Consider the following 144,179-nt stretch of genomic DNA (forward strand, 5'->3'; position numbering starts at 1 on the left):
CCATATGAGGAAATAGGCCCACAGAACCCTGCCTCCTTGCACTGGACTGTTTTCTCTTGCAGCATATTCTCCTTAATTCAGCAATATTTAAACTCTTTTGACTGTGTACACTCAAAATAATTTTGAAAAACTTTAAATAGACATCTACATTTTCTCACAAGGGATTTCGAATGGTCGCAAGGATTACTGTAAATACAGGGGTTGGCAAAAGTAGGTTTACAGTTGTAATACAAATAAATAATACAACAATTAATAAATAATACAAGGATAAACTCTTCACATACTCACAACTGTAAAACTACTTTTGCCCACCCCTGTATATATTTTTAAAGCTGGATTATTGTAAACCTCTCAAAGTAAAGCTGTAACATCCAGTGGATGGAAAAATACTGAAGTGATTTGATACCTATAATCATCCATTAAAAAATAACACATAAACAAAAATACACAACCTGTTTTTAAACACTTGTTTATTTTCCCTCTTTTTTTCTCCTTACTCATATTTCTATTCCACAGAATATTGTCTTAATGTAATATTTTGACTTGAAAATCTTTTATTCAGCACTCTATTGTACTTCAGCTTCACAGAGAGGCAGAGCAGAGAATTTTTAGGGCAGCGAAACTACGCTGCATGATACTGTAATAGTGGACACCTGTCATCATACATTTGTCTTTAAACCCATCAGATGTACAACATCAAGAGGGAATCCTAATGTAAACTATGGTGTTTGGGTGATGATATGTCAATGTAGGTTCATTAGTCGTAACACAGGTACTGCTCTGGTAGGAGATGTTGTTATTGGGGGAGGCTATGCAGGTGTGGGGGCAAAGTGTTTAGGGGAAATCTCTGTATCTTCTCTCAAATTTGCTGTGAACCTAAAACTGTTCTAAAAAAAAAGAGTCTATTTAAAAAATACATATAAAAATACACATATATATTTATACTTAATATTTTTTCTTCCCTGTGGCTATCATTTTTTTTCTCTTGGACCAAGTTATCATTACAATTGTAATTTATACAGCGATGACCATTCATGCACATAATGACCCAACAGTAAAATGTCTTAGAAAGACTTCAATTATGATGCTGGGTTGGTATTTACGGTACCTTGAGTTATCTAATGGATAATTTGGTTTCTGGGGGTGTTTATTCCTCGTGGCAACCCATTTCAGTAAGATCTGCGGGGGAGGATTCGGATGAGAACCGTGAATACTAGCGACTTCTTTGCAGATCAACTTTAGGACACAACGTAAGAGAGTTGAGCTCTGTGGAGACTTTGTATGTCCACGCCACTCAGAGAATCTCAACATGCCCCCCTCCCCACCCCCGCGGGAAAGGCTTATCCCAGCTTGAAGACTAACTCACCTCAGCTGCCCCAGGGGCCACTTGCCACTCCTACTCCCAGACAAGCACTTCCCGCTTCCGGTCCGAGGACGAACGCGCGCCCCCGCCTCACTGAACCGGCTCTGCGCGCGCCCCCGCCGCGCCCCGCCCCTTCCGGCCCGGGAGGTTTGATTCCTTTGGCGGGCGGAAGCGGCGTGAACCGCAGGATCTAAAAGGCACGGAGGAACTCTTGGCACTCTCAGCTTCGCCCGGACCCTAAGCGGGCACCTCTGTCCCTGTGCCCTGCCGCGCCCTGCCTGGCCCTCCGCCCCTCAGGTCAGTGTCTCCCGCCGGTGTCCCGGCAATGCGGGGGGACGGCAGCGAGAGCCCAGTTTGCTCCCAGATGAGAATTTTACCGGAGCCCCCACCTTACTGGTCCCGTTCCCTGGATGAGATATTTAGCTTTCCCGACCCCCCGGTTTTCTTCTCTCTAAGTGGGGATAATGATCGTACTTACTTACAATAAAGTAGGTGCAGGCAAAGCCTTTGCCACCCAGGAGGCTGCAACAGATGTGAATTCCGATGCCGCGTTTCCTTGACGCTGTCTCTGCGAAAAAAACTCAAGCGTTTCCAGTTATTTCTGTTCGTGTAACTCAGTTTACTGGGGCAGTTCAGTAAAAAGGAAATGTGTAATGTGTTATCACCCCTTTCCCTCAGTCCAATTCCTTCCTCTCCCTTTACTTTCCCAAAGTAGTGGCTTCCAAGGGACTCACGCTAAAAGGGGAATATGCACCCGGTGCTGTATCAGTAAAAGGAGCAGCTCGCACCAGGAAACCTGTGGGAAAAAGGGACACTCCCAAAGGAGGCATCCCAAGAGAGTGATCAGGCCGCTGACACCTAGGATGAGTAATAGTTCTTGAGCTTCACCTTTGTTATTTCTCTTCGGTTGTGGAATGGGGGAAGGTGGAAGGAGGGCGTGTATCAGAGGTGCCTGGAGTTTTGCTCAGAGGCCAGTGATTTTTTAATTCATATTTTGGTTTCTGTTTACCATATCGTGTGGAAGAAATCAGAAATGCCCTTATTGCACCTTCAGGGGCTTATTTCACCAGCGGATCTTTCCATTGTATCTACTGTGGATCAAGAAGATGAGTAAATCAGTCCCTTAACACCTTTAGGCATGAATGTCTCTTTGCTGGTGCTCCCTGAAGCCTCTGCAAGGGAGCAGGACAGAATGTTAATTGAATGTATTACAAGGCACATAATAAGCTATTCTGTATTCTACTTCTCATTTGAAATATCCTCAGGATCAGTGTCTTACCAAGCTCACTAGGTAAGGTAAATGTATTACTCAGCAATGAATAGCATAGTCTAAAATTTAGGCCCTAAAGAATGCCATGTGAATAAGAAAATGTCCCCAATTTGTTGCTGTCCTATAAAATGTAATGATTAACCTCCTCCTATTATCTAGGCAATTTCTTGTTTCCTCAGAGAAATTCAAGACCTCCAATTCTTTTTTTAAACTTTTATTTATTTATTTTAAAAATCTTTATTGTTGAAAGTATTACATAGGTCCTCCTTTTTTCCCCATTAACCTCTTCCAGCCTGCTCCCACCCACCTCCCCCCACCCTAGGCTCTCACCACCCCTTTATCTGTGTCCATGGGTTATGCATATGCATACAAGTTCATTGGTTGATCTCTTCCCACCCACCCTACCCTCCCAATTCTATTTAGCCACACTAATAAGGACATTTAGGTGTTTGATTGGGGTCTAGTTTCCTTCTTCATTATCTACATTTGAGGGGCTGCCTTCCATTTTGACTGATCATATACCTCCTTTAGCAGCTATAAAGTTGAATTACTCCAGTCACAAGTCTTTTCTGTGTTCAGTATTTCCAAATTCTAGAGGATCCCAGCTCCACACCTACATTTAAAAACCAGGTAAAATCTATCATTATAGCTGTTTTCAGTGTAAACACATTTTCTTATACAGTAGCAAAAATGATGTTCCCTGGATTCAATAGATATAATGCAGGCCCACATAAGTAGTATGCAAAGACAGTCCAATTTGAGGGAAGGGAAGGGTATATAAAGAAAATATAAGAAAGTAAAAAAGAATGTGCATGGTTCAATCTTACATTGGTGAAAGTTTATCTTTGCTAGTTGGTCAGGGCCCATGATCTGGAAGTTCAAAAGTCATTTGGGAGAAATCTGTCAAGAAGTTAATTATGAAACTGTTATATCCCTTGTCAGGGAAAGTGAATTCCAACATCTTACCGATTGCTTTCTCTCTGTGTGTGGCAAGTTGAAACAGCCCAGTCCTTGTATGGTATTTAGGCGTGCAGTAGTGGCAATTAGGATTCTTGTGTTTTTAAAGGCCTACTTCATTCCCTTTGTGTTTCCTCTTTAGCCCTTGTGTTCTGGATACCGCAATACTGCATTAGTTGGGGATTTGCTCTCCAGTGAACCTGATAGTCCACTTTTACAGCAGGCAACTTTCCAAACAGATTTATAGCCTGACATTCTTCCATTTCCAATCTATTCTTTCTCTTCTCTGTCATCAGGATTCCAAATATTTCTTAGCATTGTGTTGACCTCAATACCTTTATTGCTGTTACTGACTGTTTTGAAATTTTTTAGTCTTAGGATTTCTGTTTGTTCTTTTTTTGGGGTGGTGGTGGTATGGTTCTACTTCATTTCGACATTTGCAGCACTGACAAATGCCCTTTCCAAGATTTCTGAATTAGTACTGCTGTTAAGGGTATTTCTAATCCTGTCCCTTAGGTGCCCAGTGAGAATGGATTTGTCCTCTGTGGTGTCTCCTTGCCTGGAGTAACTTTTGCCACTCCAGTGGAAGCAGAAATGTTTCATTTTATATCACCAACTTTCCATCAGCTTGAGAACCTGACTGTGCTTCTGCTGTTTTCCTACCCCATTCATGCAGGTTAAGCTAGATTAAAAGGTCAACCTGCTTATTAAGTTGGTCCAATGCCATCCCTTCCTAGGAAATGGCTAATATTGTTTACTGGATCATGTCTTTTGCCCATGATCTTTATCTTTCTTGGTATTTCAGCTTTCATGTTGAGACTAAGACCAGTTGTTTTTTTTTTAAAGCTGATTGTTTTTCTTGAGTTTTGATATTTTTTCTTTCCAAAGCTTCTGCTCTAGTGTTCTATTCACTGACTAAATTTTTGAAGACTTTTTACTGCTGATAATAATTTACCTTTTATCTCTGAGTAAAATGGTTCATGGAATCAGAGTGCTTTAGGCATTTTAAAAGGATATTTTATTTTATTTTTTAAAATTTTATTGAATTTATTGGGGTGACATCTATATTTATATCTATATATATACCTAATATGCAAATTGTCCCCTCGGGAGTTCGACCGGGAGACCAGGAGTTTGATAACTCGCTATAACGTGTGCTGACCACCACGGTGCGGAATGTAGGAAGGCCCTAGCCAACAGCTGGCAGCCGGGGAAGGGAGGCCCCAGCCAGCAGCTGGGAAGGCCCCGATCAGCCCTGATCACTGGCCAAGCCTATGGACCCTACCCGTGCACAAATTTTGTGTACTGGCCCTCTAGTTGTTAATAAAATTACATAGGTTTCAAGTGTACAATTCTATAATACATCATCTGTATAGTGTGTGTGTTCACCACCCAAAGTCAAGTCTTCTTCCATCACTATTTATTCCCCTTTACCCTCTTCTACCTCTCCCAACCCCTAAAAGGATATTTTGAAAATATTTTTTGTGGTTCTTGATTTATAGCCTGACATTCCTCCATTTTCAGTCTCCTACTCTTTCTCTTCGCTGTCATCAGGATTCCAAACATTTCTTAGCATTGTGTTGACCTCAATACCTTTACTGCTGTTATTGACTGTTTTGAAATTTCTTAGTCTTATTTCTTTTTCTTTTGGGGGGGGGGCGAGGGTATGTGGTTCTATTTCATTCCGACGTTTGCAGCACTGACAAATGCCCTTTCCAAGATTTCTGAATTAGTACTGCTGTTAAGGGTATTTCTAATCCTGTCCCTTAGGTGCCCAGTGAGAATGGATTTGTCCTCTGTGGTGTCTTCTTGCCTGGAGTAACTTTTGCCACTCCAGTGGAAGCAGAAATGTTTCATTTTATATCACCAACTTTCCATCAGCTTGAGGACCTGACTGTGCTTCTGCTGTTTTCCTACCCCATTCATGCAGGTTAAGCTAGATTAAAAGGTCAACCTGCTTATTAAGTTGGTCCAATGCCATCCCTTCCTAGGAAATGGCTAATATTGTTTACTGGATCATGTCTTTTGCCCATGATCTTTATCTTTCTTGGTATTTCAGCTTTCATGTTGAGACTAAGACCAGTTGTTTTTTTTTAAAGCTGATTGTTTTTCTTGAGTTTTGATATTTTTTCTTTCCAAAGCTTCTGCTCTAGTGTTCTATTCACTGACTAAATTTTTGAAGACTTTTTACTGCTGATAATAATTTACCTTTTATCTCTGAGTAAAATGGTTCATGGAATCAGAGTGCTTTAGGCATTTTAAAAGGATATTTTATTTCTTAAAATTTTATTGAATTTATTGGGGTGATATCTATATATCTATATCTATATCTATCTATCTATCTATCTATCTATCTATCTATCTATCTATCTACCTAATATGCAAATTGTCCCCTCGGGAGTTCGACCGGGAGATCAGGAGTTTGATAACTTGCTATGACGTGTCCTGACCACCATGGTGCGGAATGAAGGGAGGCCCCAGCTGGCAGCTGGGAAGGCCCCAATCAGCCCTGATCACTGGCCAGCCTATGGACCCTACCCATGCACAAATTTTGTGCACTGGCCCTCTAGTTGGTTAATAAAATTACATAGGTTTCAAGTGTACAATTCTATAATACATCTTCTGTATAGTGTATGTGTTCACCACCCAAAGTCAAGTCTTCTTCCATCACTATTTATTCCCCTTTACCCTCTTCTACCTCCCCCAACCCCTAAAAGGATATTTTGAAAATATTTTTTGTGGTTCTTGATTTATAGCCTGACATTCCTCCATTTCCAATCTTCTGCTCTTTCTCTTCGCTGTCATCAGGATTCCAAACATTTCTTAGCATTGTGTTGACCTCAATACCTTTACTGCTGTTATTGACTGTTTTGAAATTTCTTAGTCTTATTTCTTTTTCTTTTGTGGGGGAGGAGGGTGTGTGGTTCTATTTCATTCCCACATTAGCAACACTGACAAATGCCCTTTCCAAGATTTTTGAATTAGTACTGCTGTTAAGGGTATTTCTAATCCTGTCCCTTAGGTGCCCAGTGAGAATCGATTTGTCTTCTATGATGTTTCCAGGCGGAACTTTGCTTTTGATAATTTCATTTCATTTTTTTCTCCACCTCAACTTAAGAAGATGACCCATCCTCACTGTAATAAGGACCTTGCCAATTACTCCATCTTTTTTTTTCTTCTTTTTCTTTATAAACCCACTGTACTGCTGAGGTTGAACTCACACTCTAGGTCTTCCAAAGTCAGGACTTTGTACGTTAGTAACATGCTGATCACTCAGCTCTAGATAAGACAGGATGAAAAACAGAGAACTTGAAGGAAGTGAACATGGTCATGCTGGCCACCCAGCAACCCCAGAGCCCTCAGCGGGCTTGCTGGAACTCTGCCTTTGGTGAAGGGAGACTATCCAGCTCTAGAAATGAGCACTAGCACCAGGTTTCAGCTACTGAGAGGCAGTGATCAAGCTGTATGAGCTCTGCTCTTTCCAGGTGGAACTTTGCTTCCCAAGTCCCAGTTGGCTGTGCCCAGCCTTTCAGACTGTTAGAATAGGGTCCTGGCATCCTGAACCCTGTGCTGCCGGAGCTAATCCACTGCTAGGTCACTGAGGGAGATTTGTACACAGGAGACAGGCCAGGCAAAGGAGGATCTCATCACTAGCTGGATCTTTGCCTCAAGCCCCTTTGTGAACTCTAGAGCCCTAATGTGCTGTGCTGGACTATATGGAAGATTCTTTGTGCCTGTCTCAGTGACCTCCATTTCCCTGGGCCCCTCTGATTCCTGTTTGTCTATCTAAGGGGTGTGGGGGCATCTCTTCCAAAGGTTGAAATCTTGTTTTGTCCTACATTAGCCTCTAGGAACAAGAGTCCCTTGAGAAATCATTTCTGTGTAGGTTCACTTTTCACCCCATGTCTTCCTGAAAAGAGAGCTCCACTTTGTAGCACCTACTCAAGTCCTAGAACTTGACCTATGTATGGGCACTTTTAGAAAATTTATTTAGAAATATATTTCCCAGAAACTTTCTTTTCATGGTTTTACTTTTTTCTTCCTTCTTGGCTTCCATGAAACTGTATTCTTATTCTTAGTTTTCTAGTTGTTCTTTCTCTGCCTCTTCTTCTTACCACTCCTAGCTGGTATGGGTGAGGACTTAACTGTCTGCATTGTAAAGATTTATCTTTTTTAAGTCTTTACACTAACTAATTGATTTTGTGTATGTGTGAAATGGAGACAATCCAGTGCTTTTTGTTGTTTTTCCCATATGGCTAACCCAGATCTAAATCTACATTTCCATTTGCTGGTACCTCTAAAAGTAGTTTTAGTTCAGTACATGTCAACTTTTTTTTCCTCTGGGATCTTTGCAGCTAAATTTCTTCTTTCTGGAATACTCTTCCTCTTAGTCTTTTTGTAATTTTAAAACTCAGGAAGACAGGGTAAATTAACTACCTAAGACTTTCACAACAAATTTTTATATATTGTTTGATATATACTTAAGAGTATATGATATGTACTTCAGAGTATATGTAAATATGTGAAGCATAATAATAAAATATGTATTATATGTATCTTACAATTGTATATTATTGAATCTTAATTTGTAGTTCCCCAATGACTGATGAAGTAGGGCATTTTTTCTCATCTTTTTATTGGTTATTTGTGTTTCTCTGTGAAATGCTTTTGTATTTCATTTGCTTATTTTTTTTTTAAAGTTTATAGTTTATTAATCCTCTCATGAAAAATCTGCACAACCATCACAGATAAAGTCACCGAAGAATCTTTACTCCTTCTTTTTGCCAGCACCAACATTGGCCTTTGCAGTCCCCCTGACTTTCTTCATTCTGTTCTTGCGTTCCTTTCTCTGTTTCCTTGAGGTCTTCTTCTTCTCATATAGGCCATGTCTTGCAAGTCTGTGTTTGGGTTCATTTTTCTTTGCGTAATCCAAGGAATCATAAATCATGCCAAAGCCAGTGGTCTTGCCACCACCGAAGTGGGTTCTGAATCCAAACACAAAGATGACATCAGGTGTGGTCTTATACATTTTGGCTAGTTTTTCCCGAATTTCTGTCTTGGGTACTGTTGCCTTCCCAGGGTGAAGGACATCAATGACCATTTGCTTCCGCTGAAGTAGTCTGTTGGTCATGAACTTCCTGGTCCGGATGGTTACCGTGTCATTCATGATGAAGGTTTATCTTCAAGCAGCCAGAGAGGAAGAGCTGCTTATTTTTTTCTTTGGTTGTCTTTTTCTGTATTGTAGAGTCTATGTATTCTGTATAAAAATGCATTGTTATAAGTGTTGCAAATATTTTCTCACATTTATGATTTTTTTGAAATGATGCCTTTGGATGTGCAGAAGTTCTTAATTTTAACATTGTTTAATGGAATTTTTATAATTAGCACTTTAAAAGATCCCCTTCTGTCTGGAAATCATGACACTATCCTATTAAAAGTTTTAAAGGTTTACTTTTCACATTTAAGTCTTTACTTGATCTGAAATTGATTTTTATGTATGGTGGGAGATAGGAATCCAGTGTTTTTTTCATGTGGCTAATCAGTTTTTCCAGTATCATCTATGTGCCCAAGACTTCTATTTGCAGTTACAAGAGTGGAGGACATAATCTCATACTAGTTCCTTTTTTGATCTTGTACTATTTCTGTTTTACAGGTTCTTTTTGTAATTTTGAGTAAACTTCCAGCAGGACTATGAAAGATTATGATGAACTTCTCAAATACTATGAAATATATGAAACTATTGGGACAGGTAATTGTTATTTTTTCTTGGGGAGAGAGGATAGATCAACTATTTGGGCCGTCACGAGCTTTCTAGTCTAAACTACGTAGTTTTAAAATTCTTCAACCTACTTTAGTTAGAAAAAGTGGAGTAAAGGAGAGGAAAGGAGTAGGAGAGGCTTTGTAAGTCATTTTATTTAGAATAAAAGTCATTTGGAGAGTGATCTGATCTTTGTTTCTAAGGCTTACCCTCTCTGCTTGCTTGTGAAAGGGTTGGATAGAAAAGGGCAAGGGCGGAAGCAGAGAGATGTTAGGAGGTTATTTCAGTAATGCAGGTGAACAATGCTAGAGATGTTGGTGATTTGGACGAGGCTGATAGTAGTGAATGAAGGTAGTGAAAGGGGTGGGATTCTGTATACAGACATATACATATGTGTGTGTGTGTGTGCGTGTGTGTGTATTTTGATTTATTGAGGTATTACACAGTCAAATATGCGAAGTGCACCAATCTTGATGGACTTTTACATACATATATATGCCTATGTTTCCTGATCAGATCAAGACATAGAGCATTTCCAGTCAGTACCTTTCTTTTTACCTCAAGGAAACTACCATTGATTGATATATTTTGAAGATATAGCCAATGGGATTTGTTGATGGTTTGGATATGGGGTAGGAGACAACAGAGAAGGACTAAGGATGGCCCACCCTTTGGCTTTTGGCCGGAGCACCTGGGAAATGGAGTTGCTATTTACTGAGATGGGGAAGGTCATGGGAGGGACTATTAGGAGCTTCTTTTTAGAAATGTGAAGTTGGCACTTTCTCTTAGATACTTAAGTGTAGAAATTTTCCCACTTTTGATACAGTTTTAAAGCATAATTGTTCATCTTCTCAGTTTTTTTTTTTTAATATATTTTATTGATTTTTTACAGAGAGGAAGGGAGAGGGATAGAGAGTTAGAAACATCGATGAGAGAGAAACATCGATCAGCCGCCTCCTGCACACCCCCTACTGGGGATGTGCCCGCAACCAAGGTACATGCCCTTGACCGGAATAGAACCTGGGACCCTTCAATCCGCAGGCTGACGTTCTATCCACTGAGCCAAACCGGTTTCGGCCATCTTCTCAGTTTTAAAACTGAATGGAAGTTTCATATTACTTGACTTTTGTCCCGGCAACTTTACATTGTGTTCTGGCAATATTAATTATAAAGCAAATTTGATTGCAATGTTAATTAGAAAGCATGTTTCTAAAGGATGAATTTTGTTTTCTTGTTCGTTAAAAAATTAAAAATATACTATCATGGTAAAAAAAAAATCTTCAGCTATTCATTGGATTGAGGAGAAGTTAGGGTCATGGCTAACACTTTGGAGGCAACAGGAAGAAAGAGCCATACACTTATAGGAAAGTATGGATTGATAGAGCCTTTTGAAAGCATATGGAGCAGTGTTTGTGCCTGAGTCCTCAGTTTGCTCTGCTATTGATATTTGGGTTAGTCTTGCTTATCTCTTCATAATTTTTCTACACTTAGGTGGCTTTGCAAAGGTCAAACTTGCCTGCCATATCCTTACTGGAGAACTGGTAGCTATAAAAATCATGGATAAAAATGCACTGGGGGTAAGTTAAAAATGATTTAAAAAATATTTATATATCAGTTTTGTGAATGAAAACCCAAATTTGTTCTAATGTTCTAGAATAATATTATTAGAATAATATTTCTCTTGCATTTAAATTGCCAGTTATGTGTAACTGGCAGGTTTTAAAAAGCAATCTGAGGGAAGGGGTTACTTTGTCCTTAATTTTAATGCAAGGCAATGGCGTATGTATGAAACCTGTAGGATCCATTTTTCTGCAGTTGTTTCATGGTCTTGAAGATGTTTCTTGGTATTCAAATATTCTAACTCAATGTTACCTATTTTATGATATAGGTGGATCTTATGTCCTTGAATTTCATCCAAAATAACCTTAGTAGTTCTCTAATGAAATCCTTCTTTTCTTGATCAGCCTTTTTTTCCAGGATTGAGATGCTCATTACCTCCTAATGCAGCTCATTCAATTTGTGATCTTGGTTATAATGTACATAAAGTTTTTTGTTTTTAATATTGAGGGAAAATTTGTCTCTTTTATTGATCTTTTTGGGTCTATTATACCCTATCCAGTATTTGTACTCATCCTGAATGGTCTTTTTTTTTTTTTTCTAATTCTGTGTATCATCCTTCATATGGTTTAGTTTCAACTGATAATTCAGGCTCTTCAATATTTTTGTTTATTGAGCTCAATAATATATTTACTAAGCAAATAAAAGGCATTAGAAACATTTTTTCTTGAGCCCTCATGAATGAAATCAGTGATTATAAATCTGATTAAATTAATTTCCTTAAGCAATGTAAACTTTAGTTGCAACTTTAGTATGACTTATTCACTTGAACACTACAAATACTTAAATAGCAAACAAAATGTGTATTGTTATTACAAAGTGTATTACCAAACTGATACTCAAAATTCATTCTAAAGCATCAGTGTGATAACATTAACTCATTAATTTATTTGTTCTAATTTTGTTTTTATATTTTCTGTTGTTATGCTTATTTTAATTACTTCCTAGTACTTTAATAATATTTTGATTACTTCCAGGGTTTTAGTTATCCAATTCCCACTCTCCCCAAAGAGAAAAAAAAGATTATCATATTAAAATAGTCAAAGTTACAATTGATTCTTGGTCAAGACCTGACATCTGGTTGCATGGTCCTAGATAATTGGATCTTAAGCCACAGATCATTAGATAGAGTCCCTTTTTATAATAAAGTTTTACATGTTACTTCATGAATATCTATATTTTTGTCTTTAATATGGACTTTGAAATTCTTTCAGCTTGGCTTATCCTCCTTTCCAACCAGCTTTTTATTTTGAAGAATTTCAAGCCCCTAGAATAATTGGAAAACCGAGACAGTGAATATATTCATACCTTTCACCTACATTTTTATGGAACATTACTAAGAGTATAAGTGGTAGCTCAGGCATGCACACTAAATAGAGTTTCTGTCATTTTCTTTGTTTGGAATGCAAACTTTCTAAGGGAATTGGAGATTTAAAAATTTTGAGGACTTTGTGTTATCAATCCATGTTAAGTTTGTCTTTCACAAAACCCTCAAGGCCTTTTTTATGTATATACAAATAAGTTTTGTTATATTTTTCTGTATTGTGGAACAATTTGTTTTGAGGTTATGATTGCTTTTGCTACTCAGTATTAATCTTTTTATATTGATTCTTGGAACACTTCCCAAATTGGTTTATTGCACATTTAATACAATGTTTTGCCACAGAGTGATTTGCCCCGGATCAAAACAGAGATTGATGCCTTGAAGAACCTGAGACATCAGCATATATGTCAACTCTACCATGTGTTGGAGACAACCAACAAAATATTCATGGTTCTTGAGGTTTGTAGTATGTTACAGAGACCTAACTGTGTTTGTTCACTGTTTTAATCTGTTTGAGCTGCTATAACAAATATCATAGACTAGGAAGCTTACGAACAACAGAAATTTATTTCTCACCGTCTGGCGGCTAGGAATTCCAAGATCAAGGCACCAGCGTGGTTGGGTGAAGGCTCTCTTCCAGGTTCTGAGCTGGTACCTTCTCGCCGTGTCCTCACATGGTAGAAGGGCCAAGGGATCTCCTGGAGCCTCTTTTTTTTTTTTTTAAATTGAATTTATTGGGGTGACATAGGTTAATAAGATCATATAGGTTTCAGGTATACAATTCTATAATACATCATTTGTATTTTGCATTGTGTGTTCACCACCCCAAGTCAAGTCTCCTTCCATCACTGTTTATTCTCCCTTTACCCTCCCCTATCTCCCCCGCCCCCCCCACTCTCCAGAGCCTCTTATTAAGAGCACTGATTTCCTTCATGAGGGCTTCTCCCTCATGTGCTAATCACCTCCCAAAGGCCACCTCCTAATACATCTTTGTGGGTTTAGGATTTCAACATAGGAATTTTGGGTGGGAACAAACATTCATACCATTTCCATTCACTATCAGTTGCTAAGAGAAAAGTACGTTTCACCTGAAATATTAAATAAATGTTGAGGCTTTACCTGTTTGAGTTCTGTCTATAACAATTTAGATGAAATAGACATCTATTATAAATTGGAGATTCATTGTAAATGTACCCTTTCTAATACACTCTTAATGGGGAGGTGTGGTTTAATGGACAGAATATGTTAGAATTTGTCCCTAGGGGGAAGGATTCATTTTAGTTTATATGGTGTATATGGTAACAAATTACCACCAACTTGGTGGTTTAAAACAACAGAAATTTATTGTCTCACAGTTCTGGAGGCTAGAAAGCTGAAATCAAAGTGTGGGCAAGGTTCATTCTGGAGAAACTGTTCTTTGCCTCTTTCCTAATTTCTGATGGTTGCTGGTAATCCTGGGCATTCCTTGGCTTACAGATGCATCGCTCCATTCTCTGCCTCTGTCTTCAAATGGTCCACCCTAATTCAATATGATGTTATTTGATTTGATCACATCTACAAAGAACTTGTTTACAAATAAGGTCACGTTTACTTGTACCGGGTTTTAGGACTTCTAACATATCTTTTTTGGAGAACACAATTCATTCCACAAGCCTTCAGCATATGTATTATGCAAACCAAACTCATTTAAGTTTTCCCTGCCCTTTTTGGCTTGAAGTTTAAAGTCTTTAGAACTTGCATCATTCATCTCTTGTTTCATTTTTCTTAGTCTCAGCCAAATAATTAGTAACTGCACATCATTTTCATAGATTAGCTCTGTTTTAAAAGCACATTTTAAAATTCATAATGCTGAAAGTTTTGGAGCTAGAACCATTTTCTCTTTATTACACTGTAGGTCCACCCACATGGTCAATAGTATGATTTTAAAGTCTTTTTAAAATGCTGATTCCCTTGTCCAAATTAAATACTTAAAAAGAAGAACACACACACAAAACCACCACCAACAAAAACCCTTCCATGATCTTAGGGCAAAATTGAATAAGTATAACAGAGTATATATTAAAAAGTAAAATTCTCCCTCTTCATATCCCTGTCATCCAGTTTCTTTTCCCCTGAGTAAATCACTTACTTTTCTTGTGTTTCCTATAGATTTTCCATTTACAAATGCCTGTTTATATTTTGTACATATGTATGTGTGTGTAGCTTATTAGTTTCTGCCCCACAAATGGTCACATACTATGTCATTCTGTATCTTGTATTTTTTCCCTCACTTAACATTTTAGCTTGGAAACTGTCTACGTATGTGCATTTATAGAGATTTTTGATGTTTTTGTTTCGCTCTACTTTGTATTTCTTTATTTGAAAATATAAAGTAGGCTTTTTAATCTAAATTTTATTGGATAGCATTGAAAAAGATTGATTATTGCGGTATAATTCATATATGATAAAATGCACACATTAGGTGTACAGTTTGAAAAAGGTGCACACCCATGTACTTCCCACCCCAGTCAAGGTATAAAACATTTTCATCACATAGGAAAAGTTTCTTCTGACCTTTGCTGTTAATCCCTGTAACCTCATCTACCCACTGCTCTTCTCAACAACCACTGATTTAATTTCTGTCACCACATATTAGTTTTATCTATTCTAGAACTTGATACAAATAGAATCATATGACTGTACTCTTGTGTTTAGCTCCTTTTGTTCAGCAGAATGCTTTTTGCAAGTCACAATATCAATATATACTCTTGCACCTTGCTTTTTCATTTAATACTGGAGATTGTTCCATTTCAGTTCATGAAGAGCTTCCTCTTTTGTTAAATTATGTTTTTGAGAGAGGAAGGGAGAGAGAAAGAAACATCAATGAGAGAATATTGCTGCCTCCTGCATGCCCCCTACAGAGTATTGAGCCCACAACTGAACCCATGACCTGGGCATATGCCCTGATTGGGACTCGAACCAGTGACCTGTTGGTGCATGGGACAACACTCAACTAACTGAGCTACACTGGCCTGGGCAAGAATTTTTTTTTATGGTTGCATAGAATTCCATTTTATACCTGTGTCATAATTTACATAGTGTGAACATATTTGAATTGTTTCCAGCCTTTTGTTGTTACAAACAGCTACGGTAGTGAATGATCTTGAACGTGTGTTGGTTTTGGTGTGAGAGTATATCTATAGGAACAATTTCTAAACATGGAACTATGAGGTCAGAAGCTATATACTGTCCTAAATAATAAAAGGCCAGCGACAATAATGGTGTAATGACCAGTACGACCAATCGACCAGTCGCTATGAGGTGCATTGACCACCTCTTGCTCCCTCCCCCGAGCCCACAGGCTCTGATTGCTGGATGGCGATCGGGGAACCACGGGGAACTGGGGTGGGTGTCAGTGGCGGGGCGGGACTAGGGACTGGTGAATGGGCGGAAGATGACCCTGATTACAGGCTAGGCCTAGGGACCTTACCTATGCAGGATTTCAAGCGCTGGGCCTCTAGTGATAGTATTTTAATTGCTAAAATGAAATGAAGTCTTAAATGGAAACCCCAGTTTACAGAAACATGGAGCTGCTCTGGAGAAGAAGGGATGGAAAGCCTAAAGCTGGTATCCATTCTCAACAAGCTCTGAGGAGCCTCTGTAGAGCTGGGCTCCTGGTACAGACTTAAAGTCACTGGTCTTCCGGATGGAGAAGCAATAATTGCTGCTGGGTTTTTGGTTTCAGATAACTACACAAAATGTGTGTTTCCTTAAGATGAGAAGGGGTTTTAGTACTTTGCCATCCTATCTAATAAAAGAATAATATGCAAATTGACCGTCACTCCAACACAAGATGGCTGTCCACATGTGGTCAAAGATGACTGCCCCCATGTGGACACAAGATGGCCTCCACAAGATGGCCAGCAGGGAAGGGTAGTTGGGAGGGACCAGGCCTGCAAGGGAGGGCAGTTGTGGGTGATCAGGCCAGCAGGGGAGGGCAGTTGGGGGCGATCAAGCCTGCAGAGGAGGGCAGTTAGGGGTGACCAGGCCAGCAGAGGAGGGAAGTTTGGGGCGACCAGGCCTGCAGGGAAGGGCAGTTGGGGGGGACCCAGGCCTGCAGGGGAGAGCAGTTAGGGGGGACCAGGCCTGCAGGGGAGGGCAGTTTGGGGTGACCAGGCCTGCAGGGGAGGGCAGTTAGGGGCAAACAGGCTGACAGGGGAGCAGTTAGGCATCAATCTGGCTGGCAGGGGAGTGGTTAGGGGGGTGATCAGGCTGGCAGGCAGAAGTGGTTAGGGGCAATCAGGAAGGCAGGCAGGCGAGCAGTTGGGAGCCAGCAGTCCTGGATTGTGAGAAGGATGTCCAAATGCCCGTTTAGGCCCGATCCTGGTAGGATCGGGCCTAAACGGGCATTCGGACATCCCTCGAGGGTTCCCAGATTGGAGAGGGTGCAGGCTGGGCTGAGGGACACCCCCTACCCCCTGTGCACGAATTTTGTGCACCGGGCCTCTAGTAGAAATATAAAACCCTGAGTGAACTTAAAAATTAGTGGTAGTTGATTCTACTTCTACTTACTGGTAATAAAAGCTTGAGATCAAGAGCTGTTGTTCTTTTCTGGAATAATTGTTGATTTGTTTGATCCTGAGAGTGTATTTTTGAATATGCCTCACTCAGTTCCCTTGCTTAAGTTTAATTACTATCTCTAAGTGAAGTATGTTTTTTTTTTAATTTTTTTTTTTAATTGATTTCAGAGAGGAAGGGAGAGGGAGAGAGATAGAAACATCAATGATGAGAGGGAATCATTGATTGGCTGCCTCCTGCACATCACCTACTGGGGTTCAAGCCTGCAACCCAGGCATGTGCCCTTGACCAGAATCGAACCTGGGACCCTTCAGTCCGCAGGCCAATGCTCTATCTACTGAGCCAAACCCGCTAGGGCTGAAGTATGTTTTTTATTTTCAACTAGAGGCCCGGTGCACAAAATTCGTGCACTTGCCGGGGGAGGGCGGTCCCCAGCCTGGCCTGTACCCTCTTACAGTGTGGGAGCCTCACGATCGATCTCCCCAAAGAGGTAGGCCCCACCCACCCATCCAGGGCTCCTTGATGGATTGCCCCAAAGAGGTAGGCCGGAGCCACCAGGACCCGCCTTTGCCCCGCTCATGCAGCGTCAAGTCCCCACCCACCCGCATGCGCCTCGCCGCGCACGCAGCCCTGCCCACCCATGCGCGCCTGCTGCGCACACAGTCTCCTGGTGATGGATTGTTACGGTGTGAGGGCATCACAGCGTGAGGGCGTGACGACCACATAGGTTTTTATTAGTATAGAAGATTCCTCTGACGTGAGTTTTGTAAGTAGTAACAATATCTGTGTGACTCTGTTGCTGTTAAGTATTGCCCTGGAGGAGAGCTGTTTGACTACATAATTTCCCAGGATCGCCTGTCAGAGGAGGAGACCCGTGTCGTCTTCCGTCAGATCGTTTCTGCAGTTGCTTACATGCACAGCCAGGGCTATGCTCACAGGGACCTCAAACCGGTAAGTGACTGTCACAGTTAGATGGTCACCTGAGAGTTCAACATTATTTACTTGTTACGGCTAGGTTCTTTCTCTTTAGAATCTATCTTTGCTCACCGTAACCCCCACTATAATATATCACTCCCCCCCCCTGCTCCTTTTGACTTCTGGTAGGGTTTTTTCAATGGACTTACTATTGACATTCTATTTATCTGCCAATTGGGTGTGACATTATAAATGTCTTTGTAATCAGCCATGGAATATAAACTTCAGAATTTTATCTCTAGGAAACAAGAGTTTTAAGTACTTTCTTTAAGTATATTGTCATTGACTATTTTCCATTCAGTTTTCTTCTTAACCCCATCTTCCTTTAATTTTCATTCCATTACGCCTCAGACAGGAACAGTTCAGTGTGGGGGCAGAATACTTTTCAAGGACAGAATAAAAATGTGAATACTCTTAAGACTGCAGGCTCTGACTAATATGAATGGTGGTGAACATGGATATTAATGTAGCTTGGTACTAGGGTCAGGGACCTAGAAAAGGCCCAACAAAATATGGCAGTGTTACTATCCTTTTCCTATTGTTTATACTCAACCCTAAGATTTGAGCTCACTCTTTTGTTTAAATTTGCCTTTAGCACACATTGTTTGCTTGTAGTTGAACCTTAGAGCACTAAGGAGAAAATGGTTTATGCTAATGTGTTTTGAGGGCAAGTGGGATATAGTTATCAACATTCTCCTCTCTCCCTTTCTATACTTCTTCTGCTTTCATTCTTTTTTAAAATGATTTTCACTCTAGTATACCCAGGTTTTTAAATATAAAAACCTTAAATTGTTTTTTAGAAATGGCTAGAGGTGGGATGTGTTATAAGGAAGTCATTATAGTTATGAAAAGATCTTTGTTTTTCCAGGAAAATTTGTTGTTTGATGAATATCATAAAATAAAGCTGATTGACTTTGGTCTCTGTGCGAAACCCAAGGTAAGTGCAGAAATAAAAATGCATCTATTTTCTTTGTAAATGCACACTAAGGTATGTTACCTTGCACTGACTTCCACTAAGCATTTATTGAGTCTGGTTGCATCCTTTGCGAAGGATGTTAAATTTCATCCCTTTTATGAGTTCTCTAAATGACTCTGACATATAACCAAGACAACCACCAGGTCCAGGGTTGGTCTTGCTGAAGACCCCATGGGTATGCTGAGAGAATTTGCAGTGATATGAGGCCATCACAGCATGAATGCTGAATTGATCATGTGTTTGCAGTTTGAGTATGTTGCCACTAGATGATGCCTTTGTTCACAGGAGTTTGGGGAATTTATTGCAAATCTATTCTTTGTTATCCAAATGGTTATATAACTAACAGTTAGTTACATTTTGAGAGATGGTCCCCTTTCCTTATAAAAGAAGGAAAAAGTCCATATGGGTTTTTAAATTTATACTGTTACGTGTTTTCTTAATTTGCACTCCACAGTTGAGACTGGCATTTTCCAGCGTACCTTCTCTTTGAGGTGACTTTGAACTTTCCACTTCTGCTGTCTGCAGCAGAGCTCCTGTGTGGCTGCCTGTTGGAGGCTGCCTCCTGAGTTCTCTAATGATGGTACTCACAGTCTCTACAGTGAGCTGTCTGCACTCATTAAGAATGTTGGAATTGCAGACCTATCCAAGCCCTTTGTAGCCCACGGTTATTTCCTGCCCCAATCAGAATTAGCTAGGTGCACAGGGAATCAGATTTTGTCCTTCCAGCTGAATGTCTGATTCTTTCTGATTTTTCTCTCCTTCCCTCAGTACTTCAGAAATTGTCAGTGGAGCCTTGTATCTTGACACCAAATGATAGAAGGCTTTTTTTTGATTGACAGGTATATAAAGATAAAACATACTTTGAGCAGATAAACTGGTTTAAGCCATGTTCTCCACAGGAGGCAGTGGAGAATGTTTGTGACAGACTCCATTAGCCTTTGCTTGTGGCTGCCACAGATTTGACACACACAGACACCATCTGAAAAAGTAGTGGTGGGCAGAGAGAGGATTGTCTCAGCTTTCTGCTGAAGAGCTCATTTCTGGGCATGTTGTTACAGTTGTAAATGCAGTCTCACAATTTCACAAATCCTTTGCCAGTTGTAGAACTCTGTACGGCAAGTGTGGGGCAGTAGTGTCATTTTTCACTGTGCCTTGATATTTCCGTGGGAAAGCCGAGGAGGCTGAGCAGATTCCTCATTTTGCTGGATCTGGGAGTTCAGGTCATGATTGGTGTTAAAACTGAGACTAGAAACCAGACTCCCAAAGCAATGTTCTGTATAACATATTGCTCTCTTCCCTCTAAGGAAAAAGAAAGCTCTTCTGTATTTACAGGAAAGGTTTAATATTAGAAATAGCATCCAGTAAAGAAATAATCTTTTTTCCTTGAGTACTTAGGGGTGGGGAGACATGGATGCTTGGAAGTGTGCTAAGCTGATTATTATGCAAATGGATGTCTAGGGAAGTATGAACTGACTTGGCTGCGCTCATGGGAAAAGGATTTTGTTCCTGCTAGGCTGTGGTGGTATTGGAAATCCAGAGAAGGTGAAACCACACGTGCATGCATGCATATAGGCAGAGAATATTGGGTTGGCCCCAGAAGTTTTTTATTATTTGGGGTGATTCTTCATCTAGCTTCTCTTTGCTTGTGCTGAAAGAATGTTTATCAAGGTTTTAATTCTCTGGAGGACTATAATTAATAAGTGTTTCATTTTTATCTTATCGGCAGGGTAACAAGGATTACCATCTACAGACATGCTGTGGGAGTCTTGCTTATGCAGCACCTGAATTAATACAAGGCAAATCGTATTTGGGATCAGAGGTAATTATTCATTGGTTAATTCAATATACACTTATTGGTGACCTGTAGTGAATCAGGCACTGTGCATTGGGGATATAGTGATGAGGTAATCCTTGTGTTCAGAGAGTGAGTATGTAAAGTGAAAAATGAAATGAACAAGTTGCAATAAATATAGTAATACATAGTATACTTACAAAGCAAGGAGTTATTTCTGGAATCCTTCTTGTGGTTGCTTTTGTGTTAAACAGTTCCATAGTTTAGACCGGTTAGTCCAGCCAGGTAGAGCACAAGGCCAGGGTGCAGGGTCAGTTTTCAGAGATGCTGGTTAGCACAGAGAAAATCTATACTTTGTCCATAGCCAACTATTGAAGGCCAGCAATGTAGGAGGCCAAGCTCAGAAGGCCTGGTCATTGCCTGCTTTACCACTAGCTGCTGCAAGATAGCCCCTTCCATTCTCTGGAATACTAATTTTGCTGATATTAATATTGTAAGAAATGTTTAGTCATCAAAAACTCAGGAAATGGCCAAAACCGGTTTGGCTCAGTGGAAGAGCGTCAGCCTGCGGACTGAAAGGTCCCAGGTTCGATTCCAGTCAAGGGCATGTAACTTGGTTGCGGGCACATCCCCAGTAGGAGGTGTGCAAGAGGCAGCTGATCGATGTTTCTCTCTCATCGATGTTTCTGACTATCTATCACTCTTCCTCTCTGTAAAAAATCAATAAAATATATTTAAAAAAAAACACAAAAAAAACTCAGGAAATGCTTGCTGGGATAAACAGTTTTCGTTAGTTCAGGACATCTACAAATCTTTATATGTTCTTGTACGGTTCGATCCTTTGGGAGGGGACCATCACAGATAGCTAGTTTCAATTTTACTTGCCTACAGAATCCACTTTTTATGTGGTGTATCTTTTGGAACTAGTGTTAAAACTTGGAAATATGCCAGTTTACTTTATTTGTAACGTTAAGATGGGAGCTTGTTTTTGGTGACTTTTTATTTGGATATAATCTCAAACTTAAAGAATAGTTGCAAATATGCAATGAGAAACTTCTGTATATATTTGGTCAAATTCACAATTATTTACATCTTTTCCTATTTGCCTTATCATCTATCTTTCTTTTTGTGTGTGTGTGTGTGTGTGTATATATATATATATATATATATATATATATATATACAAAAAAAAAAAAAAGAAAGATAGATGATATATATATATACTGTTTTTTGAACCAATTGAGAGTGAATTGGACATACCTCTTTATCATTAAATACTATGTATGTTTCCTAAAAACAAGGGTCTTCTCTTTTTATAACTGTACTTTAGTTGTCAAAATTAGGAAATTTAACAATGATATAATTTATTTAATCCACAATTCATATTCAAATGGTGTCAATTGCACCAATAGTGTCCTTTACAGCTATATTTTCCCTTCAGTCCAGGATTCAGTTTGGACTCATGCATTGCATTTATTTTTATTTTTAAGTGTGTTTTTTTTTTTAAATTAACTTTAGAGAGAGGAAGAAAGGAATAGAAAACATCAATGATGAGAGAGAATCATTGATCGGCTGCCTTCTGCACACCCCACACTGGGGATCGAGTATGCAACCCAGGCATGTGCCCTGACCGGGAATCAAACCGTGACCTCCTGGTTCATAGGTCGACACTCAACCACTGAGCAACACCAGCCAGGCCCATGCATTGCATTTAGTTGTCTTGTTTCTTTGGTCTTCTTTAATCTGGAAGAGTTCCTTAGGCTTTCTTTATCTTCCTTGACATGGACATTTTTGAGGAAGTCAGTTATTTTGTAGACTATCTCTCAATTTGAATTTATCTGATGCTTCCTTATGATTAATTCAGGTTAAGCATTTTTGGCAGAAATACCACAGAAGTGTTGTCACCTTCTCAGAGCATCGTAGGAAAGGGAAAACACTTTTACTGAGTATGTATCATAATTCTGGAATCATGCTAGATCTCCTCCCCCCAATTGTGGTAAAAAATACACATAACATGAAATCTTAACCATTTTTTTTTTTATTAATCTTTATTGTTGAGATTCTTACAGATGTCCCTCTTTTTTCCCCCCATAGCTCCCCTCCACCCATTTCCCACCCCACCCCAGGCTCTTGCCACCCTATTGTCTGTGTCCATAGGTAATGCATATATGCATACTAGAGACCCGGTGCACGAAATTTGTGCACTGGGGGGGGGAGGGTAGGTGTCCCTCAGCCCAGCCTACACCTTCTCCAATCTGGGACCCCTCGGGGGATGACCCTCTCACAATCCAGGACTACTGGCTCCCAACTGCTCGCCTGCCTTCCTGATTGGCCCTAACCGCTTCTGCCTGCCAGCCTGATCACCCCCTAACCACTCCCCTGCCAGCCTGATCGACACCTAACTGCTCCTCTGCTGGCCCGGTCGCCCCCAACTGCCCTCCCCTGCCAGCCCGGTCGCCCCCAACTGCCCTCCCCTGCCAGCCATTTTGTGGTGGCCATCTTGTAACCACATGGGGGCAGCCATCTTGTGACCACATGGGGGCGGCCATCTTGTATGAGGGTATGATGGTTAATTTGCATATCACCTCTTTATTATATAGAATAAGATCTTTGTCTAACCTCTTCCCGCACACCCCCACACCCCCTTCCCTCTGAGAACTATCAGTCTGTTACATTTCCATGCCCCTGATTCTATTCCATTCACGTTTATTCTGTTCATCAGATTTTTTATTCATTTGATTTTTAGATTCAGTTGTTGATATTTATTTGTTGTCACTTTGTTTTTTTTAATTTTTATTTGAGGATTATTTTTTTAATTTAATTTAATAAATCTTTATTGTTCAGATTATTACAATTGTTCCTCTTTTTTCCCCCCATAGCTCCCCTCCACCTAGTTCCCACCCCACCCTCTGCCCTTACCTCCCCCTCACTGTCCTCATCCATAGGGGTACGACCTTTGTCCAGTCTCTCCCCGTACCGCCTACACCTCATTTTCCCTGAGAATTGTCAGTGCACTCCCTTTCTATGCCCCTGATTCTATTATATTCACCAGTTTATTCTGTTCATCAGATTTTTTATTCACTTGATTTTTAGATTCACTTGTTGATAGACATGTATTTGTTGTTCATAATTTTTATCTTTACCTTTTTCTTCTTCTTCCTCTTCTTAAAGAATACCTTTCAGCATTTCATATAATACTGGTTTGGTGGTGATGAACTCCTTTATCTTTTTCTTATCTGTGAAGCTCTTTATCTGCCCTTTAATTCTGAATGATAGCTTTGCTGGGTAGAGTAATCTTGGTTGTAGGTTCTTGCTATTCATCACTTTGAATATTTCTTGCCACTCCCGTCTGGCCTGCATAGTTTCTGTTGAGAAATCAGCTGACAATCATATGGGTGCTCCCTTGTAGGTAATTAACTGTTTTTCTCTTGCTGCTTTTAATATTCTCTCTTTGTCTTTTGCTCTTGGCATTTTAATTATGATGTGTCTTGGTGTGGTCCTCTTTGGATTCCTTTTGTTTGGGGTTCTCTGCACTTCCTGGACTTGTAAGTCTATTTCTTTCACCAGGTGGGGGAAGTTTTCAGTCATTATTTCTTCAAATAGGTTTTCAGTATCTTGCTCTCTTCTGGCACCCCCATAATTCGGATGTTGGTACGCTTGAAGTTTTCCTAGAGGCTCCTTACACTATCTTCATATTTTTGGATTTTATTTTTCTTTTTGCTCTTCTGGTTGTTTTTTGCTTCCTCGTATTTCAAATCATTGATTTGATTCTCGGGATCCTCTAGTCTACTGTTGAATACCTGTATATTATTCTTTATTTCAGTCAGTGTATGCTTAATTTCTGACTGGTCCTTTTCCATCTTTTTTGCATTCTCACTAAGATCCTTGAAAGTCTCACTAAGTTCCTCAGAGGTTTCTAGAAGATTCTTGAGTAACTATATAACTGGTTTTAACTCTATATCCAGAAGTTTGCTTTCTTCCATTTCTTTCATTTGTGAGATGTTTCTTTGTCTCCATATTTTGGCTGCTTCCCTGTGTTTGTTTCTATGTATTGGGTAGCTGCTAAGTCTCCTTGAGTTGATAGAGTGGCCTTGTGTGGTAGGTGTCCTATAGGGCCCAGTGGCTCAGCCTCCCCAGTCACCTTTGGTGGACACTCTTGGTGTACCTCTTTGTGGGCTGTGTGCACAGTTTTGTTGTAGTTGAGCCTTGATTCCTATTGGTATCACTAGGAGGAATTGACCTGCAGGCCAATTGGCTGTAGGGACCAAATGCGACTACAGTGGGAGAGCTGCTGTGCAGGAGACATTGTTATGGGGCAGGTCTTGCTTCAGTGGGGCTTTGGTGCTCACTGAGTCTCACCCTTGAGTGTGTCGCTTATGGATGTGAAGAGTTGTAATCTGGTATGGTTTCACATTGACCACTGGGCACACTGCCTCTTGGGTCTCCAGGGAGGTGCAAAGTCAGCCACTGCCTGGGGCCATCCAGCAGGAGCTACAGAGAGATCTACAGATTCCTCCTCTTTGTATTGGGTTTGGAAGTACCCAGATGAGGCCTATCTGTGAAGCAAGGCAGGCTGGTGCTGATGCTGGGTCTTGGGCCTTTTACTGATAGGTTTGGGGCTCCCTGACCCAGCTGCAGCTTGTTTGACAGATTTTTAGCCTGAGAAAGGACAGACCATTCATATGCAAAAGCCGCTGTGCACAGCTTGGGTGAGGTTGTAAATTGGGTGGGGCAAACAGAAATGGCTGCCAGTAAGCCCTGCACCGGGGAGGTCCCAGCAGGGAACAATGAACAATGACCACTGCAAGCACCTCCCTCTGGAAGAAAGCCTTCCCCGAGTTCCTGCCCTGATGCCAGACAGTCCAGTTTCTCCTAGTATGTGTCTGAATCTGCCAGAGCCTCGCCCAGCACTGGAGCTCAGAGGAAGTGGGAGCTTGTAAATTCAGTTCATGGTGTAGGCCTTTTAAGAGGAGCAGCTAGGTCTCCAGCAGCCTGTGTGTCACTCAGCCCCGATCCGCACTGGTTTTTACAGCCTGTAGTTCTTACTGCCCATAGGGACTTCTTTCCCCGTCTCTGAAACCCTGGGCTGGGGGTCTGGTGTGGGGCTGGGAGCCCTCGCTCCTCCGGGCAGCCTCCGCAGAGGCGATCTCCCTCCCGATTAAAAAAGCCGCACACCTGGGTGCTGGACCAGCCTGTTCCGTGCCTACGCACCTCCTACTAGTCTCAGTGCGTTTTCTTCTTTACTTCTCTAGTTGTAGTACTTCCACTCACCCAGCTTTCCTGTGGTTCTGGATGATAGTTCCGTATTTTAGTTGTAATTTTTATGTGGTTGGAGGCAGCAAGTACAGGAGTTTACCTATGCCACCATCTTGGTTCTCTCTCCTTAACCGTTTTTTTAATCCTCACCTGAGAATATGTTTATTGATTTTAGAGAGAGAGGAAGTGAGAGAGGGAAAGAGAGAGAAACATTGAGTGAGAAAGAAAAAGTGATTGGTAGCCTCCTGTACACACCCCGACCAGGGATCAAACCTGCAACCTATGTGCCCTGATTGGGAATTGAACCCAAAACCTTTTCGTGTACGAGACGATACTCTAATCAACTGAGCTACCCAGCTGGGCTTTTCTTGTCCATTTTAGTTTGATTTTCTATCCTTTTTTTGCTCTTTTTACCTCTTAAAATTTTCCTAAGGCTCAAAGGAGGGTGGGAATTGTGAATTAGCCAACAGTGCTGTCATTATTGACAAAGGCCAAATTCCGCTTGTATAAGTAGTTAGTGCTTAGGACTCATGGGACACCCAGATATCTTATATAAAGGTTAAGCTCCTTTCTGGGATTTTGAGATTTGTAGGGCTGTTTGTGCTGGCAGGCTCATTTCTAGCCTCTGTGTTTGAAAAATCAATCGTTGAACTTTATTAAGGTTTCTGTATATAGAGAGGACTTTGCAGTGCAGCTTATCCCATTTTCAGATTATCAGTAGTAAATTTTAAGACTTGTTTTGACATCCTCATGTGTGTTTACATAACCCTCAGATGTAATAAACCCTCAGTAACATTGTAGAATTATCTTTCAGAATCAGAGACCTGCAGATTCTTCCTCCTTTTCCTTATTGCACCCAATCCAGCCCAATCAATTGGAAATTATCTATAATAATAAAAGTGTATTATGCTAATTAGACTGGGCAGCCAAACGACCTTCCGGATGACCTTTTGGATGAAGCCACAGCGGTGGGGGCTGAGGCAGAGGGGTTAGGGGCGATCAGGCAGGCAGGCAGAGGGGTTAGGGGCGATGAGGCAGGCAGGCAGGCAGGCAAGCGGTTAGGAGCCGGCAGTCCCGGATTGCGAGAAGGATGTCCGACTGCCTGTTTAGGCCCACAGGGATCCCTGCAGGATCGGGCCTAAACCGGCAGTCGGACATCCCCCAAGGGGTCACGGATTGTGAAAGGGTGCAGGCCGGGCTGAGGGGACACTCCTACCACGCCCCCCCACCCCGCCCCGTGCACGAATTTCGTGCACTGGGCCTCTAGTTTTCTATAAACCGTTAGAGTTCAGTATTAAAGGAGAGTGCACTGAATTGGATGATGTCAGGTGACCTACCTGGGTGGCCCAGGTGACTTTGGATAAGTCTTCCTTTCTGGGCTTTAGGTCCCCTGTCTGTAGAATGAGCAGGTTTAATTGGATGATCTCACAGCTCTGTGAAGATTCTGTAATTCTATTATGTGTACTGCCATTCTCAAATACGTTCTAAATTTTTTTGGAATTATTTATTATTTTCTCCCTCTCAGGCAGATGTTTGGAGCATGGGCATACTCTTATATGTACTTATGTGTGGCTTTCTACCATTTGATGATGATAATGTTATGGTTTTGTACAAGAAGATTATGGTGAGTACTCCAAGTTATAAATTTCATTGTAAAAGTTTTCTGTACTGCATACTAAATACTTCCACTTGTGAAAGTACAAAAGCAGGCAAAAGTAATGTATGCTGTTAGAAGTCAAGATAATAGTTACTCTTTGGAGGTGAAAGTGACTGGAAGAGGGGCATGGGGCTTCGGTTCTGCCTTGATCCGGGTGCTGGTTATACTTGTGTATTCAGTTTTTGAAAATTTATCAAAGTATACCCTTATATGTACTTTTCTATATGTATATTATATTTCTTCAATAAAAAGCTTAACAAAACAAAAAATTAAGGGAAAGTAAACATTTAAGATGATTTTCCTGGTAAAAGTTTTTGTTTTGTATCCTGAAATGATACTTTAGTTAGTTGCTGTGTTAAATCAAATTTTCCTATAAAATAAGAAAAACTTGCTTTTTGAAGGTGAAATATTTGGCTTTAAGGTATAATAAAAACTAAGCTTTGTTAAATCATATGTGCCAGAGATAGAAAGTAGATTTGTGGTTATGGGGTGGGGGGAAAGGTGTAGTGGCAGTGGAGCGTGAATGCTGATGAGTATGGGATTTCTATTTGGGGTGATGATAACATTCTGGAATTAGATAGTGGTGATGGTTGCACAACTTTGTGAATGTACTAAAAACCCCTGACTTGTATACTTTAAAAGGGTGGATTTTATGTTGTGTGAATTATACCATTCAATTAAAAAAACTGCCTTAGCTGGTTTGGCTCAGTGGATAGAGCATTGACCTGTGGACTGAAGGGTCCTAGGTTTGATTCCAATCAAGGGCACATGCCCAGGTTGTGGGCTCAGTCCCTAATAGGGGTGTGCAGGAGGCAGCCGATCAGTGATTCTCTGTCATCACTGATGTTTCTACCAGTATCTCTCTCTTCCTCTCCCTTCCTGTCTGAAATCAATAAAAATATATTAAAAAAAAAAACAAACACCCAAAATCATATATAGCAAGGGAAATGGTAAAATTCTTTTTAAAGTGTTAATATTTAAAATGTTTTTTAATGCCCAGCCAGCATAGCTCAGTGGTTGAGCGTCGACCTATGAACCAGGAGGTCATGGTTCCATTCCCAATTCTATCCCTGGAGGGATAGAAACATCAATGATGAGAGAGAATCATTCATTGGCTGCCTACTGCACTCCCCTACTGGGAACTGAGTCTGCAACCTGGGCATGTGCCCTGACTGGGAATTGAACTGTGACATCCTAGCTCATAGGTCGACGCTAAACCATTGAACCACGCCGGCTGGGCAAAGAGTTAATATTTAAGGCAAGCTTGCAAAAGAAGATAGGTGAAGGAAGAGCACCTGTAGCAAACCAGGGTAGGACCAGCAGAACAGCGTCTCTGAGTGCATCTTAAATTCAGTTCTGTTGAACAAATGTTTCCTGAAGGTCTTCTTTGTGTGAGATACTGAAGGGTTATGAACAAAGATCTATGAAACTTGATCATTGTTCACCATGACTTGCTTTCCTTTTGGAGACAGAGCCAAGGCTGTCTATCTCAAAAGGGCAAGAGGTCAGGGATGTCATACTATAACGGAGGGATAAATGAAGGTAATACAGGAGCCGGCATGGGATTTGAAAGGAAGTGAGGTTTGAGCAGGGCTTTAAAAGAAGCGTAAAAGTGCTTCCGAAAGGGATGTGGGACAGAGCATGCCTGGTGGAGTAGACATAGAGGCATTAGATGGGAGAAGCATTAAGAAAAACGGTGAGAGATTTATGTGGCTGGACTATTGGGTCTGTAACACCCTTTAGGTAGGACACCACCTAAATCAACTGTCATTTCTGGGAAGGTACACAAGTTGAGAGTCCCAGGAAGCCCATTGCATATGTGATAGAAGTCTAAGGACACTAAGTTCAATCTTCAATTTTAAAATTTATTTATTTATTTATTTTAAATATATTTTATTGATTTTTTACAGAGAGGAAAGGAGAAGGATAGAGAGTTAGAAACATCAATGAGAGAGAAACATCGATTCAGCTGTCTCTTGCACACTCCCTACTGGGGATGTGCCCACAACTAAGGTACATGCCCTTGACTGGAATCGAACCTGGGACCCTTGAGTCCGCAGGCCGATGCTCTATTCACTGAGCCAAACCGGTTAGGGCTTAAAAGTTATTTGACTAAATAGTTTTCCCTATATCCCACCCTGGGAATTGCAGTAAGAAATTTTGCCTAATATTCATGTAACTGCCATGATCATAGTCACTAGTGTTAACCTAAAAATAAAAGGCCAAAGTGAAAGGTAATGAGTATTTATCCTATCTAATAAAAGAGTAATATGCAAATTGACCATCACTCCAACACACAAGATGGCTGCCCCCATGTGGTCAAAGATGGCTGCCCCCATGTGGACACAAGATGGCCACCACAAGATGGCCAGCAGGGAAGGGCAGTTGGGAGGGACCAGGCCTGCAAGGGATGGCAGTTGTGGGCGATCAGGCCAGCAGGGGAGGGCAGTTGGAGGGACCAGGCCTACAGGGGAAGGCAGTTGGGGGCGATCAAGCCTGCAGAGGAGGGCAGTTAGGGGTGACCAGTCCGGCAGAGGAGGGAAGTTGGGGATGACCGGGCCTGCAGGGAAGGGCAGTTGAGGGGGACCTAGACCTGCAGGGGAGAGCAGTTAGGGGGGACCAGGCTTGGAGGGGAAGGCAGTTAGGGGGGACCAGGCCTGCAGGGGAGGGCAGTTAGGGGCAAACAGGCTAGCAGGGGAGCAGTTAGGCATCAATCTGGCTGGCAGGGGAGTGGTTAGGGGGTGATCAGGCTGGCAAGCAGAAGCGGTTAGGGGCAATCAGGAAGACAGGCAGGCGAGCAGTTGGGAGCCAGCAGTCCTGGATTGTGAGAGGGATGTCCGACTGCTGGTAGGATCAGGCCTAAACGGGCATTCGGACATCCCTCAAGGGGTCCCAGATTGGAGAGGGTGTAGGCTGGGCTGAGGGACACCCCTCCCCCCCCCCCCCCCCCCCCCGGTGCACGAATTTCATGCATCAGGCCTCTAGTTTGAGATAAAAAAAGATAGAAGTTATTTGGGAAGCACTGATTCAGGCAGAAACCCAAATAGTGTTCTGATTAGGAGGCAAAGGAAAGGGGTATTTATGAGAAAGGGAAGGGGAACAATTACATCAGTAGAGGAAGGCATTTCTATTGGTGCAGATAAGCTAACATAGAGACACTAATTCTAAACATGTTTTTAATTTTACGTCTGGTAGTCATCAGTCCAGTAGTTATAATATCTGCTTTCTTGTTATACTTGCAAATATAACTGATGTGATTTGCTGATGGATGGGATGAGGGGAGTAACCTGAGCAACTAGGAAGTTGGAGCTGCTATCATCTGAGATGGAAAAGACTCCTGGTAGAGCAGGGATGATCAAGAATTCAGAATTGGACATACAGAATGTGTCCCTTTTGTCTAATTTTTCAAATTTATTGGCATGAGGTTATTTACCTAGTGACAGTGTACAGTAGGTCCTCGGGTTATGTTGGAGATCTGTTCCTGCAGCTGACGTAACGTAAGTCGGAACCCACCTACATAAGTACCTACGTCACTCACATACACAGCAGTAATGAAATGAAACAGTAAAAAAAAATTAAAAGAAAGATAACAATTCCTGACCTTGTGGTAAAAAGAATAATAAAAAACATAAAGCACATATGTCAAAATGGTGGAACTTTTTTTTTTTAATAAATAAATGGGAGATGGCGACTTAACCATGAAACGACGTACGTCAAGTCCGACGTAACCTGAGGACTGTCTGTATACCAGATTTTATGTATTTTTTCAGATTAGTATGTGTATATATATGTGTGTGTGTGTGTGTGTGTGTGTGTGTGTGTGTGTGTGTGTATATATATATATATATGGAATCATATTTTATTTCCTTATACCACTCCTTCCTTACTGAAATTGAACTACATTATATCCATGGTTTTCCTCATTTACTGACTTAAATCCAAACTTTGCTGGTTTTTTTAACCTATCCAGACCTAAACTTTTGTGCTGTTTATTTGCCTTCATTTGCTGTTACTGCAAGTTCATTCACATTCATATGCAGCCATGGAATTAATGCTCTTAATTATGAATGTATTATTTCACCAATACAAGGTGAATGTACCAACATGCAAACTTCAGTGTCCTCTACTTTTATTTTTTATTTGAGTGTACTACTGGATCCTGTATTAACCCTTGCGGGGAGGAGAATTACCTTAAGACAGTGGTCGGCAAACCACGGCTCGTGAGCCACATGCGGCTCTTTAGCCTCTTGAGTGTGGCTCTTCCACAAAATACCATGGCCTGGGCGAGTATATTTTGAAGAAGTGGCGTTAGAAGAAGTTTAAGTTGAAAAAATTTGACTCTCAAAGAAATTTCAATCGTTGTACTATTGATATTTGGCTCTGTTGACTAATGAGTTTGCCGACTACTGCCTTAAGATAATATAAAAGTGTTACATCCTAATAGTAGATATTTGATATTTTTGGTAAATCAAATACTTCTGCAGTAGAATGAATATGGTACAAAATGTCTAATTCTTGTTCAGTGGAGATTTAGCCTTCCTAATTAATATTATTTACTAATAGTGTATATTCTTTGTTTCTCCTCTGGATTTCATTTTTTAGTTTTTCATGTGTTTGCAAGTTGAAAATTGATTCAAATTAGGACTTTTATGTATTATTGTGGAATTTAATTTCACACATTATAGATTTTGAAATTTATTGTAATCTTGGCTCAGAACTATTGTTCCGAGTCGCAGTGTAATAGTCTGCTGGTTGAATCTAATTAAGGTGTCGTATCACTTGCATGCAGTATGTATTTTTGCCTAGAATGTTCTAAAATTCCTCACTGGGGAATAACACTTTCCTCAGTTCTTGGTTTGATTTAAATACCCAGCAATATTTGACATACTGTATGGAACTCTTGTTTAAGAGGCAGACTTCATTTACTGTTTTCATTTGTTGTCTATTTTAACCAAAATGCTCAACTGCAATTTCCAGCATGATTACTGATAGATTGAGTATTAATCTTATTAATGTCACCTATATTCATTTGCCATCACTACATTCAAAGACAAGCATGACTGTACTCTAGTTCTGGGTACACAAATATTAGGGGAGTATAAATAATTTAGTAAATGAAAGTTGAATAGCTTGAAAGTAAAATAGCTTTCTAACAAGTAAAATTTATAATTTTAAAGAAAATGAGCAAATTATCTCTTAATGAGATTATATTTTATAATTATAGAGCTGACTACAGTGCTGTGATTATGTATGTGTTGGAGCAATCGCCTGCCTTTCTTAGCACCATGTGAAAAATGAACAATTTCAAGCCCATTAGAATTCCCAGGATTATTTTATTAGCCCACAGATCCTATTTCCTCTCCCAATTGGGTTTTCTCTGCACTACCTGTTTCTTGCTCTCTTTTTCAAAGTAATCATCCCTTAAATAAACAAGAATTCTCCAAAGACTGAGCTTAAACCAGGGTGGAGGGGCATAGCCAAGGCTGTCACTGGGCCTTTTCTAGAGTTACTCTTCCCTAGCAGAATTGTTCCTCTCAAGATCTTTTCTGTCTCATCCTTAGATATATGCTTTAAGTATTTAAATAGGAAGCCTTTCTTCTTGGCTACCATTAGGCTTCCTTAGACCTTCCAGCACAGTACAGTAGAAAAAGTTCTGTATCTCTCTTCTAGTCCTATCGATACCCTTTTTTCACAGAGAGAGGAAGGGAGAGGATAAGGGAGGGAGGGAGGAAGAGAGAGAGAAACATCGATGTGAGAGAGAAATATTGATTGGTTGCCTTCTATATGCTTCCCAACCAGGGATCCAACCCATAAAACCTTTTGGTGTACGGGACAACACTCCAACCAACTGAGCCATCCGGCCAGGGCACTATTGACATTTTGGACCAGATAATTCTTTGTTGTAGGAGCTGTCCTGTACATTGTAGGATGTTTAGCAGCATCCCTGGCCTCTACCCACTCTGCCCATAGTAGCCCCCAAGTCATGACAATAAAAAATGTCTCCAGACACTGCCTGATGTTCCCTGGAGGACAAAAACACATCCCCAGTTGAGAACCATTGCATTATAATACTGAACAAGCATTTGCTATCCTTGACTGAGATGTAGTTTCTTCATCTGTGTAATGTGGTTAATAATCCCTGCCTACTGCACAGGATAAAAATATCTGTACAAATGCCCTGTGTGTTTTAAAGTACTGTGAACAAATAAGATGTTGGATTAAGCTGGCAGCAGAACTCAACTCTGGACTTTATTTCTGCCAGTATTTCAGAGCAGACTCTGAGCTGAGCAGGTCAGGTCATGGTGATGGGTCACTGGCCTTCTGACTTGTGGAAGGTACTCTGCAGAGTCTTTATTCAGTTAATTTTGTCTTTCATTAATTTTGGGGGCCCTGTGAAGTTTGCCCTATCAGACTATATTCCTTAGTTCCCAAAGTTATCATAAATAATTCTGTGCTGAATGTTCCTATCCATAAGTTTTTTCATACCATATTATTTGTTGAGGATAAATTGCTAGGAGTGAAATTGCTGGGTCAAGGATATGCAATTTTGAATGTGTTTTATACATATGTACTTCCAAATTACTCTTCATAAAAGTTTATATCCTCTAGTTGTATATATAGCCACTCTTGTCCCTGAACTCTTAACTGAGTGATTTTTTTTAAAGTTTGTCAGTTTGATAGAGAACAGATGGTATCATATTTTTGTTTAAATTAATTATTTTCATTACTAGATTAGTTTAACATTTCATGTTTATTGCCCATTTACAAGTTCTTGTTTTGGGCATTACCTGTGACTATTCTTTGCCCATTTTCTTTTGAAATGCATGCCTTTTTATCCCATTACTTCATTTATTATTGAGCACCTTTTATATGCTAGGGCCTTACAGTCTAGAATCTGTACAGTCTAGACTCTAGATCAGGGGTGGGCAAACTTTTTGACTCGAGGGCCACAATGGGTTCTTAAACTGGACCCGAGGGCCGGAACAAAAGCATGGATGGAGAGTTTGTGTGAACTAATATAAATTCAAAGTAAAGGAGCGGAGGGGAGAGCAAGAGAACTGGATAGAACAGCTGGATCCGACCCGCGGGCCGTAGTTTGCCCACGGCTGCTCTAGATGGACAGCACAGACAAAATCCCTGTGATTAAAGAGCTTATATTCTAACTAGAGGCCCAGTGCATGGATTCGTGCACCAGTGTGGTCGCTCAGCCTGGCCTGCAGGGATCAGGCTGAAACTGGCTCTCTGACATCCCTGGAGGGGTCCCAGATTGCGAGAGGGCGGTTCTCGGGTGACGCACCCCAGAATCAGGCTCCCACCCCTCTAGTTCTGGGTGCATCACCCGAGAACCACAGCTGCCAAGTCACCACAGCTTGGCAGCTCCTGTGTTGAGCATCTGCCCCCTGGTGGTCAGTGCGCATTATAGCTACTGGCTGGTCGGCTGGTTGGCCGGTCGTTTAGGCTTTTATATATATATAGATTTAGTGAGGCAGAAAACAAATTAATATGTCATTTGACAAGTGGGGATGGGACTATAAAGAAAAGTAGACATGAAAAGGAGGCAGATGATGGGGTAGAGGAGGGAGGGGATGCTATTTAAAAGGTGGTCAGGGGAGGCCTCACTGATAACACTGAATTTAAGTGGAGATCTGAAGAAGATTAAGGCACAGTTAGTGTAGATATTGGGGAAAGTATTATAGGTGGAGGGAACAAAGTGCAAAGGCCCTAAGGCAGGACTGTTTATGAGTGAGGGGGATAGTTAGGAGGTGAATTTGAGAGGTAACAAGGAGTGGGCTGGATGGGGAAATACAAACCAGGCAGGGCCTTAGAACCAGAGTAAGGAATTTGGATTTCATTCTGAGCAAGATGGGGAGATAGTAGAGTTTGGAGTAATGAAGTGACATGACCAGATTCTGTATATATATTTTTAAGATCTAATTGGCTTTATTAAGTAATTCATGGATCAGGCAGCATCCCATCTAGCAACTAGAAGGGTACTCCCAGGTCAGAGAACATTGGTGGTGGTAATGGAGACTAGACTGTGGGGGACAGTGGTGAAATCTGGAAGACCAGTTAGGAGCCCCTTGCAATATGCCAGGTGAGAGACTTTAGTGATGTGGAGGCAGTGACAGGTGATTCTGGATATATTTTGAACATAGAAGCAGTAGATTTTGCTGATGGGTTGAATGTGAAGTGTGAGAGAAAGAGGAGCTAAAGATGATGCCAAGTGTTTGGCCTGGGCACCTGGTAATGTAGTTGCCATTTGCTGAGATGCAGGGGATGTGGGAAGAACAGGTTTGGTGTTGGTGAAATCTTAATGATTTGTGAGAGTTTTTTTATCTGATGAAATATATTAATCTTTTGTCATTTAGATAGAAATGGTTCCCCCCACCCCCAATTTGCTATTAATTAACCTTGTTAGTGGTGTTTCGCTGTACAGAAATGGCAGCTTTTTATTTTGTCATAGTTTTCGGCTTTGCTGTCATGTCTAGAAAGACTCTAAAAATAATCACCCATGCTTTCTTTACATACCCTTATGGTTCTGTATTTGCATTTAACTCTTTAATCTGGGTGGAATTAATTTTGGTGTAGATTGTGAATTACAGTTCAATCTTAATTTTGCTCAAATAATTAACCTGTTATCCTGGCAGCATTAAACAATTTGTTCTCTGCTAAGAGAAATGATTATATCATTTCCTCTGAATTGGGAAACAGGGGTGTGTGGCAGGTTGTTTAGAAATATTCTGTTATGTGTTAGTGTTTCCCAAGCCCCTGGTCTTATTTTCAGTTGATGACTTGGTGATTATAGTTTCTGAGTATACCAGATTATAAACATTTGTCTTCTGAGCCCCTTCCATTCCCAAAAGAGGTACTTGCTTTAGAAGTTGGCTTTCATCGGTTTCACTCGTGACTATAAATTCTGCCTTGTGGATGATATGTGACCTGTTTTTAACCACAGCCTATGTCCTGCCACCAAATATGCCTTTTCTGAAAATTATCTCATTTTGTCAACTGATAATTGTTCCTAGATTGTAAACTAAAATTTGCTTCAGCAACACAAAATTGATTACAGTGCATATTACAGATTCCAAAGCCCTATAACCTTTATGTTTTCCACTAGAGGCCCAGTGCATGAAATTCGTGCAAGGGGGTGTGTGTGTCCCTCAGCCCAGCCTGCACCGTCTCCAATCTGGGACCCCTTGAGGGATGTCTGACTTCCTGTTTAGGCCCCATCCTGGTGGGATCGGGCCTAAATGGGAAGTTGGATATCCCTCTCACAATCCAGGACTGCTGGCTCCCAACCACTCGCCTGCCTGCCTGCCTGATTGCCGCTAACTGCTTCTGCCTGCCAGCCTAATCACCCCTTAACCACTCCCCTGCCAGCCTGATCGACGCCTAACTGCTCCCCTGCTGCCCCGATTGCCCCTAATTGCCCTCCCCTGCTGGCCTGGTCACCCCTAACTGCCCTCCCTTGCCAGCCTGGTTGCCCCCAACTGCCCTTCCCTGCAGGCCTGGTCACCCTCAACTGCCCTCCCCTGCTGGCCTTTCCCTCCCAACTGCTCTCCCCTGCAGGCAGGCCTAATATGAGGTTCCTAAGTGGCTCTCTTCCCCTCAACTGCCCTCCCCTGCAGGCTTTGTCCCTCCCAACTGCCCTCCCCTGCAGGCCTGGTCCCTCCTAACTTCCCCCCCACTTGCAGGCCTGGTTGTCCCTAACTTCCCTCCCCTGCCAGCCTGGTCACCCCTAACTGCTCTCCCCTGCAGACCTGGTTCCCCCAACTGCCCTCCCCTGCAGGCCTGGTTCCCCCCAACTGTCCTCCCCTACAAGCCTGGTCGCCCCCAACTGCCCTCCTCTGCAGGCCTTGTCCCTCCCAACTGCCCTCCCCTGCTGGCCCAGTCACCCCTAACTGCCCTCCCCTGCAGGCCTAATTGCCCCCAACTTCCCTCCTTTTCAGGCCTGGTCCCTCCCAACTGCTCTTCCCTGCTGGCCTGATTGCCCACAACTGCCTTCCCCTGCCAGCCATCTTGTGGTGGCCATCTTGTGTCCACATGGGGGCGGTCATCTTGTGTGTTAGAGTGATGGTCAATTTGCATATTACCTCTTTATTATATAGGACTTTTACAGTTTTTGTACTCTAGTCCTTCTCTGATATGTGGATAATTTAGAGGTGATAATATTATTTTTATTTTATTTTATTTATTTATTTTTTTAAATTTCTTTATTGATTTCAGAGAGGAAGGGAGGAGAGAGAGATAGAAACATCAATGATGAGAGAGAATCATTGATTAGTTGCCTCCTGCACGCCCCCTACTGGGGATCGAGCCTGCAACCCAGGCATGTGCCCTTGGCCAGAATCGAACCTGGGACCCTTCAGTCCGCAGGCCGATGCTCTATCCACTGAGCCAAGCCGGCTAGGGCGTGATAATATTATTTAATTTGCTGGATTTTTTTTCTTTAAGACAAGAAATGGATTTTTTTTTTAAATAGATTTTTATTGATTTCAAAGAAGAAGGGAAAGGAAGAGAGAGATAGATATCAGTGATGAGAGAGGATCATTGATTGGCTGCCTCCTGCACACCCCACACTGGGGATCGAGCCCGAAACCCAGGCATGTGCCCTTGACTGCGAATTGAACCTGGGACCTTTCAGTCCTCAGGTCAATGCTCTATCCACAGAGCCAAGCCAGCTAGGGCAAGAAATGGATTTCTGATGTTAATAATAATGTTTATGAAATTTTATAGTTGGGTGAAGTCTTCAAGCTTGTTTACCTTAGAAATTTGTGTCAAGGCTGATTGAACCTAACTTTCTTAAATGTTTTTTTCTTTCTTTTTTTTTTTTTTTGCAGAAAGGGAAATATGAGGTTCCTAAGTGGCTCTCTCCCAGTAGCATTCTGCTTCTTCAACAAATGCTTCAGGTAAACTTGGTTACTTAGTATTTTTAAATAATAGAAGTCTATTGGAATTGTTTGACTCAACTTTAACATGTCTGTGTTGCTACTGCCATATTTGGAGGACAGCAAATTTAACTGTTAGCTTAAAAATTGCATTTATTATGTCTGCTGTTCAAACATTCTCTCCTAGATGCTTTCTTAATTCTGTTGCAAAAGCATTTTTTAGACCTCTGTTGCATGTCTTTGCTGATACGGTTTTCCCTCCTTTTTCTTAAGCATTGTCTGTTTTCTGTAACCAACTCTTGTTCCACTCTCTTCTGTTTCCTTGCCCCCTACTCTAGATATGTAGTAGATACTTAATATATGCTTGAATGAGCTGATGTACAATTGGATGGACCCCATGATCTAATTAGTGTAGTGGTTCTCAGATGTTAGCATGTGTCGCAACTGTCAGATGGGCTTGTTAAAACAACTATCGCTGGGCACCACCCTGAGGGTGTCTCATTCAATAGATCTGGGGCAAGACTAAGAATTTGTACTTCTTACAAGCTCCCAGATGACACTGATGCTGCTGGGACACACTTTGAGAACCACTGATTTAGTAGAATGGCCTCTGAGAGGGAAAGTCAGGAATGCTGAGGTCTAACTATCCACCCTCACAATAATATGCATGCCACCTACTCTAGTTCTGATCTATAAAATGGCGATTCTTGGCCTGGCCTCTGCTATGTATTGTTATGAGGATAACATGAGATTAATAGGAAGCACTTTGAAAATGTGAATACCTTATTAGTGCAGGTTTCTTTCATTATTATGTATTCAGAATATCTCCCAGTTTTTCCATCTATTAAGTGCCATCTCCACTTTTTATTCAAAATTTACCTCAGGCTCACCTTGATTAAGTAGGGCCAGACCACCAAATCTCTATAATGAGATTGAAAACACCTCGTCCTTTCTTTTAAACACCAGAAAACTTAATCTTTGTTGATTAATTTTCCTCTCCTCATATTTGAAAATTACAAATGGAAAAGAAAGGTGTGCTTTTCAACTTGTTCTATGTGATTGTAAGCTCCTCAGGAGGTAGAGATTGCATATTCAGTATGAATGCCCTGCATTGTGGCTGCTTGAATATTAAATTGGTGAATATTTCCTGTGAATAGGTTTTCCAGCAAAAGACTATTGCATCATACAATAGATTGGCTGAACTTCATGAATAATGTCCATACCAATGAAGTTCGTGTTTGTTAAACATTTATCTCCTAAGCCTATGTTGGTTGCTATAGTTTTCTTGCTTCTATTGCCTTTCTAAAAGAATTTATTCCAAGGCCATTTTAAGGTCTTTGACAGCATTTTTGTGATGATAAAGTTTACATCTGTTCTGATGAATTTTGAGTTGTCAGGAGGAAAAGAGTTGTTCTATGTCCTTCGTTTGGAATGCTAATCTCTAGCTACTTTTCCATGGCCACTAGGTGGACCCAAAGAAACGGATTTCTGTGAAAAATCTATTGAGCCATCCCTGGATCATGCAAGATTACAACTGTCCTGTTGAGTGGCAAGGCAAGAATCCTGTAAGTAAAATTAAATACAGTAGAAATTTAAAAAAAAATTGTGTAAATTCAGAATCTACAATGATGTAGTCTAAATATAAAAGAAAGTGTACTTCATAGGCTTATTTGTCAGATTGGTGTTTAGGAGACTTGCAGCCTAATTATGTTTAGGAGACTTGCAGCCTGTTTCTCTCTAGGAGAGTGGTTATTAAGCCAGACTGCATGAGAATCACTGGGACTTTTAAAAAGATGCCTTTGCCCCATCTCAGAACAATCTATGGATATTTTTAAAGCTCCCAGGTATAGTGCTCTGGGACCAGTGCTATGGGAATCATGGGCAAATTATTTATTTATTATTTTTTTAAAATATATTTTATTGATATTTTACAGAGAGGAAGGGAGAGGGATAGAGAGCTAGAAACATCCATGAGAGAGAAACATCGATCAGCTGCCTCCTGCACACCTCCCACTGGGGATGTGCCCGCAACCAAGGTACATGCCCTTGACCGGAATCGAACCCGGGACCCTTCAGTCCGCAGGCCGACGCTCTATCCACTGAGCCAAACCGGTTTCGGCATGGGCAAATTATTTAACATTATCAAAGCTATTTATTCGTCTGTAAAAAAGTAGGTTAAACAAGTTCTGTCTACTTCCCAGAGGACTTATGAGCATATAGTCCTTTATGCTCTTAATATTTGTTTACTGATTCATTTAAAAATAACTAGTAAACCTAATACATTTTATCACAAATACATATTTTTATGAAAAATAACAAAAATGAATTTAGTAAAAAAGAGTAGCATTGTTGTACATTTTTGAAAATTTCTTTAAAGTCTAGCTTAATAGAAGACACTGGGATCTGATGTGCATTCAGATAGTTTGTTTTTTTAAACTTTATTTTTATTGTTGATGCTATTACAGGTGTCCTTATTTCTCCCCACCTTTGCCTACCTCCACCCCGAGCCCCCCACCCGCTTCCCTCTGGCCATCATCACATTGTTGTCTGTAGCTATGGGTTATACATATATGTTCTTTGGCTAAACCCTTAACATTCTTTTCATCCAGTCCGACCCACCCCCTTCCCCTCTGACAGCTGTATCCATGCCTCTGTTTCTATTTTGTTCAGCAGTATTATATTTTGTTCATTAGATTCCACATATAAGTGAGATCTTATGGTATTTGCCTTTCTCTTATTCAGATTTGATTGAAGCATATGAAAAAAAATGCAGCCTCACTTAGATATGTAGTAGGAAAATGGATAAGTATTTTAATAGCTTTTTCAGACAATTTGGGATAGTCTTTGGTATTTCATTAAAACTTGACAAGTGGTAGTTTCTTAAAGGTTAGTTGCATGTGGAATCTGACACCACATCAGTAAACTTTTTGTACTCTTAAATTAAATATCCTGGTCTGTCCATTGGCTCTTTTCCCCGTGTAACATTATGCATTGGTCATTTGGAAAATATTGTTTTACTTAGTTATGCAGATCTTCCAAATGTTAACACCTTTCATTATACAATATTAAAAAACACAAATTTCTTAAAGTTGTTATTGATCTCATCAGAAAAGTATTTAATTATTGGAAAGCTGTCAAGCTCATGGTGGCAGATGTAAATTTCCCAAAAAGTTTTGCTTAAAAACCCAAATTAATGGCAACAAATACTGTCAGTTGTTTTCCTTGAAGTGACAAGTTCACTTTATTTTTGAGAAGATGTCTGCCAGATATCCAAGTCTAAATAAAATTAATAACTTTTACTGCTTTGTCAATTATATTCTAAATGAAACTGTGTTTTTTGTTGTTGTTTTTTTTTAACTGTGAGTGCACTACAAAGAATACAGTGTGTTAGTACAAGTTGGTGCCATTGTGTTGATTTTTACTAGGGCACCAGCAGTTTTACTCATCATTGCTTTTGTACCATCAGTGCAAATGTTAACACTGTGAAAAATGAAAAACAGTATTATTATAAAAATAGTTTTGACCTTGGAGATCCTCAGGGGTCTTTGGACCATGCCTGAGAACTGGTCTAATATATATATGAAAGAACTCTAATAAAAGTGCTATGCAAGTTTAAGCAGTCATTTAAATAATTATTCCTACATTAATGTGTAAAATTTTTTTAACAAATGGCAACTTGGTAAAATGTGAACATTTATATAGTATATATTAATATACTATATATATATATATATATATATAGTATATTAATTAACTATTGCTGTTTAAAAACCACCCCAAAATTTAGTGACTTGAAACAATAATAATGTACAGTTCTGTGGATCAGCAATTTGGGCTGACTCAGCCAGGCAGTTCTTGTGTGGGTCTTAACCTGGGGTTGCTCATGTGACTGCAGTCATCGGGTGACTCAGTTGTGGCTATATGGTCTATGAGTCACTCAAAAGACCAGCGTATTGTGTTCAGTCAGCTAGCCCGGGCTTCTTGATATGGTGACTGGATTCCAAAAGAAGCAAGAAAGTGGACAAGCTCTAATACTCATTTTTCAAGCCTCTGCTTGTATCATGCTTACTAATGTCCCTTTCTCCAAAGCAAGCCACATGTCAAAGCCCAGAGCCACTGTGGAAGGTGTACTCTTCAAGACTGGAGAATTCTTATCCCCTATTGATAAATAAGGAAATTGAGAAATGAAAAATAACTATTTAAAAAATAAATGTAGTTAAAAGAGTGGCATTGCTTTTCGTCTTTGTAAATTTTTTCTAAATCTGGCTTTAATAGAAGACACTTGGATACTCATCTGCTTTTGCGCTCAGTCTGTTTTGATTGAAGCATATGAAGAAAATGTAGCCTCACAGATATGTAGTTAGAAAAGTACTTTAATACTTTAAAGGAGAAGAATTGTAATAGCCTTTTCAGGTAATTGGGGATGTTCTCTGAAAACCCACTAACACGCAATGAAGTGGGATATGTGTGTGTGTCAACAAAATAGCTTAGAGGTGCATCTCAGACATGCCACAGTGTAGACTTGGTAGAGCTGTGAGATATTTGCTTTCTCGAATAATCACACCAATAAATATAAACACTCTTCCCTATGGCCAACTGGTCTTGGAAAAATAGACAGTGCTTTTTTAAGCCCCTTCACATTACTCTGCCCACTGTTATGGTCACGCAGCCTGAGCTGAACTCCCTCCTGATTCTCCTTTGACTGTCAACTCCTAACACTTCATTTCTCCATATTCCCTTTGGTCCTCCATGACATTATTAGTATCTACTGAGCAAGTACAGTTAGCTTTGCAACTTAGTTCTAACAGCTGTCAACAATGAGAGGCCAAGAACAGCAGAGTGTGCAGGTGTCTGAGCAGAGCAGCAGGGAAGTGCCCCTTGTGAAGTGGAGAGTAGGTGGTACAAATGCCTGTGTTCAGCCATTGGGGGTCATCATTTCTCCATGTGTGGGAGGGCTTTGCCTGTCTTCTTGGCCATGATTCTAATAGGATAGGATGCACTACGGTTTGCAATAGAACAGATGCCAAAATGAAGAAAGTCTCTGATTTCAACAACAAAAATTATTTTAAATTGAGGTACAGTATAAAGTAAAATGCATAGCTTTGGGTATTCCAAAAGAATATATAATTTTTCTCACATCTTAGTATAATAATTACTAATATTAATTGAATATTTACTATATAGAATAGTGTGCTAATAGAGCAAGAACTCTCTGTATATCATACTACAGTATAGTATAGGTAGAGCCCCTAGGATAGTACCTTTAAGAGTCAGGTGCTAGTCTATGGGCTTTATGTTTTTAACTCTTGTAATTCATTTAACCCTCATACCATCCCTCTGAAGTAGCAACTTATTGTTCCCATTTGGCAGATGAATCAACAGAGGTCAAGGTCAAAGAACTAGTAAGCATAGAACCAAGATTTAAACCCAGACAGAAGAGCTCCAGAATGTAATGAATCGCATAGGTCAACTAGTTCAACTTCAGGACTTAATCTCTTCAGATATTGGACTAGGCACTCCACCTATGTTACATATGTCATCTCTTTTACAGATGATGAAACTGAGGCTCAGAGAGACATAGTAACATGCTCAAGGTCACATAGTTATTTAATGATGTTACAATTAAAACCAAGGTCTATCGAATTCCAAAGCCTGTTATGTCAGGTTGTATTGACTCACAGGGGATAGGGATCACAGGGAGACATACCTTAGGGGGCAGGAGGGAGGTCCCATCATTGCAAGGATCAGAATACTTGGATGATTTCTATCCTTAAGCATAATAAAGTTTGTATTGAGGCTATCTCACTTCTTTGTTAATATTGTGCTTTGCTGGTACCTTCAGGATAATGACCACTGTGCATCATCCATGGTAACATCCTAAGGGCTTCTTGGATTGTGCTAACCCCAAACATATCTGGAGGAACATTATGCTACAATTCTGAGCCACTCTTTCACCAGTCGATTGTACAGTCACTGATTTGGATCCCCAGGTGACTGTTCTTTGATGAGAATGCCAGTGCAGCTCCTGTGGTAGAGATGGAGTATATAATCCCTTGATTGCATAACAGAATTTTAGCAATTGATCCGATGATATTGGGGCTATGAAGGCTGGGGGAAAAGTTCATCTTCTTGAGTTATTGTCACCTTGCTTATATCTTTAAAAATTATGGAGAATGTTTATTCTTACCCAAGAGTTTTACAAACTTGTGTTGCTTTTATATATTGGTGCTTGGTTTTATAAGGTAATTTTAAAATGTCAAAACAAATGCAGGATGGGGCAAATGTAGGTTTAAAGTTGTTTGTATAGAAAATAATACAATAATTAATAAATAATAATATAAGAATAAACTTTGATGTACTCATAACTGTAAACCTGCTTTTGTCCCACCCTGTATTTTATAATATTTTTATTAATAAAGTTTATAATTTTTTTTTAGCTTATTCACCTTGATGAAGATTGTATAACGGAACTTTCTGTACATCATAAAAACAACAGGCAAACAATGGAGGATTTAATTTCATTGGTAAGAAATACAGCATGAATTTGAGAGTAATACTATTTATTTCATTGCTCTTGATGTTATCATCATATTAAGAAATAGGGTAGCATTGTCAGACCTATGATTTTATCATGGGTGTAACTATTGCACTTATTATTATTATTTTTAGAGAGTGGAAGAGGGGGGAGAGAGACATCCATGTGAGAGAGAAACATTGATCAGGTGCCTCCCATTTGTGCCCTGACTGGGGATGGAGCCTGCAACCTAGGTATGTGCCCTGACCACTGCATCCTTCTGGTGTAGAGGACAATGTTCCAACCAACTGAGCCAACTGAGCAGGGCTATTGCACTTATTTTATATTCATGTATAATTTCTACTCAACTCTTTCTTAATGTCTGCTGGACAGCCTTTTAAAAAAATGACGTTGGTTAAAGAGAATTATAGTGGGGAAAATTAAGAAACAGAACAAACTAGTCCAGGGCATTGACAGAGTTCTGATTCTGACTACTTTAAATTCTCTAACATGGAATTATGATTCTGCTGTAAAAATTAAGGTAAATACAAAATAGTTTCCTTCTTAGCTAAAAACAGCCCTGTAGCATCATATCACCCCTAAGCTTATGAACCAAGTACTGTGAAATTATTATCATGATTTCTGGTGTTGAGTCATCTTAGCTCTTTCAGATGCTTAAATCCAGATTACGTATTTCCTGGCGGTAGAGCCACTCAGAGCTGTCTCTGAGTATACTGTATGCTGGGCTGGGCTTGCGCCCTAATTTTCTCTCTTCATTCTATGTCTTTTCATCACCTATGCTTTGTATGTTTTTTGTTGTTGTTTTTCTGTTTTCTAACTTGCAAGGTCAAGGCCTTAAGAATTCTTTTTTTTTTTTTTAACTAAACAAAACTTTGCTAAGGCACAGTTCTTTTAAGTGAGGAGGTGATAGCAAAAAAGGAATTCTTTTGAATGACATAATAAGCAAAGGCTCTGGAGTATGTCTGGAAAACAGAATGATAATTTACTTTTTCGTGGAATGAAAAGGAATGGCAAGAATTGGGAACTGCTGCAAGATATGTAGGTCCTTAGTTTTTTACAATACAATGTGAAGTTTTCATATAAGCACCTTAAAACACTGCATGATTTTTTCTTTGGGATGATCGTTAGTAGAAGTCTGTTTTTCAAATACATAAAATTTCTTTTTACAGTTTTATTATAGAAAATCTCAAACACCTACAAAAGTGGAGAGAATAGTATAATAACAGTGATCTTTCGTGTATTCATCATCCAGTTTCAACAGCTGTTAAAATTTTGCTAATTTCATCTATATCCCAACACCCTCCCTCATCTGCACTTTCAGCTGGGTATTTCAAAGAAAATCCCATACATCATGTCATTTTATCCAGAAAAAATTTCGTATGAGATTTACAAATTTTTAAAATTTGAATCTTAAAAGTAACATACTCAGAATTTCGAGAATCATTGAAAAATAAAGGTCTTTAAAATAGTATCCTTTATGTGGTCTCTAAATACAATTTTGAAACTTAGAAGTGAAATGGAACTAGGAATTGTCTTCTTTACATCTGACACAGAAAACAGAATAGATAATATTATTCCTCACCTGAGGATATTTTTCCACTGACTTTTAGAGAGTGGCAGGGAGAGGGAGAGACAGAGAGAGACAAACATTGATGTGAGGAAGACACATCGATTGGTTGCCTCCCACACGTACCTCGACCAGGGCCAGGGATCAAGCCTGCAACCGAGGTACTTACCCTTGACCAGGAATCGAACCCGGGACCCTTTAGTCTGCAGGTTGACGATTTATCCACTGAGCCAAACCAGTTAGGGCCAGAAGCACTCTTAAATTGCTGTTTTTTATATATGTAGAAGTCAGAGTTTCACATGTCTTATGGTTTTGAGCTGTCTCATTGAGATTCCCACCAGCAGTGCTAGAGCTTTCACTTCATTGCTTTCCTTACTTTCCCCCAATTCTTCCAGCTACGAGTGGCTCTGATTGTGGGAGTTCCAGTCATCTGGCTGGGGAACTTCACTGAGGGTCACAGGTGCATATGAGAACCGATTCAGACCAAGGCATCCCTTTACCCCACTCCTGCAATGCGAATACCCATGTATTCTGGTGGTGGGAGTTTAAAGACTGAAGGCCTTGGGAGCAAGGTCAGGGGAAGGATAGTGGATTACTCTTCAGTTTTTCAACCCCCCTGTACCAATAGCTGTCTTTCCTCAGCCCGGTGCCTGGGCAGTTCTTTAATATCTGGTCTGTCTGAACAGTGATGGGATTTTAAAAATGTTTTTAGTTTTCTAGAAATGGTACTTTCTTTATAACAGGTAAAGCTATTGCTTTACTTTCAGACATTTGACTTTCAAAAGAGGGAACTGTCTAAAAGATAAGGGAGACATTGGTTGTGTTAGACTTGAGGATTGACATCACCTGAAAGCGTAACTAATGTGTTGATTTATCTGTTATTCAACACAGAACTCCCCTGTGCACCTTATCATAATGAGTAATATGCAGAGGCTATGGTAAAAAAGTTATAAAAAGGATGCTTTCTATGCCTCGGAGGAAAAGAGGGCTTAGAGGATGTTGTAAAACTCCTAGGCATGCTTAGAAAACTCCATTTAAAACGCTAGCACCGTCCAGGTGTTGTTTGCAATGCCTGGGTTATGCCATTGTTGATAAGCAAGTGGCAACTTGTTTCTTAGACATGTTCTCTAATTAGTTTATGGCATCTTTTTCAAAAAGGTGGCTGTCAGAGATGAGACCATAGATGTGGGAGGTGGGAAAAAAATCTTTAATGTAGTTTTTGGAAAATGGAGAGTGATTCTAACTCAGCCTTGGGCAAACTACGGCCCGCGGGCCGGATCCAGCTCTTCTATCCAGTTCTCTTGCTCTCCCCTCCGCTCCTTTACCTTGAATTTATATTAGTTCACACAAACACTCACCCATGCTTTTGTTCCAGCCCTCCAGTCCAGTTTAAGAACCCATTGTGGCCCTCGAGTCAAAAAGTTTGCCCACCCCTTTTCTAACTACATAGTTTTCACCTGGTTCCCAAGTACTTTCTCCATGAAACCTTTTCCCATGCCCTGTCTGGATTAAAGGAAGTATTCTGTGATAATTCATCACAGTAGCTTATACTTCTCCCACTAGATGGATAGATCCATTGTATAAATTTCAAAGCATATATTATGATTGTGGCCATCTGAAATATTAACTGATAAAGTCTGCTAATAAAAACAACTGGTAGTAGACATCTTTGGATCATGTACTTTGCCAGGAGATACATAGCATTTAAATATTATCGGTGTTATTAAAATTGAACACTCTTGCAGGCAGAGAGTCTCATAATCTTATGGGTACATTATTGAGAAATTTCCAGTTAAGCACAGTGGATTGCACAAATATGTTTGCATCCAACATTTTCTAAAACCTCACAAGAATAACAAAGGGGGAAAAGGGCAAGAAAAATCACAGTGAAGAGAATGAGAGAGGAGATAAAAGTAATGTCACTAAAATTGGAAGTTATGAAGTAGATAAGTGGGCGCTGGCATCGCATTTTGGAGAAAGGAGCTCCAGAAAGGCTTGGGGGTCAGGGTGCTGGAGCCTCTGAAATCAGGGAAGTGAGCAGCTGGAAACCAGGAAGGTCAGTTGAAAGTCTGTATTGGAAGCATTTAGAACCCAGGTCCCTTCTTCTACCTGTGCGCATGACAGCCATCTCTTCCCCACCCCAGCAGAAGATTGGGGACATTGAACAAGAGGCACTCTTGTACCAGACATAGCTCAGGAGGGGGCAATGAGCTGTTTTGTAAAGGATGCATAGACACACACAGTCCTCATATTGAATGGTGAATCACTGCCTCTAACCCCATTCGCTGTTCAACTCTGAGAATGCTGGAGCTAGGATTTTATCCTGTTTGCAATGGGGGTGGGGAAAATATTGGAAGATTCCTCTCTAGGGGAAAACCAGGAGGAAAAAAACCTACTTGCTATAGCAATGGTTGGGAGTTCAGTTTTCTTGTGTGTGTTTACCTTAGAGCTGTGATTTTCAACCTTTTTCATCTCACAGCACCCATAAACTAATTACTAAAGTTCTGCAGCACACCAAAAATATATTTTTTGCCAGTCTGACAAAAACATAGGTGTAATTTTGATTCATTCACACCTGATGGCTGTTGTAGTATTGGCTGTTGTCATTTTTTATTTGACAATCTAAGGGAAATAAGGTCAGTGCCCCTGACTAAATAGGCAGGTATTGCATGACTTAAAAATGCTTGCAGAACAGCAGTTGAAATCACTGCCTTAGAGAAAAGTCCCCAAGGTGTTAAGCAGCCCCAGACTACACATAGAGCCTTTAATTAGCTGTGTTATTATAATTCTTCACTTTTAAATAGAGACAGACAGCCAAAGATCACCAGATATTTGAGGAAAGCCTCTAACATGAAGCCACAGGTCAAAATAAATGGTGTGGGTTTGGCCAGGAGAAGGAAGAAAGAGTAAAAGATACTCAGGGGGTGGTCGGAGGGGCGGGGAGAAAGATAACAGGAAGTGGGAAAAAATGGCTAAGAAATGATAACTAACATTCTTGGAGATAAGAGAAGCTATTTCTTTTTTGAAATAGGAATAAGATGACTAAAAAGAACATTTCAAGAAATAGCTCTTGGAAATTTAAAATATGACCAAAAAAAGAAAAAAGAAAAAAAAGCTCAGTAGAAATGTTTGGAAAATGAGTTAATGTGAAACCTTCTGAAAGTAGAACCTAAAGACAAAGAGATGCACAAATAGAAGAGAAGGCGTAAGAAAGGTCCTACATACAAATTACGGGAAGATAAAACAGAGGAAAGAAGGGGAGAAACCACTGAAGGAATATTCCAGAAAAGAGTTTCTAAGAACAAAGGGGCTTAACCAGGGCTTAGCAAAATGATGAAAATAGATCCACACAAGGGTCTGCTGGAGTGAAATTTCAGAAAACTGGGGAAAGGAAGATTCAAAAAGTATCAGGGACAAAAACCAAAAAAGATCATACACAAAGTCTTGGGAATCAGAAAGGCTTTAGATTTTTCCATAGCTATACTAGAAGCGAGAACCGTGGATCTATGTCTTCAAAACTGAAAATTATTATCAACCTAGAATTCTATACTTTGCCAAACTAGAATCAAATGTATGGGTAGAATGCAGTCATTTGTCAGACAAGCAAGCTCTCAGAAAACTTACCTACAATTCTTCTACCCTCGAGAAGTTATTGGAGATGTTTCCACCAGAACAGGAAAGTAAACCAAGAAGAGGAATACTTAGGCCCTTGCTAGTGTGTCTAATTGGTTGGAGCATCATTCCATACAGCAGAAGGTGGCGGGTTTGATTCCCTGCCAGGGCATATCCCTGGGTTTCAGCTTCGATCCCCAGTCTGGGTGCATGCAGAAGGCAACCAATGGATATTTCTCTCTTACATTGATGTTCCTCCCTCCCTCCCTTTCCTCCTTTCCTCCCTCTCTCTAAGATCAATAAAAAGAAAGGAAGAAAGAAAGAAAGAAGGAAGGATAGAGGTGAAGGAAATCCCAAGACTAACAGTTGAGTTGGAGGTTGAGAAAGAAGCCAATCCAGAGTGGAGTATGGAATGCAGATATCAGGAGGAATGTCTCCAAAAGGGAGGCAGAGAAGGAGACAGATTAGTTGATATGTGTGAACATGTTGGGAGGAGGTGAAGGGTGTCGGAGACTGTGGAGTTGAATTAGTAAGATAAATAACTGCCTTTAAAAGATTTAACTTTAGGGAAAAACAAGTTATAAAAGAAGGAAATGCAAGGATAGCAACATGTGTGGTTTAACTGCAGGCTAACACTCAGCCAGTGTGGCCATACTGGTTGTAAGAGACTAATATTTATATACTGACTGGTAGATAACTACTACCCAGAGTGCCCCTCCCTGTTGCCTCCCTTGGGCCCTAGGCACCTCCCTCTAGGGTCTTTCTAGGCCCACCTCAAATCCATCATTAAAAGGACAGTAATCGGCATCACAGGGGCCCCCAGAACCCTACACACCTCTTGGCCTCTGTTCTGATTGGTTGGCATACTAATTAAATATTTGAACATTACCTTTACTTAGTTGTGAATACCATGTATTTACATAATAATAACATAAATATTGATTTACTAAAATTACAAGAAAATTATAACAGGAGGATGCAGGGAGATGTGTGGGGAAGGAAGGAAGGAATTATAGTAGAGCTAAATTCTACACAGTAGGAAATCTAAAAATGATATCTGAAGCTGAAGAAAAAATTAAAGCTATATAAACAGTTAATTTAGGAATATGGGAAAAAATAGCTAAATGTGTATAAATGTAGTTCTTTCTGGGGAGTAGAAATGGGTGTGTGAGGTCTGGTGTAGGGAATCGCTGTTTTTCATTATATGCCTGGTAAAGCTAAAAAAATTTTTAAAAATTCTGAATATCTGTTACATCCAGGAAAAAATTTAATTTAAAATAGAACATTATTTCAAAAAGCACATTAAATCTTCTAAACAACTTGATTTTCTTTTCTTCCAGTGGCAATATGATCATCTCACAGCTACCTATCTTCTGCTTCTAGCCAAGAAGGCTCGGGGGAAACCAGTTCGTTTAAGGCTTCTGCCTTTTTCCTGGGGACAAGTCAGTGGTACCCCATTCACAAATGTCAAGGTAAATGTTGGAACCATCTATTTATTTATTTATTTATTTATTTATTTATTTATTTATTTATTTATTTTGTTTAAAGTATTACAAATAGTAGTACATATGTCTCCTTTTATTTATTTATTTTTTTTCCATTTGACCTTCCCTTAGCCTCCCCTACCCCCCGGCACATGCCCTCACCCCCCTCCCAGTGTCTTGTGTCCATTGTGGAACCTTTTTTTTAAAAAAAAAATGATTTTATTGATTTCAGAAAGAGGAAAGGAGAGGGCGAGAGAGATAAAGCATTGATGAGAAACATCGATTAGCTGCCTCCTGCATGCCCCTTACGGGGGAGAGGGGTCGAGCCTGCAACCTGGGCATGTGCCCTGACCAGGAATTGAACTGTGACCTCCTGGTTCATGGGTCAACGCTCAACCACTGAGCCATGTCAGCTGGACAAGATCTCTCTTTCTGTCACTTGTCACTCATGTGCTGCAGATATAGTGGGTCTCATGTCCATGTCTTGGCTATACCAAATACTTGAGCCCAACTTGTCTCTCTTCTTCCTGCCCCAGTTTGTCTTTGACCAAACTAAGAACTAAAAAGTGTGAGTGCAAGTTGTCTGTTGTGTAAAGAAATCTCTGAAGTGAGATAATCTTATTCCTGGGATGGTTTTCTGGCCTGTTCTTGGAGAGTTTTGTTGGCGGGTGAATACCCCATGCCCAGGCAGATCTTTTATCCATAGGCTTTATGATCAGCCCATCGGCCATACTGTCCACGTCAACAAACCCTTTAAACAAACTCTCAGACTCAAGTTAACACCTTTGGGTATAGGAGGACACCAAAGCATGAGCTTTGCTTCTGATCGAGGTAATCTCAGAAAGGCAATAGATACTGTGTACTTAGAATAAACACTTCAGCAAAAGCTTTAAATTCATGATGCTTCAGGTAAGAGGTCTGAAACATTTCCCTAAGCCATTGGATGGGCCTGGTCTCAATTCATGTGCTTGTGTGATTCATAAAGTATCCAGGTGGAAAAGATCTGGGAAGATATTTACTCTTAACTTCCATCTAATGAGCATTTACCTAATTAATTGTTTGGACATGTAATTCATCTTATTGAATGAATGTATATACCATATAGACATTTTTATGACAAGAAATGAAGTAGAAATCAAATTTTGGGTTCTTTTCTGATCTTTATGCAAATCATTGGGATTTGAATCAAGCCACATACGTCTTTTTGTATTATTTTCCCTTTTGATCAAATCACCCTTTTCCTTTGGGGTGTTGTTTATAAGAAAGTAAGTATAGTTAACCAATAGATGAAACTTTCAATGAAACAATAATACCGTCTGATTCAAGAATCACAAAAGATCACATCATCATGAACATTAGCATTTTCAGGCCCCATGTTAGACAAATCTCTATGAATGTGGTACTTGGTTTCTAACAGTTGTGTTATACCACATCATAGTAGACCAGCCAGTTTCAGCCATTTTCATCTCATGGCACACAGAAACGAAGTACTAAAATTCTTTGGCACACCAAAAATATATTTTTTATTGATGTGACAAAAAAAATAGGTGTAATTTTGATTCAGTCACACTAGATGGCTGTTGTTGTGTTGTCTATTATCATCTTTTTTATTTGATAATCTAAGGGAAAAGAGGTCAGTGCCCCTGATTAAATAGTCAAGTATTGCATGTTTTAAAAATTCTTGCTGCACATCAATTGAAAATCACTGTAGTAGATGATTAGTGCCAGGTAAGGGGCTAGAGGTGTGTTCTAGGGGCTTTAGAAGAAGGGCATGATCGCCATGGATGATCCAAACTGGACCCATAGTCAAATTTAGAAAAATGGAAAAGAAAGAGCACAGTATTCAGGGCAAGATGAATGTAATTAGCAAAAGCTCAGGCACCTAAATGTGGGCTTGACATACTATGTTGACAGTGACTAGATCTGTTTAGCAAAATGAAGAGTTCAAGTAGGGGGGAAGTAAGAGAGGAAGGGAGAGAGCACGAGAGCTGGAAGGGTGGATGAGAGATTATAGAGAACCTTGAAATCCCACGTGAGAGGGGTTAGACTTTATGCTCTCGGTAATGGGAACCATGGATTTTTGAGCAAGACATGACATATCACTGATATGACTAATTTTTAATAACTCATCCAGTGGTATATAGAATTGTCCAGTCCGATATGTGTGTGTGCTGTTACTGTCTACTGTAATACCCATGACAGCCGTCATTCATACAACACTGTACCTTTTTTCCCCACCGAGCCTAGACTTCACTTCAGTATTTTTCTCAGCCTAGCACTCCATGCAGCTAGATCTAGTTGATGGTAATTGGCGGTCCTGGAGAACTCTGTCATTCCTGGTTGAGAGGGTGGAAAGACTGGTCACAGAGACCATATTATCTGTTTGAAGAGTTCAGGTCTGAGAAGATTTGTCCTTGAATCAGAACAGTGGCAGTGGGACTGGAAAAGAAAAGGCTGAGGTGTAAGAAATTCAAGTAATATTGCCTGGCCAGGTTAACTAGATGTTGAGGGAAAGGGAAGGAGGGAGAAATAAAAAATTCAATTATGTTCCATTGTTTTAGAATTTAGGAAATATTTGGTATAGCCTTAGTTTATAGAGAGGAAGAATGAGGGAAAATAAATGACTCTGGTGGTATTATTAGGTCAGGACCTCAAGTATCCTGTCCCCAGGACGTCTTCCATAAGGCTCATTTACTCCTAGTGTAAATTGCTAACTACTCTGTATGTTCTTACAACTAAGAAACCTGTGTTTCAAAGTTGTTTCTCTTCCATCCTCTCCTTTGTCAGAGCTTTTTATTTGTAGATTTGCAGAGGAGTTATTTGTCTGGCATTAGTGATTATCTGATAATGACAAGCTAAGTAGCATGCTACAGTATGTTCCCAGACATATTGTTTGAGAGTCAGAGATTCTCCCATCTAATAATCTGAATTAAAATTTTTTTACTTCCTGTTTGCTGTAATGAATGGTAAGCTCCTCCAATATACTATCATTTGTTTCTGCTTCCAGGGCATTGCCCTGCACTGGGAATATGCTATTTTAAAAAGTGAATCATAATCCTTCTATTTTTGAATAGTCAAAGAACCTGAGTTTAGAAGATATGACCACAAGTGATGAAAATTATGTGGCTGGATTAACAGAATATGAATGGTATGAAGACAATTCATCAACAGGTGTGGCTACTCCCCAAACACCACAGGTTGGTTAATTTTATTATTACTTAAAGCAGATTATATTGTCTCAATTATAAAAATCACTAGGCCCCAACATGTGATCTAGTATGTGCTTGCAAGCTTAATGAATTCTTTTTTTAAATATATTTTTATTTATGTTAGAGAGGAAGGGAGAGGGAGGGAGAGAGAGATAGAAACATCAATGATGAGAGAGAATCATTGATTGTCTGCCTCCTACACGCAACCCGGGCATGTGCCCTTGACCAGAATCAAACCCAGGACTCTCAGTCCGCAGACCGACTCTCTATCCACTAAGCCAAACCGGTTAGGGGCTTAATGAACTCTTAAACTATTGAAAACATTAATGAGAGCCTGGCCAGGTAGCTCAGTTCGTTAGAGTGTCATCCTGCCACACCAAAGTTGCAACAAATCAATGTTTCTCTCTCTCTTTCACTCTCTCACCATCTACCCTACCCTTCCTCCCTCCCTTCCTCCCTCCCTCCCTCCCCCTTTCTCTCTCTCAAATAAATAAAAGAACGAAAACATTAATGAGAGATTGTTGGAATAGAATGAAAGAGATGCCAATTATTTCCAAGTTGAAGAAAGCCAAGATTCCATTTTGGAACATTTTATTGCATATCTCTCTCTCTCTCTCTCTCTCTCTCTCTCTCAATGAGGTATAATTTACATGTAGTTAAATTGTTAAATACACTATTTTAGTGTACAGTTCTGTGTTTTGACAAATGCATACAGTCGTGTAACCACTGCCAAAATCAAGAACAGTTCTGTTGCCCCCCAAATTCCCTCATGCCCCTTTGTAGTCAACTCCCTCTCCCCACAACTCAGCAGTGGGGAGAGCTTGGGTTGTGTTGGAGTGAAGCTTTTCTTTTAGATGGGAGTTGTGTTTACTTCTACTGTGCTCCTGGAACACAAACAATTTAGGACTACTTTCGATTCTAGGCTTTCGATTCCAGGGACCATGCACATAGTATGAAGTTGGGCTTGGAGCCTATGTGAAGACTGTCCTGTGGTTACTTACAAATTATTAAAGAAGACTTTTTTTTTTCCTCCAGAGCACAGGACAAGATAGACACTTCCTTGCCGACTTCTTTGCAGGGCATATTTATATTTAATTCACTTTTAAAATTTTAGATATAGCCTTCCCTGCCTCTTCATGGGAGCTTTGGATCTAACCCTTGCATAGGTCTAAGGCTTCCACAGTATTAAAACCTATGCCGTAGGGTATCCAAGATAGTAGGTAGATGTCCTTAGGGCAGTGGGGAGTCTCATCCTTGGTTACATTTCTGGATTCATGCTCCTGTTTTTAGTTTGACCTCTGAGGACTTTCCTTACTATTTAGCAAGCTCAACCATAAATTCAAAAGGATTAAAAAATATTTTCTGTCCAACATTTCTGTTAGAATATTTTAACATGGTGCCCTATATATATTTTTTAAAAAATTAGCCCTAACCAGTTTGCTCAGTGGATAGAGCATCGGCCCCTGGACTGAAGGGTCCCGGGTTCGATTCCAGTCAAGGGCATGTACCTTGGTTGAGGGCACATCCCCAGTAGGGAGTGTGCAGGAGGCAGCTGATCGATGTTTCTCTCTCATCGATGTTTCTAACTCTATCCCTCTCCCTTCCTCTCTGTAAAAAATCAATAAAATATATTTATTTATTTATTTATTTATTTATTTATTTTTTAAATAAATCTTTATTCAGATTATTACAATTATTTCTCCTTTTTCCCCCCATAGCTCCCCTCCACCCATTTCCCACCCCACCTTCTGCCCTTACCTCCCCCCCACTGTCCTCATCCATAGATGTATGATTTTTGTCCATTCTCTTCATGAACCCCCCATGCCCCTTTCCCCCTGAGAATTATCAGTCCACTCCCTTTCTATGCCCCTGATTCTATTATATTCACCAGTTTATTCTGTTCCTCAGGTTTTTAATTCACTTGATTTTTAGGTTCGCTTGTTGATAGACATGTATTTGTTGTTCATAATTTTTCTCTTTACTTTTTTCTTCTTCCTCTTCTTTAAGAATACCTTTCAGCATTTCATATAATACTGGTTTGGTGGTGATGAACTCCTTCAGCTTTTTCTTAACTGTGAAGCTCTTTATCTGCCCTTCAATTCTGAATGATAGCTTTGCTGGGTAGAGTAATCTTGGTTGTAGGTTCTTGCTATTCATCACATTGAAAATTTCTTGCCACTCCCGTCTGGCCTGCATAGTTTCTGTTGAGAAGTCAGCTGACAGTCGTATGGGTGCTCCCTTGTAGGTAATTAACTGTTTTTCTCTTGCTGCTTTTAATATTCTCTCTTTGTCTTTTGCTCTTGGCATTTTAATGATGATGTGTCTTGGTGTGGTCCTCTTTGGATTCCTTTTGTTTGGGGTTCTGTGGGCTTCCTGGACTTGTAAGTCTATTTCTTTCACCAGGTGGGGGAAGTTTTCGGTCATTATTTCTTCAAATAGGTTTTCAGTATCTTGCTCTCTCTCTTCTTCTGGCACCCCCATAATTCTGATGTTGGTACGCTTGAAGTTGTCCCAGAGTCTTCTTACATTATCTTCAACTTTTTGGATTTTTTTTTTTGCTTTTTGCTTTTTTGGTTGAGTGTTTTTTGCTTCTTTGTATTTCAATTCTTTGACTTGATTCTTGGGTTCCTCTATTCTGTTTCTGGGTCTCTGTATAATATTTTTTATTTCAGTCAGTGTATGTTTAATTTCTAGTTGGTCCTTTTTCATATCTTCGAGGGTCTCGTTATATTTATCGGCCTTTTCTAGGATATTCTTAAAAAGTCTTATAACGGTGGTTTTGAATTCTATATCCAGTCATTTGTTTTCCTCCATTTCTTTCGTTTGTGATCTGATTCTTTGACCCTGCATTTTCACTGATTCCCTGAGTTGGTAAGGTAGATATTTGTGCTAGGTTTCCAATATGGCCCAGTGGGTCTGCTTCCCCAGTTAACCTGAGGTGGACACTCTTGGTGCACCCCTTTGTGGACTGTGTGTACAGCCTTGTTGTAATTAAGTCTTTATTGTTGTTGGTATCACTGGGAAGAATTGACCTCCGAGCCAGTTGGCTGTAAGGATCAGCTGTGTCTATGCTGGGAGAAGTTCGGTGCTGGAGACAGCCTTATAGGATTAGACTTGCCAAATTGCAATAGCCTCTGTGCTCAGCTTGGATGGGGTGGAGTTTCAGTTTTGGCTTCCTGTCAGCCTTGCCCTTGTGCGCATGTGCTCTTTCAGTCCTCCGCCTTCCCCAGCTCGAGTCTCCGCCTGAGAGTCCAGACTCCCCCCACAAGAGCGTGGGTCCCCAGGGGCTCGCCTGGAACTGGGGTTCACTGCAGTCCGAACTGGGGCTCAGTGCAGTCAGAATCCTCTGACTCCCTTCCACTAGGGAAAGCCTGTGGCAACTTCCGCAGCCTTTGTGCGCACTGGCCCACGTGCGCCTTCAGACTTCTGCCTTTCCCAGCTCGAGTCTCCGCCCGAGAGTCCAGACTCCCCCCGTAAGAGCGTGGGTCCCCAGGGGTTCGCCCGGAACTGGGGTTCACTGCAGTCAGAACTGGGGCTCAGTGCAGTCAGAATCCTCTGACTCCCTTCCACTAGGGAAAGCCTGTGGCAACTTCCGCAGCCTTTGTGCGCACTGGCCCACGTGCGCCTTCAGACTTCTGCCTTCCCCAGCTCGAGTCTCCGCCTGAGAGTCCAGACTCCCCCCACAAGAGCGTGGGTCCCCAGGGGCTCGCCTGGAACTGGGGTTCACTGCAGTCAGAACTGGGGCTCAGTGCAGTCAGGATCCTCTGACTCCCTTCCACTAGGGAAAGCCTGTGGCAACCTCCGCAGCCTTTGTGCGCACTGGCCCACGTGCGCCTTCAGACTTCTGCCTTTCCCAGCTCGAGTCTCCGCCCGAGAGTCCAGACTCCCCCCGTAAGAGCGTGGGTCCCCAGGGGTTCGCCCGGAACTGGGGTTCAGTGCAGTCAGAACTGGGGTTCAGTGCAGTCGGAGGCTTCCTTCCCCCTTCCGCCAGAGAAAGTCAGCCAGGCTCTCAGCCGCCCTTCCTCTCTGCGCGCACAAAGCCCCTTTGCTGTACCTCCAATTCTCTGTGAGCTTTCCTCTTTCCTTCTAGTTGTAGAATTTTCACTCAGCCAGCTTTCCTGTGGTTCTGGATGGTGTCCGTTCTGTCTTTTAGTTGTAGTTTTGAAATTGTTGTGCGAGGCAGCAGTTTAGGTGTTTACCTATGCCGCCATCTTGGTTTCTCCGAAATAGTTTTTTTTAACCATAGATAACCTTTAGAAGACCTTCTTGAGAACAATGGTAGGTTCAAAGAAGATAAAGTTCCACAGCTCACCGTTCCACAGTCCTGTAATTAATCTCTAACTGGTCCGAGGTCCCCGACCCGGCCCACCAGCCTCTGCACCGCCGGAACCAGGCCAAGGAATTCCCTCCGCACTTTCCTCTGCCCACGTGTGTTTTTCAAAATATATTAAAAAAAAAAAAAAAAGAATATTTTAGCATGGTTTTTCTGCACTAATTATCCACTAAACTTTTATTTTTGGTACATATTAAGAGACAAACCATGACAATCTAAGTATAGGAAGCAATTTTTAAGGATTTATTTGTGATCATTCTCAATATTGCCTAGGATCTGGGTATATTTGAGTGAAAACTTGGCCTGAAACATGTTGAAAATTACCTGTCAATAGAGCAGACTAAAGTGATCTACACTTACTAAAGAGAATGGAATGTACATTTTCAAATTTCTTGGTATTGTTAATAATACCTTTTTGATAGTATTTCATTTTAGGAAAAATGGTACAAGGTAATTTACAAATGATTAAAGCCATGTTGTAAAGAAATTGACTTTTCTTCTTCTTCACTGTGCTTTATCTAGTGATTTTTTTTTCCAGTTTGCCAAGCATTGGACAGAATCAAACGGTTTGGAATCTAAATCATTAACTCCAGTTTCATGCAAAGCATCTGCCAATAAATTAAAGAACAAAGAGAATATATATACTCCCAAGTCTGCTGTAAAGAATGAAGACGGCTTTGTACTTCCAGAGCCAAAGACTCCCGTTAATAAGAACCAGCATAAAAGAGAAATACTCACTACACCAAATCATTACACTACACCCTCGAAAGGTATTTGCTGAAACACCTTCAAAGTCCATTCTTGTTACCATGCTGCATGAATGTATAGCAGGTCAGAAATGACCAGCACTGCTCTCAGGAATCTCTGGGAGAAGTCAGCCTGCTTTTTTATTATGTGTTATTTTGATTAGCTGAAATGAAAGCATATTAGTCAACTTCTTATTTTCCTCAACTTTATATATATAAAATTGAATGATAGCATCATAGAATATCAAAGCTGAAAGGCAAGTTAGAGCTCGTTTAATCCACTGCCCTTTTCATAGCTGAGGAACCTGAGGTTCAGATGAGTGAAGGAGTTGCCCAAGGTCATCCAGGTTTAGATCTTGCTTGCCCCACTCATTTGCTCTCACAATGACTAAACTGAAGTCTCTGCGGAACCCTTACTCATCGGGTCTCCAGTTCTGGTATCTGATCCTGTACTGTGTTGTACTACCGCCCATGCTCCAGCAGACAGAGAAAAGCTGCAGTGTTTTTCCAGGTATCTGTGTCCACACTTTGCAACTCTCACTTCCCTTGGTTTCCTCTCCTCAGCTTTATCATCACCAATTATTTATGCTGTTTCCTTTATGACACCTCAGCGTTTTTATTGCTGGCCTCATCTAAACACATTCTGTTTTGTCAGTATGCCTCTTAAAACAATGCCTAGAACTGAACCTAGTCTTCTAGTACTGGGTCTCACCAGGTAAGATAGTGTCATGAGAGCAGACTGTGCTGTCTCTATTGCAGCATGGCATAGTACCTTACATAGTAGGTGCTTAATACCTGGTATATAATGGGGGCCATATCTGTTGAATGAAGGAATGAATAAATTAAAGGCTGAAGTGTTTTTATTTACTATGATTTAGTCTCTGTCACTTTTAAAATGACACCTAAACTTTATTAGCCTTTTCCCAGCAATTGTGACCTAATATTGTTATGTTAATATCCTAATGAATCCATACTCTGAAATACGGCCATGGGAACTGCTGGCAACTCACATCCTGTCATTGTGCTTCCAGTTTGCTAGTGGGGCTGATAGCCAGTTCCAGAGGTCTACTTATATGTAAAGATATGAAGAACTTTGTCAGAATATTTGCTGGAAGTCCTGTTAATTGCGTTCTCTAATTCAGGGGTCCTCAAACTTTTTAAACGGGGCCATTTCACTGTCCCTCAGACTGTTGGAGGGCCAGACTATAGTTTAAAAAAAAAACTATGAACAAATTCCTATGCGCACTGCGGGCCCGGGACGAGTTGGCTGCTAAGCAGGACAGGCAGCGGCACCCGGCGGGCCGGATCAATGTCCTCGGCGGGCTGCATGTGGCCCGCGGGCCGTAGTTTGAGGATGCCTGCTTAACTCAAACAACATTTTCCTCCAACTTGTGAGGCTAGTTTGCGGTGATGATGAGATGAGTGTGTGGCTGCCTGTGGTTGTTATGAGGTTTTAGTGAGATAACATTTGCACATAGTAGGACCTCAGCAGTACTTGCTATTGAATTTTTTCCAGTGAGGGGGATCTCTTCTGTTATTTCTCTTAACAAAGGTACAACATCCTTTGTGAGTGGGTTGGGAAGCGAGGTAAAATGGACCTTCATCTCAGTCAGGGCATTTTTAGAAAGAGCCTTTTATGCTTACTATCCCTTCTATCATTGATATTTTCTGCTTTTTATGTATTTCTGAAGGTTTTAAAATATGGATAGTTGAGAATTTATAATCTTAAACTTTACATGACTTGTCCCTGTGAGAAACATTTTGCTGGTCAAAAACTATAATTGGCTGTTTTTCTTTAAACGTAAGAGCTGCCTATGGGAGCGAGTGTCTGAGCCCCGATTGATAGGTTCCATTAGTGCTTTGCATTTTACTTTTGCGCTGAGTCACTTTTGACATAAATATTAATTTCATTTCTCTGAATCCTGTATAATCCAGTCAGTGACAATTTGTTGAAGGATAACTATGTATGGAAGTAGATACTCTCAGTGTATAAAGATGAAAACTGTTTTTCATAGATGTTGATTGATCTTATTTTCCTGTACTTGTAGAACCAGTGAGAATAGTGCTGAATAGTCATAAACAAAACAAAACCTCTGATCTCTTTTTAAAAATTCGGTATCATATTTTATAAAGTGAATATTATTATCTCTAAAGGGTTATTAGGTTTACATCATGAAGAAAAAGTGAACTAATCACTGGCAACCAGATTTGTTAATGCATATTTGTCACAAACTATCATGGGATACAAATACCCCATTAGCATACAACAAAATTCTGGAATAAGGAATATAAAAATAAGGAAACTGGAGTTAATGATTTAGATTCCTCTTTAGTAACTTGTGTCATACTTTCACTGGGACACTTCTCTGTGCCGCAAGAATTTTAAAAACATGCAATACCTGACTTATATAGTTGGGGACACTGACCTCTTTTCCCTTGCCTTGTCAAAAAAAAAAAAAAAAAAAAAGACAACAGTTAATACAACAATAGCCATCCAATGTGAATGCCTTGTCTTGAACCATAAATATATAGGTCATATAATAGAGTTGCATCTTATTGGTCACATCCCATAATAAGGTTGCATCTGACTGGTTAATTTTTGATATCAGAAATCCTTATATACAAGTATAGGCATCTGAGTTTTTAAAAAGTCACCTTGGGGCAAAAAGGTTAGGTAATTACTATTATTTTTTAAATCAATGAAAATTATACCTATTTTTTTTTTTTTTTTGTCAGGTAGGCAAAAATATTTTTTGGTGTGCCACAGAATTTTAGTAGTTTATGTGTGCCATGAGATGAAAAAGGCTGAAAATCGCTGGCCTAACAGGTTGAGTTGGGCTGTGAATCGAATTAACATCTCTCAGTACTAGATCAACTAAAGGCATAAGTTGGGTCCTTGTATAAACACAGATTGACTTTCATTTATAGAAAGGAGAATCATTAATCACAAAATCTGTATTTATATGATCTGTTTAGATCTGTCATGATATTTATAATAAAATCATAAGCAGTGAAGAGAAAGGAGAGCCACACATGCAAAGCAAAATGATTTTGTTTTTATTATAAATCACATGGAAACATTTATTTACCGAATTGTAGCTTTAGCATCACTGGCGAAGTGGTTTACATTTCCGAGTCACGGAATGGGGTGATGTATGCATTCTTGATAGAAATTTTGAAACCATAGTATGTTAACTCTGTTTGGTTTGTGTTTGCTGTTTTTCTAATAGTTAGAAACCAGTGCCTGAAGGAAACCCCAATTAAAATGCCAGTAAATTCTGCAGAAACAGAGAAGTTAATGACAGGTGTCATTAGCCCTGAGAGGCGGTAAGTGTTTTTTAGACTTTTGATCTTTAGTATGTGTAACCAGATCTCCTTTTTTTCATATATGATAAACCTAATTAAGGCAAACCATCATGAAGATTCTATCCAACTGTGGGAATGTCTGTCTGAGGATGGTCTTTGGCCATTACTGAAGCTATTGCCACTGCTTTCCTCAGGGGGTAGAATTGTGAAACTCATCAGCAGAAGGACTGGCACCTTAACCTAAAATACAGCAGGCTGGGAAGACAGCAGCCTTGGCCCCAGCCACGTAGTTTTTTTCTCTGGGGCTCACATTTCTCTATACTTTTGGCCAGGGGTTCTCAAACTTTTTAAACAGGGGGCCAGTTCACTGTCCCTCAGACCGTTGGAGGGCCGGACTATGGTTTAAATAAAACAAAAAACTATGAACAAATTCCTATGCGCACTGCGGGCCTGGGACGAGTCGGCTGCTAAGCAGGACAGGCAGCGGCACCCGGTGGGCCGGATAAATGTCCTCGGCGGGCCGTATGTGGCCCGCGGGCTGTAGTTTGAGGACCCCTGCTTTTGGCAATAGAGCATAGACATTCACTAACAGATAGCAGTTGCTCAAAATAGTAAAGATACTAAAAGGTGTTTCAAAGAAAACCCATTCTTGTCTGAGTGGTTCTGTAGCATAGATGACCTTTCATTACCTTTTATAGTTATTTTTTCAAGCAGGATCAATTTTGAGTACAATTGAGAAAATTAGAATGTGAACTAGGTATTAGAAGATACTATGACATTATTAATTTTCAGATGGCTCAGCAAAGTTGTACATATATTTAATGTATTTATTATCTGTCTATATGCATAGAGAAAGCACATGTGACAGAATATTAACAATTGTTCATTGTACTATTTGTTCAACTTTTGTGTATATTTGACACTTTTTTTAAAAGGTAGGGGAAAAATAGTTTTGCCAAGTGGCATGTGGCTGGGGGAAAGGGTGGGGACTCAATTCCAGTAGAAGATGACTTTTGTGTTCCCTGAGCAATGCGGTGGGCGGGCCCTGGGATACCCAAATGAGGCCCGCCTGGCAAACGGGACACAAGCCCAGCCTGTGAGGGCCGCAGTGGGCAGGAGGCCTAGCTCTGCTCGGGGGTTGTTTTGTGTTTTGTTTCTTTAAGGTGTCGCTCAGTGGAACTGGATCTCAACCAAGCACATGTAGAGGATACTCCAAAAAGAAAAGGAACCAAAGTGTTTGGCAGCCTTGAAAGGGGGTTGGATAAGGTTATTACCGTGTTTACCAGGAGCAAATGGAAGGGCTGTGTCAAAGATGGACCAAGAAGACTAAAGGTAAGTGGACTAAATCTTTAATGTGGATTTCAGAAGGTGACTCCTAACAAGACTACTTTTTAAAAAAAATATATATTTTATTGAGTTTCTACAGAGAGGAAAGGAGAGGGATAGAGAGTTAGAAACATCGATAAGAGAGAAACATCGATCAGCTGCCTCCTGCACACCCCCTACTGGGGATGTGCCCGCAACCAAGGTACATGCCCTTGACCGGAATCGAACCTGGGACCCTTCAGTCCACAGGCCGACGCTCTATCCACTGAGCCAAACCGGTTAGGGCTTTTTTTAAAATCAAAGTACTGAATGAATGGATTAGTATTTTTTAATTTATTTACTCATTTAGCATTTAGTCAATATATATATATTTTACAATTATTTCTTTTTTAAAAAAATATATTTTTATTTATCTCAGAGAGGAAGGGAGAGGGAGAGAGAGAAAAACTTCAATGATGAGAGAGAATCACTGATCGGCTGCCTCCTGCATGCCCCGTACTGGGGATCAAGCCAGCAACCCAGGCATGTGCCCTTGACAGGAATCGAACCTGGGACCCTTCAGTCCGTAGGCCGACGCTTTATCCACTAAGCCAAACCGGCGAGGGCTAGTTAATATTTTTGAGCATCTAAAATATGCGTATTACTGTGCAATGGGCTTTGAGACTGCAGAGGTAAATTAGATATGGCTGCCCCTTTCAAGGAGCAAATAATTAGAATTCAAATATTCAAGTTGGGGTAGAGGGATTAATCACTGAGACAACATGGAGGTGGGGCAGCATGGGACATATATGAGCATGGGACATATTTGATCCCTTAAGGATGGGGACTTGAGCTCAGTTGTCTGTCATATCTGTGGTACCACAGAAGAGTCTCTGACACATGGATAACTTTTTAAGCCCTCATAGAATATTTGAATGCATGGGAAGTTCATCTGAACTTTGTGGTGTGTGTGAAGAAAATAGTGAGCCACAGGCTGGGAAGGTGGGCTGGCTAAGAGGTTTGGATCGCATTTAATAGACACTAGGCTTTAAAAAGTTGAATGTGTCAGTGAGGTGGGCGCTATATTTGGTGGGAAAGGAAAAGTAAAATAAGTTATTAGTAGGTATAAAATACTTCTTACTCTCTTGGATTCTCTCTGAGCTTTCATTCAAACATCTAATGAATGACATTTCTGTTTGGGGAAGTAAGAGGTAAGGGATGAATAAGACAGCCCACGTCCTTGCGAAGCTCAGAGTGGCCATGGAAATAGGCAGGGATGTTATTGCTCTGACAAAGCTCAGTGCTGTAATAAAACATGTTCAAGAAGGGTGTGGACCCACAGGAAGAAGGGGAAAATGCAAATGTTCCCTATGATTTGGGGACTGGGTCTGTGTTTAGTTTTGGCACTGAGAGTCTCATTTTGAGCAAATCTGGATAGGTTTGGGGGAAGGAAAATGCTGAGCTGTTGGGGGGCAGGGTGCTTCAGAGGAGAATGTTCTGAGATCCCATATATGTCCTGTCTTGAAGAGGAAGAAGAAAGGACTTATCCATTAGTATTGTTGCCTTGTTGAACTTGTATAATACACGAATAACTTTTATGTTACATATGGCTGTTTATTAGATGTATTTTATCCTTTTATTCTGAGATTTCTCTGGTTGGAGAGTATTGTAAAGTATTCCAAACCCTGACATGGAGATTAAGAAAACCATAATGCCATTTTCCTGAACAACATTGAATAAAGAAAATTAAGGAAACTTGTCCAACTTATGAGAAGCTAAGCAATTATCAAATGCTAATGGACAAAGTAGGATTAATTATTTTACAAAAGGAATCACTTAAATTGTGATTTGAAAGTGTTCAGTGGATTGTTACCTGAACAAAGGTGGCTTAGTTGGTGGAAGAGCCCTGGGACCCAGGAGATAGAGGGTCCCATTGTAGCTGTGCCACTTGTTCCTTTTATAACTAAAGCTGGGGTCCCCAGCTCCAGTCATGGAGCACCCGCCTTCATCTCAGCATCTCATCTCCCCTGTTATTTTTCTGGTATTTTCTTTATATTGACTCTTTTCTTAAGAAAAGAATTTATACAGGTATAATCGACATATAGTAAACTACACATCTTAAAAATGTACAGTTAACATACTTTTAGCAATAGATATGCACCTATGAAACCACCACTTTCAAGATGACTGAGTTTTTAATTAAAATGTTTTTATTTTTATTGATTTCAGAGAGGAAGGGAGAGGGAGAAAGATAGAAACATCAATGATGAGATGTATCATTGATTGTCTGCCTCCTGCATGCTCTCACAACCAAGGCATGTGCCCTGACCAGGAATTGACCTGTGACCTTTGGTTCATAGGTTGATGCTCAAACATTGAGCCACACCAGCCAGGCAAGATGACTGACCTTTAAAAAACATTTATTTAAAAGAAAACTAGCCCTGGGATTCTATAATATTTTTAAAATACTCAAGAAAGAGTTAAGGAAACATATCCAACTATATACAAATGGAAATTTCTAGGACATTTGTTTCATCTTCCCTCAGTTTACATTTCAGGACTGTAAATGTCTCTGTCATAGTGTAGGAAGGGAGAAACAGGTACAGTTTAAACAAATAGACATTATTTAATATTTATTTCTTTAAAAAGATTGGTAGGAGAGGAAGATAAAAGTATTAAAAGGATGGTATGGAAATAGTTACTAATAAACATGATTTCTCCAAGCTTTCCCAGTGCCATCTTAATACAGTTTACCAAGAGTGGGTTGTAAATTCTTTCAGTATTTTTCTTGAAATATTTTCATTTGAAATGGTACTACATGGAGGAAATTTGGTTCTCTAAATCAGGCAGGATGGTCTTTGTGTTGATGTAAAGATTGACTTCTCACTCCTTTTCTTTTTTAAGCTTCACTATAATGTGACTACAACCAGATTGGTGAATCCAGATCAGCTCTTGAATGAAATAATGTCTATTCTTCCAAAGAAGCACGTTGACTTTGTGCGGAAGGGGTAAGAAGCAACCTGATAGGCTGTTGGATTTATTATTTGATGTCTTTTGAGCTTTGAGAAAACATGGTTGATTCTTTTCTTCCCTTTAAACAATGTATATATTTCTCCTACCTCACTCCAAAAAGCTTTTGTGAGTATCATTGTTCATAATTTATTCGTTTTACATGAGCTATAGACATTTTTTAAGTACCCATTCTGTCACTACTTTAAAAATTGGACTTCTCAAAATAGGAAAATCTGAACAACTTCCAGTTTTCTTTTACATTCTATTCTTTCTTCCAGGTTCTACTTTTCAATAATATTTATAAATTGTAACCTAAACTTGTGAGATACCTGAGGCAAACCCAGGCTTTTATAGACGCCTTCTCTTTATGACTTACTGTTTTACAGGATTGGGCTTTCAGTGCTTTAGGAAGTCATTTCCCCTAAGACTTTCCCACTGTGGAGTGATCTGCCCTCAACGCTTCGGTGGTTGTGATCTCATGGTCTAAACAGCCTGGCCCTCTCTCTTACCTAAGATGTTCCTACTTCCAAGCCCTTCCACTCAGTTATGTCTCTTTAAAAAACACAGCTAAGAAGATCCACTAATACTTAATAAAAACATATAAATAGGCTAGTCAATCTAGAGATGAGATTTTAAGAATCAATCTTTTGCAAAAGTAATTTTGCTTTTCACTCTGTACGAGTTGGCGAGCACTCGTGTGTCTTTAGAACACATCTAACTCACTCTGACCGGTCCTTCATGCGTGGGGTTTAGCAATGGTTTCAGAACCTCTAGCCAAATCTATATCAGAAACTTTCAATGATCTTTCCCTCATCATCTGAGCTGTAGCAGATCACTAACTGGCTGTTAACCAATAATTTGTTCTTCTAACTTCCTGATCAACCAGAAGGTCTTTGCCTTGATCCTCTTCTTTTTACCTTCTTTGTTTTTCAGTGATATTTTCATTAGATATTACCAATTTCAGTTACAGTCCATATTATTCCTATCAGAAGGATTGCTTTTTCTCTTTCCTATGACTAAATGCTTCATTTTCCCATCAGGAACCATAACTGTACTCCTTTAGGCATTCCTGATATTGACTGCTTATTTTTTAAGCGATAAAGTCCCAAAACACATAACTAAGTTAGTAAGAAAAATAATGATATTCTGTGAAACCTCATAATACATAACAGATACAAGTAATAAATACTCCACACTTCTGCGAACCTGCTCCTAATCGTGTGCCCCTAAATAGGGACCTGAAATTTAAAATCAATCCTACTGGATATTGTTTGTGCTTATTGAAGATCAGTAAGACAATTAAATAAAACTAAAATACAATGTAAGCTCATAAAAACAGATTTCCATGAATTCAATTTATGCAGCTTTTCAGGAACATACCTGTTTCTTTTTTATTTTATTTTATATTGATTAAGGTATTACATGTGTACATATCTTCCCATTGCCCCCGCGCACCCGACTCCCATACATGCCCCTCACCCCCCAGTGTCTTGTGTCCATTGGTTATGCTTATATGCATGCTTACAAGTCTTTCGGTTATACCTGTTTCTTAAGCTTTGTTTAAGGCTTCATTTAGTCTGGCCTTTCCATTGTCAGAGGAGGTCACATGTAGTTCTGGCTGTGTATGCCGAACGTGTCAGCCATGGGAATATACCACCTCTTTGGGCTTTCTTTTATAACCCTGCCATAAAGTGTGGTGGCGATCGTAACTTCGTATTACCATTGGAGAGACCTCAAAAACGTGTGTCCTCTGACGGGTTGGTGGCTTCAGCCTTATTTATATGAAAGACAGAAGATTCTGATGAGGTGCATGCAAAAAAAATATTCTTAATCTTCCCTGAGCTTTGCTTTGTTGTGAACATTGTGGAATTGGCCTAATGTTCACGGATTACACTGTTGAAAGAGCTGCATAAAAGGGTGCCAGAAGATTTCTTGAGCGTGAATGGCATGTCTAGCTATGAAAGAAGGGCTTTTCTTTGGAGCAATGGAGAATTCTGGTAAAGCCTTTTCATCTTTATTCTTTCTTAAGATCCTAGTTCAGCTTCTGGGAAAACACCAGTCGTACTCCATCACAAACGCATAGCTAGGCCATTTGGAAGCTGTAAGCAGTAATATATTGCTTAATAGGAAATAATGGTTTATTTTGTCCACTGGCCTCCAAGAGGCTTAGAAATCTCTTGTATTATACAGAATATTCATGGTTCTCCCACTAACTGGCTTCTTATCTTGTTTTTCACAGCTATACACTGAAGTGTCAAACACAGTCAGATTTTGGCAAAGTGACAATGCAGTTTGAACTAGAAGTATGCCAGCTTCAGAAACCCGATGTGGTGGGTATCAGGAGGCAGCGGCTTAAGGGTGATGCCTGGGTTTACAAGAGATTAGTGGAAGACATCCTGTCTAGCTGCAAGGTGTAATTGATGGATGGTTTCCATGCTGCTGGATGAGGATGGGTGTGATACAGAGACTGGTGTGATTGGTTTGATTTTCAAAGTTCATTGGAATGACAAACTCCTTTCTAAAGAGCTATCTTAAAGACCAATATATTTTTGTTTTTAAACAAAAGATACTATTTTGTGGATGAATCTAAGGCTAGCCCATCTGTCATTATCTGTTCTGTCTTTTTTAATCATATGGCTTTGTGTATTAACAACTGTTGACTTTCCTAGATTCACTTCCATATGTGAATGTAGGCTCTTAACTATGTCTCCTTTTAATGTGTAATTTCTTTCTGAAATAAAACCATTTGTGACTCTCGCAGGCTTCTCCTCTTCTTTGTTCTTGATTTTGATTCAAATAAAACCTCAAATGGCTTCCTGACTATTAAGTAGAGACTATTTGGAGTATGTTTTATCTGTTATCAAATATGCCTTGGGCAGAAAAGCAGATAAGAATTCATTTGCATAATTTTTTCCTGTCTCTGATTTAAGTAGGATTTATTGAGATCGTTAACTAAGTCACAGCTGTGGTTACCAGAGTTAAACAACACATTTAATATGTTGAATAAAAGAGTATTGACTTCAGTAAGTGTGTTCGGTCAACAATGATAAGTATCTGAACTATGAACCTCCATGAAATGTTACTTTATGGTAATTTTTCTTAAGTCTCAATGTTGGCCTTCCAATTTGTCTTTTTATTTCATTTTATTGGTCTCTAAAGGCCAGCACTCAAGTTATATTTGTATGGATTTTACCAATTAAACTAGTTGGAGAAAAAATAGCACTGTTTCTATCCAATACTCAGGGAGTGTTTTGTTGAGTAAACATTTACTAAGCGCTTACAAGCAGTAGGTCCTAGGGCTGAAGATGACACTGTCCAGTAAACTCAAGGAGTATTCGCAGGGGCAGATGCATAAGCCAGTGTTGACAGCATAGGAGGGATGCTTAACTTTGCCTGGAGGAGAAAGGGGATTTCTTGGAGGAAACAGCATTTGGTCCTGAAGGATATATGAGTCAACAGAAAGGGAAGAGGGAGTATGACATTCTCAACAGCAAGCATAGTGTGTGTGAAGGCATGCCTGGTGTATTTAGGGTGGAGGCAGCAGGTGGTGCAAGGGGGAAGTAGCAGGAGGTGAGGGTGGAAGGTTTACCGGGAAATAAGTGATGAAAGAATTGGAAGGATCTTGAATGTTCCACGAACTATTTTGGCAAAGCAGAGCTGGCAAGGGTTCTTTCACCTTAAAGAGAAATCCTGCACCCATTAGTGGTTATTCCCAATTCCCCATCTTACAGCCCGAGGCAGCCACGAATAGGGAAGTGTTAATGCCACCACCACCCACGTTGGTGGGAGTATGTCATTAAGTGGAAGAGAACTCAGGGTTGTTAGGTGATTTTTAAAAATTTAAGGTGTTTGAAATGGCAGTTATTAGAAAACTCTGTTACATCCTATCAGGGAGACCTTGAGCAATTGCTTGGCTTCTAAAAGCTTCAGGTTGTCAACTATAAAACAGAAAAAATATGCCCTCCTCAGAGAGTGGTTATAAGAATTGCCAGAATATGTATGCAGCTCATAGCACAGGGTCTGCCCAGAGTAAGCCCCAGAAGATGAGCTTCACAGTATTCTCCTAACCGGTCTGCACATGGAGTCATTTTGTCAAAACAAATCTGATATCTGATAGGTACGCCCGACCACTCCTCGTCCTTCCACTGCTAGACTTAATGCCCCCTAAATGATTATCCAGTTGACCCAATGCCATTTGTTGAATATTTAGTCATTCTTGTCTCACTTTTAACTTCTTTGAGTTCAGTTAGTCAGTCAACATTTACTGAATTTGAACTTCATAGTTGGTGCGAGGTGGGATATGGGTAAGAATACATGTATGATCCTGCCATCAAGGTGTTAAGGCCTTCAACCAGAAACACACTGGCCGACACCAAGATGTATAGAAGTTTACTCCTGGATGTTTTTTTTGTTGTTTGTTTTTTGTTTTTTTTTGGTGGGGGTGGCTGTCTCCTTTCTCTAAGTCAACTTTCATAGCATCTGAGGAGATAGGTCCGGGGTAGGACTTCTTAATCCTAGTTTGAGGCATTGTAAAGACTCCCCAAGACCAGCTATGCCATTTTGTGTCACTGTCAATGAGACTGCATTTTAGTAGAAAGAGCACTGGGTTCTGGGACTCAGATACTTGGACTCAAGACCTGGTCCTGCTGTCTGACCTTGGGTAAGTCATTGCCTGTCTCCAGGTTTGTTTCTATAAACATGACACACATGCGAACACATACAAACCTTGTTTAGGGTCCCTTCTAGCTGACACCACAAATGACATCAAAGTTTGATGTGTAATTTGGTTGATGGATTCAAGTGTCAGCCAAGATAAGTAGCTCCAACATTGTAGCTACAAACACCTCACCATGTAACATAAGTATACACTCAAAACACAACACTCCTCCCACAGGGCACCCTGGCCTGGAAAACACACTTCTTCTGTATTTAGATGTCCATTCTGCTGACCTGCTTGGTGTTTTAAATTTCCACTGGTTTAAACACTCTGAAAAGCCTTGGGCATTTGTTTGATGGAGAGAAATAATATTTTGAATTACCAAGCACAGAGTTATCAAGCAGAAAGATGTAATTCTACAGGAGACTTTCAAAGAGGTTTGGTGGCTGATGGGAAATTTCTTACATTTGTCCTAAGAGATGTAAACCGTACAGAAGGCCAGGGTGTACCCAGAGGCAAGAGTGGTGTACTTTGCTATTTTATTTTATTTATTTATTTATTTATTTTTTTAAAATATATTTTATTGATTTTTTTAAAAATATATTTTATTGATATTTTACAGAGAGGAAGGGAGAGGGATAGAGAGCTAGAAACATCGGTGTGAGAGAAACATCAATCAGCTGCCTCTTGCACACCTCCTACTGGGGATGTGCCCGCAACTAAGTTACATGCCCTTGACCAGAATCGAACCCGGGACCTTTCAGTCCACAGGCCGACGCTCTATCCACTGAGCCAAACCGGTTTTGGCATACTTTGCTATTTTAGAGTCAGGGGAAGAAAAAAAGGTCTTTGGGGAAGGGAATGTCTCTCATGATTTCACATTTGTATTTTATTTTTATATATTAATGCATTTTTAATGTAAAATTTGATTTTATTTGGGGCTAGATGTTAGAATTAGGAAACATTGATTTGTAGAATTTCAGAGTCAAAAGGGGCTCTTGAGATAAAAGTCTACTTCCCTTCACCCCACCCCCTCCCACCCCCATTCCTGCTATGTCCTTAGCTGAGAGGAGGATCTTTTTTTAGAGAGAGAGAGATGGAAAGAAATCATAGGGGACAAGTCCAGGGTGACAAGATCCACCATCCATCATGGCTCCTGACTACGAACAGTTGGAGCCTTTCTCTTTACTCTGTGGGTTTTTTTTTAATTAACCTTTTTTCATTTTTCCTACTTTAGAATTTCACATTATAGTCCTTTGTTCATTCTCCTCTTTTCTCTCGATAATGAAAATGGATATAATATGAACTTAAACTCACTTGCCCTGGGTCATTGCCAGTGCTTAATAAAAGTGTATTAGTATTTGTAGTAATGATAATAACCCGTAGATAATGATGTCGCTAAAGACCAAAGGGTCCCCTTGCATGAGAAGCCCCCCCCGCCCCCATCCCTCCAGTTGCCTAGCTTTGCTGGATTTAATGGAGACCTTGACTGCTTCAGATAGTCATTGTCCCTTTTAAATTATCAAGGTTTCATGGAGACAAGCATTCTTCACTTAAGGGTTTTCCAGACTGTCTGATGTGCTGGGCTCTGGATAACCTTGTTCCTATGTCATCATATGTCATGCTGCCTCTCGGAAATTGTTTCCTGATGTTTGCAAAAATGAACTACTTAAAGGAAAACTAAAAGAAATTCCCTTTGTTCATTTCACTCACACACACACACACACACACACACACACACACACACACTTCACTATTGTAAATGGTTACACTCAAATAAGGTCAAGGTCACGAAGGGATTTGAAGCTGTGTGATGTGAGAAGTGGTGGAAGGAATGGAGGTGACCAGGCTTTCCAGAGATGAGGCTGAGGAGGAGATGTGGCAGGCATCTTAAAAAATCTGAAGTTATGTGGAAGAGGGATTTGACCTTTTTTGGAGGATCCATTGGGTATAAGGAAAACTGAATACATGGGGATAAGAAGCTGGATGTGGTTTGATATGAGGAGGACTTTCTTCTCAGATGTCTGGGAAGGGATGATGCTTGTCCAGGAAGTGGCCAGTTCCTTATCCCCAGAGTGGTCCAGCAGAGGCAGGAGAGTCCCTCAGCAGGGACCGTTGGGAAGTGGTTATGAGGATTAGGTGAGGTTTGAGTTGAATCACATGAGGTTCCCTTCTAATCCTGTAAGCAATCATTCTATCAGGTTCTTGACATGAGAATCTAGTATCTGAATTCTGCCTTGTAGAGTGGAAGACCCAGGGGTTTCTTGATAGGAAACTCAAGTGTAGCATCTGGCTTTAGAAAGAGGGAAATGGCCCGGTCAGTGTGGCTCAGTGGCTGAGCATCGACCTATGAACCAAGAGGTCATGGTTTGATTCCCAGTCAGGGTACATGCCTGGATTACGGGCTCGATCCCCATTGTGGGGCATGCAGGAGGCAGCCAATCAATGATTCTCTCTCATCATTGATGTTTCTATCTCTCCCTCTCCCTTCCTCTCTGAAATCAATAAAATAATACTAGTATATGTTTTGAAAAGAAAGGTTGAAAATGGGCCCAATATCTCTCCTTGCCCCAGAGTTGTAGACTAGATCTAAGCTGCAGTTGGATCCAGCCACTGTCAACCACCACGTCTCTGAAGAATAGATGAAGGAGCTGAAGAGAGATTGGAGAGGGAACGATAAGTCACCAAAGTCAAGGGAGGAGACCTTTGAAAAAGGGATAGACGGCAATACTGGATGCTGCAGAGAGGACAGGGAGGCGAAGGAAGGAGAAGAGAGCATTGGCTCTCAGGAAGACAAGGGAATTGTGAGAAGTGGAGGCAAGAAGTTCAGATCACATCCTCATGGATTTGGCTGCAAGAATGATTGGGGGGAGTTAGGCAGGACCATGAAGGTGAAGATTGAAGGCAGAGGGAAGGAGGGGGAAGATGAGGACAAATGTCTGATGTTGGAGGCAGAAAAGGTGTGGGTAGGGAGACAGAACTTCAGTATGGTATTTATAGTTTGCAAAGTGCTTTTCACATTCATGATGCTATTTTATCCTTTAAATAGTATTCTGTAGTCTTCAGATAGCATCTCCATTTTTTCAGATTCAGAAATAGACTCCGTGGAGATGGGGCCAGGTTTAAGGGGAAGGTGAGAAATCTTTTGGTCTCAAGGGGACCTTAGGGTATGGCTGTGGAGGACACTGCCCGGAGCTAAAGAGCACCTCTGACTTGCTTGTTGCTGCATCCAGGGACGCCATTATCTCTTCCTGGCCTCCGACTGCTGACTGCTTCCTCCACTGGTAACTTGCCCTGCTTTTGACTTTATTCTCTTCTGGTTTTCCTACCACTTCTGCTCAGTCTACTTTTCAGCCTCTTCCTCTCTTTCCCTTCAATGTTTTCTTCTTACACTTCACATTTCTCCTCATCCTTCCTATGGCTCATGTTGACTCCCAAATCTGTATCTCTGGCCCAGATCTCTCTCCTCAGCTCCAACCCCCTGTGTCTACCTTTCCACTATAGAGCTCCATTTACTAGTAGATGTTCCATAGGTTCCTAAGAGGCAAGATTTCTAGACCCACACTTACTAATTTTCTCCTATATTTCCCATCTTTATGGTGACTTATATACCTCATGTTGCCTGAAATAGCCTCAGTTTAAGCCTATTATGCCAGTATAATTATTAATAATCCATCCTTTGACTCTAAAAAACTTCCTTGTTTGAATGATACATTACATGGTCATTTTATCCATTTTGGACAATGGCATGACCACTCACTTAAATGCCCATGGGAGAAACTTCATATTTATCCTAACCCTTCTCGTGTTCCACTCCCACAGTCTGTATTGCTCATCTCCAGTAGACTGAACCCCTGGAGGGCAGGGACAGTATATATATGTTTTTTAAATTGATTTCAGAGAGAGGAAGGGGGAGGGAGGGAGAGATAGAAACATCAATAATGACAGAATCGTTGATTGGCTGCTTCCTGCATGCTCCCTACTAGAGATCGAGCCCTCAATCCGGGGCACATGCCCTGACCAGGAATAGAACCATGACCTCCTGGTTCATAGATTGGCACTCAACCACTAAGCCACACTGGCTGGGCAGGGACAGTATCTTTTTTATTCACCTGATATTCCCAGTGCCAACCACAAAGACTGGCCTATACAAGATGCGCAATAAATGTCAAGTGAAGAATATGAAGATGGAATTAAGGGATGGAATTAGAAGCCAAAGAATATTAGGGCTGGAAGGGTGGGTCCTTAGGCCTATTTTCTCATTTTCCAGATAAGGACATTGAAGCCTAGTGTGGCGAGTGGACTTGATGAAAGTCCTACAGAAAGTTAGGTAGTGCAGGGTCAGTAGTGGACCGCAGATTTGCCAGAATCTGTCGAAGATTCTTTTCTAGGTGATTTAAATCTTCATTAAGTAGAAGGATAGCTCAGCAGTCAGCCTTCATTAGGCCCTTTGTGTGTGTGTGTGTGTATCCTGGGGGTTTTGGGGTGTGGCATGAAGGAGAAGATTAGATATTTCTGCTTCCAACAATGTTCAAAGATGCTGAGCAGACTTGAAGGCTTGAGAGGCATTACACCAGTTTTCTATTGGAGACAGTCTCGCCTTCTTAACATTGCCAGATCAGGTTAAAATACAAGCTGATCTGACAGTAGCTCAGGTGTTGTTTTTGTTTTTAACCTACGGATCAGGTGCTGGGAAACACATCATCAGCACGGCAGGAGGTGATGACATCATTTATTGCTCTGTCTGACGCCGTGTTGGTGGACACGGGGATTCTGGAAAAGAGGGTGTCTGGCTGTCTTTAGTAGAATCCCCCCCTCTTCTGTTAGTTCACTTTGGAGTCTTCTCTTAGCCTGATCTTGGCTAATAACATCATTTGATTTTGAAAAAAGTCATTCCATTTTCTGAACTTTGTATTCTTCATTTGTAAAATGAGTAGGTTTCAGCCGTGGGCAAACTACGGCCCACGGGCCGGATCCGGCTGTTCTATCCGGTTCTCTTGCTCTCCCCTCCGCTCCTTTACTTTGAATTTATATTAGTTCACACAAACACTCCATCCATGCTTTTGTTCCGGCCCTCCGGTCCAGTTTAAGAACCCATTGTGGCCCTTGAGTCAAAAAGTTTGCCCACTCCTGAACTAGATCCTCTCTGAGTGGCAGCCAGCCCTGATTTCCAGCATGTTGAAGGCTCCTCTGCCCGTGGCTTGGAGCAGACAGACATTCACATCTGCCATATATATCAAAATCTATGTCTCTGCCTTGTTTGTGGCCAGGCTGAGTATCTCTCCTATTCTTACACTTGATACTTATATTCATCATTCCTTAAATGTCTAATTCTCTTTCTTTTCTAAACACTCTAATAAGCTTATTATTTCAACCATTTATATTTAACATTAAAGTTTAATTATGAAGTTGTTAACCATAGAAAATTATTAAATAAGTGAGTTTGGGATGAGCATGGAACAGCTGAAACACAATGAGTGACTATTTCAGAATGAGCACTTTGGAAAAGAAATTTATGCATAGAAAACAATGGAGAATTACAATTAAGAGCTCTGGGGATCTCACACTGATTTGTCCAGCTATTACATAGTCATTTCAATTTAAATTAAAATTGTAACTATTTTCTAGTCTACTCAAAATATGAGGTGTCACATTAAGAGTTTTAATGGTGCGTTCTCTGGGGAATGCAAAAATGTGAGGTTGTAGCACATAAATAACTATATAGCAAAGAGTGAATAAATTCTCTGCCAAAACTGAATATGATAAAAACAGAAATGACAGTGGATTATTTTATTCCCTCTAGTGAAGCGCAGCTCACACATTAGAGCAAAGAAACAGTTCACAGGGTGTCTAATTCCATATCACTTTGTTGGAGTTGATGAAAAGAACAACACAAAAAATTTTAACTGGTTGATGAACTCTGGCATCAATGAGGCCACATATTTTGTTCCCAAAGTAAAAAATATTTTTTTTTAGTCACAGAAAGTTGGTTGATATTAAGATTTGATAGCCCCGATTCATAGAAAATTGGATTAGTCAAGGTTTTAACCACTGAAGAACATGTTTAAGGCAATCAAGTTTCTGGAGGAGGAGGACAGATTAAGTCAAATGCAGGAGGTGTGGCTTCCAGGAGTAGGCTAAACCCTGTGGTGTGTGTGTTTGTCATGTATACTAGAATGAGTGGTTAGAATGGGTAAAAGGTCTGATGATAACACACAAAGACTTGGAATTTTATTGTCATGCAAGTGAATTAAGATTTTATAAAAGCAGCATTTGGACATCTGAAGAAATAAAAGAATTAATTGAAGTAAGTACCAGACACAGAAGGGTTACTATAACTAACTGGCTGAGCTTCCTGGTAGCCAAGAAGAAAAGGAAACTCGTAGTAGATTTCATAATTCTTGGACGTATCAATGTTTTCCCTACTCTTAAGTTCTTGGAGGAATTTGTTGTTCAGAGAAGTGGTCTCAAATTTGAGTACACTTAAGAATTATCTGGGGAGCCCTAGCCAGTTTGGCTCAGTGGATAGAGGATTGGCCTATGGACTGAAGGGTCCTGGGTCTGGGCTCGATTCCAGTCAAGGGCACATGCCCGGATTGCAGGCTTGATCCCCGGTGGGGGCCATGCAGGAGGCAGCTGACCAATTATTCTCTCTCCTCATTGGTGTTTGTATCTCTCTCTTCCTCTTCCTTCCTCTCTGAAACAAATAAAATAATATTTTTTTTTTAAAAAAAGAATTATCTGGGGAGTTTAAAAAATACTGCTGCATGAATCCTGCCTCTAGAGAGTCTCTTGAATTTGTCTGGGGTAGGACATACACATCTATATATTTTATTTTATTATATATTTTTATTGATTTCAGATGGGAAGGGAGAGGGAGAGAGATAGAGAAACATCAATGATGAGAGAGAATCATCAATCAGCTGCCTCCTGCACACCCCCTACTGGGGATCGAGCCCGAAACCCAGGCATGTGCCCTGACCAGGAATGGAACTGTGACCTCCTAGTTCATAGGTCCAAGCTCAACCACTGAGCCACACTCACGCCGGGCTATATCTATATATTTTAAAACTTCAGGTGGGTTTGATGCACAGCCAGGCTTGTGGCTCAGTGGTATAGAACCTTATGGAAAACAATTGAGTAATCATTACTTAACAGAAGATGAAAAAACCCTTAATACAACCAATTATATTGGTTCTTAAAACAAGAGGAGTATTGATTTGTAGATTAGTGAAGGCATTTCTAAAACAATTTAAATTCAGTTTTCCTGCCATATAAAACTACAGGCATCTGTACTTTCAGTAATCAATTCCTGACATTTTGCACACGAATAGTAATTGGGAGCCCATTTTCCATTCTTTTAAATAGAAAAAATAATTCAGTGTGTTACATGTCAACCCCAAACCCTCAACCAAGTCTTACTAAAACATAAGCAAAACTAAATGCCTTTTATTTAAGTTACAAGTTATCATAATAGGATGTAAAAAGGCTTACAACATTCTTTTCTGTCATTAAACAATAAATACGTTTTAAACAGTTGTTTGTACACAGTGACAGTTTCTTTTAGTGTCAGCCCCACTGGAGACACGCCCCCTATGGTTTCTTGGTGTGCCTTTCAGATTTTTCCATGTGCTGCTGATGGTTTACCAATTGTAGTTGCATCCAGTGTTCTACAGAACTCTTCAGGAAACACAGCTGTTAGATCGACATTTCTTGAAAACAGGGTCTTCTCTTTATATTTCCCAGAGTCCTCAGTAGAGTTTCTAAATAACTGCTACTCATTCTTCAGTCATAGCTTCAAACTCACTTCTTAAGGGAAGACATCTGATTCCCCCAAACCACGTCAGAGGATACACATATATCCTGCCCTCCTCCCTTATAACACCCCAATTGCAATAAATTACAGAGTATAATTATGTATTGCCTATCTTGCCAGATAGACTTTAAACTCCCTCAGAACGGGGTATGTCTTGTTCCCGTGCCTATCACAGTGGCTAGCACATGGTAGGGGCTCAATACATTTTTTGAATGAATGAGTGCCTCACACATGACAGAGTACAGAGGCATTTGTGTAATGGACACTGTGTAATGGACACCTTGTGATTACTTTCCCAGCACTAATCCCCTCACTATCTTCTAGGATTGCCCTCTCCACTCCATCCTATTCATATGGTGGTTCCAACTAGTCCAGGAATAGTGGGTACCTGGGTCAGTAAGCCCCTCTTGAGGTTTTTAAAATTCAGGATAGAAGGAAGGCCAGATTTCTTTATATATATATATTTCCTTCTCTTTGGACCAGAGAACTGGAGAAGACTGATCTGGAAAGAGAGAGAGGGAGAATCACAGGAACTCAGCCAGAGAAGGAGGTGAAGATGGTGGTCATCAGGACTGGGCTCCTAGGTTGTGCACCTGGGACCCAGCCACATGCCTGTTCTTGGGTTTCATGAGATTCTCTTTGATCCTTACAATAACTTTCTCTTTCTTGCTTAAGGGCATTTGAGTTGGTTTTCTGCTTCTTGTGAAACCTAACTAATACAATTTGCTAAATGAATTAACTATTGAGCTTGGATCAGATGGAAAAAGAAAGGGGACATAGGGCATTTGGGTTCATAATTGTATGTACAACAGTGAGCAGAGGGGCCGCGTTGTATTCAGACTTGGTGAATTAGGACACAAGCAGAGTGTGCCAGGTTCAATGGAAGGAAACAGTTAACCTATTTATGTACAAGGTAGTTTTGAGGATCAAATGAGTTAAGAGGGGTAACTGTGCTTTAAAAACTGAAATAGAAGGAACCTTTTCGGTAAACCCCAAATATGCATTCTGATGGGGTAAAAGAATACAAAAATCCTAAACCACAGCATTACCATGAAACTTGCAGCCATCATCCCCCCCTCTAACAGTCAGACCTCTCCTGCCTTCCCGCAAAGAGCACTCAGCCCCACGCTGCCACAGCACCTGGCTCATCTGCACGCTGTAGGTGTGTTCAAAGTCATTCCGCTTCTTGTTCCTTATCTGCCCTACCTGGAGACAGTCTCAGACTGTGTGAAGGACACCATCAGGGCCACTGTAGGGTAAATCTAGTGACTGAATAATGCATGAAACCAGCAGTGGCCAAGGAGGAGACTCCTTAAGTGGGTGGTGGGTTGAGGACAGGTTCTGATCTCCATCTGTGGGGACCTGACTTTCCCATCCATGGGGTCTTTCAGATTGATGGCTCAGTCCATATGGATGAGGTGCCTTTAGAAGGATTCCTGACATGTTTCTTAGCTGAGCTGGAAGCCTGGATGGATTGACAAATTAGGTAACAGTGCTTAACAGTTTATAAAGGATGCTCACATCCCATTCATCTCATTTGGGCCTCACAATAGCTCTAAGAGGTAGAGGGGTCAGGAGCTGGTCTGTCAGCCAGTGAAATAGACCACAAGAAAGCATGACTTGCCCAAGGAAGATCAATCTTTTGGAATGACTTAAAAAATACTTCTAGATTAACTGAATTCATAAGATTTTCTGTTCTTAAGGCAAATGGAATATCAGAATGATTTCTCTAGAAAAAGTGTGGTATTCTGGTTCCCAAAACTGTTTGAACCAGAATAAACTAAGGAGATTTAAAAAAACATAGAATGCTGGACTCCACTTTCAAGATTCTGATTTAATCAGATTGGGGCAGGCTCTGGAAGCTGTATTGCTAGAAATTTCCCCAGGTGTTTCTGATGAGCAAGCAGCAAGTTGTGGGAACCACTGGTAGGTTGAGGGAAGGCAGGGTGTATGGATTATGCCCCTATGTTCTAGTCTTGGCTTCACCATTCACTCCTTGGTGGTCTTGGGCCTTACCTTCCATACAATAAAGGGATTGCCTTAGAACAGATGAACTCAAAAGTCTCTTCCAGTCCTTACATTCTACATGTCCTTTAAAAATTGCCCACGAATGGCTGGGCTTGTCAGAGTTCTGGCTCCTAGTAGCTGTAGAATGAAGAGAAACTTGTTAAAAGAGTGAGATCAGATGTTGGTTTCTTTCCTGACATCTGCTTCTCCTCTTGTCTAACGAACTTCCAATTTTATTCAGATAGCCCTTCCTCCAGCATGGAGCCACATGCTTGGGGGGAAAATATTCTGATTGACTTACATAACGTTGGTTATGTAAGTCAATCAGAATAACTCCATTCCCCAGTCATGGTGATTGATCATGGGCATGTGACCCATTCCTGACCAATGAAACATGAAGGGTGGTTCGCTAGGGGATTCTGGGAAAGGAGGGTGCTCGTCATTCTTAGAGAGCTTCTGGAAGTGACCCTCTCTTTCCCTATGGATGTGAAAAAGGAAGCAGACACCCCTGATTCTCTTGGCAACCATCCTTCATCCAGCCTTAGGATGAAGCTCTCTACTAACTGCTGAGAAGACTAACTGGGTAATTATCTTTAGCTATTAAATAAACAGCCCTCCCACATCTCAGTGCCTTAACACAACAGAAATTTATTTCTTGATCCTGTAAACTTCTATCAGCTTCTGGAAATGGCTTTTCACGTGGTGTTATGGGCTTAATTGTGTCCCCCCTCCCTCAATTCATTCATTGAAGCCTTAACCCCCAATACATCAGAATGTGAATGTTATTTGGTGATAGGGCCTTTAAATGAGCCCGTTAGGGTGAGTCCTATCCAATCTGACTGGTATCCTTCTAAGAAATTTGGATACACGGAGACACCAGGGTGTGAGTGCACGAGGGAAAGCCCATGTGAGAATACAGAGAAGGTGGTCATCTGCAAGACAAGGAGAGAAGCCTCAGGAGAAACCACACTTGCTGACAGCTTCATCTTGGACTTCCAGCCTCCAGACTGAGAAAATAAATTTCTGCTGTTTAAGCCCCTCGTTTTGTGATATCCTGTTATGTCAGCCCTTAAAGCTAATGCATATGGTGATTCAGGGACTCATGCTCCTTCCTCCAGCTGGTGCTGCCAGGCCCTTGGACCTTCAGGTCCTCCAGTTCTGGTTGGCAGATGAGAAGAGACACAATGGAGAATTGTGTGTGGAAGGTTTCTATGCTCCAGGCTTGGAGGTGGTACAACTTGGACTCACATTCTATTGGCAAGAAGTCATTCACATGGCCACACCCACCTGCAAGGGAGGCTGGGAAATATCGTCTAGATTGGACACTGTGTGCTCTGGAAAAAGAGAAAATGGGACAGTGAACATCTAGTCTCTACTACAGACAGAAAGGTCTTGGATATGTGATGGCATGGGCAGTCCTCCAAATCAGCCAACCCAGGAGTTTGTTCTACCTCTGAATTTGTTGTGTGAGCCAACCCATCTCCTGATTGTGTGGGCTGACTTGAGCCAGTCTTCCTGTTCATTGCTGCTGAAAGCATCCTAACTGCTGCTGTGCCCATCTTTTCTTTCCTCCTCCTCCCTGCTGGCCAAAGTTGGTTTTATTGGGGGTGGAGGGGTAGGGGTAAGGGTACAGGTAGGGCTTTTACTTGGAGTGAGAAGCAGAAGTTAGCATTCAAGGTAAAGTGGTCCTGGGCCTTTCTTTCCCAATGGCGTTGGGGGGCAGAATGTGGTGTCTTATAAAAGTGATTCTTAAATCTGATATTATAAAGCCAAGTACAGCAGAAATTATTGACAAATTAAAATTTTAATTTTCTATACCTATATCTCTCTTCCACAGATCCCAATATCTAGCATATCATAATAATTAACAAATGTTTATAGAATGAATGAACAACAAATGAATGAAGGCTTTCCTTGACTACCTCCAACCTCATTTTCCACATCATCTTCCATTACTTCCCTTCACGTACCCTCCTCTCCAGCTAAATAGGTGTGCCCTGTGTCTTTCCCTTTGTCTATATTCTTTCCTCTGCCTGGAGAACCTTTACTGTATGTCCTTCTGGCCAAATCTTGCCTGTTCTCTGCACTCCAGCTCAAGGGCTTTTCTATAACCAGTGTCATTACCTCTCTATTGGGTCCCATCTCTCCTTCCTTGGGGTGCCGAGGACACCTTGCTCCTCTCCTCTGCCACTTCCCAAATTCTGCTGGGTCTTTGTGCATGTGTCTGTCCCCTCCAGTGGGATGAAATATCTCTGAGGGCCAGTATAGACTGGTTTGTGTACATGCTACCGAGCCTAGGACTTTGTTCTGCGCAGAGGAGGGCTGGTAGCTGCTTCTTGGCATTGAAAGAAGCAGATGGATCGCAAAACGTTACATTGCAGGCAATAATCAAACAGCTCCTACCCGCTGAATGCAGTGTTTGCCATTTGAGCAGATTCTGAATGTTTTGCTTGCTCTCTCTTTTCTATTTAAAAATTTTTAAAAATTTGTGGTAAAATACACATAACATAAAATTTACCATTTTAACCATTTTAAGTGTACAATTCAATGGCTGAAGTACATTCACAATGTTTACAACCATCACCTCTATCTAATTCCAGAACTTTTTCATTATCTCACATAGAAACTCTTTAAAGTAAACAATAACTCCCTATCCCCCCCTCCCTCCAGCTCCTGGTAGCCACCATTCTACTTTCTGTCTGTACAAATTTACCTATTCTAAGTACCTCATACAAATGGAATCATTCAATATTTGTCCTTTTGTATCTAGCTTATTTGTCTTAGCATAATGTCCTCAAGGTTCATCCCTGTGTAAGAATATCCTTCCTTTTTAAGGTTGAATGATATTCTATTGCATGTATAAATCACATTTTGTTTATCCATTCATCCACTGATGGACCCTTGGGTTGCTTCTACTTTTGGGCTATTGTGAATAACGCTTCTATGAATGTTGGTGTATAAGTATCTGTTTGAGTCTCTACTTTCAATTCTTTTGGGTATCTACCCAGGAGTGGAATTGCTGGATCATGTAGCAATTCTATGTTTAACCTTTGGAGGAACCACTGTACTGTTTTTCACAGCAGCTATCGCATGTTACATTCCCACCATCCCTTTCTATTTTTAAGCTGGAATTCATCCTCTGCCACTGCTCTCCGGCATCTCCCATTCATCTTCACTTCCCAAACATCCACCCTGTGTACAAAGTGGATGTGCCTGTCTCACTTATTAGAGGGGGAAAAAAAAGTTGCATTAATAGTTAAAAGTATGGTATTACGGCTGGGAATGGCAGTAGGTGATTGATGGCCTCCATTACACCCCATTAGATATTTTATTCTTGTTAAATGAAGAGCAGCCAACTTTGTCAAGTATTTTTAGTTCCCTCTGGTCTTATTGGTCCGAGCTATTCTTCAGGACGGCCTGTAAATGGCCACATATGGCTGAGTGTCTGCAGGACGGATGGCCGTGCAGCTGGCGTTCATTGGCCACCAATTTACCTCGGCCCCCTTCATTGTGAGCCTGACAGCACCGGGGAGCCTTGTAGATCTAACCAAATATATCTATTTTCTAATTGTCTATTTATCACCTTCTGGGGATTTGTGGGCCTCCTATCTGACGGCAAAGGGGGGATGGGCTTGAACAATGATCCTTGTCAAGGCTCTCGCTCGCTCTAAATTAGGGCCTAGTTGCTAAATAACTAATTTAGTCCTGCTATCAAGCTGAAAAAGTGGGTATTCAGCGCAAAGTGCCAGCTGGGGAATTGATTATGTCTTCTCTCAGCGAGTGTGATAAACCTGCCGCCACGCCACTGTGGAAGGCTGGGGACGGCTCCCCGGGGGCGGTGGCATTTCATCACGGAGAATTGGCAGAGGTGCCAGGTCCACTCCCCGCGTGGCAGCTGAAGTCTGGGGGCACCGGGCCTGCCCACTGTGGTGCCCACAGGGAGTCTGGCCTTTGCGACACCCTCCTGGTCTGTGTCTTCTGCTTGGAACCGTGGGGACATTGCATCTGTCAGACACAGGATCAAGTTGAGAATTGGGGAGAGGGGAGGAAGGTCAGTCTGACAGCCCCAATTTCCAATTAGAGTGAGATTATTGAAGGTATCTCAGGCCTGGGGCGGGGGAGGTAGTAGGAAATAAATAAATGGGAACCGGAGGTTCTTAGGAAAATGTATTAATAACAACTACCAGATTTTGAGTAGAGAAGAGGGCCAGGTAGATGAAAATAGAGAGTTACGGTTTACTGCTTGAGAAATCTAACAAAACAATAGCAGCAATCAATTATTCAGCTCCCCCCTCCCACCTTGCCCTCTGCCAGAAACTGTGCCAGGGTCTTCAGATCTGTGATCTCTTTGAATCTCTTCAATGTCCAGGCAGATCAGGGTTCCTACACCAATTAGTACTTGGAGAAAAAGATTTTCAGAAATGTTACCTAATCCATGTGTCAAAGGCTTAATCTGCCCATAAATATCTCCCCACACAAATTTTTCTACAATGTCTGGAATGCTTCCATCATTCCTTCATTCAACTGGTCTTTACTGAGTACTCTTCTCAGTAAAGCTAGGGCCTGAAGGGGGGACTCGGTCAGACCAGGCCCTGCCTCCATGGAGCAGATCTCCTGATGGGGGAGACAGACCACATGAGTGGTTCTCAACACAGTGGGGTCCAAAGGCCCCTTCATAACTCAAGTCTTTTGAATGGCTCCTTTATCATTCTGAAATAAAATTCACAGATAATAAATTCTACCTGTTCACATAATTTAAACAATCAATATAGCATTTTCACTGTAATATAATAGAAAAACAAAAGGAAAGTACTTTAAGAAAATAATGTGTATTTTAATATTCAAATGTTCACTCATAAGTATACCAGAAAGCATCATAAAATATTCAGATGCTTATGTTTACTTATAATGAATACTTAAATTTAAGAAAAATGACACAATAGCCAACTGAATGTTGATGACATTTTATCTTTGCCAATTTGAAATAAGGGTTAAAAAAAGATATTGGTAAATATACTTAGAATTTCGTTGAAGGTGACAGCTACAAATGCAGACTGATGCAAGAGTAGTAACGATGACTAAAATACCAGGAACCGTGTTGTCACTGATGATGCCATTTGCTGAAATGTGAAAACTCCAAACTGAAGAAAGTAAAATAATCTCTCAATTTCCATGGTGATTGTATTTCTGGAAAAGTCAGTGTGAATTACACCAAGTATACTTTCCTTTGTGCTCATGTGTAAGATGAAGTTCACATCTGGATTGAAATAATTATAAATGGTTTTGACCTACATGGATGTGTGGTTAAAATTCAGAAGATGTAGGGATTTGAGACAACACAGGCCTTCCCTCCGATCACTAGGGGTTGGTTCTGCCCCACTGAGAATCCTTGAATTATATAAAAGACAAGTAAGTAAACAAGGAAATAACAAGTAATGATAACTACAATGATCGAAATAAAACTGGGTGATGGACTAGAGCAGTGGTCGGCAAACTGCGGCTTTCGAGCTGCGGTTTGCTGCTCTGTTGACTAGTGAGTTTGCCGACCATTGGGATAGGGGCTTAATCACAAGGAACAACAACAGCCTGTAATTATTGGAATCGAGAGTAGGTCAGTGGTTGGCAAACTCATTAGTCAACAGAGCGGCAAACCGTGGCTCGCAAGCCGCGGTTTGCCGACCACTGGGCTAGAGAATCTGTGGGGAGCTACTTTGGATTGGGAGGTCAGGGTTTCTGGTTTGGATTAAGTGGTCCCTTTAAGCCCAGATGCTCCTGGGGAGGAAGAAGCAGAAGAAGCACAAACATCCTTTGGAGGATTCATTGTTCTGTGAAGAAAAGAAAAATGGAAGGTCAGGAAGTTGGCCAGCCTGGTGGCCCAAACGGCTCAGGCTGGGAGCTGCTCTACTGATTGCTGAACCTTGGGCAAGCCACTTTCTTCTTGTGAGCCTCAGTTTTCTCATCTGTCACATTGGAAGAATGATGATCACATTTCCCTCCTTCCAAGTTAATGAGAAGATTCAAAGTGATGGGAGCAAGGGCTTTACACACTGCAAAATTCTGACAGGCCTTATTTGTAATGGGGAAAATTAGGAACAAACCAAAAGCCTCCATAAAGGGGTTGGTTTAGAAAAGGAATGGCACAATCACTGACTAAAGCATTGCATAATCATTCAAATGGTGGGAAATAATAGTTAATGCTGTGGAGAGATGTTCACAGGCTTAGTTAAGTGAGAAAAGCAAGTTACAAATAAAGTGGAGAGTATGACCCTATGTTTGCAATTAAAAGAGGAACAGCAAGCAAACAAGCAGGAATTGGAAGGATGCATGCCAAAATAACTGATGCTATCCCTGGGAATTAGAGTTCATTGTAATTTTCCTTTGTACCTCTGTATGATGGCTGTAATAAGAGACACAAGCCATAAACAGGATTTTTAAGATGCTTGTCACACACATCACTGGTACTCGTTTGGGTGGGTGGCCAGTTTACTGTATTTTTTCTTGCATTTCACATGTGCAAAGAGAAACGGTGTGGCCACTTGTTGTCCAGGAGAAGCTATCTGATCCTAAGGAGCAGCTGGTTCTTTTTTTACATTATGTTCTCAGAGATTGAGTCTGGTGAGTTCAGGTTCTTACAGGCAGTGCCTACAATGTACCTGGTTCTGGACTAGGTACCATTATTTTAATCCTCATGACACTATTACTCCCATTTTATGGTAATAAAAGTAAAGTCCAGAAAGATTAAGTGACTCACTGCAGGACATATGTCTTCTAAGTGGAAGAACAAGGGTTTAAACCCATGATGTCTAACTCCAAAGCTAGCTCTGAGCCTCTGGGCATAAGTTTGTAACTATTGGAGAATAATTTTTGGCGGGGTTTTCATGCCTCTATAAATGAAGTTGGAAAGTGGCCAGAGCGTCTGTTTCCTCTCAGCTGAACACCCACCTCACAGCCTGGCTGGGAGACAGTCAGGTAGCAGAGAAGAAGGCGCTGTTGTTACAGAGGAGCACATGGCAAACACAGCTCCCTTTCTCTGGCTTGGGTCTGGGTCAGGGTTACAGCACTGCCACCAGCCTCTGCCCAAACGGAAACTCATCATGCAGGTGGGTCAGTCTTGAGGGAGATTCCAAAGAAGGACCTGGAGGGCAGCCCCCATGAAGCCCCAACCTGGGAAGGAGGGTCTAGAATTTATCCAGACTTCAATATCCAACTATTCCTCCACCAGCCACTCACCCATTATTTCTCAGAAAAGAGAGATTTACCTTCTATTCAAGTCCTTTCTAAGTCTCTCATGTTATAAGGCTCACTCTCAGTCACTTAATTTTGACCCACAAAGCACTATTTGGGGATGACATATTAGCCCCCGATAACCTCAATCAACACTGCGCTTCGAGCGCTTATAAAGGTCACTTACTGGAGCAAAAATGGAGACAAAAACACTAGGCACAGATTTAGTTATTTTTCCTTATAATTGCAAGTGTTGGATGTTGTAAACAAGCCTTTTAAAGATCCCGTTAAAAAACAATACACTAAGCGGTTGCTTTGCAGAGCTCATGAATAGAGAATGGGAACTTGGAGCTAGGAGTATAATTTCCAGTGACAGCATCATCCAGGGAAGCAAAGCGTCCTGTATCTTAAATAACTTAGATGGGAGTGAAGATGATGTTCTCTGGGAAGCTGTGTTAGATGACTCGAGTGGTGGCTCTAGTAGTGTCAGAGACACCAAAGTCAAAGATGCATGTGAAGAGAATGAATATAATTGCTTCATGAATTAAATGCGAGCATGGAAAGAAAGCAATGTTTCTAAATATACTTGTAATTCATACGACTATATTATCCAGTTACCATTCAATACATGAATTCCAGTTAACATTAATTTATAATTACTAAATCAGTATATTAACATGTTTTATATAAATTGCTTTACATATATGTGAAACTAAGCTTTTAAATTTTATTGAGTAGGTAGACCTCTGACTATCTCATCTATATTCCTCCAAGTTTAGATATGCAAGTTGGTCAAAGGCTTTGCCCACAGTGAGGCAGCCTTGGTGGAGGAGTAACCAGAGAACCAAATGACCCCCTGAGTGCCCAGGGTCTGTGTGGGAAGAGGTCAGATTGACCCTGCAGCTTTCTGATAGTCAGATTGCTGGGCCCAAAGGGAGGTGAGCACTTGCCCAAGGTCACCCAGAATAAAACCCAAGTTCTGTGGCAAGGAGAGGAATGACAAGAGACAGGTAGGCAAATCCCATCTGGCAGCCAAAGACCTCCCTTTAGACCACCCTTCATAGCGCTGGCCCTATCTCAGAGCCTGAGCTCAGCCTAAAGAAAAACAAAGAACAAACACTCCCCACTGGGGACATGCATACTGCGGTGGAGAGGATGTATCCACTTGCTGGGGCAGGCTGCTGGCTCAAATGGGGTTAGCTTCAATGGGGTTAACCATTTAAAAAATATATTTTTATTTTGTGTTTTATTTTTTAGAGAGAGAGGAAGGGAGAGGGGGAAAGAAGGAAAAACATCAATGTGAGAACGAAACATCAAATGTTGTGGGTTCGATCCCTGGTAGGAGATCCCAGGTACATGCTCCTACCAGGGATCGAACCCACAACCAGGCATGTGCCCTGACTAGGTGGGAATTAAACTGGCAACCTTTCAGCACACAGGACATCATCTAACCACCTGAGCCACATCAGCCACAACTGGGGTTAACCATTTTTGCTCAATGTTTCCTAAAATAATTTTGAAAATCTAAGTTATTTCTTGAACATTTTAAAGTTGACATCTAGAATATCTTAAACAATTTTAAATAATTGGAAAGCATGTAATGTCTGGTGTATTATAAATACAGAAATTGTAAGATAAAGCTCTCACATCGCTGTTTTAAATGTGTCCAATAAAATACAAATATCATAGCAATTTGATAACTGCCACCATCCTTTTAAAAAATACATGAATGAGCTCTTATTTAACAGTAGGAAATTGTATTTCCAATCCACTTCTCCCACAGAATTTAATTCTAATATAATGTATTTTTATGCTTGAAAGTCTTTTATTGATTTTCCTATCATACTTCTCTGCAACCAAAAGATGTATATAAATTGAATTTTTTTTTAATTTCTTGTGACCATAAGTCTCTAAAAGTAACAAAAAAAACCTTCTAAATTGAGTTATTTCAACTATTAGTAGTACAAATTTGATGAAAGTAACAGGAATGTACTGCAAATTGTTGATAGATAATTATTAAATAGTTAAAATTGTTTGGAAATGTTTCTCTTAATGAAATGGACAGGGTCACAACCCCTCACACAGCCAGGCAGTCTGTGCACCGGGGAACTCTAGGGAGCACCGTCCCCACGAGGATGATGTCGATGGCAGCCCCTGGGATTCCGCAGTGAGCAACCTGCACAGCTGTGTGTGTCAGCCCTGGACCTGGGGAGTGGTGGTGATAGTACCTTGATTAAAGGTGACATTGAGAATGCCATCTGTTGAATTATCCCTTTATTTGATGCCTCAGAAGTTTGGATTCAACAGGACAATGTACTAAGATTCAGGGTGAAAAGAAGTCTATACAATACAAGAAGGGGACTGTATGAGAGAAGATGAGGATGGAAAACGGAAATGATGCTTTCCGCACCGGCAGACGAGCTGTAGGAAGAAATTCACATGGAAGCTGAGAACCGGGAGTGTATTCCCTTGAAGCATCTGTACTGGGTATCCCCTGGAAAGTCTTTCTACCCCCTGGGGCTGTGAACCTCTGGGGCTCCACAGTCCAGCCCACAGTGCCCCGGGGCTGACCAGGTCAGAGGCTTTCTGCCCGGTCCTCTGCCCTTTGGTCTTGGCAGGTCCTCTCAGCAGGACCCCCAAGTCCACAGAGCCTACACAAAGCCCAGCCTGACTGTGGGCCTGGTAGATGCTTCATACCAGCGTAAGGAAGAGCAAAATAACAGTGACCACTTGTTTAGAATTGAATATGTTCCAGGCAGTTCTTGGTATTTTATTAATCTCGTTTAATCTTCCCTCAAATCCAATAAAGTAGGTACTATTATTTTCATTCCACAGATGAAAAAACAGACCTTGCATATATTAGGTAACTTGCTCAAAGACACAAGTGCATGTGGAGAAGGGAGCTTTCAAACATAGTCCAGGTCAGCCAAGCTCTAAAGCCCAAGCCCTTTCCTATCCCATGTCTCTTTGAAACATGACAGCAGAATGGAATGATTGTACTTATGGGCCTCCTATGAGCCAGGTGCTTTGCACATAATCACATTTAAATCGAACTACTATCCTGGATGGTAAGCACTATTATCTTCTTGTTACAGATGAGGAAAATGAAGCCCCAGGTAGTAAATAGTAGAGCTGGAGTTGGATCCTGGGTCCATCCACTACCAAAGAATAGCCTCGTTCATCCCCATTAGGCATCCCCCTGGGCTGGGATGCCGGCTCTCCAGCCACTGCCAAGTTCTTGGACACAGAGTCCATTACTCCTTACTCTAAGTTATTTGGTATAAACTATCTTGGGTTTCCCTACAAATAATACAGGCTATGAAAACAATAAAACCACTGTTGGAAAGTTTGGCCTCTGAGTCCATGTGGCCCCACCCCTAATTTCCCACAATCATTTCATTTAATATATATAATTCCAAGAATGCTCTGAGCCATGGCCATGTGCCAGGTGCCCAGCTAGGTGCTGCTAAGGGCATTGGAAATAAAGGAAAAGGTGGTTCCTGACCTGAGTTGCTGCCACATGGCATGCAGTCTTGTCTAAATTCCAGAAATACTGGGGCCAACATGGAGTCACAAGAGACAGAGGAGGGAGTTGATTCAATAGGGGGATTGGGAGGGCGTTATGAACAAGGCAGAATTTGAACTAGGATGGCGCTGCTATTTAGTTAATTCAGTCAAAAAAGGGAGTTTAAGCTGAAGGATTTACAGAGCTGTGGCTGTGTGGTCTTAGTTTGGAGTGTCTGAGCCTGTCTGGTCTGCTGACTGGGAGTCCCCAGGTCCAGTCTGTGCAGAGCTCCTCATAGTATATTCTGTGAAAATAATTCTAGCTAAAGACACTTTGGCTTCTCCTAGGAATAGAACAAGAATTACTCCGTAACCAGGCCCCTCTCCTCTTTTCCCTTGCACGTAGGATGGGTACATGGACCTGCTGAGTGGAGCCACCTCAGGGCTCTGCAGATTTCAGAAATCAAATGGATATTTCCAAACTGGACCTCCACAGAATTCTTAGCCAGACAGCTCCTGTAGATTGTTCCAGAGACAGCCCCAGGCGGGTGGTGCCTTCCTGGTGGCCCCTTATGAAGGGAAGTAGAGCTTCCTCCCAGGGCCCTTCTGGGCCTTTTACCCTGAACCACACCCAGACAAGGAATGGGTGGGAAAAGGGGGCTGACAGAACCCCACTCCTCTGTAGAGTGGGCACTATTAATTTGGGGGCCAGTGTTCTGTAGAGGGAGCCTCCTGGGCATTACCTGGGGAAGGGCAGTCCTAATCTCCAAGAGCAGTTGGAGAACCAAGCTAGGAAAGAGGTGCTAGCACTTCCCAGGCAGCACCCACTGCCTGAGTTTATTTTTTTCTGTAATCCTGGGCCAGGTGACTTCTCTGAGGAAAGACAACAAGCATTGGGGCCACACTCCATTCCCAACTTCTGTCTGACAAACCTCTAATTCTGTCACGATGCTTTGTTTTCCTTTTATTGTCATTCACTTTTTTTTTCTTTTTGAATAAGTTTAGAATTTCAAGGCAATGAATTCTGGTCATGCCTATAACATTAGCATCATTTTTCTAGTTCCTACCACATATTGGGTGCTTTTCCTCGGAGATTGCATTTCATTCTGCAAAGTAGGTAATGTTGGCCCCATTTTACTGATGAGGAGACAGGCTCACTTGCAAGGTCACAGCTGGCAAGTGGTGCAGTCAGGATTCGAACCCAGGTTTCTCTGATCCTACAGTTTGCTCTCCGCATGGACTCTTGAGCTAGCTCCTGTAGGCCTGTCCCCTAGCTATCAGCGCCCTCTAACGGGTAGTGTCTGTCACTAAACACAGCTTAGAGGAGATGGAAGCACAACTTCTCTAGGTCCACATGTGGCATTTTAATGCCGCATGCAGACTGGTACCCACTTCGCTGTGTGGCTTGGGGCAAGTCACTCAGTCTCTCTAGACCTGAGGCTCCTCATCGAGAGAAAAAGAGCATGGACTGGATGATTTCTTGGGACTTTGTACTTCCAAAGTCCTGTGCTTCAAATGCCACAGTAAATTTAGGGGCTTTGTGGAGCTGCAGCCTATCAGATATTCTCCCCAACTTGACCTTTTCTTAAATTCATTTCATTAATTCTCTTATTCATAGGAATGCGTTTTCATTTCATGGTTCCTATGTTTAGTGCTTTCTCCTGATGATGCTTCTCTTCCTCGGTATAATTTTTTGTTCCATTAATTTCCAAGGACCATTTTGCCAGATCAGAGTGTTAAGAATCATTCACACCTCTTCCATTTGTCTAACCAACCGCTCATCCATTTCTCTCTAGAAATAATTGTATATGGTTCAATAAGTTTATTGTTCAAATCTGTTTACACTTTAGGATGCATCTCATCAGGATTTTCTATAAAGGATAGAAGCAGGTTTCCAATTATCATTATTATATCTGTTTCTCCAACTTTTCCAAATAATTCTTTTTCTTCATCTTTAGGAACTGTTTTTTTTTTTTTTTTAAATGTATCTTTCCTTCATATTGAAGAAAGACTTTAAAAGAAAAAAAGCACTAATTCTTTTCAATATTTATTTACCTCTGTCTCCCTACCTCACCTGGGCTAGTGAATCACCTGGGCATGATGCTGGGGTTTTTTCTGTCTCCAGCACAACTCAATCTTTATTTTAAGAAGTTCCCTTTAAGGGCTCACTGGTCTTTGTGACTCTGATAGTCCATGCCAGTCACCAGTTGAACGCTTTGAGCGTCAGGTGTAAAAGAGGGGTTGACTCAGCTCTGAGGCCCTTCAAGGTCCCCATAGGTTATAGAGCAGCAAAGGCCTCCTCCCCCAAGTCTAGGAAACCTTTCTACCACACAGATGGGCTGACAAGGGAATGCAGCCTTCACTCACTGTCTGGGGGGTGGGGAAGCTGCAGGGGTCCGAGAGCTCCACTGGGATTGGGTGGGAACTAATGACAGCATCCTACTGTCTTCACCTATCTGTTCCCACTGCTGTTTTCTCTGAAGAAACCCAGGATTTTCCCTCATTGTCTGTCCCCTATATGGGGAAATCCCTCTGCCGGGCTCAAGAATTGATCAATAAACTCTAGCAGCTCCCACCGCAGTATGCTTGATCATCTTCCAGAGGACGCTTCTGGAAGGCCAGGTGTGGGTGTTTCTGCCCTGTTGTGGGGGAGATTGGTCAGCCTAAACCCGGCGGAAGGTGCCAGTTTCTACCTTGTACCCAGAAGCAGCACTGAGTGGGGAGAGCATAGTCTGAGAATGCTGTTTGCCAGGAGTGTGGCCCATGGGGGGCCCAGGGGCAGCTTTAAGTATCTTGTTAAGGGACATGGATGCCAGCTAAGGGGGAAAGTACTCAGGGTGAGCTTAGGGTCCTTCCTGCTGGAAATCTGGGGTGTTTGTGGGAGCAAAGGGTCAGAATTAGAAACCTGGGCCTGGCCTGCATGGAACATCATGAGCATCAACCTATGAACCAGGAGGTCATGGTTCGATTCCCAGTCAGGGCACATGCCTGGGTTGTGGGCTCATTAACCAGTGTGGGGCATATAGGTGGCAGCCAATCAATGATTCTCTCTCATCATTGGTGTTTCTATCTCTCTTTCCCTCTACCTTCCTCTCTGAAATCAATAAAGATATATTAAAACAAACAAACAAACAAACAAAAAAAACCTGTCCCAAGACCCTGGTTGAGATGGAATTGTAGAGCTGACCTGGTAAAGATGCAACACTTGAAAATATACACTCAAGAGGAGAAACCAAGATGGTGGCATAGGTAAACACCTAAACTGCTGCCTCGCACAACAATTTCAAAACTACAACTAAAAGACAAAATGGACATCATCCAGAACCACAAGAAGGCTGGCTGAGTGGAAATTCTACAACTAGAAGGAAAGAGAAAAGCACACTGAGACTTACAGGAGCTGCAGAAGGCAGAGGTACTGAGACGTGCGCACAGAGAGGGAAGTGCTCGTGCAGAGAGGGCTGGCAGCTGAGTACGTGGCTGGCTTTTTCAAGCCGGAGGAAACACAAGCTCCCGACTGCACTGAACTCCAGTTCCGGGTGAGACTCTGGGGACCCAGATTCATACGGGGAAAAACTGGACTGTCTGACAGTGGGCAAAACTTGAGGGCAGCTTTCTCTCAGAGGTGCTTGCAGTGATTACTGCAGGACACTGAGACCCAGCAGCCTCATAGGGCAGGGCTGACAGGAAGCTATTGCTGATTGCTCCGCCCTGAGATCCCGCCCCATCCAAGCTGAGTGCAGAGGCTTTTGCATATGAATAGCCTGGTCCTTTGAATTCTAATCTTACCTAACAAACTGCAGCTGAGTCAGTGAGACCCAGAACATCCAAAAGAAGGCCCAAGGCCCCACAGCAGCTTGCATTGCTTCACAGCTGGGCCTCATCTGGGCACCTCCAAAACCCAAACAAAGAAGAGGAATCTGCAGATCTCTCTGTAGCTCCTGTTGGGTGGCCTCAGGCAGAGGCTAAATTAGCACTTCCTTGAAGATCTAAGAGCCAGTGTACCCAGGGGTCAGAGTGGGACCATCCAGATTACAACTCCTCAGATCCATAAGGGACACACTCTTGTCTCATAAGGGTGTCTCCAGCATAGAAGTTCTCCCATCGTAGACACAGCTGATCCTCACAGCCAATTGGCCTGGAGGTCAATTCCTCCCAGTGATACCAACAACAATCAAGGCTTAACTACAATAAGACTGTGCACACAGCCCACAAAGGGATGCACCAAGAGTGTCCACCTCAGGTAACTGGGGAGGCTGAGCCACTGGGCCCTATAGGACACCTAGCACACAAAGCCACTCTATCAATACAGGGAAGCAGCCAAAATGTGGAGACAAAGAAACAGGTCACAAATGAAAGAAATGGAGGATAGCAAACTACTGGATATAGAGTTCAAAACCACGGTTATAAGGTTTTTCAAGAATTTTCTAGGAAAGGTTGATAAATTTAGCGAGACCCTCAAGGATATGAAAAAGGACCAACTAGAAATTAAGCATACACTGACTAAAATAAAAAATAATATACAGAAATCCAACAGCAGACTAGAGGATCGCAAGAATCAAGTCAAAGATTTGAAATACAAAGAAGCAAAAAACACCCAACTGGAAAAGCAAAAAGAAAAACGAATCCAAAAATATGAAGATAGTGTAAGAAGCCTCTGGGACAACTTCAAGCGTACCAACATCCGAATTATGGGGGTGCTAGAAGAAGAGAGAGAGCAAGATACTGAAAACCTATTGGAAGAAGTAATGACAGAAAACTTCCCTCACCTGGTGAAAGAAATAGACTTACAAGTCCAGGAAGCACACAGAACCTCAAACAAAAGGAATCCAAAGAGGACCACACCAAGACACATCATAATTAAAATGCCAAGAGCAAAAGACAAAGAGAGAATATTAAAAGCAGCAAGAGAAAAACAGTTAATTACCTACAAGGGAGCACCCATATGATTGTCAGCTGATTTCTCAACAGAAACTATGCAGGCCAGATGGGAGTGGCAAGAAATATTCAAAGTGATGAATAGCAAGAACCTACAACCAAGATTACTCTACCCAGCAAAGCTATCATTCAGAATTGAAGGTCAGATAAAGAGCTTCACAGATAAGAAAAAGATAAAGGAGTTTATCACCACCAAACCAGTATTATATGAAATGCTGAAAGGTATTCTTTAAGAAGAGGAAGAAGAAGAAAAAGGTAAAGATAAAAATTATGAACAACAAATACATGTCTATCAACAAGTGAATCTAAAAATCAAGTGAATAAAAAATCTGATGAACAGAATAAACTGGTGAATATAATAGAATCAGGGGCATAGAAAGGGAGTGGACTGACAATTCTCGAGGGGAAAGGGGTGTGGGCGGTACGGGAAGAGACTGGACAAAGGTCGTACACCTATGGATGAGGACAGTGGGGGGGGGAGGTAAGGGCAGAGGGTGGGGTGGGAACCGGGTGGAGGGGAGCTATGGGGGAAAAAAGAGGAACAATTGTAATAATCTGAACAATAAGGATTTATTTTAAAAAAAGAAGAAAATATACACTTAATGGTGGTGTGTGTGTTTTTTTTGGTGTTTTTTTTTTCTTTCTTCTGACTAGATATTTTTTCATTGTAGAAAATCTGGAAAAATACAAGGGAAAAGTAAAAGAATAAAATTTTTAAAAAGCATGGCAATTTCACAATCTAGAGTCCACCTTCTTTAAAGTTTTGGTGTATTTTCTCTCTGAATCTTTTTCTGAACACAGGCTTAACCCTTAGATTTGAGAGGTCCAGGACAAGAGTTCTATTGGAGTCCCACAGCCCACATGTTTAAATATTTGACATTGAAGTAATTTTTTTCTGTAAAAGTTACGTTCTTCTAAAATATTAAAAATTGTTAAGATAAAAAGGCAAAATTCAAATTATAATTAGTAAATAATAAAACTTGGATTAAAGTGTTTTCAATAAAGCTGAAAATTCTAATTTAACTTTAAACACTTAATTAAACAAAATTAAATATTTAAAATAGTAAAACTCTATGCTAGTTTCATGGCTAATGTACATCCAGTTGCCAGTTGAGCATCTTTTGTCTAGCTCTACACATATACAAATTTAAGAATAAAATAAATTATTGGCTATTGCAAGGTAGTCCTCAGCTGCTATGTGCAGCTGTTGCAACTGTTGTGCTAATTAGTACCTCTGGAACCACGAATTAGGACAGGGAGAAAAGCAAGGACGTGGACACTTGGCACTACTGGGAGATGGCATTTTGTTATGCAAGAAGAGATTGCATTTCATGCTCTCAGAGAGGAAGTATTTGACAAATTAATTTGTCTTTTCTCTTACTGAAGCAGGTCCACCGCTCACATCTCCCCTGTCCTCTGAAGCAGTGTCTGTTTCTGATGGCGGCAGCAGGACAGCCCACGCAGTGCGGTGGCATCGGGATCAGCCCTCCTTTGTTTCACAGACAGAGGGCACGAGATGGAGCCACATTTCCTGGGGCTTGAAGGCTGTTAGTTGCAAAGTGATGTTTAGGGCTCTGCAAGGCGGCAATCACCAGATCTCAAGTAATAGAAGTGCCCGTGTCTGCTTCTGTAGTAATGATGTGTGTGTGTGTGTGTGTGTGTGTTTATGAAATGCAGACCACCCTAAATTGTGGGATCCACGGCAGGGATCACCTTTGCACAAGCATAAGGTCTAAGGAGATTATATCTATCTACCTATAAGTGTATATACATAAACTTTATAATTTAGGAACATACTGTAAATATTATTTCTCTAGTTTTCTATCATGAATATTTTCTTTATAAATATTCTTATTTTTAATGATTGTACCATATTCCATAAAAGAGATATGCCATCATTTACTGAACCAGCCCCCTACCATTGAAATTTATGTTGTTTCCAATTCTTCTCTCTTATAAACACCAGCACAATGAACATCCTTGTGCACATCTGAGGCCCACTTCTGGAAGTGGCATCACTAGGTCAAAGGCGATATACATTGTGGACATAGAATTAAATCAGGGAGGGGTCCCTTTAAATTTATCCTCATTGTTAAGGTTTGGTCCCAGGGAGACTATAGATACAGGGGGCTCTAGAATTGGTCCAGGGAGTGGAGTCTGGAGTTCTGGATCCCAACTCTCTCTGTAAACTTGGGCAAACCTCTTCTTGCCTGACCTCGGTTTCTCTATCTGTACGAAGAGGAGTTGGACTAGACGTTTTCTTAGAGTATTTGTAATCAGCAGCACTCTGATTTTGGGAGTCCACTTGCTGGGTGAATGGAGCCACGCTCAACCCTCGGTGGCTCCATCCATTAGACCACCCTGCCCCTCCCTGTTGACCAGATGCTAGATGCTAGTCCTGTTGTGGACTCCTGCAGGGAGAGACCCTGGACATCTGCTGGACTCACAGCAACTTAACTGCCCACAAGCTGGGAGAAGGTGGAGAAGTGGCTGCTGTTTCATTCCCGGAAATCGCATTCTTTGGCTCATGCTTTCAAATATCCCATTTCATTCATTTGTTCAGCAAATGTTCTTAAGTTCCTCCTTTGTGCCAGGGCTGTGTGAGGGGCTGGGAACTTGTTTTTTGTTTTTGAGGAACACACAGTCTAGAAAGGGCAGAACTCATCACATGTTACTGCCACATAGAACAGAAAGAGAGGAACGGAAAAAATGCTTCAGACATTTAATTATTTGGCTATTGCTGGGCTCTCAAGCCCTTGATATCTTCTTTTCTTTTCTTCCCTTTTCTTTCCTATAATATATGTGGCACATATGTGCCATAGGGTCCTGGTGCTTGGTGAAGCAGTTTTGAGAAATCCTGACCCATCTCCAAGGGCATGAGGTTGTGTTCAATCCTGCACTGGCCCTCTGGCATTGAGATGGGTACATTTTATGTCAAATGATTGAGGGCAACAATCCAGATGTGAGTCACTTTCATTACTTGACAGGAAGGTCTGTTTAACCCTCCAGATTTACAAGCATGGCGTCACAGAACTTTCCCCTGGACTCAGAGAGATATTAGTTTCTTGTGGCTGCGGTAACAACTTACCACAGACTTGGTGGCTTCAAACAAAATTTTAGTCTCTCACAGTTCTGGAGGCCAGAAGTCCAAAATCCACTTTGCTTAGCTAAAATCAAGGTGTTGGTTGGGCCATGCTCTCTCAGGGAGGCTCTCAGGGAGAATCCATTCTTTGCTTCTTCCAGTTTTTGGTGGCTGCCAGCATTCCTTGGCTTTTGGCTGCATCACTCCAATCTCTGTCTCTGTGGTCGCACTGCCTTTTCTTCTGTCTGTGTCATATCTCCCTCTACCTTGCTCTTGCAAGGACACTTGTGACGGTATTTACGACCACATAATGAGAAATCTCTCCATCTAAGATCTTTAATTTAATCACATCTGCAAAGTCTATTTTGCTGTGTAGGGTGAGATTTGCAGTTTAATCCAGGGGTTAGGAACTGACATTTGGGAGAGCCGTTATTCAACCCGCTACAGAAGTGATGTGTCTATAGAGAGTCGGTGGCAGAAACACATTGTCAGTCTCCTCCTCACTTATACTCATCATGCCCACCCTCTCTCTCTGCCAAGCAAAGAAACTGTTTGTAAAGAAGAAACTGGGAGCTCTTTTTTGAGTGAAGGGTGGAGGCAGAGGCAATGTCTGCATCAGCCTCCTGTAGAGCTCAGGGCACATGGAAGGCAGGACACATTCCGGAGGAGAAGCACAGAGGCAGGCCCAGCTGGGCAGCCATGTCTAGAGGCAGCCCTGTGTCAAAGGCTCATCTGAGCGGGGAGGAAACTTGCCTATGCTGAGCTAGATCCTGTGCAAGGAGCTTCCTCCTCTGATATAATCCCCTCAACAATCCTCTGAGACAGAGATTATTTGGACTAGTTCACGTATGAGAAAACAGAGGCTCTGAGAGGGGACCACTGAGAGACCCAAAGCTACATAGTTAGTGAAAAGTAGCATGGGGACCTGGATTTACCAGTCTGAAGGCTTCAGAATATCCACGTGAGGGCCTGGGTTTCTGCTGCCCTGAGCTGAGGAGCACGCCCTGAGCACAGGGTCAGAACAGTGGACTCGAGTCTGAGAACACAGGCTCCCCCTTTAATTTTATGGACAGCTCATTTTAATTCTCAAGAGCCTCCATTTTCATGACCTACTCCCTTGATAAGCCGTGTACCACCATTGCCCACAGAGAAGGGGCTGTACATAAGGTTTCACTGGCTCAGCAAGCGGTGGGCAGCCTTCCAGGAAGAACAGTGGTGACAACAGGGGTTGCACGTGGGGCTTTGCAGGGCCTGGCTCAGGTAAGGGCAACTAGCCCTCGGGAATGTGCCCAGCAGGCAGGGCGGTGCATCCAGACAATCTAGCTCTGGTTGATGGCCATTTAGTTTAATTCAATAGGCATTCCCTGGGTGATGATTGTAGGACATGGTAGCCCTGCATCAGTGACCTCACAGGCCACAAGGAGAGATGAGTATGTAAATCAAATACGAGAAGGCAGCGTGGAGTCAGGACCAGGAGAGAGACACAGACGTATGAATGGGGACACTGATAAGGGAGTGATGACCTCTGACCCAGGGGCCTTGGGGAGGACCGTGGACTCATACTCATCTACTAGTATGTGGTCCAGTTTCTTTAGCATCTCCAGTGTGATCCTCACTCCCATCATGGAGGAATGGGGGGAGGAACAGAGCAAAAATATTAGTACCATAAATAACTTTTATTCTTTTAAATTTAAGAATGGAATGGCCACTCTAGAACATGTCAAAGGTGCAAATAAGTAAAATGAAGAAAATAAACATCACTCATGAACCCATTGCCCAGTGACTTCCCATTGTCAATATTTTGGTGTATTTCCTTCTACTACTTTTTTTTCTCTACAGATTTCACTCTGCATCCTGTTTTGTAGCCTGCTTTTTTTTTAAAAAAAACACTTTAAAACGAATAATTTTGTGAATGGTTTGGACAACTAAATGTTAACTTGGGTACAAAATATTTGTCAGATGGTTGTGTCATACTTTAACCAATCCCTAGAATAACATTCTTTAAATTCTTACATCTTTGTTCACGCAGTTAATTATCTTCCCAGGATAAGTTCCTGGGTTTGGAGTTGCAGTGTCAGAAGGTAAGCTCATTTGAACAGCCACATTTGCCCTCCTCAAAGGTCGTTCTGATTTATATTCTCAGCAACAGTATTAAAAGTGTCTGTATCGCTCCACATTCACCAATGCTGGCTTTTATCATCTTATGATCTTTGTTACCGTAGTTTGATATTCAAAAAATGTTCTCCAGCTGGCTTAACCTGGATCTCTCAGATGATTTAGGGATTTTGAACATTTTTCTTTTGGTTACAGGCCATGTGTGTGTGTCTTTCCTGGTAAAATGTCAGCTTTGTGTTTCCCTGACGTATTTGTGAGATCATTTGATGTACCAGGACAGAAGATAGCAACCCCCGCTTTACTGATGAGGAAGCAGAGGTTCAGTGAGGGTAAGTGACTTGCCCAAGGTCACTTGGGCAAATAAGTGCTGGAAGCGAGACCTCTGCAGTCACTCTCTAGTGCTTTGCCCCCTGCGTCATGCTGATAGATGACCCTCTCCTATGGTTCTGGGGGGAAAAAATCAAGCCTGCCTTGTTTCAATTTAGTCTTGATTCTTAAAATAATCTATCCTGTAACATACAGTAGTGTTAGCAGAGAAAATATGTTCCGCCACTTACTGCTAAAGGAGCCGGAGATCCGCCGTGAGCTGTGACCCTTTGAGAGCGTGCCCTCCATTCTGATAAATCAGGTCCTGGAAGGCTGTGTGGGAGAAGAGTGCTGACGTGTGTGGGGACAGTTAGCACGATTATTAACAGGACACGGTGGCTGCAGACTGCTGGTGGAGTGTGCATGCGAGCTCCTGGAGATCCAAGTCACAGCTGGACTCTGAGAGTAGTCTGGACGGGGAGATTGTCCATCCACCCAGCCACACTCCCAGGGATGGCTGTTCAGTGCCCATCCATCCACCCTACTCTGGCTGTTGGACTGTGGTCACTTGCAATGCCAGGAGTTAGAAAGAGCAAATCCCAAACCTGTCCTGCCATGAGCTCACCTGTGACCCTAAGCACTTCCTTGCTCCTCTCCACCTTAGTTTCCCCACCTCTCCAGCCCGGGTGTTGGTCACAATAGTCTCCACAAGCTCTCCATATGTCCACCCCTGGCCTCTTGGCTGCCTCAACACCTGAGAAGATGCAGACCCACAGGATGTGGTGCTCAGTGGGACCTTACCAACCTCTCATCTAATCTCGGCCACACCCTTGAGTTTGCAAGAAAGAAGACTTTATATTTCTCTCCAGGGCTTGCTTTGTCTTTTGAGCTGTCACTCAATGAATTCCAAGTGGTCTCATTACTTTAGCAGGGGTCCTCAAACTTTTTAAACAGGGGGCCAGTTCACTATCCCTCAGACCGTTGGAGGGCCGGACTGTAGTTTTTTTTAAAAAAAACTATGAACAAATTCCTATGCACACTGCGGGCCCGGGAGGAGTCGGCTGCTAAGCAGGACAGGCAGCGGCACCCGGCGGGCCGGATAAATGTCCTCGGTGGGCCGCATGTGGCCCGCGGGCCGTAGTTTGAGGACCCCTGCTTTAGGGTCTCTCCCTACTCTTCATCAGCCAGATTGTGTCTAAATAGTCAGTGGGCGCTCACTTGGTGCCATGGCAAAATAAGTTGGGGGATGTCTGTGTTCTGGGAGATACCCACCCTGGCTGGAGACACCTCAGCCCTCGGGGCCCCTCCCTGGGGACACCTCAGCCCTCGGGGCCCCTCCCTCCCAAGGCTGACCTCTCTAGAAGTGGTGCAGTCTCAGCTACAGGAGAGGCTGCTAAGGGACATGGGACAACGCAGATGCTCTTCCTGGGGCAGGAAGCTACACGAGGCTCATCACACACAGCTGTTTCTACCCTGCCCCTCCTGCCCATACTTAAACATGAGAACTCTTCCAGGCTTGTGCCTCCCTGCCCCGGCCCCCAAACCCCGAAGAGGCCCAGTTATCCCTCACTTTCAGATCTCTCCAAATCCATCTGAGATTATGTTATCCCTGTAACTCCAGGCTTAACCTGAGGAAGAGCAGGGTTCCAGGCCCTTCCTAAGAACCCCTCCACAATCTCACCTCTGACCCTCTTCTCTCTCCCCCAGCCAAGGGAGTAGTCAATGTCCTTTGGGATAGAAAACAATGACTTTGACAAATGATGCATTGTTCCCAATCCTTTTGTCTTATACCTCTCCTCCTGTTCTTCTTTTTTTAAAAAATTTCATGCAAGAATATGTTTATTTACATATTTTTTTTAATCCTCACCCGAGGATAATTTTCCATTGATTTTTAGAGAGAGTGGAAGAGAGAGGGAAAAACAGAGAGAAACATCAATGTAAGAGAAACACATTGATTGGTCGCCTTCTGCAAGAGCCCTGACCAGGGCCTGGGTCTGGGAGGAGCCTGCAACCAAGGTACATGCCCTTGACTGGAATCGAACACGGGACCCTACAGTTCGCAGGCCGACATTCTATGAATTGAGCCAAACCGGCTATAGGGCCACAAAACATCTTGAACATCCAGCTGGTCCTACCAATACATCAACTCTTAGGTTTAAGACAAGGACTAGGAACACTTCATTGGTCATAAAAATAGGAAAAGAGACTACATCAACAAAAATAAAAAATAAACGCAGTCGATAAAGTAAAGCCCGTTCCATCTTGGTAGCCTTGGTGCAATACTCAGGGGGAAAAATCCTCACAATTACTTGGCATACGTCACATTAAGGAGACTTTTTGGAGAAGGCTGGGGCTGCTGGTCTTTGGACAATGGGCCACCGATTAGGTCCTTGGGGTAGTCCCCCAAGAGAGATTCTGATGTAGCCCTACAATGAGGATCGCTGTGATCAGGACAGGTTTGCTGTCTAAAGAGAGACTCGATTCACCTGTGAGGACAGGTGCAGAGAGCACAGAGAACCCCTTCCTGCCTCCATTTTGTCGTGGAGCTCGACAGGCAGCTGGGGGTTTGCCTTCACCTGGGGATTTGGATGGAATGCACCTTGAGGCTGTCCTTGGTGGTGAACTGGTGGCCGCAGGCAGAGCGCATGAAGGGTCTCTCTCCAGTGTGTGAGCAGAGGTGGACCTGTAAGGAGCTATCAGTCCCAAACCTTGCTTCAGTGCTTACACTTGTTCCTGTAGAGGGCAGCCTCGTCTTTGGGTTTGACATCCACTGGGGGCACGTTGGGTGGCTTCCCTTTCCCTTTCTTGGATGGGGCAGCACCACAGTGGAGAAGGGGCTCTGGAAGAGCACAGAGCCTGGGGCCTGAGGTGTCAAAGCACCTGGCAGGTAGCTTGGGAGCACCCTTGACCCGTCTGGCCTCAGGGTGAAGGACACCAACCCGGGGACACAGAGCTGGTGGTGGAAGGGATGTTTGCATGAGGCGGCTTGGCTTGTTTCAAGGTGTCTGGAGACAGACCTTGGCCTCCAGCTTTCTGGTTGAGCAAAGCCATGGCCACAGAAACCTGCTGGGACATGTGGCCGCCTGAGGTCTTCAGGGTGTCAGCTCCCCGCGCGTCGGAGCGGAGAGGGTGGGTGGCCCACATGTTCACCTGGCCTCGGATCTGCTCAGCGAGCTGGATCTGCTGTAGCTGCTGCTGCTGCAGACACAGGATCTGCTCCAGGCCCCACAGGATGCTGTTGGCACCGGGCAAGGGGGTGGAAAGCATGTCCACGTTCTGCTGATTCACTGCCACCTTGGTGCCCCGAAGTGCTTGAAGAGTGACGTTAGTGTTGGCCACTTTGCCTTTGGGTAAATAGCTTAAGTCCTGGGGTGCGGGTGGCAGGGCAGTCTCCGTCTTTAAGTAAAGGACAGACCCTGTCCCTGGCTTCTCCTTCATGCCCCCTGATCTGCTGCCATCTTCCCTGTGACTGTCTTTACTGCCTGGACTGTGTGGCTGGTGGCTCGGCATAGCCCAGAGAAATCTTCTGAAGGCACCCGCCCCTCACTGTTGTTCACGATGGGGCAGGTGGATGTTTAGTGCCATTTTTCTTATGTTCCAAGAACTCAGAGAAACTGAAGAACTCTCCACAACATTTCTCACAGAGGTGAGTCTTTTCCCCACAGTCTCTCTACTGTTGCTCAGTCGCCATTCATGTCATCACCAGCCCTTCCCCCACCCTCCCTGTGCCACTGGGGCCACATCTGCAAAATCCAGGCTGGCTGCTGGGCTGGCTGCTCACCCTGGTCCTCCTCGGAGTTAATGTTAGGGTTTTGCCTGCTTGCCCCACGACATGGTGCATGCATTGTGGCATCAGGAGAACAGCGGCTATTTTCCCACTCCCAGAAGTCCAGCATTCAAATAAAAACCATCTTACACATATGCTTCCTGCTCTTCTTGCTCCTGTTCTAAGGCCAGGCCCAGAGCAGCCAGGGAGCCCCCATGGTGCTGGCAGCTGCCTGGATCACGTGGCCCAAGAGGGTGATGCTGCACCACCCGAGCCCACTGCCCCTTCTCTGAGCATCTGGCCGCACTTCCTGCGCCTGCCTCCAGCCACACAAAGGGTGGAGGTGGTGTTCAGGTCGGGGCTGCGGCAGGACAGTCCCTTCTCTTCTGCTCTGATCAGCATCTCAGACTCAGCTTTGGGCCCCATACTTCATTTTGTTTTACTATTTTTGTTTTTAATCCTCACCTGAGGATATGTTTTTACTGATTTTTAGAGAGAGAGGAAAGGAGAGACAGAAAGAGAGAGAGAGAAACATCAATTGGTTGCCTCCCGTATGCCCCCTGATGGGAGATCGAACCTGCAGCCTAGGTATGTGCCCAGACCGGAGGCCTACCTACCCTTCCTACCTTTTGGTGTAGAGGATGACGCTCCAACCAACTGAGCCACCCGGCCAGGGCCACACTTTATATTATTATTGTGTTTTTAAACCCTTTATTACTATACTAGAAATACATATTTGTTAATAGAAATCAGAAAATACAGATAAACAAAAGAATAAGAAAAAATCATGCCAACCCTTTTTTAACTTCTTGGGATCTACCCTTATCTCTGCATATTTATTTTTCATTTTTACAGAAAAGTGATCTGACTGGATGCATTATTTTTCATTTAAAATAATTCCGAAATCGTTATATTGTACCAAATATACTTCTGGAACATCATTTCCAACAGCTACATAGCATTCCAATAGGCACTGAAATGCAGCCAACCATCCCTAATAATGGGCATTTAGGGGTTTCTAAATTTTTTTTATATTATTAAACTGAACAGCATGAAATTTCTGACATTTGACTATTCTTGACCTAAGAAATGGCCATTTCAGATGGTTTGACCTAATGTAAATAACACCATGATGAATATCATTAAGACTCAACTTTGCACATTTTTTTCAATGACTTAATTGCATTCCTAGAATGTCTGAGTCAAAAGGGATGCATGCGTTTAAGCAGACCTACACTTTATTACACTGACCTCAGGCGTGTGTCCCAGCAGACCAAGAGGACAGAGGGATGGCATGGAGCAGTTTTAGGCTGTTAGGTATCCTGTAAAGAGGCCTGGCTTGGTCTCAGATGATGGGGCAGAAGTCCCAGCTGCTCCCCTCACTCAGGCGTGACCCCAGCCCGCACTGAGGTGGGACTTAACTCTGGAGAGCAATCAGCAGGGTTTTCATAATGGGACAACTGGTGCTTTGTTTCAGAGTTATTTAGTGTTGTGGCCAAGGCTTGGGCATTCTGAACCCTGTCTGACTTCCATCACCCTTTGAAACGCTGCCTGAGCTTAAGGGCCTCTGAGAAACCCCCTTCTCCTGGGAAAGGTGACTCAGAGATGAAGGCTTTTAAAATGACTCACAATTGCCTCCGTGGTTTTGAACATTTAAGAATGCGACTTGGCATTGAGGATGGACCCAGGCCTGGCTGTGGAGGGAAGTTCTGACGAATTCTGTGGCGGCAGACCTCCCAAACCATTGAAGCGTGCAGGCTGAATTTTAAAAATAATTGTCCTTTTTAATGATGTAAAACATGTCATCTAGATTAAAAAATAAACACTTTATTACTTTCCCAGTCCTTTCTTCCTCCCTCCTAGGGCCAGATGGGGATTGCTTGAATATTTCTGGCGTATTTCACATATTTAATAACACCCTTGGAGGTTCTTCCAGATCTGATGAAAATGTGGGCTTGAGCTCTACCCATAGACTGCTCACAGAAAGGAAAGCTGGTGGTGAGTGAGTGTGTGTGTGTGCTGGGGGTGGGGATCCATTCTGTTTTGGAAGCAGCTGGGTCTACAAGTCAAAAAGCCTGTACTTTTTATCTTGAGCAACAAAGGACATTGTTTCTCTGTCCCCACCCCCACGCACACCCATGCCGTTTGCGGTGGGGAGAGAGAGAGGGAAAAAAAGAAATCGCCGCAGCGAAGCAAGCTAGAGCGGCTTCTGGAGAGGCTCGGGCCTTCCCCGAGACGGCTTTCCGCCAGCTCTCTTGAGTTGCAGCGAATCCAAGAAAATAATTACAGCTTTAATTTATTTATACATCTTCTCTATAGATAATATAGATCCAACAATTGCCGCCTCCTAATTTATGCACGCGGAGCCCTCCTGGAGCCCGGGCAACTCCAGCGGCCAAGTGCGGTCCGGGCCGCCGCAGGGAGGAGGGAGAGAGAGAAGCCCCCGCGCCAGCCAGGAGCGAGGACCCCGGGCGTCAGCCCGGCGGCAGCGGCAGAACAATGGCTGGTGCGGTGCGCCGGGCGGCGGGCAGCCAGGGAGCGGGCGCACCTGGGTGATGGGCACCTCCCGAGGCGCCCCGGGCTGCGGGCCTGACAGGCGCGCGGCGGCTCCTTAATAGGCTGCGCGAGCGCTCTCCGGGAGCAGTCTGCGCGGTCCCCGAGGAGAGATCATCAGGCAGAGTGGTCCCCGGAGCAGGATTTATTAGCAGACAGGATGGGGAAGTTGATTAGCCTCCGCGGCTGAACGGACATCCTGTCAGACAGGCCTCTTAATCCAATCACTTACCTGTCGAGAGGGAGCCTCCTGCCGGCGCTGGGCACCGGCCTCCCCCGCCGCCCGCCCCAGAACCCGAGGCTGCGGGCCTGGGCTCACCCTGCACAGTCCATGCTCCCTCGCTCGCATCTGGGACTAGGGGACTAATGAACAAGTCTCTCCACCCCTCCTCGCCTTCGGCTCTCTGAGTCTGTCTTGCTAGTGAGATAACCCCCAGGTTGCTCTTCTGGACTCCGCCCTGGTGGTGATTCCTGCCTGGCAACCTTCCCTTCCGTAGCCCTCTACTCGCCACTCAGGAAAATACCTGCTCTTGGGTCTTGTCTCATTTGGCCCTCCACCACCTTTCCAGGGGCATCCCTGCTGGTCCCTCTCCCTGAGGCCTCTGCTTTATGCAAACCCAGCTTTCCCATTTCTCCAACTGCTCCTGCCTGCCTCCCCAGCCCTTGCTCCAGTAATAGGGTCTGGCTAGAATGCTCCTACCCCCACCCGGCCCCAAATCCAAAAGTCCTTGGGGGTCTTGCTCACAAGCCTAAACTTCCCTGATTACTGCCTTCCTTCCATGCCCAGGGAGTCTCTCCCTTCTGCGAAACTTTATCTGTGCTAGGGTGAGGACTCTCCCCCAGTCCTGTGTCCACCACTTCCTAGCTCTGTGACCTTGGCCAGATGACCTCATCGGGGCCTCCTCCTGCTGTAAAACAGGATGATAGCAGTAAGTTCCTCATAGGGTTGTTGTGGGCAAATGAGAAGATGTGTGTAGAGAGCTGGGGCTGATGCCTGGTGCATAGCTCAGCATTTGTCTGATCCTGCAACAGGTGGTATGGTAGCACCTCCTTCACTGTGCCAAATGCCATTAGCACAGGGGCCAGGCCTTCGCTGTCACCCTCCAGCTCTGCTGTCTCTGCCCCCCTTCCAACAGCAAGGACAAGGACGTAGATGAGACGGCAAAATGTTTGTTGAGTGAATGAAGGAACTGCTGCCACACTGCAGATCAAGTATGATGTGCCACCTCCCGAGGCCCCATTTCTGCTTGATCTGATTGTGGGAGAAGCAAGAAGGTGAGGGACAGGGCCCCCATCTGCTCTTGTGTGGCAGGCATTGAGATGTGTGTTCTCTCCAGCTCTTGTCAAGAGTTTAGGAATTCAGACTCTATTGATCCGCTGCATCTTCAAAGCCATCAATCATCATTAAGAAACAGGACCTGAGCCCCTGGATAGGGCGGCTGGTATTGGGTAATTTACAGGATTTTACACACACACACACACACACACACACACACACACAGATGTGGCTAAAAGAAGTTAGCTAAGACAAGTACTGAACACTTAGCAGGCAGGGAGGGGAAAAACCCAGGAAACTTAGACACCAAAGGTAACTGACCAGGGAATATATCAAATCCCACTTCCTGGTGGAATCACACATTTTTGTGGCTGGCTGCAACTGTCTAGTGAGCATTTCAGTTTGGTAAATGTGGAGGCTGAGGTCTCACCCAGGCCCTGCCACCTCCTGCTAATGTCTGCCTCTTCTCACAACTTGTCAGGCTTGCCTGGATCCATGTCAAGGTCACTGGTCTTTGGTTTGGGCCATCTTCCTTTCTTTAAAAACACACACACAAAAACAGAATAGCATTTTCCTGGCCACAGTAATCAGGCAAGGTCCCCATGCTCAGTGGTTTTCAGACATTTCTAACCAGGCCTGGGTGATTTCGGTCTAGCAGAACCCACGGTTGGTCTGGGCTTCAGAACATTTGGAGCCTGGTCAAGCCCTGCTCCTGATTAATTGTGTGATTTGGGGGGGCTGGGGGCGGAGAAGGACATTTAACCTTACTGAACTTCAGTTTCTTGATCCATCAAATGGGAATGATATTTAGCCCACCATCATGGGAGGAGAAATTTAAGGGTAAAATGAGGTTAATTGATAGGAATGTGCTTTTAAAAATACAGCACTATACAAAATTAAGGCAGAAATCCTATAAATATTGATTGCCTTCAATGCTGGCTGCTGGGGAGCAGAGATGGCCAAGCCTCAGACTGCCCCTAGTAGATTTAAAAAAGGGAGAGAGACAGATGTGGGGACATGGCTACGGCACCAGGCAGGAGGAAGTCAGTCCTGGGACAGGAAGGTGGCAATGAAACCTCCCCTTCCCTAGCCCTGGGGCTGGCAAGGCTTCAAGGAGGAAAGCGGTTGGAATAGTTGGAAAAGAGGGTGCCAGGGGAAGGGAACAGCAAGGGGAAAGGCCCAGGGATGAGGAAGTAGATTGTGTAGTGGACAGGGAATGATGAGGTGGGAAAAGCAGATGGGGTCAGTATGCAGGGCCTCATGGCCGATGAGCACAGCCCACATGGAAGGGTTCTTGGCAGGGAAGCGACAAAGCCAGGTGCATTCTGGAACTTTGGGAAGATGGCAGATGTGCATGAAGCATGGGCTGGAGGGGAGGCATGAGGCAGAGAGGAAGCTTCTACAATATTCAGACGAGACCTGGGAGCAGAGGCAGGGGTGAGGTGATTGGGGGAGCCTCCTGGAACAGAGTTGAAGAAACCCTGGTCTACGTTATAATCTAAACAGATAATAATTTATTTGCAGAGAGGCCTCTCTGTCTATCCAGAGGTCATGGACTCCACTCTGGTTCCAAAGTGAACATTCACAAATGCCTGTGTGCCTGGGAAGAGAACTTTTTATAGCATGAATGTCTCAGAACTCTTTCATCAAACCGGGACACAAGAAAGAACTTGTATCCTCAGAACCATCAGTATAGCCTAGAGGGTTCCTCCACTTCCTATGGAACCCCAGACAAGGAATGTAACTTTCAGCATCCCAACCCTTACAATGGGATGATAATAATAACAAAAAATGTATTAAGTACTTACATGAGTCCCAGCCCCTCACACTCAGCTTCCCTCTGCCCAGACTGTGGGCGCCTCCTTGGGTGGGCAGAAGTAGGTAGGATGTGACACCAATGAGGAGAATAAATGTGCTCAGGTTAAAATCCCACTGTTGTGGAGACCCCACAAGTTTCTAAGATGATTATGGCTTTGAACTCATCCTACAGCCCCAGCAGCAGTCTTCCAGGATGTATTCGGGCTGCACTTGAATGCCTCTGGAGTCAGGGAGCTCATCTTCCACTGGCATTCCTTTGTATCTTAGAGCATCCCTGGCTGTGGAAAAAGGAATTTCTTAAGCAAGTGGATATTGGTTCTTTTAGTCTAAACCAAGCACTGATTCTTTTAGCGGCCTCTACTGCTCCTCAAACTGCCTGCCTCTTTGGTGCGACATTGCTGAGGGCCTTGAGTTCCAGGCCCAGGGGTTTGGTCTTTATTAGGCATGCAGAGGGGTTCCTGGGAGGCCCCTGGGAAGGACTACGAACAGGCAGAGCGCTGCTCGGGACGATGACTCTGCTGGCTGGGCTGGGGCTGGGGTCCTCATGCCTGGGCAATCTGACGCCTGTCTCTGCATTTATCAATGGACTTGAGGGCAGATACCCAGTGATAACCATTTTTCTTCCCAGGCAGGTCCAAGGCCAGTGGCCATGGATACAGACTGAAAGGAGGCACATGTAAAAGTTCTATCTTAGGGTCATCCCAAGTCTGGGTACTATGGAAGCCAGTGTCTCCCAAACCCTGTTGGCCCCCTGGAGTCTGTCTTTCTACAGAACCAAAGATCACAGACAGATGCAGGAACCTGAAGGAAGTCTCCAGCTCTCCTTTGTACTAGAAGCAGCTGGAGGGCTGTAGCAGATGGCCATGGCGAGCACTGGTGCTCAGAGTGAGAGATGGTCAGCTCTCTACCCTGAGATCAGGGCTTCACTTGCCCCAGGATTCCTTCTGACCTTTGCATTCTCCAAAAAAAGTCAAGGTGATGACAAGACACATCTATCGCATCTAAGCTATCATTGCAGTTGAAAGATGGCCTGGAGCAGGTGGACTGCTTCAATTATGATGGATGAGGACGGTGACAGCTCTCAGGAGAGCTGCGGGAACCTGGCAAGTGCTCACTCAGCTATGACTCCTCTAGTAGCAATTTGACAAGATCAGAGCACTTTATGGAAGTGGAAAGTTTGGGGACCTCAGGATTTGTTTGGCTTGGGGATTCTGTCTGATGATGCCCTCGGCCAGCAATACCAGGTGGGCAGCTACCCTAGGAGGACCAATGATGGAGGCAGGAACAGTCTTAAGGAGGGGCTCTGCCTCATGAGGCCTCTTGGCCCTGAGCCCCAGGCGTGGGACTTGCCTGCTTCAGTCTCCGCCAGCTGCTGATCAAGGGACACCAACATGGCTATAGCCACAACCTCATGGCCAACTGGGCATCTCTTCTGAGCCAGGCCCTGTGCCGGGCACTGGGAGATAACAGTGGACAAGAGAGTCACATCCTGCCTCCTGGATATGAATCCTGTGTCGTCCTTCTGTGCAGACTTTGAGTGAAGAGAGGGCCTGGGACCCAAAAGCCCCCTCTTTGAGCTTTGGCTGTATCATCTTTTTTTGGGCAAGGTGGCTGGGGGTTAAGTGAGATAACCTATGAAGAGTGCTCAGCTTGTCACAGCTAGTCCATCAATGCTGGTTTTCTTCCTTCACCAATTCTGTTGTCCTTTGGTGCATTTCTTCATTCATGCAGCAAACGTGGTGGAGCACTTCCTGTGTGCCAGGCACTGGGCCTGGCCCCAGAAATTAGATGTGGTTCCGTAGATGAGGGGCTCACAGCTTCATCCACTCAGAGAATGAGGATGCAGTTGGATCAGGCAGTATCTTGGCCTCACTGTCCCTTGCAGAATGATGGCTAGCAAGGCTCTTACCGTAGTGCTCCTGGACCCCTGTGCTTTCCAGTCATGTAGCATCCATCAGGCAAACGGAGTTCAGCAGGGAGACCTAGCCTACTGCTTATCACAGGCCAGATCCCCATCGAGCTCAGAGGAGCCTGCAGAATCAAGGCATACTCGGGCTCTTGCCTTTTCTCTTTTCTCCTAGGCTCCACCCTAACAATTCTTTCAGGGCAAATAGAGGAGATCCAATCCAGTTGCTGCAGGCCAGGCTTGTGGACTGAGAGGACTCTGGTCTCACTTTCCCAATCTCATCCTGTCACCTAGTCTTCTAATCTGTGAGCCAAACTGCCTAAGACTAAGGAGGTTTTATGAAGTCTCTTTCAACTTCGTGTTTCATAAGTGGAGGCAAAGAGTATGTGCTTTAGGATCCAGCTGACCTATATTTGATCCCTGTCTTTTCCAATTTCTAGCTGGGTGACTTTGGACAAATCACCTGATCTTCCTGAGTCTCAATTTCCTCACCTGCAAATGGGATGATAGTAGTGCCCATTTCATGGGGGTGGTTGTAAGGAAAAATGAGACAATGTATGTGATGTTTGAAGGACCTTTATGTTTCTGGCCAGTGGAGCATCCCTTTTCTCTGGGAAGTGCTCCCTGTTGTTCTCTAGAGCAGGTGACCAAGTGTAGCTAATCAGAGTCCGTCCTTGGGATTTTAGACTAGCTGGGGGAAGAAGGCTCTTTCCTCTCTGTTGAAAAGATATAAGATGGAAGCTTGAAGGTACTGGCAGATATGGTTCTGGCCTTGGGGGACAGCTGACTTCAACCTGGAGAGAAGAAGAAAAGTGGAGAGAGAGAGAGCCCTGATTGCACTTGAATCCTTAGTCCAGCGTCATTCCTGTCCTTTCTGTGTCTTTACTATTTGAGTGACTGCCTATAACATTTACCTTTTGGATTAAGCTGGTTGGAGCTGGGTTTCTGACACTTGGAACCAAAGGATTCCAACTCATATAAATATACTTAATATAGATCCTGACTCACTACGTGATAGCTGTCAGGATTAACTCAAGTCAGGCTCTATGCAGCTTGACATTGGTGCGGCATTTCCATCTCCTTTTACCCCTGGCCACCTTGTCATGAGGACTTGTGTATCCTCCCTGCCACCCAGCCCAGACTATAAGGCTGTCTGCATGAGGCTCGGAGCCCGTGGCTGGCTTGAGGCCCAAGCCTGTCTGCTGATGAAGACAGCAGCGCCAGCCCACGTAGAACAGCACCATGGACAGTGGCAGCCTAGCACGCAAACTCCTGCCACAGGACACAGACACAATCAAGCTGCCGACATCCTTAGCCCATGTCGGGGCTTGATAATGAACAAGTAATTTATGTCGAGAAGTCAGTGGAGCCTGTCGCAGACTGGGGCTGAAATGTTACTACGAGGGATTCCTATGAAGGTCATTGCCCTGTTCTTGTCGCTGTTAAGGGTTGACTGTAAATGGCGTCCTCTTAAAGATGGCCCTTGTTCTCTGGGCTCCTTTGTGGGGAGAGGTACACCTCTGAGAAGCTGAGTGCGGACAAGTGCTGGGCTTTTTCTGAGCCATGCCCTTAAAGTGGCCCTGGAATCTTTGCAAAGTCTGGCCTCAGGTTGCTCATGGATAAGAAGTGGAGATTCGGGGTGGATTGGTGCTTGAATGACTGTGCAGGGTCTGTGAGTGGGGAGGGCAGGATTGGGCATCCCTCTCTGGGGACAAAAAATGACTACAAAGACCTCTGTGTGAATTAATTTGACTCAAAAGCCAGATGTGTTAGGAATAGTGTTCTGGAGAGAAGGTAACAGTATCTTTTACGTGCATGGAAAGATACTTCCTGTGGGCCTAGTTTCCTTACCTGTTACTGGACTACATAGTCTTCCCCATTCTGGATATAGACAGAGCATGTTTTAGTAGTCCCATTTCATGGATGAGGAAACTGAGACTAAGAGGTTAAGTCACACAGCCTCTCTGTTCCAGAATTGGGCCTTTGGACAACCAGTGCTCCATCCATTGCCCAGCTTTTCCTGCTGTTCATAGAAATTACTGGACAAGCAGTCTCATGGGGTCCGCCCCTGCAGAGACCCAGACCCCCTCTCTTCCTCCATCATTTCCAGGGTTCCTTGGGAAGTTGTCAGGCTGACTTCTGTTGGAAGGGTCTAAGGGTCTGTCTCCTAGCGGAGGTTTGGCTGTTTGTTTGTGTGTGTTGCCTCAGCTCAGCTGGTCCAGCATCCATGGAGGGTCTGCAAGTGGGATCATCGTCCCCTTCCTGAACCAAAGGGTCCCTTGTCAATAGTCTCCTTGCAGCTCCATTTCTCCTTTCCACATTGGATGCTGGGGTTTCTGGCCTGAAACATGATTAATACAACCTGAGCTAAGTGCTGCTGTTTTCTTTTCCTTCGAGGAAAAGAAATTTAAATTTGCTTGAAAGTTCTATGAGGGGGAAGAAAAATAAAGAATGGAGCAGGAACCTTCTACTAAAGAGAGAACATGCCAACTCAAGCCAATGAATCCTGCTTGCGGCTCACCTCACAGCTGTGAGCCATGCCTGCTCTAAGCACAGGGATCCTGGGTGACCACGTCACAGGAGCTGGGCAATGCCCACTGGGTAGAGGAGTGGGTGACAGCTTGGTTGGACCCTGTGGCCTAGGCTTGTAGAAAATATTCCTAAACTCAGATTTCCCCCTCAGGTACTGTTGTCGGAACTCTGGAAGGCAAGCAGGACTTGGATCAGCACACCCATTTTACAGGTGAGGAGCTGTAGCTCAGAGGGAGAGTGGAAGGAACCAGAAGATGGGCTGCCAGATCCTCATGCAAGCCCTTTCTGCTGTGTCTCTGCCCACCGAGCTCCTAGCAGCAGGTGCAGAGGGGACTGCCCAGGTACCCAGGGCTTTGGGGCACCTGGTCAGAGCCTCCCTGAGCAGGGCTGGGGGCGGCACCATCCTTCTAATGAGCACTCTCCTTGAAGGCAAGAGCATCCCCATTGCAAACTGGGTATATTTTTACAGGGAGATCTGTAAAATATTTACATGTTTACTTTAAGGTATTGGGAAAATAAAGCTGAAAGGGGGCAGGGTCTGACCCCTGCCTCCCTGTCTGGCAGACCAGGTCCAACTCTCAGCCTCACCACATTCTAGCTGTGTGACCTGGGGGAAGTTCTCTAACCTCTCTCAGCGTCCATACCTTTATCTATAAAAGGAGAATAATAATTAAGGTGATTATTGAGGTCATCTTACAGGGACACTACGTTGGGACAGCAGGCACAACCCAGGACTGTCCTGGCAAACCAGGATACGTGGGCACGCAGTGGGAGAGGAGTACCGATTCTGGGCTGTTGCAAGAATGAGATGATAAAATGCATAGAGTAACTAGCATGGAGCCAAGAGTCAAGTCCTCAGTGTGACAGCTTTACTCTTATTACCGCACATTCTCTTCATCCCAGGACACTCTGTGACCTTCCTTTTAAACGAGGGACGATAAAATTAGCTGTGATTTCTTACCTTGTGCACAGGTATCATTCTACACCGTGTTGGTGTTTGACGTCTCTTCTAAGGCTGGGCTTTGGGAGTGATCCTGATGGCTCTGAAGTGTCCTGGCCCGGAGGCCTCTGACCTTGATGGAGTGGGGTCATATGTGGGTACACAAGGTCACTGGCCAAGACCCTGAAAGGCAAATATCTCTGAATTGGGGATGAAGGTCACATTTGTAGGTTTAGCCCTCCGGTTTCTTCTGCTAATACTCCCTTTTGCTTATAATAGGGTGTAGGTTATTGGGGTGATGGATGGGTAGCAGGAAAGGTGGTGCTGCTCAGAGAGAGTTGAGCCTAGACAGCCCTTCCTGAAAGCTCACTTCTGGGAGGCGGCCCTGATATCATACCCTGGAGAATTCCTGAGAAGCTCTTGAGGGGTTCCGGTAATTCAGAAAAACACACAGAAGAATATCAAAGCAAGTAGGAACTCTGCCATCCCTGGGTAATGTTAACCACGCGACCACTTAGACCCGGTCTCCCACCTGGTGTGAATGTGTATGTGCGCTCCATGGGAAGGCGTTCCATAGGCAGATGCACCCAAAGGTAAATTTATTTTTTTATACGTGGGCTTTTCTTCTCTTTTGTGTCCCTGTTCTGCCTAATGCAGAAAAACCAATCTAGTGACTTCTTTTTTTTTTTTTAATTTTTTTTTTAAAAACACTCAGAGAATGTATATTCTATTTTTTTTAATATATTTTATTGATTTTTTACAGAGAGGAAGGGAGAGGGATAGAGAGTCAGAAACATCGATGAGAGAGAAACATCGATCAGCCGCCTCCTGCACACCCCCTACTGGGGATGTGCCCGCAACCCAGGTACATGCCCTTGACCGGAATCGAACCTGGGACCCTTCAGTCCGCAGGCTGACACTCTATCCACTGAGCCAAACCGGTTTCGGCTAATCTAGTGACTTCTTACTGAAGCCATTATCATTCAGGGACTTCTGTCACTCTCAGGATTGCTCCCTGCTCAGGGTGTTCTCTCCAGTCAACTCTAACTGGTGGGGAAGGCACTGTTACTGTGCCTTAATCTCCCTCCTTTGGTGCCCTTATCCCTTCTAGCCCAGGTGGGTGGGCATCTTTGGGCTGGAAACCCACTGAGTGTGGCTGCACCCGTCCCGGGAGCCATCCTGGCCATGAAACTTTGGCCCATGACCTTCTCTGCCAGCCAACTTCAGTGCCCCATTGGGAGCCGTGAGAATTTTCTGAATGCACCGTATTTACGGTCCAGGACTGCGGGACACTGTGTGGGTTGGGGCAGCACAGGCCCTCTCATGTCTAGACACGCCGCATCTCCTGTTCTGTTCTCTGGCAGCCACCTGCTCGGTAGCACTGGGTGTCAGCACACAGGCTCTCTGCTCTGGGGTCTCCACACTTATCTGGGGACTTCTAGCATCTTCTCCCCGCCCATGAAATTTGGTCCAAAGTGGGCAGGTAGCAGAGTTCAGGGCTCTCCCACACCAGCAACTGATCTAGAACCTCATCTGCAAACTCCCTCTCCCCCCTCCGGGCCTGAGGGTCTTTTCTCTAGTCTAATTGGGCAGAAGGTAACTGATGGATGGTGCCCACCACCTAACTTGTCTATGCTACATCTGGGCCGTGGCTCCCAAACGTAAAACCTAAGAACTCGGGGCTTTTATTCTTGGTCCTATTCTGACAACGACCCTCTGGTGTGATAATGGGAGTGGAGTGTGGCATGACATGCTCTCATGGGATGGGGGGGTGGGGCGGGGTGATGGCCGTGGGGTAAAAGGGATGCAGGGGAAACAACAAGAACAAACCAATTAGTGTCTCAAATTCATACCCTATCACAGGGTGGAGGCCCCGGTTCTGAATTTTTTCTGATTTCACATTTCATGTCGCACTTCCTCTTTCCCTTGAGGGGGTTTGTCACTGGCATGATTCTTGTCCCATGAAAATGGAAGGCAAAGCGTGGCAGGAAAACGAGGAAGCCAGGCACCGTTGAGTGGGTGCAACAGGGTCATCAACCTGCTATCCCTGCCCCGGGGGCTCGGGGGCTTATTTTCACCCTAAAGAACAGTGTGGGAGCCCTCCCTCACTCTGTGCTTGGGCCCCTGGGGTGCGGTGGGAGGTGCCCTCCAGGGGAACCTCGCAGAGAGTTGGGCAAAGGCTCCCCCTCACTCAGTCAGAAAGTGCGTGTGCCATCGATCAGAACAAGTGGTAATCTGAAGGAGCAAGGTCTGGTGAATATAGCCGGTGGGTTAATACTTTCCAGGCAGGATCTTTTAACATGTCTTTAACTGGTTTTGAAGTGTGTGATGGTGCGTCATCATGAAGCAAAATTACTTTGCCATGTCTTCTGGCCCATTCTGGTCATTTCACGATCAAAGCATGGTTCAAATTGATTAGTTGTTGTCCTTAGCGATCAGTATTAATGGTTTCACCTGATTTTAGAAGCTCATAATACACCACACCTTCCTGATCCCACCAAACACAGAGCATTGTCTTCTTTCCAAACTGATTTGGCCTTGTAGTCGATGTTGATGGTTGACCTGGATCAACCCATGATTTTATGCATTTGGGATTCTCAAAATAAATCCACTTTGCATTGCCAGTCACAATTCGATGCAAAAAAGACTTTCTTTCGTGCTGTTGAAGCAACATTTTACTGATGACTTTGCTGTTTTCCATTTGTCTTTTGTTCAGTTGATGTGGCACCTGTTTTCCTTCCTTTAAAATCTTTCCCATTGCTTGTAAACTATTGGAAATTGTTTGCTGAGCAACGTTTCATCTTTCTGCAAGTTGTTTTTGAGTTTGACATGCATCTTCATCCAATAATGCTTGTAATTGTTGGTCTTCAAACTTTTTTGGTTCACCTGGACGTTCTTTGTCTTTCACATCGAAATCATCACTTTTAAAGTGTTTCAACCAGCGTTCACAAGTATCTTGAGATGGAGCATGTTCACCATAAGCTTCCCGAAGTATATGATAACTTCCAGTAGCACTTTTCTTCAAAATAAAGTAATAAATTAAAACTTCCCACAAATGCTCTTTTTTGGGGGCACAAAATTCAACATTTTTAAGCGTAAAAATATCTATGATGTTCACACCTTCAGCAAATTTGACATATGAAGTTTTGAAGCTTGTTGTCAATACAACAAAATAGCATACATATCAAATCGCATATATATTAACATATGTGTAGCCCCATCTATTGAAAAAAATCCGCATTATTAACTGGTACACCTAGTACTTTACATAAACATTTGAGGATCTCCACTCCTCATCCCGACACAAGATCTTGTGCACACAACACATGCAGAAACATACAGAGACACACACAGACTTGAGACTGTGTCTGGCGGAGAGCTTGGCACAGAGCAGCTACTCCAAGGAAAGTATTCAGTGGCCTGGGAGAGTGGCAGACACCAGGCAATAGAAGGGCAGAGGAAAGAGGCATCCATTGGCGGGGAAGCGTGACATGTTTGCGGCCTGGGAACTTGGCTTTGAAGGAAGAGGAAGGAAGGAAATAAACAAAGACAGAAGAAAGGATGATTCAGGCAGCAGAAATGGTGTGGGCAAAGGAGGCCTGGGGGGAAGTAGGAGTCTTGTTGCAGAAAGGTAGGGTGGGTGCAGATGTCAGAGAAAGGCAGATTGGAATCTGGCCAAGGAGGGAGGTGCCTCCAGTTCTCGCCTGACTTTGAAAACTTTCTGGGTGGGCATGCCCCAGTTGCATCAGGAGGACAGGTGAGTAAATTTGGCAGATAAAACACAGGACACCCCATTGAACTTGAATTTCAGATAAAACGGAGTAATTATTTTAGTGTAAGTATGTCCCAAATAAGCATGGGGCATATTTACATTAAAAAAATAATTCATTATTTACCTGTAATTCAAACGTAACTAGGAGACCTGTGTTTTTATTTGCTAAACTGGGCAACCCCATATGTAAAGAATGCAGTAATGCTGCAGCGTCAGAGGCCTCATTACTATTTTTTGGGCCATTGCTTCATGAGCAAAGACAGATCGAAGTGTGTGAATCCCCACCGCACCAAAGTGCAGATAAACATGACGAACGGTAATGGCTCCAGAGGCGCCGACGGGAGCGTTTCCAGGAGCAGGTGAGTGATGGGCGTGCTGGAAATGAGCATCTGGGCCCTGAAGCTCGGGCGTCACCTGCCATCCCTGGAATGCGAGGCTCACAGGGCGTCTCTTCTGAAGGAGTGAGGCTCAGTCTGGAGAAACAAGGCTGGAAGTAGAGATTGGGTTCCGAGGCTAGCCCACGTAAAGTCCATCCTGCTAATGAGAGGCAGAGTTGTAGCAATATTATGAGAGAGGCTGGTGAGGGGGCTGGTCTGGAGCCCAACTTCTGTTTCTGTGGTGATGGGAGCTCTGTGGTCATTGACTGGAAGAAAAGGTGGGGGCATCAGAAACATATCTCCTTCAGCCCTGGCTGCAGTGATCTCCGGGCCATGGGGCCTGGGTGGAAAGGAAGGAGAGAGAACCTGCATATTAATGGGGAGTGATAAAGAAGATGAGCTTCCCCTCACCTCCTTTTTCTCAACTGACAGACCCTCAGGGGAGGAAGTATCATTTGCTATGTACCAACCTTTGGGTACATTATCTCAGATGATTTTACAGCACTTGTTCGGTGCGATCCCATTTTATAGAATGGAAATTGAGAACCAGAGAGGTAAAATAACCTGCCTAGGCGCACACAATTAAAAAGCAGCAAAGCTAGGACTTGACTTGTCTATGTAACTCCAAAAACATGGTTCTTTTTTCTGGGCCACATTGGAAATAACTCCCTGGGAGCTCCCACCATGGGCTCTAGGACCCGACTTCAAGATTCCATATTCCTGACTCTCTGAGCTGCACACAGCTCCTGATCCAGACAGTTCCAGCATGGACTGACCAGCCATTTTTTACCCACCAAGGCACTCTCTCAGTAGGTGCCAAGGCTGGTGGGTATGGCCATTTTCCCAGGAGGGGCTCAGTGTTGCCACTACTTTCCCCCAAAGCCTTCTTGCACCATGTTCACCCCTGAGCTGCTTAGCCTCTGGGCTCTTGGTTTGCACTGTTCATGAATCTCCTGGAATCAATGGTGACCCCAAGTGGAGAGCTCCTGGAGCGAGGGGTCAGTTCTTGCTTCCTCACTGGTGTTCCCAATGTGTCCACAGAAGGGAAAGAGAGGGACACTCGACAGGCTTTACCAAGCTGCAGTAGTCAAGACAACAAGAGCTGGTGACAAGGTGTCCACTTGCATAAATGCTGATCAGTCTCAACTGATTGTTTAACACCCGATGCTTCAAGAGAGTGACAGTGTATTAGTTAAGGCAATGCTAGCTGCTATAACAAACCTCCAAATACATAATGGCTCAAACACAACAGAGGTTTATGTCACTCCTGTAAAGTATCAGACAGGTGTTCTGATAGGTGTAGGGTTGCCAGAAAAAATATAGGACATTTAATTAAACTTGAATATCAGATAAACATATTTTTTATATGTTGGTCCCAAATGATAACTGTCTTCCCAGTGATCCCAAGGGCCCAGAGCTGATCAGAAATATAACTGGATTTGACTGTGTCCCCAATTTGTCCCCAACATATTACACTGAAAAATTACCCACCACTTTTTTGAAATTCACATTTAATTGAATATCCTGCTCTAGTTTTTGCTAATTCTGCAACTCTAGATAGATGGTGGTCTTCCTTCCATTATAGTTCAGGGACCCAGGTTTCCTCACCCTCTGGGCCAACCATCTTCAACCTGTGGTTTCCAAAGTCATGACGCTCATTTGCATCAAATTAATGATGACAAGGAAATGAGCATAGAGGATTACATGGGGAAGTTTTTATGGGCCAGAGCTGTTAACTAGAGCACATGGCTCTGCTTTTATTCCATTGGCCAGAACCAGGGACATGGCCACGCCCAACTGCAAGGAAGACTGGGAAATGTAGTCTATACAGCTCTGTGCTCAGGAGAAGTGGAAAGAGGTTCCATGAATAGCTAGCCAGTCTCTACCATTAAAAAAAAAAAAGGCTTTTAAAAGAAGGCATGATGCCTTTTCGAGGGTCATCTTTTCAAGACTACAGTTTACTTCAGCAAACATGCACTCCAGGCAAGAACCTGTGCCTGTGTTTGCTGGAGACAGTCCTTTCCTCTGCTTCCCTTGCAAAAAAAACCAAACACATAAAACATTTATTTCTCCTCTATGTTTAGAATATTTTTTTCTAGGCAAATGTAGTCAGGTTTTATCTTCTTAAACAAGCAGCAGGAGGGAGAGTCATAACTTTGAATCTTGGCATTCAATAGATCTTTGTAGATCCTGCTATAGCCTGTACCACCTACTAGCTATAGGACTTGGACGAGTTACTTAACCTCTCTGAGCTGCAGTTACATTATCTGTGAAATGGGTTAATAGCATTTACCTGATGGGTTTCTGTGAGGACACAGCCTGATCCAACACTTGGCTTGTAGCTGGAGCTCAACAAATAGGAGTGACCTCTCTGGACCTGTCCCTTCTATGTTTCTGAACCAAGGATCCAACTTAATCCTGAGCTGAGGCTCTCTGGGGGACTGACTGGAGGGTCGCCCAGGAATCTGCTTGAGGCACAGAGGAGAACCAGACCCACAAACTCAGCGTGGCAACAAGCCTGGAGTCATCAGCCAGGTGGAGTATTTATCTGAGAAGGTTTCCCCTGGTCCCAGCTCATCACGGACTCATGTCTGGGACCTGTGGGGAATGGGGTTGTGATGGGTAAACATGGAAAGGCCTGCCCTGGTCAAACCTCTGCAAATCATTGGAACACAAACCTCCCTGCAACACCAAAATGAGAGAGAGGCTGTGGGTCACCTAGAGCTCTGGAACATCCAAGGTGGAGGTGACGCTGCCCGTTGGAATGTGGCCTAAAGGTGGCCCCAAGGCAGTGGTGGGGTGTCCTCCCACGACTTGCAGGAGCTGAAGGAGGAGGAGAAGAAGTGGTGGCTGATAGGACTTGCTGGGAAAAATACATGAGTTCCCCAGAACTAATTAAGGAGCCTCTAGTGCTGGAAGCCCCTAGAAATTCAGAATTATCATGTGGAGGGAAGCACAATGGAAGTGAAACACTGGTTATCAGGAATGAAGTGAACCTGTTTTAAACCCAGAGCTGGTGTGACTGGGGTAACCCAGGTTAAATCATCTCATTCAAAGAATAGCTCCCCCAACTAAATTTGATTACTTTTGCATGGTGTGTCCCCCTGACTCCCACCCCTTAGTTGATTTGCCTTCCCTTTGCGGGAGAGGGAGGTCCTGAGCCTTTTAGTAGGAAATGGTTTGCCATCCTTGATTTAGACTCAGCCTCTCTTTTCTTTCCCTGCCTGCGTTCCACACCCCTCCGATTATGGAGAGATTGTCTTCTGGTCTCTGAATCATTAATTTTGGTTGTATGCCTCTTTTCTGGCAGAGGTTTTTCTGCTCTGAAAAACTCCGTTTATAAATAGTTCAATAATGCATGTCCTCCTGAGTTTAAGACTCGGGCTTCTGTAATTGGAAATCTGGATGTGAAGCAAGTTAAAGTTGATGCCATAAAGACAGTAAAATAATTAATCACTTTGCTCTGTTTAATAGATTCAAGGGCATCGGAACAGCCTCGCGGCCAGGGTGAGTCCTCAGGAGTGGCACTTGCTGTCATGGTGATCTTGGCAGGCACTGGGGGGAAGGGCTCCAGAAATCAGCATCAAGGGTCAGAGGATGGAGCTTCCCCAGGGTGTTCCCTCAAAGCTCACCGAGGCCCTGCTTGTAAGGATGTCAGGTGTCTGTCACCCTCTGCTCATCAACCCCTCTCCCCCGCCGGTGGCTTCCAGTCCCTGGATTCTGGGGTAGTGAGTATGTCTGCATGCACACACGAGTCTGATCCAGCCCACCCAGCTGACCCCCTGGATGCAGTGCTCTGATTGGAATAATCCCTCTGCAGCCCACAATGGACTCACATCCACTATCTTGTTTTATCCTCACAACGCTCCGTGAAGCAGGCAGAGCAGTCATTCTTTCTTTCTACTTGTCCTAAGGGAAAACAGAGGCTCGGCTGGGTTCTGGGGAAATGGTCCATTTCACATGTATCTTTCTCAAAGTCACACAGATTCATTGAGTGGTGGAGTCAGGTCTCGCCTTCCCATCTGGGGGACTCCTCAGCCTGCACTCTCTTGGCGCTGCCTCACTGGCTCCCTGAGGGACCAGGAGCACGAGGGTATGGGGTTCTTCTGGGGGAGGCTGCCCCAAGGCCAGACACCAGCCATGAGCTGGGAGAGCTAACATTACTTGCTTATTTGTAATGTGCCAGGCACTATTCTAACCGCTTTCACACAGTGCTTCATTTGTTCTTCAGATCACCCTCTGAGACGGTGGCTGTTATTGTCCCATTTTATAAATGCAACAACTGAGGCACAGAAAGGATAGGGAACTGGTGCCAGGACACACAGCTAATAAGTGGTGGAGGTGGAATTTGAACCTCTGCTCTTAACCACTGTACCCTGTGGGCTCCTTGGAAGCCTGCGAGTAACCTTGAGGCAGAGCTGTTCTCATACTTGACTTTTTTTTTAATTTTTTTATTAAGGCATTATATGTGTACATATCTTACCATTGCCCCCCCCCCCACCCCACTCCCATACATGCCCTCACCCCCCAATGTTTTGCATCCGTTGGTTACTCTTATATGCATGCATATGTCCTTCAGATGATCTCTTATTTCCCCCACCTCTCCCTAACCTTCCCGCTGTAATTTGACAGTCTGTTTGATGCTTTACTGCCTCTGTATCTATCTTTTTGTTCATCAGCATACTTGACTTTTGCCTCAGTATCCAGCTCAGGGTCTGGCACAGAGAGGGGGTTTATGAGTTGTTTGTTGAAGGACTGGAAAGCCTAGCCAGGTGGGGTCAGCTCCTAACCGTCACCATTCATTGATTCCTATCACAAGTGTTTGCTGATCGGGATCAGGCCCTGTCCCTGTCCTAGCCCTGGGGCTACTGTGGTGGGCCCGCCAATCTCTGTCTCCGCGGGGGCAGGTGGAGTGTGGTGGGCAGATAACAATAAAGGCTCTACTCTGACTTTGTGTGTAGAATGAACTGGGAAAGAGCTTCTTACTGGGGTGGCCTGGTTTTCCTCTTCATGGTAACGGGAAACTAAAGGTGGCATGGGACAAAGCAACGTTCACAACTTCGAGCCCTCATCCTCTCCAGAAATATATGAACTCGCCATGTGGCCTTGAGCAAGCAACTTTCAGGAAAGCCCAGGAGAGGAGGGAAGAGAGAAAGGACATGGAGTGTGTCACAGGCCTCCACCCAGGTGCCCCCCCGCTCCCCAGGGAATTTCTTATCTCCTGTCTGAAGCCATTTTCCCTTTCCTACTGTAATCTTGTCACCCGTGTTCCCAGCTGGGCTCTTCTCCAGTCCTGGGTGCCTGTGAGACAGAACTCAAATTCCCAAATTCCTCCATTCCCTGCTGTAAGCCCCAGCCTCTGGCTTTGATGTTCTGGTTTATGAGAGGCATTTGCCTGCCAGCAATCTGGCTACCTGAACCCATAGCTGCAACAGGATTCAAACAGTCCACAGCGAATGAAAAGTGTCCTGTCCAGTGGCCAGCCGTGGTTGGACGGGAGATGGTGGAGACCACTGGAACAGGGACTGGTCAGTTCCTATGCATCACGGCAGTCCCAGCACCTTGCCTGGAATGTAGTAGGTGGTCAATAAATATTTGTTGTATGGATGATGCTCTTACCATGTTTTCTCAAACCTAAGGTACCGTCACCTTTAAAACACACTGTCAATTCATAACTTTTCAGGAAAGACAAAAGGCAGACATGACATTAAATATGCACATCAACTGTAAGACACATCCTGGTAATAGGAATGCTAGAATGTGAACAAACAGGACCTGCATTTGAGAATCAAGGACTTGTGCGATAACAACCACACAAGTGATTCCAGTTTGCAAACCGACTCATGTGGCCAATTCGGCTCTGAGGGGCCTATTGTTTTTCATTCTCTTGCCCGTGCTGCTTTTATGTAGACACATCCCCAGGCCTGTGGATTTCTCCAGCCCAGTTTTCCTTTCCTCAAGCAAGTAGCCAGAGCCCCCGCCCCCTCCCCATCGGCAGCTGTGCACGGATGAGCTCCCCGAGCCACCTCGCCACGACTTTGTAAATGGACAGCTCCACAACATATTTTCTTTGGAGTTCACAGGAATAATGGAAGTGACATGAAACTGTGCAGCCAGATTCAAATGAAAGGACAAACGTAGTTGGCCAAAATGAACAATTATAGGAAACAAAGGGAAAATAACGATTAAAGATCTTTCATTACAGCCGGCTAATTATCATGAGTTCTGGACTTAACTGTTCAGGCATAGAATTAAAAACCTTAATTATATTGTCACCTTTGTCTCTCAGCTCCCATTGCCACAAATGAATCCATTTACTGTAAGTGCCGCTGATGAGCAGAAATTGATGGCAGTCCCAGCGAGGTGCGAGAGGGGGCTCGGGGGTGGGGGTGGGGGTGCACCCGGCAGCACTACCAGGCCCGCACAGCTGGGCGGCATCTTCATTCCAGGACATTATAAATTAGAAACACTTTTAATGAGACAAATACAGGTTTGATGGATTTTATGATTTCTTCTCCCCTTCAAACCTCTAACAATGCTCCTCCTCTTTCTCCCTTTCTATTAGAGCTGGCCTCTGGTTAAGTGATTGCGTTAATGGTCTTTGGAGACAGGCTGAGTGTGGGAGGACAAGGGGACTTCCCTGGTGAGGGCACTGGAAAGCTCTTCTCTCTAAAGGAAGGCAATTCCTGGCTGTTGTTCCAAATGGGAGCCCTTTAAAGCCCAGAGCAATGAGTGGAAACGTGAGATTACTTTGCGAGAGAGGGAAATTGGAAAAGAAAGCTGCAGGATGGTTAGGGAGATAAAATCCTCAAAACCAGCCCGTTGCTCTGCTTGAGAGTCCGGCCAGTGCAGTGAGAGAAGAAGGCGTGGCCACTGGCAGGGGGCAAGTGGTTAATTTCTTGACTTCAGGGTGGGGTGGAGTGTGGCTGGAAGTGAGGAGTCCTAGAATTATAATCAAACATAGCAGTGGTTATGGACACCAACTCATGAGCCAGACTTCCTGGACTTGAATCCAGGCTCCACCTCTTTCTGTGTGACTCTGGGCAAGTTACCTAACCTCTCTGTGCCTTGATATCCTCATCTGTAAGGTGGAGCTATTGAGAATATCTACCCCATAGGGCTGTTACGGGGATGAAAAGAGTTAATACGCATAAAGCACAGAACAGTACTGTAAGAACAACCTCAGTGTCAAATATGCCAAGTAAAAAAATTGCCCCGAATTCAAATGCTGTCTCCCACTGAATGTCGGTGTGACCTTGGGTGTGTTACTTAACCTCTCTGAGCTTTAACTTCCTTCCTGTTACATGGGATGAACAGCCACATATGCTCTGGAAGTTTACACTAGGAAGTCGATGAGAAAATGGGAGTGTACAACTGCTATGTGCTATTACTTCGTCTGCTCCAGCTCTTCGGTGAGCCAGCTCGGATTTCAGTGTGGTGGGGAGAAAAGGCAAGCACATAGTCATGGAGAAACTTAACCTAAAATTGGCGACAGCCATCTGCTAACACAGTCAGTGGATGTGGGTGTCTTGGTTTGGGGGTGTTCTGGAGGCAAGACCTGGGTACATAGTAGGAGCTCAGGCACTGTGGCTAAACCGTCCGGCCCTCCTGCATATCTGGGGAGGGGGTTCAGGAACCCCTGCTCTTGGTACTCCTATCTCCTCTCTTTGGGAGAGTGGGAAGCCTGTGTTGCCATGGTGATGTGTAGGAGTTAATGGGATGGAACTCCTCACCGGGCTGGCAGTGGGATAGCAGGAGCCACTACACAGTGTTAAGATGCCCAACACAAAAGGGTGAGCATCTTGGTTGCACAGGGTCACAGCCCAGCCCAGCTCGTGGGCATTTCTGGCTCTGCTGCCCAGAGAGCAGGAATGAGATTTGATGCCAAGGACCTTCCCTCCATATCTGTCTGCCTCTGCCCCCAGGGCAAAGACAAGGACAGGGAGATGCCACAGAGGCTGGGCAGAGAGAGGAAAAGCGGTACCAATGAGAGAGAGGAAACAAGGGGCAAGAGAGAAAAAGGCCCATCCAGAGTGTGTGGAAGGGCCTCCCCCCACCCTCCCCATTCCTCAAGTCAGGACTCCAGGCAGATGGGTCTCCTGGGTGATCAGGGGCTTTAATATCCCTCTAAGCCTCTGTGCTGTCATCAATACAACTGCCTTCCTAACAGTGCCGCTGCAAGGGTCGTGGTGAGGATTAAGAGAGACACAGTCCATGCCAAGCGCTCGGCACAGTACCCAGTACTCAGTACAGGCTCAACAAACATCGGCTCCACTGCCATCCTTGTCTGTGCTTCAAACCAGTGTCCCTGTGGGTGTGTCACCCGGTGTGCCACCATCCCTTTGCCTCTCCTTGGGAGGGCCGCCCCTGAGCTTACCACACCAGCCATGTGCTAACCATTTAGAGCCTGACCAGGAGCTGCCCCTGGGGTCTGAGGAAAGGAACGGCCAAGTGCGCAAACTGGGCCAGAGCTTCTCAGGCCTGGCTGCACATTGAGAAATACTGGTGCCAGCTCCGTTAGCAGAGATGGCATATCATTAGTCCCGCCTGGGGCCCCCGCATCATGTTGTGTTTATTATTCATCTTATGGCTCCTCAGTGATGCCGATGTGTGATGGGGGCTGGGACACACTGGACCAGGTGTTCTGCTGCGATCTGATTGGATAGGACAGAATGAGGGCCCTTACATGCTACCAGTGCCTATACTATGTGGCTTCTCTGAATCCTTGCAGGATGGGAATTAAGACCCCTTCTTTATGGATGAGGAAACAAAGGCGTGTGGGTTTGGGCAACCCTGACCCATGCGTCTGGATGGGCATTGAGGAGATGGAAGAAGATAACTTCGTGGTCTCGCTTTGTCAAAACTCCCAGGAAGAATTACCAGCAACAGAATCTTTCTCTTGGCCCATTTGGCTCTTCAGGAGCTGAGGGTTTGGACGGCCTGGCAGGGGCCAGGCTGACTGTCCTGTCTTGCTCTGATCCCAGCCAGCCCTTGTCTCTTGCCACAGGGGACCTGGACGAGGCCCCGCCACGCTTTGAGGCAGCCTTCAGCTCGTGCAGCCCAGGAGCTGCCCATGGGGTCTGGAGTGGGGAGGAAAGAATTCCCACTTGGAACCGAGTGCAGGTTTTTCCAGGGGCCCCATCTGTGTGGTGGCTTCTTGACCACTGCATGCCTGAGAGCAGGTTGTCACGTGGGCTTGGCCTAAGATGGGCCCGTTGGACCTCCCAGTGAGGATTTCACCGCTCACCTCTTAACTGGGGCACATTCATCACACTGAGTGTCTCAAACATCGAAGGAGATGGGATTATAGACGGCGCCAGGAGAAAAATGGAGATCAAGCTCCCGAGTAAATGAATTTATCTATTCCCAGACCCAGGTCAGACAACGACGGCTGGGGAAAGTCATTTATCTCTTTGAGAGATGATTTTAGAAATACAGTCATGGATGTGTCAGATCTGTGCTTTCCAACTCCAGGGCGAGATGGGAAGCGTCCCTGCCAGTGGACGACAGCAGGAGGCCCCACAGTGACCAACTGCGCTGCCTGACAGCGGGGTGCAGGCATCGGGTGCTAATTACCACATCCTCCTCTGGATTGGAGTCTGTGTTGTTCCTCTTCACTTCCTTTTGATTATCTCAGGGTAATTCTGAGAGAGCTGGGGACGAATTTAAGCAGAGCTAGTGCACACATTATTATGGCTTCTCTCTGGGCTTAAATGGCCCTCTCGAAATAGGCCTTTTTATTTATCTTCTCTTTTCCTCTCTTTAAATTGTGGCCCAGTCCTAAAGGCGTGGATTGATTGTGCATTTCCTTTGCTTTGTAAAGAGCCTGTTTATCACTCCTGTGAGGCTGGGATAGGGGAGGAGGTGGGAACGCTGGGGACACAGTTCCTCACACTGACCTCCCCTGCTCATTCAGACCAAAGGCAGCTCTGCCTCCAACTCTGATCTTGAAAAAAGCCACTAGGGGACTTATGTAATACTTTCAATAATAAAGATTTTAAAAAGAAGAAGAAGAACATTTCAATGCCAAGGAAAAAAAAGTGGAACAGAAATATTCATGAGAAACTTGTAATAAAGGACATTTTAAAAAAATATATAAATTAAACAAAGAAAAGAAAAAGCCACTTACAGTTTGCATTAGGGACTGGTTGGTGCAGGTGTATGTGGCGGGAGTTTGTGTATATTTCCTTGCAAGAGGATGGATCTCGGCTCCTGCTGTTAAAGGTCAGTTTAGATAAGGGAAGCTGCAGCCATTAACCTCCTGGCCACCGGCTGATGGTACTGTCAGAATGAATGGGTCCCACACCCAGGAGAGGAGGCTGTGCCCAGGGCACTGTCATCAGTGGGGAACCTAGGTATTTTGTTCCGGGACAATGATTTTGCCCCTGATGTCTGATCTGAGCATTAATGGCAAAGCTGGGAGGAGAGGCTGGGTAACTACACCTTCCAGAACATTCTTTTATCTCTCCTTGATCTTAACTTTGTCACTCTTTGACAACTAGGGGGCTAGGATGGAGGGTCAGAGAGAACAGAGGCCACACTATGCCTTGGCCTGTGTCCTTCACTGATACAGGTGGTCCTACAGGCAGATGCCTGGCTCAGGGCACTGTGGGTGGACTTCGGGTCAGAGGGAATAATGCCTGCTGGGTCTTGGGGGATGTTTTCTGGATGGCCCTCTGCCATTGCCCTGAGGTTGGCCAACCTATTTCTCATTTGCCCATATTCTGGCCTCTCCAGTGAATACCAGGCCTGTAATGTAGCCCATCCAACTGCCCTCCACTCCGGCCTGCAGGGTCCATTCTAAAACAGAGCTTTCCTACACACCACTCCCCTTGTGAGCCTCCCAGCCCCCTTTTCCTGCTCTCAGGCGTCGGATTCTGGGGCCTCCTGACCCCTCTTGTCTAGTCTCCCACCATAGCTTTCACAGATCCTAACCAACCAAACAGAAGTATCCACCATCTTTTCCATACATGTTTTCCTATCTCCACCCTTTAGCCGAGCCCTTCCTCCTACCTCTACCTCTAATTCCTGTTCTCTTCCCCCATCTAGCTCTCTCCACCATCGCACCTTCTCAGGCTCCACAAATGGCAGGTACTCATTAACTGGGTGCTGTGTGTGAATGCTGCTTTCTTTGTAAAGGAAGTTTTCTTTTATTTTTTTATCTTAAAATGAGTAGCCTTTATGTACTGGCATTTAAGTACATTTTAGAAAAATTGGAAATAAAGACAACCTCTCAGGACAAAATAAAAAATAACCTGGAATCCTACATCTGCTGTCAATATTTTGGTGTATATCTTTTCAATCTTTTTCTTTCATTATTTTTTACTGTGAAATATTTCAAATGCCCACCCATCAAAATGAAGGACTACCACCCCACACCATCAAAGCACCATCTTTTCTCCTCTTTGTAGCACTTCCCTCCATGCATGATTACTGAGCCATTTGATGGACACAGAATAAAGAATAAATTCAACATTCTCCTATGTACCCATTCCCTCTTTTATCAATTCAGTAGTTTTTCTATCTATTTTTGCAAATTTAGGTTTAAAAACTTTGGGATGAGATTGTACAAATTGTCCACACTGTTTTTAAAGCTGCTTCCCCTTATCCGCCACTTAATAAATCACAGTTCCTTTTCTATGGCTGAATAGTATTCTTTGTAACAATGTACAATATCTTATTCAGTTAACCAATCTCCTATTTTTGGACATTTATACTTATTATAAACAGTACTACACATCCATGACTACTTACTAAGAAAAATTCAGAGAAGTGGAATTATAGGGTCAGAGAATATGGACATTGATATGTCCCTTCAAATTGGCTTTTCAAATGATTATGCTCATGTACTTTTCCATAGCAGCATATGAAAACATCGATTGTAAGGCATTTATTTTTAGAAGACATTGTCAGTTATGAATGAATGAAGGAATGAATGATAAGAGCCCTTTTATGGGAGTGATAAGGTCTCTTTGAGATGCTGCCATCACACGCCTTGTGGTGAGCTGAGATCCCACTTCCTGTGTGAGCGTGTGTGGGAGGGGGTGGGTGGGAGGCGGGCAGAGGGCTCACTTCCAGAACATCTCAGTGTGGCTTTTAGACTTCAGCCAAGTCTACGAAGTGACTATGCAGCCAAAGTAATCACCCTTCTGTGGGCCAGGCTAATGTGCTCCTCCCTTGCTGCTTGGATCAATACCATACTTACTGCAGATTCGCTAAATGAGCCAGCGCAGCTGGGAATGAGCTTCGAGAGACAATTACTTTGGGAAATGCAGCCATATTTTAGTGGGCACCACATGCATGAAGCTCTTTGCAAATATCAATATATATTTGCTTGCCTGACAAAAACAGATCAAACCCAAGTCAAGAGATTAATCCAAATGATTGGACTGTAAATGATTCTTGTTGTGCAAAGTGGGGTGAAGCCTTGACCTTTTCCATGGTTGCTATTGTGCAGACAGTGCTGGAAATAACCAGCCTGGCAAAATTGGCTGGTGGTTGGCTCATGCTGTCTTCTGCAAGTTTATTGCAGGTAGAAATAGTTGATGCTGTTGATGATAACCATTCATATTTGCATAGCATTATCTCACTTGATCTTTACCACAACCTTGTAACAGTCAATAAATGCTTATTTAATCAATCAATTCATTCATTGAACAAATAAGTATCGAGTAGCCTTTATGTACTGGCATTGTTCTAGAACTTGGAGCCTAGCGGAGCAAGACTGATAATAAACAAGAAAACAATCAGATGGCTAAGTAATCATGCATGGAGGGAAGTGCTACAAAGAGGAGGAAAATGGTGCTTTGATGGTGTGGGGTGGTGGTACTTCATTTTGATGGGTGGGCAAAAAAGACTTCTCTGAGGAGGTGACATTTCATTTGGAATTTGGAGGATGAGAAGAAGCGAGCCTTGGCAAGGGGAGCCGGGTGTTCTAGGCTGAGGGACCAGCTTGTACAAAGGGTCTGAGCTGGGAATGAGAAGGCTGCCATGTAGGGCTGGAGTGGGTGAGAAAGGGAAGAACAGCACATTACCAGATGGGAGAAGCAGCCAGCAGCCAGACCACACAAGGCCCTGTGGGGCACGATAAGGAATTTGGATTTTATTTTATGGGGGACCAGGAGCCATCAAAGGGTTTTATAAAGGGGAGGGCATGATCCAATTTACATTTTGAAGAGATCATTCTAGATCCTGGGTAGGGAATGAAAAATACTCTGTTCATTTTGATAGTTGGTTGCAGAAGAATAACACATGTGAGTAGGTAGGCTGGCGAGGTGGGGAGCCTTGGGTAGAGCTTTAATATAAATGCGGGGACATAAAGGGCTTTCGGGTGCGAGGTCCTGTCTAGGCTGGAGGCCCTGGTTCTGAATTTTTTCTGATTTCACATTTCATCTCCCACTTCCTCTTTCCCTTGAGGGGGTTTGTCACTGGCATGATTCCTGTCCCATGAAAATGGAAGGCAAAGCGTGGCAGGAAAATGAGGGAGCCAGGCACCGTTGAGTGGGTGCAACAGTGTCATCAACCTGCTACCCCAGCCCCAGGGCTCCGGGGCTCATCTTCACCCTAAAGAACAGTGTGGGAGCCCTTCCTCACTCTGTGTTTGGGCCCCTGGGGCGCAGTGGGAGGTGCCCTCCAGGGGAACCTCGCAGAGAGTTGGACAAAGGCTGCCCCTCACTCAGTCCCTGGGCTGTTGGTGGATGGGGCTCAGGGAGCAGGTGGCCTGAAGTGACTCATCTCCCTCCTCTTCTCTCCTCCCCTCCCTTCCTCCACCTCCTTTTGTCTTCTTTTTGGCATTTCCCCTTGGGAGTATAAGAAACTCAAGGGCTTCTATTAAATTCTCTCTGCCCCCAGAGCACAGGGACCACGTGAGACCTGTGCCATCCCAGAGCTCCCCTGAGGACGGTAATGCCCATCGCTCTCGGGGCCTTAGCGCGAGGCATCACGGAGGCTGCTCACCCACACGGGTGACCTCCAGCAAAGCAGGACAGGCCGGGCGTCTGGATCATGTTCTGGGCTAGAAAGTGCGTCCGCTCATTACTCGACCTTTGCTAAGTACACCAACTAATGGAGCGAGAGACAGGAGAGAGCTTCGCAGGCCATGTGGAAAGGTAATTCAAACCCAGCGCGAGGAGGTCACAGTCAGCGAGATTAATCTCCAGCTGCCTTTCCTTCCAAAGCTAACCTTTGCCTTACAAAAAAGTTCCTTGAAAGAGAAGAGGCAGTGTTTACCCAGCATTTGAAGGAGTATCCATCCTAGCAACCCTGTTGGAAGGGTCCCCATTTCCTCGGGATTCAGCCCAGGAAACTGTTTATTGATCTTTTACATCAGAAATGATTGTTCTGGGTTTGAAATCTATCAAGTACTGGAAATTCAAATAAAACTATGTGTGCAGTCCTGTTTAATGAGGGTTATCAGGGAGAGAGTCGTTTGTTAGTCAGGCTCCTCCCTCCGCGCTGCCACCGCCCCGGGGCCGAGGCCTCTCTCCATGTGCCCCTCCATGCAGCTGGCTGACCCTTTCTTTCCTCTGGGCATCTCTGCTCTCATAACTGGTGGTACATGCCAGGCCCCGCCTGTTCTGTTTGCATCCCGACCCTTCCGTGTCTAATCCTCCCCTTGCATTCTCCACAGTCTCTCCTGGCCTCTCTCACCCTCCTGTCCCATCTCTTCTGTCTCCTCCTCCCTCCCAGTTTCCTTGCTTTGCTTTTGCCTTGGGAGGGGTTAGCACCTAGTCCCGGAATTGAGCGAGGGCTGTGGTGCATTTTACTGAGAAGGCTGCACAGCAGTTCACAGTGCGGGGGGAGTGGATGAATCAGTGGCTTTCAAACATTTTCTACTGTGGCCCATGGAAATGGATATATATATATATATATATATATATATATATATATATAACTATTTAATGTATTTTAATAGCAAACTTACAGGAACAGCACAGAAGACAGACAGCATTAAAAACATGTATTTGCATGTAGGACAACTAAGTTAGAAAAGTATAGTGAATGGGTGGAATCTACTGTATGATAAAAATGCTATAAACACCATTTAGTTGCCATCAATAAGAAATTTACTTGTTTTTAAAAAAATCCAAATGCTGGCATTGTCCAGAAAAATTTAACAGGTTTATTCAGGAGTCCTCAAACTTTTTAAACAGGGGGCCAGTTCACTGTCCCTCAGACCGTTGGAGGGCCGGACTATAGTTTAAAAAAAAAACTATGAACAAATTCCTATGCGCACTGCGGGCCCGGGACGAGTCGGCTGCTAAGCAGGACAGGCAGCGGCACCCAGCGGGCCAGATAAATGTCCTCGGCGGGCCGCATGTGGCCCGCGGGCCGTAGTTTGAGGACCCCTGAATTATATTGTTATAAAGTTGAACTGCTGAAACTTGTTCACTGAAACATTTGACTTGCATTAATGCTTTACGTCCCCGCATTTATATTAAAAAAATTCACACACAAATGAAAATGGAAAAACTGCCAATACCTGATTTCTGTCCCCTATTTTCAACTTGCAACCATATACTTGGGTACCTTTTGACCTCATGGAAAAAAAACACCTAACGTTCAGAACTACCAATAACAGGAAGAAGAGAAATTTTTTAAAAGAATGAAATGTTTTCCATCATAGTGGATTCGTAAGCACGTTCTCCACGTATGCGGCGTGCTAGCTGGATGTCTTTGGGCATAATTGTTACACGTTTGGCATGGAGAGCACACAGGTTGGTGTCTTCAAAAAGCCCAACCAGGTAGGCCTCACTTGCCTCCTGCAAAGCACCGATCGCTGCACGTTGGAAGCGCAGGTCTGTTTTCAAGTCCTGAGCAATTTCTCGCACCAGACGCTGGAAGGGAAGTTTGTGAATCAGAAGTTCGGTGGACTTCTGATAACGTCTAATTTCACAAAGTTCCAGGGTACCGGGCCTGTAACGATGAGGTTTCTTCACCCCTCCAGTGGAGGGCGCACTCTTTCGGGCGGCTTTGGTAGCCAACTGCTTCCTCGGGTCTTTGCCACCCCCCCCCCCGCCCCCCGTCGATTGGCAGTCTGCTTGGTACCAGCCATGGTACAGAGACCTCTTGACTTACCCCCCTTCTCCTTCGGCTGGAACTCTGCAAGCTGGAGGCGGCGCAGGCGTTGGAGAGCAACAGCGGCTGCGAACACCTGGATTTATGTTTTGAACACACACACACACACACACACACACACACACACACAAAACAAAAGTTTCTCAAAGCAATTTTACCTTTACTACAGCACTGCGCTCCGACGCTACACTTCTCATTTATTTCATTTTTAAAACACTCTCAGCTCAGTAAATTGATTTCCCAGCCCGGAGCTTGGAAATCTGGACTAGCTGACCTCAGAGGTCCCTGGCAGCTCAGTGACTCTGGGATTCGATGACAGGTTCCGCTGGGCCAAGAGGGAGGAAATGTGGTTTGATATTCTAAACATAACCTGAGCAGTTAGCGGTGACAGTGGGACTGCAGCCCAGCTCTCTGGACACTCAGATTAGTGCTCCCTTCACACACCTCGCAGCCCAGCCTCTGATGGCCCTTCTGGGTCCTCTCCTCCATCTTTGGATGTCCGCTCTGTCAACTTGTGGCCACATCAGTCCTTTGCCCAGACACCTTTGGGGGTTCCCCCATTGTCCACAGGGCAGAGGTTCAGGGTGTTCATCTGCTGACTTCACTGACTATTCCTGGAATCTCTCCCCATGTTGCCCCAAACTCTGTCCTCTGTGAGCTGCCCTTCCCTGGACTGGCCAGGTGCTGAGGGGACGTGGGCCTCATCCCTAGAATGCCACAGTGTCTGACTGTGATGAGCCCCTGTCCCTGAGCTGGGGGCTTGACATGGGGGGGGGGCTGGACTAGTTGCCTCTAAAGCCCCTTCTCACTGTGATTTGGGGACTTTCTGCAGCACGGGGGTTCTTGCCCCGCAACCCTCTGGGTTCACACACCTCGCCCTTGCCCACTTTGTGCCAGTTTGTTCTAATCTTGAGGCGCTCCTGGCACTTCTCTCATTATGCTCTCAGTCTCCTCAAACTTTTGAAAGACATTAGTGGCGTGCACCCTGAAGAGGAGAGGGGCACTGACAAAATGAATGCTGACACTGATAATTGCGGGAATCCTTTGTAGCCCGGCCCTGAAGATGACTCCACACTGTCAGTTTTTATTTTATTCAAACCTTGGTGTCGGATGTCCGCCTGCAGGTGAGGGGTGGTGGGAGGTGAGGCGAATGGGAGAGGATCTTACCCCCTGCCGCAGGAGCCTTCTGCAGATAGGGACACGGCGCCATGTCTCAGAGCTTCCTTTGGTCTGGAGACCGGGACCGTCTCTGGGATGGGTGGGTAGACAAGCATGTGAAGGGCTTAGGGGACCACCACGTTGGCACCGCCTGCCAGGCTGGGAATCACAGCCTTAATGAACACTGAGTTTCTTGATGAGGCAGGCACAGGCTTGTCCCCCTGGGTGAGAAGAGGGAGCCCCGGCAGGAGGGAAGAGTCACAGTGACCTTGCAGAATTGCACTGCAGCTGGCTCTCCTCAGGAGTCCTCACCGTCACAGCTGACAGAGGTCTCTGGGCCACCACTGCCTTCAAAGCACGCTTCTCATGTCCAAATGCTCTCACTCCAAACCTCCTCAGCTATCCTTCATTGGACTCTCAGGGCGATTGCTGTGGGTGTTCCCCTGTGGCTAAGCCTTTGCCTGTCCTGGGCCCTTTGCCTGGACTCACCTTCCCCAATGTCCCAATTTTCACTCTGAAATCCAAGTCACTCATCAGCTCTTACTCTGGACCTCAGAAGCCTTCTCAACACAGGCTCCACGCAACTACCACCAAATGATGAGCATTGGCAAGAGAGATGAAACTTATTTACCATCCCTGATCTAGTAAAGGGGACCAAAATGTAATCAGCATTCGTATTTTACTGATATTGGAATTTAGTTAACGTGTCATGCATGCCATAGGTATCAGAAGTTGGTCTGGCCCCTGTTATGACGAAGTTTTTCATAATTGTCTGGTAATGAGCATTTGGTTATTGTGTGCCATGTCCTTAATCAGGAGAGCTTAGACTTAAGAAGCAATGGGACCTCATCCTCTTGGAGGTCATGCCCAACCACCCCTTATCTGCTTACTAGGTGTACCGGTTAATAATGTGGATTAACTATTAACTGGTTAATATTGCGGATTTTGTAATCAAAGAAAACACGATAATTTCAAGAGAAACATCAAAAGTGCTTTATTCAATGTAATGTCCATCACTAGCTACACATTTCCCCCATCTTTCAGGTAATTTGTGGATACCCTCCGAATACAACTTTTCTTGTTTTGAGGCAGACCATTCAGAGACCCAATTTTCCATTTCTTTGTACGTTTTGAAGTGCTGCTCAGAAAGTGCATGTGCCATCGATCAGAACAAGTGGTAAATCTGAAGGAGCAAGGTCTGGTGAATATAGCTAGTCGGTTAATACTTCCCAGGCAAGATCTCTTAATGTGTCTTTCACTGGTTTTGAAGTGTGTGATGGTGCGTCATCATGAAGCAAAATTACTTTGCCATGTCTTCTGGCCCATTCTGGTCATTTCATGATCAAAGCATGGTTCAAATTGATTATTTGTTGTCGGTAGCGATCAGTATTAACAGTTTCACAAGCTCATAATACCACACCTTCCTGATTCCACCAAACGCAGAGCTTTGTCTTCTTTCCAAAGTGATTTGGTCTTGCAGTCGTTGTTGATGGTTGACCTGGATCAACCCATGATTTTGTGCGTTTGGGATTCTCAAAATAAATCCACTTTTCATCGCCAGTCACAATTCGATGCAAAAAAGACTTTCTTTCATGCTGTTGAAGCAACATTTTACTGATGACTTTTTGGTTTTCCATTTGTCTTTTGTTCAGTTGATGTGGCACCCGTTTTCCTTCCTTTAAAATCTTTCCCATTGCTTGTAAACTATTGGAAATTGTTTGCTGAGCAACGTTTCATCTTTCTGCAAGTTGTTTTTGAGTTTGACATGCATCTTCATCCAATAATGCTTGTAATTGTTGGTCTTCAAACTTTTTTGGTTCACCTGGACGTTCTTTGTCTTTCACATCGAAATCATCACTTTTAAAGTGTTTCAACCAGCGTTCACAAGTATCTTGAGATGGAGCATGTTCACCATAAGCTTCCCGAAGTATACGATAACTTTCAGCAGCAGTTTTCTTCAAAATAAAGTAATGAATTAAAACTTCCCACAAATGCTCTTTTTTTTGACACGAAATTCGACATTTTTAAGCGTAAAAATATCTATGATGTTAACACCTTCAGCAAATTTGACATATGAATTTTTGAAGCTTGTTGTCAATACAACAAAATAGCAGACATATCAAATCGTATATATATATCAACATATGTGTAACTCCATCTACTGAAAAAAATCCACATTATTAACCGGTACACCATGAGAAAATGCATATCAAGTATTGAATTCCTCACATCAGCGGTCCAAACATGGAGGTAATTATGTCCCATCAATCACTTCAGTGAGCACATCAGTCAAACCAGTGAAACTGGCCTCATCAGGCACTCTCCGTGGAGCCTGCCCCCCAGAGCTAACTGGGCCTTCTCCTTACTTCTATTTGGGATGATCCCCCCACCCCACCCCCCGCCCCACCATTGCTCAGAATAATGTCTTAAAGAGCGAGGGGTGTGTTGGAATGGGGGAAATGTTAACTACAACAGAGGGCCCCTGAGATGGCTTTCTGGAGAAGTCAGAGTAGTCAGACTTGCGAAGGCAGGAAGTGAAGGTGCATCATCAGTTACTTCTCTCAGACACAGGGTCCTTTTTCGTAAAATCAGGAATTGTGCCCCATCGCACTCCAGAGCATCCTGAAGACCTGGGTTTTGACTCTACAGCTTTGGAGGAGCACACTTGAGAGGTTAGACATGTTGAAGACCAAAAATATGGTCTAAGGGGTCCTCAGACTTTTTAAACAGGGTGCCAGTTCACTGTCCCTCAGACCGTTGGAGGGCTGGACTATAGTTTAAAAAAAAAACTATGAACAAATTCCTATGCGCACTGAGGGCCCGGAATGAGTTGGCTGCTAAGCAGGACAGGCAGCGGCACCCGGCGGGCCGGATAAATGTCCTCGGTGGGCCGCATGTAGCCCGCGGGCCGTAGTTTGAGGACGCCTGGTCTAAGTGTTTATCTAGTAATCCAACCCAAACTAGTAATCACCTGCTGGGAGCTGGGCACTGGGCAGGTGAGTTAGGTGAGCAGGAGCCAGCTTCTGCCGCCAGGGACCACACAAATTAGTAAGGGACTAGCCCAGGAAGGATAAAACTATAACACAGGCAGAAAGTAGGACTGTCCAAATAGAGCTGCAGAGACTGTCTATCCCACAGGAGTCTGGGAGAGGGAATGTGTGTGTGTGTTTGTGCGCGTGCATGTAGATCTAGGAAGGCTTCAAGGAAGTGGTGGCACAGAGCAGAGCCCTGTTAGGATTTGGAAAAGGGAAGGGAAGGCCACTTCTCCATCCTTTACTCAGGGCTTGGCACATTAGAGAAACACAGGAAATGCTTGCTAACCAACTGCTGAGTCCCTGCCCATCAGTTTTTTCCTTTGGGTTCTTCAGACCGTCCTACTGTGTTGACAAAAATTAATCCTGGGAGCAGGATGGCAGAGCTCTGCTTTGAGATGCTGAGAGCCTGGTTAGGAAGCATTTCTAAGCAAGTGCCAGAAATCTGCTTGGAGCTCAGGTAGAAAAGGGGAGTCACGAAGGCAGTGAAGGCCGTCATGACGGCCAGTTACAAAACATGCATGTGGGCCTCATGGCATGGAAGGACCTCAGGCATCTATTTTTCCATTTTGCCACCCACCCCTCAGCCCTCGCCACAGAATGTTTGATTTCTTATGTTATGTCTCTAGGACATCTATTTCGCTCTGTGGGCTCTGCAAACTGGCTTTTCTGCACATTTGTCTGCTCGCATATGACCCATTAAGGCCTCCACAGAATGGTGGCTTCAGCCCTCAAGGCTCCAAGGCCACCTGACTCCATTCCCTGTGGCTATTGGCCAGGGTCAGAGTGTTTTGATTCCAAAGTCTCAGGGGGGAGACTCTACCGGGCCAGCTTACCTAAGTTCTGCCCTAGCCCCAGGAGCTGGGAGCCAGGGCAGGGTGGGCCCTCACACACTGTAACTGCCCCCTTCCCAGCTGTTTTTCCAAGAAAAAAGGTGGAGAGGGGGAAAAGATGGGCTTCTCCAGCAGCAAGAGCATCCATCTGCTGGGCTGCCACACGTGGTGTGGGCACCTGCCCAGCCTTTTGAGGACTTGAACTACTCAGAGGATGGACTCTGTTCCCGCCATTATCAGTGTGATGAATATAACATACCATGCATAGTTTAACAAGCAAAGGAGCAGTTGCTCTTGTCTAACATAATCTACCTGGCCCCCTTTCTCTCTAGAGTTGGTCAGGCAATTTTAAAAGAACGTTTTATGATGGTGCTGAAAGAAGGAATGAGGGCAGGTTTTACTCACACCCTCCTCTCCGCCTGGCCACGCCCTTAGTCGTCATTAGCAGCTCTCCTAGGCTCCTGGGGTTAGAGCTGGCCTCTAGGTACTGACCGCTCCAAGAGGGCCATGACCAGAGTTTGAACCTTAGAGGTCAGCTTCTTGTAGAAATAGATGTTAAATGGTCATTTGCTTCTGGGTCAGCCCACAAAGGCTATGTACTTTATGGACTTTAATGGCCATTTCAGACAAGCTTCTCTATATTCATGTGATTGAAAAACAAATCTAGAAGCAAACGTTTTCTTACAGCTGGAAGGAGACTCTTAGTAATTCTCTGCAACCTCTCCTCACGTGGGGGCCCAGGAGAGTAAGGAATGTGTTCAAAGTTACACAGCTACGTAGAGTCTGGATGGCAGCTGAGCTAACAACACAGCTGCTCTACTGGTAAGTAAACAAAATTCCAAGTGTACAGAACTATGTAAAAATAGGTTAATCTTGAATATTTACGCTTGAGAAAAAAGCGGGTTGAATTACCTGGTACATGACCTGCATAAATTTCCAAAGGGCTTCTGAATACCAAGTACCTTTAAATTGGTTCAAGGCTATAATGCATGG

The 144,179-nt window shown here is 43.3% G+C and overlaps 2 protein-coding genes and 1 pseudogene across 3 annotated transcripts; 1 reads left to right on the forward strand and 2 right to left on the reverse strand.

The window, feature by feature from the left end:
- Nucleotides 1-1,525: 1,525 nt before the first annotated feature.
- Nucleotides 1,526-70,257, forward strand: MELK (maternal embryonic leucine zipper kinase). The gene is made up of 18 exons (XM_080668199.1): nt 1,526-1,660; nt 9,244-9,339; nt 10,840-10,925; nt 12,632-12,748; nt 17,654-17,797; nt 18,690-18,758; nt 20,524-20,616; nt 27,371-27,469; nt 38,344-38,412; nt 39,858-39,956; nt 44,829-44,915; nt 51,446-51,577; nt 54,664-54,786; nt 59,670-59,901; nt 63,108-63,204; nt 64,347-64,515; nt 67,393-67,496; nt 69,740-70,257. Exons 2-18 carry the CDS (start codon nt 9,282-9,284, stop codon nt 69,915-69,917), a joined length of 1,956 nt encoding a protein of 651 aa, XP_080524325.1. The 5' UTR covers nt 1,526-1,660; nt 9,244-9,281; the 3' UTR covers nt 69,918-70,257.
- LOC308247959 (small ribosomal subunit protein eS24-like) lies at nt 8,335-8,788 on the reverse strand. The gene has a single exon (XM_080667837.1). It carries the CDS (start codon nt 8,755-8,757, stop codon nt 8,359-8,361), a length of 399 nt encoding a protein of 132 aa, XP_080523963.1. The 5' UTR covers nt 8,758-8,788; the 3' UTR covers nt 8,335-8,358.
- Nucleotides 70,258-105,860: 35,603 nt separating the features above from the next.
- LOC308248348 (sal-like protein 4) lies at nt 105,861-106,980 on the reverse strand (annotated as a pseudogene). The gene has a single exon. The product of its transcript is annotated as a sal-like protein 4 (transcript).
- Nucleotides 106,981-144,179: the final 37,199 nt, after the last annotated feature.

Source organism: Plecotus auritus (genome assembly GCF_963455305.1).
Source record: "Plecotus auritus genome assembly, chromosome: 5".
Lineage (NCBI taxonomy): Eukaryota > Metazoa > Chordata > Mammalia > Chiroptera > Vespertilionidae > Plecotus > Plecotus auritus.

Coding starts and splice junctions, on each gene's coding strand:
- LOC308247959 (XM_080667837.1), bottom strand. CDS start 8,757: ATGAATGACACGGTAACCATCCGGACCAGGAAGTTCATGACCAACAGA.
- MELK (XM_080668199.1), top strand. CDS start 9,282: ATGAAAGATTATGATGAACTTCTCAAATACTATGAAATATATGAAACT. Junction 44,916..51,445: donor TGGAGGATTTAATTTCATTG/GTAAGAAATACA, acceptor CTTTTCTTCCAG/TGGCAATATGATCATCTCAC. Junction 51,578..54,663: donor CCCCATTCACAAATGTCAAG/GTAAATGTTGGA, acceptor ATTTTTGAATAG/TCAAAGAACCTGAGTTTAGA.